Consider the following 144,179-nt stretch of genomic DNA (forward strand, 5'->3'; position numbering starts at 1 on the left):
AAAGCGGACACTTACGTTCTGCCGTTAGGGGTATAAAGCGATAACAAATGCTCATAAAGAACAAATTTTTCTTTGTAATATATTTGTTTTATATGTTTTTTTTAATTCGCCTACCAGGGCGATAATGTCACCTGTAACTTCGGATATCATATCTTGAAACTTGATGTGTCCCAGTGCGCGTTCAGCGCAGACCACTGTTCTCGTTCGATGTAGTGCTGGGCAACGCAGCCAATAAGGGCAAGAAGAATAGCATTTCACATGCACGGACAATGTTGTTTTCTCTTTGTACACTTTTGTTTATTTTATACGGCAATTGTTAGCATAGGTTAACATCATCATTCGTTGTGAGCATTTTGTCCACTTAATTAACAGCTTTTCTCGATGTTAATTTTTAATTGTCTCAATTATTTGATTCATTAGGCAATCTAGATTTTTTTCAGAATCATAAATAATCGGCTTTTCATTCTGAGCTCTTCAAAGCTTTTTGACCACGGTGGCCACTTTTAGTCTGCGGCGAGAAACCAGGCGTCTCTGTGCTCTGCGATGTCAGTGCAAGTTAAAGAGCCCAGGTGGCTGAAATTTCCGCAGTCCTCCATTACAGCGTCTCTTGTAGCTTTAGTTACTTTGGCACATTTTACCCCATAATCTAAAGCCAATTCATTTGACAGCCATGAATTCCCTTTTTTCCAATTGTTCATGTTTCATTTATTTCAATTATTTAATTGCTCAATCAAGCTTTGAATTTCTTATTTTAACATCACTAAGCACGGCGTTGTAATTCTGAACAAGCTGGTGGATTTAAGTATTTTTTTATTTTTTAACATTTCCATTCAACCATTCAGCAAATAAAGACTATTGTCCTGAAATAGCTTTTTTACTGTGATGAATTTGAGACCCCTGAAATTCCGCTTTTCCTTTCTATTTTTCAGTTATCTAATGAAATAGTTCTGAAAAAAGACACTCTAAATGTTTAATTGGCACTGTACAGCACTGACCTTTCATTCTGCACTTTCGACTCGTTTTACCCCTCTTCGACCATTTTTTTTAAATGTCTTTAGATGTTGTATTATTCAATTACCTACAATTTTCTTAAGCCGTCATCCCCTATCACACTAAAATTATTCATCAATCACCAGAACCACAAACTATTATGATAAAATGTTCTAAAGAGCATCCGATAACTAATATTAAGTCCTGCGATATTCGCCGGGTGGAAACCTGCATCAAGACGCAGGATATAATGCGTCGGGGCTTCAATACCTCCGTAAATGTCAAAGATGACGAGTTCAAAATAATAATAATTGGTTTATAAAGGAGGATCGAGCGGCCCAGTATATGTCATATTTTATCAATAGAGTCCGGAGCGGTGCCGGAAGGAAAACGGGGAATCTGGGAGTGAAAGCGGAAAGGCGTGCGGCAGTGGAGGGCTGTGGAGATGTTTCAACCAGCGGAATTTAACGCCCATAAACATCGCACATCACACAGCCACTTTCACGCTTCACCTCCACAGAAACGTAACCACGAGAGGTTTTGTTTGAAACCGGGTACTTCGTGTCAGTAATCGAGCGCCTTAACTACTAAGTCATCAAGTGGTGAGACGAGCTGAAGTACTCAATACACTCATCAAATTAAGTTATTTTCGAAATCCGAAGACATGTCAAGTGCGTAAACTTCAGTCCTTACTTTCGACATCGACATTAAATGGGCTACACTCACTGCAGGCCAAAGCCTCTTCCATATTTCTCCAATTAATACGGTCCTCTGCTAGCTGCATCCCCTTGACCACTGCGAACATCTTCACCTCATCCACTCAGCTAAACGTCCCTGGCTACGCTTTCCTTTCCTTGGAATCCAATTTATTACCCTAAGCAACCATCGGTTATCCTCTCTTCGCGCTACATGCCTTGCCATTTTCTTGATTTCCGCTAGAATGTCATTAACTCGAATCCTTACTTTGGAATGCCGCAAAGTCGATTTGCCTGTCTTCTACTACCAGCAGGCCACCTAATTGAGACTAATGTTGAATTTCAACGGCAGATCCGGATGAAATTCTAAGCTTTGATTGACCAACTGTATTCCAATGAAACAATGTTAGCTAAAGTTATCTTTACAAAGCATGTGCACATTTCATGTGCACATGCAATTGCATGTGGTGATCCCGGCATGTTACATATTACAGTTACATGTTACAAAGGTGCATGTGGTGATCCCGGATCGTTCCTCGGGGTTTTCGCCGGAAACCCATATGACGTTCTTTTGTTTTGGCTTCTCATCCCTACCAAACCTACATGCAAGCATGAGTAGCAGCCGGAAAAGTACCGCCTTATCGCCGGACAAGGCTTAGACTGGTTGCTGCCACATGTGGTTGCTTATATATTTTGTCGAATTTTTTTCTTTCATGCCAGCCTTACAAGGCATCTCATGTGAGCTATACACATGACACTCAACGTTTTCCACGCACATTCTGGCGCCAGCGATACGACGAAACCCTGAAACCAGCCACGCCAACATAGAAATTTCAAGCATATTTTATTGCATTGCGATCTTGAAAATTGTTCCGCAGCACAACCGTCGTGAGGACAGTCTTTTTAAGCATTATTTACGTTATTCGCATTAAAACGAGCGAGCCCCTGAATCTGCGTAGGAAGGTAACGTTTCCAGTCACTTCAGTCGGGAAGCTGCCGCGATATGCATTCCAGGTGCGTTTGTCACTTAGTAGAAATGAATTTCGGCCTCTCTGACTACTTTAAATGGACCAATGTATGAAAGCGATGCCTTGCCTCCAGCTGTGAGAATTTTACTCGAACAAGGTCACTGTTTTGAAATGTTGCGTCCCTAGCACAGCTTCTCCTATCCGTATACTGTTGGGTGTGCGACAGCTTATCTTGGACCCTCTCGCGAATTGGCTTGAACACATCCTTGAAGAGTACGTTGCTGCCAGAGGGCATTCCAGCAATACTGACGCGAGTTCTCGGTTGACGACCTTGTAGGAGCTTCGCAGGTGACAAGCCAGTCGTGGCGCGCGGAGTCGACCTATATGTACCGAGGTAGTCTACCAAGGAAGGTTGTAACGGGCGTTCTCTTACCTGGCCATTTGTATTCAATATTTGAGCACCCTGTTGAATCCTGCAATTTCACTGTTCTCCGGGGGGTAGCACACTAAAGGCAAAGATAAATATTGATCTTCTTGGGCAAGAACGCCTCGAACATTTGAGACTTGAACTGTGGTCCGTTGTCATTTAAGATTTCGTCCGGAAAGCCATCGCGGCTGAATACTCCTTGCAGAAACTCAACAACAGTATGCGACATCACTCTCGGTGCAAATGTAACTTCAAGCCACATCGAGTGGTAATCAATCAGTTATTATTTATCGACAGTTGGAAGGTGCCCATTCAAGAGGACCTATAATGTCCATCGCGCGTTTTTGCCGTGGTTTGTCTTGGAATGTCACAGGTTGCAAAGGCGCGAAAGATGGTTTAGCAGACTTATCGAGTGTCTGACATGTGCTACAGTGACTTACAGCTGCCTCAACTTGTTATTCTATTCAGGGACACCAATTCAGGTCACACAGCCTTTGCTTGGTTATCACTATGCAGGGTGGTTATTGTGTGTGAAGCTGACAAGCGTGGTCTTCAGCAAATCGGAGATTACAATTGTCTCCCTCGGAGCAACAAGCCACTCACCTGAGATAGTTCCTTTCGCACGTCGAAGTAAGGAAAGACATCAGATGGCAGAGAATTTTTCGGCGGCCACCCTTTTGTGACATACCCCAAAATCTTAACGCAATAGCTCGTCTGCAGCAGTAGTAAACTGCAGCTGCTCTTTTGTCACGGATGATAACACGACCGAGACTATTTCTTTTTCTACAGTTTTAAAATGAAGCACTTTCAATAGGCAGGTGTGAAAGGGCATCTGCAATGGCGTTTTGACATCCGTTATGATACTCGATCGAAAGGTTGTAGTAGAGTGAGCGGGCAGACCATCTAGATGATCGAAGGGGGACCCGTCCTGCGCCAGCCGACGAAAGCAAAGTTATCAAAGCTTCATCGTCTGTGCGCAACACAAACTTTTTTCCAGAAAGGTAGACATGTCAATGCTCGCATGGAAACCGACATGCTAAAACCTTTCGTTCACCGACCGAATATCTTCGTTTAAGCGGTTAAGGTTCTTGAAGCAAATGCAACGGTTCGCACTTTTCCCCATCATGCTGCTGAATAAGAGCACGTAAACCCTTTCCCGAAGCACTTGGGGTAATGGTTACATCTAAATCTTGGACATATTTATGACGGGACTAGCTGATGAGGAACTTTTGACGAGTTGAAAACTGCGTTGACCTTTCTCATTCCAAACAAACTATTTCATTACACCTCAAAAGCTTTCTCAACGGTTCGACCCGATAAGTACATCGGGGAATAAACCAGGAGTAGAACCCTACAAGTCCAAAGAAAAAACGCAAAGTTGAGATATCATGAGTGGCAGGCGCTTTAACAACAGCGTCGACTTTGGAAGGAAATGGGCATAAACCTTCCCCACTAACAACATGTTCCAAAAAGTGCACCTCAGGAACAGCGAAAAGGCATTTGTCATTTACCTTCAATCATAAATCTCTTGTAAGTTGAAATACCTGTTTCAAGTTTTCATTATACTCCTCTCGTATCCTTCCCCAGACGATTATGCAGTGAGTGTAACAGAGGCAGTGGTATGTGGTGGTATGCGGCAGAGTTGGTGGTATGCGGTCGCCTAGTCAAGCTTCGAAAAACACGTCCCACCTGCTAGTTCATGTAGGATCGCTTTCTTGTGCGGGAGAGGAATCGCGTTGGCGATGACAGCTTTATTAGCCTCGCGGAGGTCCACGCACAACCGTAGCGAGCCATCTTTCATGCGCACGACGGCTATAGGGGAGACCCATTCCAACACAGACACGGGTTCTATCAACCCCTACGACTGCAGATGGCGTAGCTCCTCGGAAACTTGTTCTCGCAGAGTCGGGGACAGGCGCCTTAGTTGTGCAGAAGCGGGCGGCACGGACGAGCGACGCTTGATGTGATGTTCGAAGTTCTTTACGGGACCGAGAACCGTTGTGAAGAGGTGCGAAAACTGATCCTGGAGCTCGGCGGGGAGCGATGAGGGAGAGTGTGCGTGCACGACGCTGCGGCAGATCAAAGTTGACGATATTTACTCCTAGCAGCATATGGTCTGGAGCCCCAGCAAAGATATGACTTTGGTTGTTATGTGGAACAAAATACCGGCGGTGGTTTTGCCATAAGTCGCATTGAGCAGAAAGCATCCGACCATAATTATTTCTTCTCCGGAGCAGTTATGCAGGGTGACAGCAGGCGAGCAAAATGCATAGACATCCGGGAAGAATCTGCGGTAATGTTCTTCGCTCAGCAGAAAGATTGTAATGCCGGTGTCAAGATTGAGAGAAAAAGGACGTTGCAATATCGTAACAGTGGCACTATTCTCTTTCGGTGGGTAATCCTTATGGTTGATGTTTATGTTGTATTAGCATTGGCTGTCTAAACGTTCGGGCACGGCGCTCTTCGTTTAACAGTTTTTATTTTATTTGACCTGCAGGCGCTTGCAAAATCTCCAATCTTTCCACAGTTGCGGCAATGTGTGGCTTTTGCTGGGCATCCAGAGAAATTTGCTAAATGTGAAGCCGATCCACAACGGTAGTAGGTGCCACGCGAAGGGTTGAATGATTCTGTTTTTGTTTCTCGAACGCAGTTCACAGAAGCAATGGCGTTGACCTCTTCTAATTGCCTTTCTGCTTGCTCGATTAGTTTTCCAATGCCAACTGCGCGTTGAAGACTGAGCTGATCCCTCATAAAGTAAGCGCTCTCGTATCTTTGTGAGGTTGTTCCATCCGGTAATTGGTCACGGATCATGCTGTTTGTTGCAGATCCGAAATTGCCCTTTGCAGAATGTTCTCGAAGACCGTTTAGGTATGCTTGAAATTTCTCACCGGGTTCTTACTTGCGCTGGCGCCACCGGTGACGTTCCATCCGGTCATTCGTTGCCGTTGCGAAGTTAGTATGCAGCATTGCGACAGCAGCATTGAAGCGGTCTTCGTCTGCACTCAATGGAACATTTGCCGCAGGATCTGCGGTGTTCCTTGTTGCGTCGTGGCTGTGGTAGACACGTTATCCTTAGACTCCTAGGACTTCTTTAAGAATTATTGCCTTGCGTCAGTTTGTAACCTTCGACCGCTTCCAGGAAGTTCAGGAAGATCAGCTTCCACTGTTGCCAAGGTACTGTAGGTTTGCCTAGCGTAGGCTGCAACGGTTTTGGTGGCGGGAAGGATCGCGCGACATGATTCCGAGTGTACAGGTTTCAGAACCGAAACTATGCCTGAGTCCTCATCGCCATTTTGTGATATCCGGTTTTCGAAGGAAGGAACAGACCAGCGCAGACAGAAGCTCAGGGTCGACTGTTTATTTGCGAAAGAGTGTGAGCAATTGAACTTGAGAGAAAAATGCCGATAATGATAGCACTGTTGCATTGAAGCGAAACCAAAACTTGTACGGGGTACAATTACCTTAAGCACTATGATCTTGCCATGATGATCTACGATAAAAAGGATAGTTGTGCTGTTTGCCTAATTCGGTATATCTGCAAAAATTGAGAGAAGCCGATTCAAAAACTTCTCCTCCTCGAAAATCAGCGCCGCAGCGATACATTTGTGTAAGAGATGTTATATCGAGAGGCTCTCCTTGACTGTGAAAGGTGCGTCTAGCGGACCACTTAGCATTTTCGTTTCGGTAAAAACCCACAAACAAGATGTTCATTTTCGAGCCATTGTATCCGAACGTGATAAGTGGCAGGTTTCTGAAGGTTTCTTCAGAAACACCTACGTATGCTCAGCTTTGAGGACCCGTCCTTGATTAAGAATTTTGAAGAACACATCATATTTCTTAGGGACGCTTAAATCACAGGTCAGTCGTCATTTCCTTTTGCTATTGACGCTGCTGACCTTTTTTATTCCATTCCACAAGACAAACTGCTTGGTGCTCCTAAGGATACCATAGATGACTACGGCGGAGTGGCTTTTCAGAACGCATGTCGCATAAGTGGGGATGAGTTTGTAGAAGTTCCCCGTTTTTATCTTGCTTCCACTTCAATTATTTTGAGGGAAAGAATTTCAATCAGATACGCAGTGTGTGTATCGGTTCATGTATCGCCCCTTTATCATGGGACAAATTTTATCATACTGGGAAAAGCGGATTTCTGCAAGGCTGGATAGAGCTTCCTCGGCTAAGATTCTTAGACATATGCAGACGATTATTTCATTTTCTTGAAGCGGGTATATTGATAAGGGGTTATTACAGTAGTCAACCAAATTCTTGAAATCTTCCAAGAGTGACGTTACGTTGAACATGAATTTAGTTGCCATCGCAAGGACTTCATGCCTTTTGTGGACATCTGTATTATTACTGGTATTAGTGGAACCAGGTGGGCTAGAGGTGCCAGCGACACTCAAATAAAGGGATTACAAACCATCTTCAAGCTTATAAAAAAGAAATGCCAAAGCACTGCCTGAGAGCCGTTGTTTATAAGTCTTGCCAACATGAATTGTAGCATATCTCCATTTTGTGTTACAATGACTGAGTAGTGCTGATTTGCCTTGTGAGAAGGTAACCTCGGTGATAGAAGCCCTTGCCCAAAGAAGCTTGATGCCCACCAGCGCTCCGCCCATAGTATGAACTGCAATGCCTGAGTCCCGTAGTATTGCCGTACTTCCACCAGAATTTCTATCTCCTAAAGAAAGTGGTCATGAAAGGTGATGTTTCGGTGGTCTTTACGGTGTCCAAGAACTTTTCGGGCATGTGCAATGTGGTGCAGGGAAATTAAGAAAAGAGCGAGTGCAGCATTAAAGTACGCAAATAGGTTAGTTCCCTGCAAAACAGGGGAGGTGTACCATATACCATTAACATTTCGGAATTGTTACACAGGACAAACTGGACGTTGATTGAATGTTAGACTTCAGGAGCACTTCACAGCCGTTGAATCATAGGAGAGGGGTGGTGAACTGCGAAAACTGTCGAAATGTCTGTAACAGGATGCCCAGTTTCCGTGACACAATTGTCCTAAAAAATTACTAACCCAGCTTAGCAGCAAAGTTCTTGAAGCCTACAGGAATACAAAAAGCAGAATGACTGTTGCATAAGCATCACTTCAGTATTCCTATCCAAAAAAAGAATTAAACTCTCTAGGTGATAACTTGTACCACGCGCGTCCCCGCTCCTGTATGACATGATGATGTCTGCTGTTTGTCAGGGGTGGTAAGGAACCTTGTATAAATGCGCTTTTTATTGTAGTAAACCTGAACTGAAGGTCTGAGTTTTGTCCTGTGGTTTCTTTTCTTCGTCACTCTCACTTCGAACAGTTGCTATATGCATTCCATGAACAATAGCTCTTCACAGTGATATAACTGAGTATACAACAAAAATGCGTAATAATGAATTCTTTGCTGATACGCAAATATTGTACCGTAAACCTCTAGCCTAATCTCAGCCCCCAGCACAATGCATCATGATGCAAAGCGCATCCCCGAAAATGACCTATATAATAAATCCGTCTCAAAATAAATTGTAGAAAGGACAAGGTTAGCTCGAAATCTCAAAAACATCTCTAACAGAAACAGCAACTCTTCAAAATCTAGCTTCTAGAACTAATTTAATAATCAAGAACGCAGATCAAGGTGACATCATAGTGATTCTTCAGTTGAAAATTACAAAAAGAGGCTATAGACTGCTTCCCAGCTTTTGCCATTATGAAAAGCGAAATGCAAATCCGAGAGAATAGTTTAGTAAAGAATAAAATAGGAGATCTATTCGTCACGGAACTAATGACCGAAGTTTGACTATAGATTTTCTTTAGCCATCAAACAAAAAATGAGATCGTTTTGCACACTGCCCGAGATTTACAAAATTTCCGCAGAAGTATTGTTTACTACAGGTATACCAGGAAGGCCAAATGTTTCTAACAATAACACGCCCACAGAAAAACCTCTCAATACTCCTAAATCAACACCCAGCAGACCTCCCAACACAGCTTTCTTTGTTTGTGTAGGACCCACCACATTTTCTCTGACTATTTGAGCTTATTATTAACAAGACCAATCTTGCAGATGACTGTACACTTGTCACACTTGGCATCACGGCAAACCACTAATATTCCTATCGATGAAGGTATCGGCGCTCTCTCTCAAGTATAAATCGACAGCCCCCACCCGCATGGCTGTAAAGGTTATATATCGCTCAACAATCTACTGCTAACATTAAACTATTTCGAGTTCGATTCATTCCAATATCTACAGGTACCTGGAACCAGCATGGGTCCTCCATTCACGCCGACTTACTCGGATATATTTATGTGAGTTATAGAATGCAACATACTAAATTTACTTCAGGAAAAAGCACTTATATACCTTCGCTATATTAAAGATATTTTCATGATATGGTAGCATGAATTACATCACTCCAGTCCTTCGTCTCGCATCTTAATAATCAGCACAGTTGCCTTAAATTCACTTGTCGGTCGTTGCAAATCAAATACGACTTTCCAGATACCACAGTATGAGTGAAAAATCGAAAACCTAAAGCTTTCTTATACAGAAAGGCAGTGGATATATAAGCAACAATACTTAGATTTTTACCACTCATGGTCAGAGACAGAATATTCTAAGTACGGAATATTTCTAGGACAAGCGACATGGCTTAAAGGTATATGTGGCGCTGATAACGGCTACCTAAACGAACTACATTAATTGAAAGGAACACTAATTCAGAGGAACTATCTCGGTAGCTCCTTAACATGGCCCCAAAAGAGCAAAACATTAAACCGCAATGATGTGTTCACGAAACGGCCAAAGGCCAGCACCGAATGCAAGCCTTTTGTAACTAAATACTGCAATCCGCTTGCAAACATAAAAAAATATTTTGATTAGTACCACTTTACGGTAACGTGAAAAGAACGCTGGAAATAAATATTCCCGGAAGCACCGAGGGTAACATCCAAAGGTAATACAAGCCTCAGAGTTTTTCTAGTACACTCTCAACTCGACAACAAGCATCCAACACAGCAACATCCTTGCTCTCGACCGAAATGTAAGACATGCAATTATATACAAGAAGACTAAAGTTAGACGTACTGCAATAGATATTGCTTTTTCAGAAAAAAGTCAGGCTTTAATTGCCGATCTTTAAAAGTTGTCTACCTTCTAGAATGCTTCTTCTGTCATAAACTGTACATCGGAGAGACAGGGCAATAGATGAACATAAGGCTTACTGCGCATCCAGAAGGCACAGGCGAACACCTCCCTAAAGCAGTTTCCCTAAGTATTGTCACATGGCGGTGACAAGATCGATGACGCCAATGAAGTGTCGGTGAGTACACTGAAGAATCTGCTTATTGGGCTGACTTGCGCCCGCAAAAGAAGCAAGTGATTTGGTGCAGGCGATAGCAACAATCTTGCTCGGCGGTCGTCGAACAGAAAATGTCCGTCTCAGTCGTCAACGCTAAATTCAACGGCTGCTTAGAACAATCTAGATAACGTCGCAAACTGCTACTAGCACAACGTGGAACATTGTAAAAACATACGCGAGTGATCGCAGTCTTTTCGACAGAGCTCAGCGTATCTTGCGCAACAACGAAACTGATAAAGGTGCGTCTCGCGACATCGAGCATTAACAAACAAAGAATGCAGAACTGATATGCGAGTCAGAATCAGAGTGATATAAGGCTGCATGCCAGCGGCTGCCAAAAAACAAGTGATACAGTATTGCGGGTTTCGCGGCAGTACTCCCCCCTTAAAAAAATATCGCCTCGATGTTCCAAAACAAAGCTACTTAAAAATAAACATTAAAAAGTTTAAACACCAGGATTATTTAAAGCGCATAATATGGCTTCAGTAGTACATGTACTATTTCTGGGCTTGCGCCTCGCCGCTGTGATGCTGTGGCATGTAAGGCGAAGGGGTAGGAATCAGGGCGGGGCGGCGTGTGACATCAGCATAAGTCATCGGCTGGGTGAGGCCCGGGTGTGACAGTGGAACAAATGCACTTATAGGTGGCGTGAGTGCGTTTTCGACCTCCTCACTTATGACGCTGGCCAGAGAAGCCGTGCCAGGAGGAAATGTCCCATGAAGTTGCTGGAGCTCACCAAGATACTCTGTTGGGCGAGTTGGTACCTATTCATTATTAAATTAAACAGCGCGAACACGAAGACGAAGCGCTTGTACTGTGGCTTTCTTTTATCTTGTCCTTTGTCTTCGTGTTCGCGCAGTTTAAATTACATCCTGGAGCTCCTCGCGATCCACGGTGCGAATGAGATCGCGAAGGGAGCTCAGATCTGTCCCGGGATTGTAGTCGGAGCGGTCAGTCGGCTGTAGTGCGGAGATGGAATTCAGTGGCCTAGCGTACTGGCTGCATCGCTGCTGTAGCAGTTTTTCCATAATCACAGCTTCAACCAGAAGCGCCACGACGGTGGTGGGCGGGTTCCGCACGAGGCCAGAAAAAAGCTGGTCTTTGACTCCATGCATCAGGTGCCGCACCTTCCCCTCACTCATCGACAGGTCGGCCCGATGGCAGAGACGCATGCCGTCTTCAACATACATTGCGACCCCTTCATTCGGACGCTGAAGTCGAGAGGTCAGGCCACGCTCGGCGTTCTCCCGGCGGTCACTGTTGGCGTACGTACCGAGGAGCTGGCTTCGGAAGGCCGGCAACGTAGAGAATGTGGCCTCGCGGTTCTCGAACCACGCCCGAACAGCGTCTTCGAGGCTGAAGTAGGCGTTCTGCATTTTCGCAGCGTCGTCCCAGCGATTAAACGTCGCGACCCTTTCGTAGTCAGCTAGCCAGTCCTCGGCGTCTTCGAACTGCTCGCCGGGAAATGGCTTCTTGGTACGTGGAGTCTGAAGAATGAGACAGGAAAAAGGGGTGGGAGGGACAGAATGTAGTTTGAAGTCTACAGTCAGACTCCTCCCGTACCACTGCTGTATCGCGGGTACAGAAATATATCCCAATTGTAGATATAAATAAACAGGTCCAACCGGACAAACTGTTTTCGTAAAGAAATTATAAATAAATGGGATATGCCACTATGCGACCCACAGCCGGGGAGCGGGCCCGGGGAGACTACCATGATCTCCCCTGGGAAGTAACAGAACGGGATGGTCTAAGGAACGGAAAGTTTGGACTGAGGACTGGGTTATGGGCAATTGGGTAGGATACGGGAACAGCGAATGTTTTGCCATATGATCCTGATAAGTTGGCTCCCATTCTGGCCTGTCTGCCCAGGACAGGGAGAGCACCGAGACAACTCTTCCAATATTCGGCCCCGCCTCGCGGGAATGCCACTCACTCACCGGGCACACCCGGGTACCGACGCACGACATGAGAAAACCTTGCGCGGGGATGACGAATCTAGGGCCCCTCCAAAACACACCCGGTTTTTTAGCCCGTACAAACCACGGTCCCGGGCCTCTGGATCATTCAATTCGAGGGGACCGTTCGCTCCCGCGGCTACTTTGCCCACCGAGTGCTTTCACGGGATCCACCTCCGAGTGTTATGTGTGATGATATTTCCTCCTCAGGACCAGCCAGCGCAGACATTGCTGTTGACGCGCGGGCATCACCGGGGTTACCAACCAACTTTCTGCCTTTATTTCGTCATCTGAGCTTGCTGCACACCTACTGAGGTGCGAGCGTTCATGACCTGGCTGCCGGGCCAAACAACCATGAACCGGACTCAGTCTGAGATAACCTCGGGCCTACTAACCGTTACTTCCTTAACTCGGCGGGTGTTCGGCCTATATGGGCAGCTGCTAGCCTCGTTGTCCGGGTGGGCGATGTCGTTGCCATAGCTAGGGTCTTTTCGTCAAGAGGGAAGGCCTCGGGGGGGGGGGGGGGGGGGGGCAAGCCTCGGAGCCGCCGGCTTGCACGATGAACAGGAGTGGTCACGAGAGGCAGCCACGTCGGGTCATCCGCACGAGAAGGGATCATCGATGGCACCTCCACCAGTGTCACGACTCAAGCCCCAGGGAGCCGTGAAGGTACACGATAACTAGGGCCCGAGAATAAGGTCGGCTTCTAGTTCCGGTAACAGAGTCCAGCACGAGCGCGCCCCTCGAGCCAACAACCGCTTCGCCGTCGTCAGCACCAAGCACTGAAGTCGCGCGGCTCTAAGCACGTGGCAATATGCCCAGATCAGGTTTACAAAGTTCCCAGCATGCAGGCGCCGTCATGCGACTGCCTCCCTAATGTTTGGACTTATATCCGGTGGTGGCACCAGTATCCTGCTTAACCTGTAATTTTGAAGAATCTGCGTATAATTTTGCAGACGCTCGTCCATGTTTCGACAGTCGGGTGGCTCCACAGTTACCCGTAAGTAGAGAGCTCGGGCTAACTCGTGGGCCGCTTCGTTACCAGGAACGGACGTGTGCACAGGGGTCCAAATTAGGCGAATCTTCCTGTTTGGTCGTGACCTGGCGTGAATCGTTGCCACTTCCGGCGAAACCCTACCCTTTTCAAAATTCCAAACAGCCGTCTAGCTATCGCTGATTATGAAATTGGCTTGCGTTCCGACCTAAGCGAGCGCTATTGCAACTTCCTCAACCATTTCGGCGTTGCGGCTTCTAATGATGGCGGCTGATAACGGGGCACCTCGGCCGTCGACGACCGAGGCGACCGCCGCCCCCGTTTTGCCATTTGCCGCATTCATGTACGCAATTACCGACTTGCTGTGCATCGAATCGAAGCGTCTGATTATTGCTTCTGGTCTTTTCTTCCTCCTCTCTGTGTTGAATATGAGATGCATGTTACGAGGGAGGGGGGAATGATTATAATATCTCGGCAGTCCTGTGGGATACTTTATTTTTCTTGTAATCTCTTATCTATCTGCAGGCCTACCATTTCGAGTACAGTTCTGCCCGTGGTCGTCATCAGTTGTGTGACGTCATGCGACAGCATGACATCGATAATTTCAGAGACCCTACTATATAGTGCTTTTCTTAAGAATTGGAGCGGGAGTTTAAAATCCAGCCGTCGAAAACCCCTGGATCGCAAGTGCGATGTGCTGCTCTAGCGCTAGAACACGTTGGGACGGTTTCATTCGGGTAATTTATCTCTTCTGGTAGTCTGTGAGATGATACAGCAACTTGCGACTGTATACTTGTGAGCATGTGGAGATAATAGCAGTTAAAACAAAAATACTGCTAATAAAGCGACTCACGTAGTTGTTTGACGGGAACCAGGATCTGTGAGCATATGCGGCAAACAGAACCCGTTCGTAATGTGTAGCACCATAACCTCCTTTCGTGTGTAAAGGAGGCTATGGTAGCACCCATAAAAGTGCAGCGCAAGTGTCCCACAGTTTAAGACCGCTTATAGGTATTCGTGGATTGCGTGCTTCTTACTATGTTTCTGCGCTGAGCGCATACAGATCATTCCATTAAAAAGACTTCACGGTCGCCTTTCCCTCGTTGTCACCATTGCCGTAGCCTAGAATGCAGAAAAGTGGGCCGGGAAATGTGCACATGATTTCTGCGCCACGTTGTGAAGCACTATTTCGAATACAGCGGTTATGGTGGCCTCTGACGTCTTCGCTTCCCACTTAGCACCTATCTGTGAGTTTTTTAAAGCTATTTACCGATAGGAATTTTAACTGACGATATGTGTACCCTCGATAGTTGACCGTTATTTGTACACGATTTCCCACTCTGAGTGCTGACAAGCATGCTCCCTAGGGGCGCTATTGCTGCCAATTCAACCATGCGTTGGAGCAAAGTCTCCAACTATATGAAGCCCCTGCTTCTGATTGTTTTGATCTTGTGCCGCTTTGCTTCCAAGTGCGGCCACTCGGACGCAATTGCATATTGAAGTAATCATGCTTGTATCCATTAAGAGTAGATGACCCTATAACTATAGGTATCCAGAAAGAAGTGATTACTGTACTATTCTTAACAATAAAGTTAAAAGCGTTCAGCACTCTTGTCAAGTTATCTGCCAGTTTCACATTTAGGAATATGATCCAAAGAAGTGGTCTTTGAGTTAAGCTTAAGATTCTTCGAATTTTTCAAACCCATTATATCGTTTCGAGCTTGAGGCAGTGGGCCAGATATTATATTCCAACGAAGAAGGTAGGTAAAGAAAAATCTTTCGATGAGATGTGGCTACTCTCTTAGGACTGGGTGAATAGTGTAGGAAAATTGCATGAACGTTAATAAAATTTGTCGTTCCTTTACAACAGACTAGAAGATTCGTTAGCCTTGCGTATTAAATGCCGATTTGCCAGAGAAACCTTGCAGTAACAGCAGGTGGAGTATATTCTTGTCACAAAGTATGTTAGATTCACAAAGTGCATTGAGCCATACTTTCAATTCGTGGACGCTTAATTTGAGAGTGTGAGTCAATAGCTCTAGTGCAGGTTTCATACCTTTATTTATTTCAGCCATTCTTCCTATCACCATATCTGCAACAACGCTTCTTTTGCTCATCAATAGAAAGTTTACTGAGCTGCATTTCGAAGTGTGATGACCGTGCCACTCTTATACTCAGAATTTTAAACCACATTCTTCAACCCAGATATAAGACTCCTCCTTGTTCCGTGATGCGAGCTTTCTCATGCAGTTCGGAGAGTCAGTTTCAAATGTATATTAAATTTTCTCTCTCCAGCAGGCGCACCTAGATTGTGTTTTAGCAGTAGGGGTAGGGCTGATCACTTTTATGCTCGCATTTCTTGTGTACTTCATACGTTGAGTGCAGCATAGAAATAAACAGAAAATGTAGTTGTTTTTTTCTACTGCGAGGAACAGATTACTGCTCACGGAAGATAAAAAAGATAGTAGTGCCGAGTAGGCAGTAATAAATTTGGTAGCAAGACAAACCTGTGGTTTTGAAAACAATTAAGCTAAAGAGATAGATAGAAAATATTCCTTCTGTATGGTAATGATGTAGTGAGACTAAACGGGTTTACAGAGGCCACCGCACGCAAGAAGCGAACACTAATTCCCAGCACAGCGAAGTAAGCTGCTCATAGAAACTTATTTCTATTTTTTTTAAAAGCTGTGTTCAAAACTTACTCCATCATGGTGACAAAATAATAAATAAATATTTTGAGCATGTGAACATTTGACATAAAAGCGATTGCCTATTGTATTTGGGAATTACATTAATGTAGCCTGCAGACGAAGAAAACCTCAACCAGATTCTATATAACATCGGCGCTAACTAAGCATTTCGACCATCTGGAAATTCGAGAGAAGAGTTCACAGTTAAACACGCAGCCAACTGTCTGCAAACTTTTCAAGTAAGCATAGAAGAAAAATAATTTGCTTTTCTTTCCATGTTTATAATTCTGATTGTGGAGCTCTCCTGTACCGTAAAAAAACAATTGTGCCCTTTATCTTATTTACTAACAAAGGTGCTTAATTATACTCTGAAATTTCGAATATTGTGAACATTAATAAGCGTAACTAAGCCTCAACGTCCGAAGATAAATAATAATATCTCATATTATCGCAACCTAATGAATAAGTCGTGTTTGGTTTTTACGGGTACAAACCGGTAAGCAAACGTAGTAATTATTACGGACTACCTTATAAATTGCCTGTACTTAACGAGTCATCTATATAATGATGTATTTTGGATCATATGGGTGAAGCGATTCCGGAGCAGTCCAGGACGCGGTAACGGTGAGCTGCAACTGTCTGCTTCATTCTGTGCAGCCTCTCATGAAAACAAAATCCTCAAGCCATCGCCTGAAATCCTGCCTATTGCCTACATCGAGCGTCAACGTGCTGCATCTGCCAGATACCAGCTGTGCCTGCGCTTTTGCTGTTGGGCTGTCGGAGGGCCGTCGGCGACACTTTATCGTCCGGCAGTCAGATGCGCTTGCGCAGCTGAAAGGGGCATCGACGTCACAGGAAGGCTATAAAAGCCGCTGTCTAGCCCACCCTCAGCACCACTCCGTAGTAGTCCAGGACGCCGTAACGTTGAGCTGCAACTATCTGCTTGCTTCATTTTGTCCAGGTAAGTGTGTGAGACGTCTTTTGCTTAAGGTGCTTGTTTCTATATATCGGCCCTTGGGCTGCTCATCCGTCTGTACATGATATTATGGAAGACAAGGCACCTTTGACTATAAAGGAAGTCGTGAAAACAATTGCGGACTTGTCATCACAGTTTGAAACCAACCAGGTAGAGCTTAAAGAGGCGCTTTAATAGATAATTGAAGATAAGCTCGAGCCAGTGCGGAATTCCATGGATTTCATTAACACAATTTTTGAGGAGCGTATGGCAGAAATAGTTGAAATGAAAATGAAACTGAAAAATGCGAAAGCTGAAAGCATACAAATAAAGAAGGACAACGCTCTCCTCTCGAAAGACCTAGAAGACACGAAGAAAGAGGTGATTGACTTGCAGCAGTACAACAGGAGAAATCATTTGGAAATCAAGGGGCTTCCTTTACTCCAGGGTGAAAACCTTGTCTCTACTTTGACAGATATATCACGCCGTTTGCAAATTGAAATCGGTAATATTGACATTTTGAGTCGTTCACCGATTGCAATCGATGAGCAAAAAAAGAGTAAATTGTGGTGATCAAATTTCTTTCCCATACCGCTAGAGACAAAATGCGGAAAGCTGCCAAAGAACAAAAACTGCATACATTTCACCTGGGTCTCAACAGTTCAGAAGAAGACAGTTCACCTGTCTATGTAAACGAGCATTTGTGCCCGACAAAGAAAGTGCTGCTGGACCAGACTGAAGGCAAAAAAAGAGGGGTTGGAAGTATGCATGGGTCATAAAATGCAAAATCTTGATGCGTAAGACTGACTACTCGCACGTACATCAAGTGACGAGGATGGCCGACCTCGCTCAGGTACACTAATAAATAAGCTACCCTGTAATCGTTGTATCTCCGAATGAATTACACTTCTGCTCAAATAGAAAACAAATGGCTTGGGCGCGGTCAGGTATCTGTGTTACACTGTAACATGCGGAGTGCTAGGAAACCCCTGGATCATTTGATTGCTTATCTGTCACATTACTCGTATCATTTTGATGTTATTGCGCTAACGGAGACGGCTCAAAAAGGTAAAACTGTTGAAATTCCTGTTTACAATTTCCTCTCACGACCGAGGGATAGTGTATCACGTGGTGGTGGCCTCGCAGTTTTTGTAACAAAAGGGATCGATTACTGCTGTAAATGAAATGCTAGTTATGAAGCAGGTATAGTTGAAACTCTGTTCATTGAACTGAAGTGTGGTATTATTATAGGTGTTGTTTACCGCCCACCTAGCGCTTGCCTAAAAAATTCTATTCCGTAATGGAAACTATGCTATAATCACTTGCGGCGGGTAAATCGTCTTTGAGTATCTGTGTTGCATTCAACACTTATTTGTTAAAAGATGATTGCCGTTATTACCTCTTGCTCATAAAGTCCTTTAGCTTGAGAAATGTTATAGATGAGCCAACTCGAGTCACTAACCAATCCGCCTCTCTGACTATGTCCTTGCAACAAGGACATAAATGTGTTTGATGGTGTGTGAGACACTGCCATCTCAGACCAAAATCCCGTCGTTGTTCTTTATCCCTGTGACCCTTCACGCTGCCCTTCCAAGCAGTTTAAAAAACGTACGACCCGAATCGATTACGCTAAAGTGCGATCGCTGATTGAGTGCGCCGATTTCTAAGGCATGCATGATGATGACATAGATATTGAATATCAGTAGCTGGTAAGGAAAATCACAGATTTCATTGATTGATCAATTCACACATACACTAGACGTAACTACGACCATGGTATATTCCCTTGGATGACAAAAGCTATACTTGAAGACCTGAAAAAGAAAGATTCATACTATCATAAATGGAAAAACAATCGGACTAATAGGTATTACCGGGAACAGTTTCAATGCTACAGAAATAAATCGGTCGCCATGATGAGGAACTCAAAGAAACAATATTACAACAATTTAATTACGAGACAGCAAGGAAATTCCAAAAAGATATGGGGGAGTGTGAGCGATGTTTTTGGATTAAGAAAAAAAGAACATATGCTTCCGGACGTAATCTCAGAGGAGGTGGCTGATACCTTCAATAATCACTTCGTCGTTCACGGAAGAAAACCGGTTAATGCCTTCCCTTCAACAACGCCTCTCTTAGGAAGACTTATAGCAAACAAATAATACCTTCACTTTCCGGGAGATAACTGGATAAGAAATGAGGTCAATAATTAAAAATCTGCGAGAAAACAAGGCTTGTTGTTATGAAGGGTTGATTTGTGGGGTTTAACGTCCCAAAGCGACTAAGGCTATGAGAGACGCCGTAGTGGAGGACTCCGGAAATTTCGACCACCTGGGGTTCTTTAACGTGCTCTGACAACGCACAGCACACGGGCGCCTTGCTTGTCGCCTCTACTGAAAAGCGGCCGCCGAGGCCGGGATTCGATCCCGCGTCTTTGGAAACAGTAGTCGATGGATGAATGGATGGATGGATGGATGGATGGATGGATGGAATATAGGAGCGTCCCCTTTGAAACTGTGTGGTAGCAGTAGCTATCATGCTCATTTTTCTCCCAATATCTTAATTATTGATTTCGATTGGTTAACTGAACCATAATTCTATTTATTAAATTTTTGTTTCTACGTTACTAACATTATGTCATTTCTCTGCTTTTAAGCCACCAATCTTCCAGTCGTTTTTTGCTAGTTTCCACCGCCGGTTTATTCACCCGGCCACTGGTATCTCTAAACCCCAGAGCTTCAGGAACAGTGATTGCGCCTGCATCAAGTTCCGAATGAATACCATTACATTCGAGTATAATATGGTCAATTGTTTCACTGGAGTTACCACATACAGCACATGCGTCATCTGCATTGTTAAATTTCTTTTTGTAGCTGCGTGTTCTAAGGCACCCTGATCTAGCTCCATAACGTAGGGCACCGCCTCTTGAGTTATCAAAGAAATCTTCCTTCCTCATCTGCATTTTCTACTTTCGGTATAATTCCATACTCTGTTTCTTTTCCATCGAATTTATCCAATTTTTACCTTCTGTGTTTTTCACCTGTAGCTTAATGCTCTTTATTTCTCCGTCCTTGTGACTAGCATACTTACTAGTTAGTTTCCTAGCTCTTTTCCTCAATTGTGAGTCAACGCTTTTTAGTACAGGTATTTAAATATTTTAGCTGCCCATCTGTTACTGTCCGCTTTCCTCAGGCGTTCCTCATATAATATTTTACTCTGAGCTTCCCGTACATCAAAAGACGCCCAGCCCATATCTCCCTGTACTACCTCATTTGTAGTTTTGCCGTGGGCACCTAGTGCTAATCGTCCAACGGATCTCTGATTTATTTCTAATGTCGACTGTACCTCTCATTTTAGGCACAAAACCGCATTTCCGAAAGTGAGTCCGGGCACCATAATTCCTTTCCAAATAACCCTCAAAGCCTCATTCCTATTATATCCCCACAGTGCCTTATGTTTCATTATCTCGGCATTCCTTCGCCCTCTGGCCTTAAGTGATTGCTCATGCTTTCCAATGTATGCCAATCCTTCGTTTACCCATACCCCCAGATATTTATATTCTGCTACTCTAGGTATTTCATGGCATTGTATTTTAAGAGCCTGAGTAGTTGAGCCGTTGAAAATCTTCAGACCCGACTTAACTGCGCTAAAACTGAAGCCTAGAGCGTCCCCTTCGTCTCCGCAATGCTTAACTAGAGTTTGAAATTCTTCCAGACTCTCAGTTAGCAGCACAATATCGTCTGCATACATCAAACCGGGGAGGCGCTGCTCTACCGACTTTCTACCTAATCTATATGACAGGTTAAAACCTAGGTTACTGTCTTGTATCCTCCGTTCCAGGTTTATCATATAAAGCATGAACAGCAGCGGTGATAGAGGGCAGCCTTGTCTTAATCCTTTGCATACTTTGACATCCTCCGTAATTCTTATCCCTTCCCACGTAATTTCTACTTTGTTTTCCCGGTAATTTTCCTCTAGGAACTCTATCTCATAACCGATGCCTTCTTCTTTTAATATGTTCCACAGGAGTTCCCTGCTTACGTTGTCGTACGCCCCGTTTATGTCCAGGAAGTCGAAATACAAAGGTCTATTTTCCACTCTCGTATTTGGATGCATTGGGTGAGCACGAACAAGCTATCATCTAAGCGCCTACCATTTCTAAAGCCATTCTGAAGTTCCCCGAGTATCTTGCTATTATATCTTGAGTATCTTGAACATTATATCTTTTTGGTCTCATAATACTCTAATAATCACCATTTATTTTAACGTTCAGAACTTCAAAACCGACTTCCATTGCTATATTATAAATTACATGTAAACAGAAAAGTGTTATTACCAAAGATCTAATGTTCCCTGCTTCATTGTTCTGCTTAAAGAACTTTTACTGCGACGTCTATTGCCACGCACTGCACAAACCGGCCCAGCTGGATGATGTTTGAACATGTGAGGCGGAAATTAATACTAAATTATTACCTAGCGCCTGAGACCTCTTATACATTTCACATATTTGGGTAGGTAGGCTTTGGTACGGTATCAGAATCAGGTGTATGTCAGGCCTTACCAATTAAACAAGTGTTTATAATTTTAAGATGGCTTCGACACCAAGGCCTTTCGGAAAGCGCAGGTGGCGGCAGGCAGCTCTGTCCCGATGTCGGTCAACAGCGCAGCGATGGCTACAACTACAACGTACGGCCTTCAAAATATGCAATCCGTTACCTCAAGAGAGAAGGGCTTATATTCAGCCAATTTAAGAAAACCATCATACAAAAGCATCTTGCAAATTGGGAAGAAGGTTGCAGGAAACGCTGCTGCCAAAGCCAGCCGAAAGGGCAAATTCTAAGCGTCCACGACAACCAGAACAAGCGGACGCTGTTGAAAGTCCCGAAATGAAGCCCTACTCGAAATAATTACACGCTGAAGGCAATGGTGTTATAATAATGAAGCCATATACGACACTCTGGACCTTGCAGCATTGCCAGCCTTCAGTATACGCAGCTGCTCGGCATGGGACGCGTGCGCGGAGAGTCAGCATGTGGTCCGTCTCAGGAGCAAAACATAATTATGGCAGATCTTAATGACGGGACAACGCTGAAAAAAATACTTCAGTTAAAAAATTAAAGCGGACACTTACGTTCCGCCGTTAGGGGTATGAAGCGATAACAAATGCTCATAAAGAACAAATTTTTCTTTGTAATTTATTTGTTTTATATGTTTTTTTATTTCGCCTACCAGGGCGATAATGTCACCTGTAACTTCGGATATCATATATTGAAACTTGATGTGTCCCAGTGCGCGTTCAGCGCAGACCACTGTTCTCGTTCGATGTAGTGCTGGGCAACGCAGCCAATAAGGGCAAGAAGAATAGCATTTCACATGCACGGACAATGTTGTTTTCCCTTTTTATACTTTTGTTTATTTTATACGGCAATTGTTAGCATAGGTTAACATCATCATTCGTTGTGAGCATTGTGTCCACATAATTAACAGCTTTTCTCGATCTTAATTTTTAATTGTCTCAATTATTTGATTCATTAGGCAATCTAGATTTTTTTCAGAATCATAAATAATCGGCTTTTCATTCTGAGCTCTTCAAAGCTTTTTGACCACGGTGGCCACTTTTAGTTTGCGGCGAGAAACCAGGCGTCTCTGTGCTCTGCGATGTCAGTGTAAGTTAAAGAGCCCAGGTGGCTGAAATTTCCGGAGTCCTCCATTACAGCGTCTCTTGTAGCTTCAGTTACTTTGGCACATTTTACCCCATAATCTAAAGCCAATTCATTTGACAGCCATGAATTCCCTTTTTTCCAATTGTTCATGTTTCATTTATTTCAATTATTTAATTGCTCAATCAAGCTTTGAATTTCTTATTTTAACATCACTAAGCACGGCGTTGTAATTCTGAACAAGCTGGTGGATTTAAGTATTTTTTTATTTTTTAACATTTCCATTCAACCATTCATCAAATAAAGACTATTGTCCTGAAATCAGCAAGGAGAGCTTTTTTACTGTGATGAATTTGACACCCCTGAAATTCCGCTTTTCCTTTCTATTTTTCAGTTATCTAATAAAATAGTTCTGAAAAAAGACACTCTAAATGTTTGTTTGGCACTGTACAGCACTGACCTTTCATTCTGCACTTTCGACTCGTTTTACCCCTGTTCTACCATTTTTTTTTAAATGTCTTTAGATGTTGTATTATTCATTTACCTACAATTTTCTTAAGCCGTCATCCCCTATCACACTACAATTATTCATCAATCACTAGAACCACAAACTATTATGATAAAATGTTCTAAAGAGCATCCGATAACTAATATTAAGTCCTGCGATATTCGCCGGGTGGAAACCTACATCAAGACGCAGGATATAATGTGTCGGGGCTTCAATACCTCCGTAAATGTCAAAGATGAGTTCAAAAATATAATAATAATTGGTTTATAAAGGAGGATCGAGCGGCCCAGTATATGTCATATTTTATCAATAGAGTCCGGAGTGGTGCCGGAAGGAAAACGGGGAATCTGGGAGTGAAAGCGGAAAGGCGTGAGGCAGTGGAGGGCTGTGGAGATGTTTCAACCAGCGAAATTTAACGCCCACAAACATCGCACATCACACAGCCACTTTCACGCTTCACCTCCACAGAAACGTAACCACGAGAGGTTTTGTTTGAAACCGGGTACTTCGTGTCAGTAATCGAGCGCCTTACCTACTAAGTCATCAAGTGGTGAGACGAGCTGAAGTACGCAATACACTCATCAAATTAAGTTATTTTCGAAATCCGAAGACTTGTCAAGTGCGTAAACTTCAGTCCTTACTTTCGACATCGGCATTAAATGGGCTACACTCACTGCAGGCCAAAGCCTCTTCCATATTTCTCCAATTAATACGGTCCTCTGCTAGCTGCATCCCCTTGACCACTGCGAACATCTTCACCTCATCCACTCAGCTAAACGTCCCTGGCTACGCTTTCCTTTCCTTGGAATCCAATTTATTACCCTAAGCAACCATCGGTTATCCTTTCTTCGCGCTACATGCCTTGCCATTTTCTTGATTTCCGCTAGAATGTCATTAACTCGAATCCTTACTTTGGAATGCCGCAAAGTCGATTTTACTGTCTTCTACTACCAGCAGGCCACCTAATTGAGACTAATGTTGAATTTCAACGGCAGATCCGGATGAAATTCTAAGCTTTGATTGACCAACTGTATTCCAATGAAACAATGTTAGCTAAAGTTATCTTTACAAAGCATGTGCACATTTCATGTGCACATGCAATTGCATGTGGTGATCCCGGCATGTTACATATTACAGTTACATGTTACAAAGGTGCATGTGGTGATCCCGGATCGTTCCTCGGGGTTTTCGCCGGAAACCCATATGACGTTCTTTTGTTTTGGCTTCTCATCCCTACCAAACCTACATGCAAGCATGAGTAGCAGCCGGAAAAGTACCGCCTTATCGCCGGACAAGGCTTAGACTGGTTGCTGCCACATGTGGTTGCTTATATATTTTGTCTAATTTTTTTCTTTCATGCCAGCCTTACAAGGCATGTCATGTGGGCTATACACATGACACTTAACGTTTTCCACGCAAAATTCTGGCGCCAGCGATACGACGAAACCCTGAAACCAGCCACGCCAACATAGAAATTTCAGGCATATTTTATTGCATTGCGATCTTGAAAATTGTTCCGCAGCACAACCGACGTGAGGACAGTCTTTTTAAGCATTATTTAGGTTATTCGCATTAAAACGAGCGAGCCCCTCAATCTGCGTAGGAAGGAAACGTTTCCAGTCACTTCAGTCGGGAAGTTGCCGCGATATGCATTCCAGGTGCGTTTGTCACTTAGTAGAAATGAATTTCGGCCTCTCTGACTACTTTAAATGGACCAATGTATGAAATCGATGCCTTGCCTCCAGCTGTGAGAATTTTACTCGAACGAGGTCACTGTTTTGAAATGTTGCGTCCCTAGCACAGCTTCTCCTATCCGTATACTGTTGGGTGTGCGACTGCTTATCTTGGACCCTCTCGCGAACTGGCTTGAACACATCCTTGAAGAGTACGTTGCTGCCAGAGGGCATTCCAGCAAAACTGACGCGAGTTCTCGGTTGACGACCTTGTAGGAGCTTCGCAGGTGACAAGCCAGTCGTGGCGCGCGGAGTCGACCTATATGTACCGAGGTAGTCTACCAAGGAAGGTTGTAACGGGCGTTCTCTTACCTGGCCATTTGTATTCAATATTTGAGCACCCTGTTGAATCCTGCAATTTCACTGTTCTCCGGGGGGTAGCACACTAAAGGCAAAGATAAATATTGATCTTCTTGGGCAAGAACGCCTCGAACATTTGAGACTTGAACTGTGGTCCGTTGTCATTTAAGATTTCGTCCGGAAAGCCATCGCGGCTGAATACTCCTTGCAGAAACTCAACAACAGTATGCGACATCACTCTCGGTGCAAATGTAACTTCAAGCCACATCGAGTGGTAATCAATCAGTTATTATTTATCGACAGTTGGAAGGTGCCCATTCAAGAGGACCTATAATGTCCATCGCGCGTTTTTGCCGTGGTTTGTCTTGGAATGTCACAGGTTGCAAAGGCGCGAAAGATGGTTTAGCAGACTTATCGAGTGTCTGACATGTGCTACAGTGACTTACAGCTGCCTCAACTTGTTATTCTATTCAGGGACACCAATTCAGGTCACACAGCCTTTGCTTGGTTATCACTATGCAGGGTGGTTATTGTGTGTGAAGCTGACAAGCGTGGTCTTCAGCAAATCGGAGATTACAATTGTCTCCCTCGGAGCAACAAGCCACTCACCTGAGATAGTTCCTTTCGCACGTCGAAGTTAGGAAAGACATCAGATGGGAGGGAATTTTTCGGCGGCCACCCTTTTGTGACATACCCCAAAATCTCACGCTATAGCTCGTGTGCAGCAGTAGTAAACTGCAGCTGCTCTTTGGTCACGGATGATAACACGACCGAGACTATTTCTTTTTCTACAGTTTTGAAATGAAGCACTTTCAATACGCAGGTGTGAAAGTGCATCTGCAATGGCGTTTTGAGATCCTTTATGATACTCGATCGAAAGGTTGTAGTAGAGTAAGCGGGCAGACCATCTAGATGATCGAAGGGGGAGACGTCCTGCGCCAGCCGACGAAAGCAAAGTTATCAAAGCTTCATCGTCTGTGCGCAGCACAAACTTTTTTCCAGAAAGGTAGACATGTCAATGCTCGCATGGAAACCGACATGCTAAAACCTTTTGCTAAAACATGCTAATAAACCTTCCCCACTAACAACATGTTCCAAAAAGTGCACCTCAGGAACAGCGAAAAGGCATTTGTTATTTACCTTCAATCATAAATCTCTTGTACGTTGAAATACCTGTTTCAAGTTTTCATTATACTCCTCATGTATCCTTCCCCAGACGATTATGCAGTGAGTGTAACACAGGCAGTGGTATGTGGTGGTATGCGGCAGAGTTGGTGGTATGCGGTCGCCTAGTCAAGCTTCGAAAAACACGTCCCAACTGCTAGTTAATGTAGGAGCGCTTTCTTGTGCGGGAGAGGAAACGCGTTGGCGATGACAGCTTTATTAGCCTCGCGGAGGTCCACGCACAACCGTAGCGAGCCATCTTTCATGCGCACGACGGCTATAGGGGAGACCCATTCCAACACAGACACAGGTTCTATCAACCCCTACGACTGCAGATGGCGTAGCTCCTCGGAAACTTGCTCTCGCCGAGTCGGGGACAGGCGCCTTAGTTGTGCAGAAGCGGGCGGCACGGACGAGCGACGCTTGATGTGATGTTCGAAGTTCTTTACGGGACCGAGAAAAGTTGTGAAGAGGTGCGAAAACTGATCCTGGAGCTCGGCGGGGAGCGATGAGGGAGAGTGTGCGTGCACGACGCTGCGGCAGATCAAAGTTGACGATATTTACTCCCAGCAGCATATGGTCTGGAGCCCCAGCAAAGATATGACTTTGGTTGTTATGTGGAACAAAATACCGTTTTGCCATAAGTCGCATTGACCAGAAAGCATCCGACCATAATTATTTCTTCTCCGGAGCAGTTATGGAGGGTGACAGCAGGCGAGCAAAATGCATAGACATCCGGGAAGAATCTGCGGTAATGTTCTTCGCTCAGCAGAAAGATTGTAGTGCCGGTGTCAAGATTGAGAGAAAAAGGACGTTGCCCTATCGTAACAGTGGCACTATTTTCTTTCGGTGGGTAATCCTTATGGTTGATGTTTATATTGTGATGGCATTGCCTGTCTCAACGTTCGGGCACGGCGCTCTTCGTTTAACAGTTTTTATTTTATTTGACCTGCAGGCGCTTGCAAACTCTCCAATCTTTCCACAGTTGCGGCAATGTGTGGCTTTTGCTGGGCATCCAGAGAAATTTGCTAAATCTGAAGCCGATCCACAACGGTAGTAGGTGCCACGCGAAGGGTTGAATGATTCTGTTTTTGTTTCTCGAACGCAATTCACAGAAGCAATGGCGTTGACCTCTTCTAATTGCCTTTCTGCTTGCTCGATTAGCTTTCCAATGCCAACTGCGCGTTGAAGACTGAGACGATCCCTCATAAAGTAAGCGCTCTCGTATCTTTTGTGAGGTTGTTCCCTCCGGTAATTGGTCACGGATCATGCTGTTTGTTGCAGTTCCGAAATTGCCCTTTGCAGAACGTTCTCGAAGACCGTTTAGGTATGCTTGAAATTTCTCACCGGGTAGTTACTTGCGCTGGCGCCACCGGTGACGTTCCATCCGGTCATTCGTTGCCGTTGCGAAGTTAGTATGCAGCATTGCGACAGCAGCATTGAAGCGGTCTTCGTCAGCACTCAATGGAACATTTGCCGCAGGATCTGCGGTGTTCCTTGTTGCGTCGTGGCTGTGGTAGACACGTTATCCTTAGACTCCGAGGACTTCTTTAAGAAGTATTGCCTTGCGATGCAGTTCGTAACCTTCGACCGCTTCCAGGAAGTTCAGGAAGATCAGCTTCCACTGTTGCCAAGGTACTGTAGGTTTGCCTAGCGTAGGCTGCAACGGTTTTGGTGGCGGGAAGGATCGCACGACATGATTCCGAGTGTACAGATTTCAGAACCGAAACTATGCCTGAGTCCTCATCGCCATTTTGTGATATCCGGTATTCGAAGGAAGGAACAGACCAGCGCAGACAGAAGCTCAGGGTCGACTGTTTATTTGCGAAAGAGTGTGAGCAATTGAACTTGAGAGAAAAATGCCGATAATGATAGCACTGTTGCATTGAAGCGAAACCGAAACTTGTACGGGGTACAAGTACCTTAAGCACTATGATCTTGCCATGATGATCTACGATAAAGAGGATAGTTGTGCTGTTTGCCTAATTCGGTATATCTGCAAAAATTGAGAGAAGCCGATTCAAAAACTTCTCCTCGAAAATCAGCGCCGCAGCGATACATTTGTGTAAGAGATGTTATGTCGAGAGGCTCTCCTTGACTGTGAAAGGTGCGTCTAGCGGACCACTTAGCATTTTCGTTTCGGTAAAAACCCACAAACAAGATGTTCATTTTCGAGCCATTGTATCCGAACGTGATAAGTGGCAAGTTTCTGAAGGTTTCTTCAGAAACACCTACGTATGCTCAGCTTTGAGGACCCGTCCTTGATTAAGAATTTTGAAGAACACATCATATTTCTTAGGGACGCCTAAATCACAGGTCAGTCGTCATTTCCTTTTACTATTGACGCTGCTGACCTTTTTTATTCCATTCCACAAGACAAACTGCTTGGTGCTCCTAAGGATACCATAGATGACTACTGCGGAGTGGCTTTTCAGAACGCATGTCGCATAAGTGGGGATGAGTTTGTAGATGTTCCCCGTTTTTATCTTGCTTCCACTTCAATTAATTTTGAGGGAAAGAATTTCAATCAGATACGCAGTGTGTGTATCGGTTCATGTATCGCCCCTTTATCATAGGACAAATTTTATCATACTGGGAAAAGCGGATTTCTGCAAGGCTGGATAGAGCCCCCTCGGCTAAGATTTTTAGACATATGCAGACGATTATTTCATTTTCTTGAAACGGGTATATTGATAAGGGGTTATTACAGTAGTCAACCAAATTCTTGAAATCTTCCAAGAGTGACGTTACGTTGAACATCAATTTAGTTGCCATCGCAAGGACTTTATGCCTTTTGTGGACATCTGTATTATTACTGGTATTAGTGGAACCAGGTGGGCTAGAGGTACCAGCGACACTCAAATAAAGGGATTACAAACCATCTTCAAGCTTATAAAAAAGAAATGCCAAAAAACTGCCTGAGAGCCGTTCTTTATAAGTCTTGCCAATATGAATTGTAGCATATCTCCATTTTGTGTTACAATGACTGAGTAGTGCTGATTTGCCTTGTGAGAAGGTAACCTCGGTGATAGAAGCCCTTGCCCAAAGAAGCTTGATGCCCACCAGCGCTCCGCCTATGGTATAAACTGCAATGCCTGAGTCCCGTAGTATTGCCGTACTTCCACCAGAATTTCTATCTCCTAAAGAAAGTGGTCATGAAAGGTGATGTTTCGGTGGTCTTTACGGTGTCCAAGAACTTTTCGGGCATGTGCAATGTGGTGCAGGGAAATTAAAAAAAGAGCGAGTGCAGCATTAAAGTACGCAAATAGGTTAGTTCCCTGCAAAACAGGGGAGGTGTACCATATATATACCATTAACATTTCGGAATTGTTACACAGGACAAACTGGACGTTGATTGAATGTTACACTTCAGGAGCACCTCACAGCCGTTGAATCATAGGAGAGGGGTGGTGAACTGCGAAAACTGTCGAAATGTCTGTAACAGGACGCCCAGTTTCCGTGACACAATTGTCCTAAAAAATTACTAACCGAGCTTAGCAGCAAAGTTCTTGAAGCCTACAGGAATACAAAAAGCAGAATGACTGTTGCATAAGCGTCACTTCAGTATTCCTATCCAAAAAAGGAATTAAACTCTCTAGGTGATAACTCGTACCACGCGCGTCCCCGCTCCTGTATGACATGATGATGTCTGCTGTTTGTCAGGGGTGGTAAGGAACCTTGTATAAATGCGCTTTTTATTGTAGTAAACCTGAACTGAAGGTCTGAGTTTTGTCCTGTGGTTTCTTTTCTTCGTCACTCTCACTTCGAAAAGTTGCTATATACATTCCATGAACAATAGCTCTTCACAGTGATATAACTGAGCATACAACAAAAATGCGTAATAATGAATTCTTTGCTGATACCCAAATATTGTACCGTAAACCTCTAGCCTAATTTCAGCCCCCAGCACAATGCATCATGATGCAAAGCGCATCCCCGAAAATGACGTATATAATAAATCCGTCTCAAAATAAATTGTAGAAAGGACAAGGTTAGCTCGAAATCTCAAAAACATCTCTAACAGAAACAGCAACTCTTCAAAATCTAGCTTCTAGAACTAATTTATAATCCAGAACGCAGATCAAGGTGACATCATAGTGATTCTTCCAGTTGAAAATTACAAAAAGAGGCTATAGACTGCTTCCCAGCTCTTGCCATTATGAAAAGCGAAATGCAAATCCGAGAGAATAGTTTAGTAAAGAATCAAATAGGAGATCTATTCGTCACGGAACTAATGACCGAAATTTGACTATAGATTTTCTTTAGGCATCAAACAAAAAATGAGATCGTTTTGCACACTGCCCAAGATTTACAAAATTTCCGCAGAAGTATTGTTTACTACAGGTATACCAGGAAGGCCTAATGTTTTTAACAATAACACGCCCACAGAAAACCTCTCAAAACTCCTAAATCAACACCCAGCAGACCACCCAACACAGCTTCCTTTGTTTGTGCAGGACCCACCACATTCTCTCTGACTATTTGAGCTTATTATTAACAAGACCAATCTTGCAGATGACTGTACACTTGTCACACTTGGCATCACGGCAAACCACTAATATTCCTATCGATGAAGGTATCGGCGCTCTCTCTCAAGTATAAATCGACAGCCCCCACCCGCATGGCTGTAAAGGTTATATATCGCTTAACAATCTACTGCTAACATTAAACTATTTCGAGTTCGATTCATTCCAATATCTACAGGTACCTGGAACCAGCATGGGTCCTCCATTCACGCCGACTTACTCGGATATATTTATGTAAGTTATAGAATGCAACATGCTAAATTTACTTCAGGAAAAAGCACTTATATACCTTCGCTATATTGACGATATTTTCATGATATGGTAGCATGAATTACATCACTCCAGTCCTTCGTCTCGCATCTTAATAATCACCACAGTTGCCTTAAATTCACTTGTCCGTCGTTGCAAATCAAATACGACTTTCCAGATACCACAGTATGAGTGAAAAATCGAAAACCTAAAGCTTTCTTATGCAGAAAGACAGTGGATATATAAGCAACAATACTTAGATTTTTACCACTCATGGTCAGAGACAGAATATTCTAAGTACGGAATATTTATAGGACAGGCGACATGACTTAAAGGTATATGTGGCGCTAATAAAGGCTACCTAAACGAACTACATTAATTGAAAGGAACACTAATTCAGAGGAACTATCTCGGTAGCTCCTTAATATGGCCCCAGAAAGAGCAAAACTTTAAACCGCAATGATCTGTTCACGAAACGACCAAAGGCCAGCACCGAATGCAAGCCTTTTATAACTAAATATGCAATCCGCTTCCAAACGTAAAAAAAATATTTTGATTAGTACCACTTTACGGTAACGTGAAAAGAACTCTGGAAATAAATATTCCCGGAAGCACCGAGGGTAACATCCAAAGGTAATACAAGCCTCAGAGTTCTTCTAGTACACTCTCAACTCGACAACAAGCATCCAACACAGCAACATCCTTGCTCTCGACCGAAATGTAAGACATGCAATTATATACAAGAAGACTAAAGTTAGACGTACTGCAAGAGATGTTACTTTTTCAGAAAAAAGTCAGGCTTTAATTGCCGATCTTTAAAAGTTGTCTACCTTCTAGAATGCTTCTTCTGTCATAAACTGTACATCGGAGAGACAGGGCAATAGATGAACATAAGGCTTACTGCGCATCCAGCAGGCACAGGCGAACACCTCCCTAAAGCAGTTTCCCTAAGTATTGTCACATGGCGGTGACAAGATCGATGACGCAAATGAAGAGTCGGTGAGTACACTGAAGAATCTGCTTATTGGGCTGACTTGCGCCCGCAAAAGAAGCAAGTGATTCGGTGCAGGCGATAGCAACAATCTTGCTCGGCGGTCGTCGAACAGAAAATGTCCGTCTCAGTCGTCAACGCTAAATTAAACGGCTGCTTAGAACAATCTAGATAACGTCGCAAACTGCTACTAGCACAACGTGGAACATTGTAAAAACATACGCGAGTGATCGCAGTCTTTGCGACAGAGCTCAGCGTACCTTGCGCAACAACGAAACTGATAAAGGTGCGTCTCGCGACATCGAGCATTAACAAACAAAGAATGCAGAAGTGATATGCGAGTCAGAATCAGAGTGATACAAGGCTGCATGCCAGCGGCTGCCAAAAAACAAGTAATACAGTATTTCGGGTTTCGCGGCAGTACTCCCCCCTTAAAAAAATATCGCCTCGATGTTCCAAAACAAAGCTACTTAAAAATAAACATTAAAAAGTTTAAACACCAGGATTATTTAAAGCGCATAATATGGCTTCAGTAGTACATGTACTATTTCTGGGCTTGCGCCTCGCCGCTGTGATGCTGTGGCATATAAGGCGAAGGGGTAGGAAGCAGGGCTGGGCGGCGTGTGACATCAGCATAAGTCATCGGCTGGGTGAGGCCCGGGTGTGACAGTGGAACAACTGCACTTATAGGTGGCGTGAGTGCGTTTTCGACCTCCTCACTTATGACGCCGGCCAGAGAAGCCGCGCCAGGAGGAAATGTCCCATGAAGTTGCTGGAGCTCACCAAGATACTCTGTTGGGCGAGTTGGTACTTATTCATTATTAAATTAAACAGCGCGAACACGAAGACGAAGCGCTTGTACTGTGGCTTTCTTTTATCTTGTCCTTTGTCTTCGTGTTCGCGCAGTTTAAATTACTTCCTGGAGCTCCTCGCGATCCACGGTGCGAATGAGATCGCGAAGGGAGCTCAGAGCTGTCCCGGGATTGTAGTCGGAGCGGTCAGTCGGCTGTAGTGCGGAGATGGAATTCAGTGGCCTAGCGTACTGGCTGCATCGTTGCTGTAGCAGTTTTTCCATAATCACAGCTTCAGCCAGAAGCGCCGCGACGGTGGTGGGCGGGTTCCGCACGAGGCCAGAAAAAAGCTGGTCTTTGACTGCATGCATCAGGTGCCGCACCTTCCCCTCACTCATCGAAAGGTCGGCCCGATGGCAGAGACGCATGCCGTCTTCAACATACATTGCGACCCCTTCATTCAAACCCTGAAGTCGAGAGGTCAGGCCACGCTCGGCGTTCTCCCGGCGGTCACTGTTGGCGTACGTACCGAGGAGCTGGCTTCGGAAGGCCGGCAACGTAGCGAATGTGGCCTCGCGGTTCTCGAACCACGTCCGAACAGCGTCTTCGAGGCTGAAGTAGGCGTTGTGCATTTTCGCAGCATCGTCCCAGCGATTAGACGTCGCGACCCTTTCGTAGTCAGCTAGCCAGTCCTCGGCGTCTTCGAACTGCTCGCCGGGAAATGGCTTCTTGGTACGTGGAGTCTGAAGAATGAGACAGGAAAAAGGGGTGGGAGGGACAGAATTTAGTTTGAAGTCTACAGTCAGACTCCTCCCGTACCACTGCTGTGTCGCGGGTACAGAAATTTATCCCAATTGTAGATATAAATAAACAGGTCCAACCGGACAAACTGTTTTCGTAAAGAAATTATAAATAAATGGGATATGCCACTATGCGACCCACAGCTGGGGAGCGGGCCCGGGGAGACTCCCATGATCTCCCCTGGGAAGTAACAGAACGGGATGGTCTAAGGAACGGAAAGTTTGGACTGAGGACTGGATTATGGGCAATTGGGTAAGATACGGGAACAGCGAATGTTATCGCCATGGGGGCGTATCGCATGAGCCACGTCTGGGCCATCACTATGAAAGAGGCGGATGCTGTGAAGAAGATTGCTGGAGTGGGTGAGTTGTGTGTGAAGCAACGTCGCTGCCTCGTTATTGATCCCGTTAACCAGGATGTGAGGCCGAAGCTCCCCTGGTTGCTTCACAACGTTCCGGATGGAGATGTGCGTGTGGCCTTCGCGCCGTATGGAAAGGTTTCCGAAGTGGCCAGGGAGCGCTGGCGCGTGCATGGCATATGGGATAACGGTTCAACTAGCAGGATTGTCACCTTGAAGATGAAAGTGGGGGTCAAACTGGACGACTTGCCGCACCAGCTGAACGTCGGCGGTGAGTTGGCGCTCGTTGTAGTACCTGGAAGGCCTCCGTTATGTCTCCGTTGTCGAAGTACCGGCCACATTCGCCGAGAGTGTAAGGTTCCGTGTTGTGGTGCATGCCGTCGTTTTGGCCACGAAGAAGGGCAGTGTTCTCGCAGCTACGCGAGCATCGCTGGACCTGGGAACAGCGAAGATTTTTCCGAGCATCTGATGGATGAGGCGGACGCAGAAGAGGCAGCCAAAACAACCGGGCAACCGGCAAGGAATGATGGGCCGGTGTTGACCCCTTTGACAATGAGGAGGACGTCCACGGCCGTTGCGACAGCGGATTCTGCACCAGTGGAGAATGGTTCCCGACTGGACGCAAGTAACAGCGTGGCGGACGCCAGAGAACCTGTGCTCGAAAGCCAAGGCAGCGCGGAGTCTCCCAACTCCGAAGTTATGGACTTCAACGCAGGAGTAAGCGGCCTACCCGTTGGGAAGCGGCCCCATGATGAGAGCGCCGGTGAGGATCTGAAGCCTGGTGGTGGCAGTGACGAGCCGCCATCGAAAGCAGCGGGGGTTCGACGTTCGACGTTGAGGCCTCGGCTGAACGTTTCGTCCGAGACGCGGCAGGCGGGGAAACCGCCTCCGTAGTTTGGACGTGACCTAATGCATGTGAGTGCAGGGGGTGCGTCAGCCGTCATAGCCTGTTTTCGGCTGTGGCTCTTTGACTGTGTTTATGGAAGGTGGCAAGTTCGGTGGTCAGGCACGCCTCAGTACGCATTCAGACATCCCTTTGGGAGGCCGGATACGAGCACGTACGCTTTGGAACCTCGGACAAGCAGAGCAACATGGACGATTGAGATAGGCATCACATGGATCGGGCGCCGTTTTCTCTGGATGCGTGGCAATTAAGCTAGATGTCCCATTACGTGTAGCAACCTTGAATGTTAGAGGGCTTGGAGCCCGAAGGCGGCAATGCCAGTTGAATCGCCTGCTGCTAGATAATGAAATCGACTTATTAGCCGTTCAAGAGTCGAAGATAGAATCTCAGGACCATGCAGACCGCATGGTGTCTGTTTTCCATGCAAACTTTGATGTGTGTGTTTGTCACTCTGTGGGGGCATCGGGCGGATGCCTTCTTTTCATTCGCAATACTTTGGGTATAAGCGTACACTGCGTATTTGCATGCGAAAGTGACCGACTCTTGGTTGTTGACTTTTTGTTCTCAAATTTATTTTGGCGTGCTGTCTGTATGTACGCCCCCAATGTTGAAAGTGATCGTCAAAACTTCTTTTATTCAGTCTAGCCGTACTTGAAATGTGACAAAATTTTGCTTGTATTGGGCGATTTTAACTGGTTGTGGGCTGCTACTGATCGAGTGAAGATTAGACCAGTGAAAGACAAGAGCGCTGAACTGTTGAATGTATTGGTGCATGACTATTGCTTGGAAGACATTGGAAATGTGTTTTCTGCTGGAACCCGTCCGGAATACACGCACTTTCAACGCGATAGTCATGCGAGACTAGACAGGCTGTATGTATCTACTGATCTCTTTCCAATATGTACCGACTATAATGTAAAACCTATTTCGTTTAGTGATCATTGCCAAGTTAGTGCGACTTTTGGAATAAAGGTTGAGAAATCTGTTTTCAACTGGCATCTATGGAAACTGAACGAGAAAATTTTGGAGGACGAAGAGTTTGTTAAGGTAATCACGAACAATTTGGAATGTTTGCTTAAGGTGCATGAAGAAAGCCATGCAGATAAATGGGAAAGATTTAAAGAGCAGGTGAAGATAAAAGCAATAGAAAAGAGCAGTGTTATTCGGTACAAACAGAAAGAAACAGAAAAGGAACTTCATGGACAACTTAAGTGCCTGTTGTGCATGGAAAGCTGTGCGCCAGGAAAGTTCACGAAGCAAATAAGAGATGTGAGATGTGAAATCTCATTTAGAAAGAATCGACGCTGAGAAGTACAAAGCCGCGGTTATACGTGCAAGAAGCGATAAACTGTGGGCTGGCGAGGCGCCGACAAAGCGAGCGCTATCAGGTGAAAAAAGGTATGCTTGCCAGAAGGAAATCAGGCAAATAAGACATGAAGGGCAGATTACAAACGATGCTAAAGATATAAAGTGTGCGATTCTGAAACATTTTGCTGAACTTCTGAGTAATACGCGCGAACATAGTGAAGGGTTTCCAAAAGAATATTTACAGCTAATGCCAACGCTCGAAGATCATGTGAAAGAGAGCCTTGAAATGCCTATTACATTGCAAGAGATAGAAAAAGCCATAGATGACCTCCCATGGGGGAAAGCCCCTGGACCAGATGGGCTGAGCGCCTCCTTTCACAAAGCATTTAAAAACCATGTTTCCAGCCTTATGTTGGAAGTGATAAGAGAAGCCTACGAACGCAAACAAGTGCCATTATCATTTACTACGTCACACATCGTACTTATTCCAAAAACTGATGATCCGGAGAAACGCCTGTTGGTGAAGTCCTATAGGCCAATAAGCCTGACAAATGTTGATTACAAATTCTTTATGAAGGTTTTAGCGAAGAGATTGCAGAGTGTAATAGCCAAATTAGTCGGACCGCACCAAACGTGCGGCATAAGAGGTCGCAGCATCGTCACAAATATACATGTGGCACGAACCGTACTGGAATGTGTAGACACGCTTGGAAGTCAGGTTGCCATGATTCAGCTGGATTTGGAAAAAGCGTTCGATCGCGTATCACACGACATCCTTTTCTCCATTCTAGAGCATTGTAACCTGGGCTCGGTAATCGTGGAGGGAGTGAGAATGGCGTACGCAAACTGCTCGACGCGTATTATAGTGAATGGCGATCTCACTGACAGTCTCGCAGTGCGTTCTTCGGTGAGGCAAGGATGCCCACTCTCTCCTCTGCTTTTTGCAGCCTATCTCGACCTATTATGCTTGGCCATTCTCAATAATGAATGCATCTCGGGTTTCAAGCTTCAATCGGCGCATGTGAAGCTACTTGCATACGCGGACGACATTGCAGTATTTTGTGAAAACAGAGAGAGAGCATTTGTGACTTGGTTAACGTTGTTGAAAAGTTTTGTGACCAGACTGGATGTCGGGTTAGCTGGGAAAAAAGCTCCGGATTTTGGCACGGCTTATGGGATGCTGAACCGGCTTCTTTCTCCCGATTGCAATGGTCTTCCGTGCCAATGCAGTATCTGGGTGTGCCCCTACAATGTTATCGCGATCCTAGCTTACATTGGAAGAAAAAAACAAATAAGTGCGAGAGAAAGCGGAAGCATGGCAGGGAAGGCAACTGTCAATCTTTTCACGCGCGTTCATCTGCAATGTTTTTTTGATTTCAAAGATATGGTATGTAATGAATGTTCTATGTGCGTCACGAACTGCCATTCAAAAAATTCATCGTGTGCGGTTTTTCTTTGGACTTCGACCTGGGAAAAGACGAGGCGAACGAATTTATTTTTTTCTTTAAAAAGCGGAGGAGTCAGTTTGATTCATTTGTTTCTGCGCCAAGTGGTATCGTGTTTTTTTTCTTCGCGACCAAAATGACACCTTTTTAAGAACAGTCATGCAAGTGCGGCTGCAAAGGCTGTTACCCGGATTTCTTGTCTCCTCAAGTGAAAACATGCGTGGTGCTGTCACAGGATATTTGCGCGAGGTAGTTCTCTCTTACAAGTTGTTAGAAGTGCGTTTTTCCCGTGAATATTTGTACAGTGTTGGCAAGAAAAAGCTGTACAAGGACCTAGTGGAAATAATGCTGCCGGCACCTTTGTATCGTGAGCCCTACCGTGGAGGCCCAGGGCAGGATAATTTAAAACGAGTGAAGAGGATGCCAGTTCGACCGGCTGCCAAAACGTTCTTTTTTAAGTTGCACTCGAACACTCTACCCGTCAAAACCTGGCTTCACGAAAAAAAAATCTATGTCCCTTGGACGACAAACTGCCTGCTTTGCAAGAAGCCAGAGACAATTGAACACATATTCTTAGACTGCTTGGATGCAGTATTTCCTTGGGACGTGCTACAAAGAACAATTAAAAAAGAGCTACCAATAAATCCTTATGGCATCCGGTTTTTACCGGTGGAGAACGAAGACGTACCCTATGATTTATAATGCTTCTGGGCCTCCACAGTGTGATGTTATATATGGGCCCAGGTCCGTTCAGGAGCTCTGGGCAGGTAGCAGAGCAGGTTCACAGACACACGGACGCTTTTCTTTTCTTGACCAATTAACGTAACTGGCAACAGACATGCATACAGCCTAGCTTATCCTAATAGGATATGTCCCAACACAAAACCGTCCTACTTCTGGTTTTCCGCTCGTGGACTAGATGCCGCTGCAGGCGAGTCCGCCGGTGCTCCGTTCACGCCAGTCGCCCGAGGACTCGGTAGCGCGGCAGGCCACGCTCCAGCGTCTGTGTCCGGCGTCTGCTTCACAGTCCGGGGTACTGCGGTGTACCGCGGGGTACCGCGTCACGCCCGGGTACTGCAAAGTGCGGCACCAGTGCGGCAGCACAAGTGTGGCGGCCAGGCACGATGGAGCTGGGCAGTACCAGACCCGGACCAGGTGCCCGGCAGGTGCTGGCGAGCCGGCCTTGTACGCCAGGCCCAGGACGATGAACTCCGCCGCCAGCGACGCCCAGGAACGTCCGACCCGTTCGCTTGTCGGAACAAACTCACGCGCACTGGCCCGCCCCGCACGCGGCCACACTTCACTTCCTTTCGAGCCACCCGCACACTCGCCACAATCACCATCATCACAACCTCCCCCCGTTCCAAGACAGTTTCTTGCAACTGTTCTGGCGCCGGGAGGGGGGAGACGTGGCGGGAAATAAATGCACAAACTACACAAATAACCACAAAGCAGAAACACACAAAAATTCGTCACAATCCACACACCATTCACAATCCACAATGCAACACACGAGTTCGTTTTTTTTTTTTCTAAATCCCGTTCCAGTCAGCAAAACACACTACTACACCTTTCACACACGGCTCATGTAATCGGCACCAACGTTATCGCTCCCTTTTATGTAGTCTATGCTGAAGTTGTATTCCTGGAGGAATAAACTCCACCGCAACACTCGATTGTTCATATGCTTCGCGGATATGCTTCAATCTGAGAGCGCACTCTGTGAATGTGGTCTTTCCCGGCAAGTCTGAGAAAATCCCCTCGAATTCTTGGAGCAAGCCACGCACTTCTTCAGCTTGCACTTCCGAGAGACTTGACGCCAACTTGACGTCCGTTGCGCACTGCGTTCGATGCAAGCTCACAGAAGGTAGTTCTACTGAGTCCTCTTCAGGTGTCTATGTCCAGTGAGGTGGAGTCGAGTTCAGCAGCTGCTGAGACTGGATGAATAGTCGGAGGGTTTCGTTCTTCGTACTTCTTCAACATGTTAATGTGAAAAATTTTCCTTTTATGTCCTAGGTCCACGATGTAGTCCACATCGTTTCTACGGTCTATCACTGCATGAGCAGCTTATTGGATTCAGTCGGTAACAAAATCAGAACCTTGTCACCTGGTAACAGTTTTCTGGGCCGACTTTTCCGGTTATAATACAGTTTCTGTTTCTGACGTGCTCGTGCTAGTTGTTCGTGAGCAATCTGGCACGTATCCTCCAAACGGTTTCTGAGCTCGACGAGGTAGGTGTATGTTGACCGAGTATCTCCATCGATATGCTGATTGGTCCAGAGCTCCTTCAGTACTGTTAGTGGTCCTCGCACATGACGGCCGTAAATCAACTCAAAAGGAGAAAACCCAAGGCTTGCTTGTGGAACTTCTCGGTATGCAAACAGTAACGGTGGCAGATACCGATCCAAAGACCTAGGTTTTTCTTGGCACATCCTCTTCAGCATAGTTTTCAATGTTCCATTGAACTTCTCCACAAGACCATTTGCCATGGCATGGCAAGGTGATGTCTTCAGAAGCTTGATGGAAAGAAGACGACCAACTTCACTCATGAGCTCTGAGGTGAACGTGGCTCCTTGATCGCTCACCATTTCTTTCGGTATGCCAATGCGGGAAAACATCTCAACGAGCGCTTCAGCAACATGCACAGCATCAATAGCTGGAAGTGCGACGGCGTCTGGGTACCGTGTTGCAAAGTCAGTCAAGGTGAGCACATATCGGTTTCCTTTATCAGACGTAGGTGAGAAAGGTCCTATGAGATCGACGGCCACTCGTTCGAAAGGAGTGGTAATCAGTGGCATGTTGCCTAAAGGGGCAATGCCAACTTTGCCTTTCGGTGTTGTTCTCTGACACTTATCACATGACTTAACGAATCGTTTAACATCTCCATGTATGTCAGGCCAATAAAAGTCCTGAAGTATACGATCAGTAGTACGTCTGATCCCTTGATGTCCGGCCATAATACTTTCATGTGCTATTTGTAAGACTGATTGCCGGAGTTTTTGTGGAACAACAACCTGCTTGAAGATCCTTCCCGATGTCATACAGTAATATCGATAAAGAATATCCTCTTCTTCACAAAAATGGTACGAATTACCTTTACCTGATCGGAATTCCTTATCTACCTTAAGGAAGAGCCGTTTTAAGGATACATCTTTCTGCTGCTCTTCTGCTAACTGGTCCTTTGTCATGTCACACAGAAGAATGGGTGGCACGCACAGCGGTGTTTTCTTTTCTGTTGGCTTGGCCAAGGCTGCAACACATCGTCTAAAATTCACAGGTCGCTCCTGTTCTCGGGAATCTTGCGAGGTATGAAGCTCTAGGCTGCTTGAGGTCATCCAGTCGTGATTGGGATCATCTGGGGCCCTGACACCTGGTATATTCCCAAGCACGAGATCATACAAGGGCCGCTTCATGCAAAGCGCGGTCACCTCGCCTTTGAAATATGGCGTGTCCACTGGTACTCTTGCCACCGGTAACTGGGTTACCGTACCATTGACAAGTACTATCCTCTCGGTCTGCCCTGTGAAGCAGTTCTTTGGGACCAAACCCCGGCGGACAATAACGACATTACTACCAGTGTCTCGAAGCACGCACACTTGTTTCCCCATCACAAACCCTTCTACAATGGGCATTCTTCCTGTTGAATTCTGAGGTGCGTCTTTACTGACCTGCGCCCAACTGCTAGAGTCGGATGGGCTCCGGGCCGTATGCCAGTCAAGATGATCAGCACGTTTGGGAGCCTGAATTGCAGAGCATGCGGCACTCTGTTCTTCCTCTTGGTGTCGATTCCTGCAGTTTTCGGCCTTGTGTCCCACCTTTCCACACGAGTTGCACTTGAGCACCGGTCTAGTGGACGTGCGGCAATCAGAAGCCCGATGTCCTGGACGATTGCATAACATACACCGCAACTGGGGTTTATTCGGCAGGCTGACGGAACTCTTGATATGAGGTTTCTCTTCGTCAGGGACTTTACCGATGTTCGAATAGTTCTGAGCTTCCAAGTATCGATCGGTTGCGTCTGCCATGATGTCGAGTGTCTTGCACTCCCGTTCTTTCAGAAACACAACGAGTTTCGGGTGGCAACACCGCAGGAACTGTTCACCGATCACATGATCGCGCAGGTCTTCAAATGTCTTGGGAACACTCGCCATTTCGATCCAATGGTCGAAGTAACCCGAAAGCCTGGCGGCTAACTGCCTTCCCGTCTCGCCACCTTCTGCTCGAGCTTTTCGAAATTTCTGATGGTAACCTTGAGCCGTGAATTTAAAGCGCTGCAGAAGAGCCTTTTTGACCTTTTGATAATCTAATGAATCTGCAGCTGACATCCTGCCGATCACGGTCAAGGCTTCCCCAGTTAGGCACATACTTACGGCCATCGCCCATTTATCTTGAGGCCAGTCCTGTCCCACTGCCACACGCTCAAACCGTTGCAAATAGGCATGCAGGTCATCTCGTCGCTCGTCAAATAGGGGTAGCAGTTTTTGAGGGTTGAAAAGCTGTACTTGTGGCGCTGACACTATGGGCTCGATATCATCTGTCGTGTTGCTCCTCGCTCCTTCTTGGAGTCTGAGTTTCAATTCCAAGATTTCTTTCTCTCTCTCCGCGGCTATGCGAATTTGCTCTCTTTCAGCAGCACGTTCGGCCCTTTGCTCCGCGCGTTCCTTATCTATCCAGTCTCTCAGCTCGGAGCCTGAGAAACCCAGCGGAGCGCCCAACGCGGCTAGACGCTCTACGTCCATCTTTGCTCAAACGTCGCGATGCGTGTGAACCCGTCCTCGACTCTCTGCCCTCTCTCTGAATGATTAGTTCCTTGAATCTACTAATTTCTAGGATCCTGGCAGGCTCGCCAAATTGTGATGTTATATATGGGCCCAGGTCCGTTCAGGAGCTCTGGGCAGGTAGCAGAGCAGGTTCACAGACACACGGACGCTTTTCTTTTCTTGACCAATTAACGTAACTGGCAACAGACATGCATACAGCCTAGCTTATCCTAATAGGATATGTCCCAACACAAAACCGTCCTACTTCTGGTTTTCCGCTCGTGGACTAGATGCCGGTGCAGGCGAGTCCGCCGGTGCTCCGTTCACGCCAGTCGCCCGAGGACTCGGTAGCGCGGCAGGCCACGCTCCGGCGTCTGTGTCCGGCGTCTGCTTCACAGTCCGGGGTACTGCGGTGTACCGCGGGGTACCGCGTCACGCCCGGGTACTGCAAAGTGCGGCACCAGTGCGGCAGCACAAGTGTGGCGGCCAGGCGCAATGGAGCTGGGCAGTACCAGACCCGGACCAGGTGCCCGGCAGGTGCTGGCGAGCCGGCCTTGTACGCCAGGCCCAGGACGATGAACTCCGCCGCCAGCGACGCCCAGGAACGTCCGACCCGTTCGCTTGTCGGAACAAACTCACGTGCACTGGCCCGCCCCGCACGCGGCCACACTTCACTTCCTTTCGAGCCACCCGCACACTCGCCACAATCACCATCATCACACACAGCTTGTGGAAAACACGGATGCAAGTAAGGCATGAAGATATTAACATTCGCAGTGTACGTGAAAATTTTGTTGAAAGTGCTGTTTATCTACGGGAGTGTATCTGCGCGCTCCCCGACCCACCACAGTGGGCAGAAGTTCTGGATGACCTAGTAAAATTGAAGAAATTTTAACCTCACACGCTTTTAACCTCACACGCGTCAGCTCAAGGGCAGCTGGTCTTTTATTAAGTGTGACAATTTGTTGTTCATGTATACCTCGGAAATAAAGAAAAAAAAACTCGTGGCTGAGTGGTAGCGTCTCCGTCTCACACTCCGGAGACCCTGGTTCGATTCCCACCCAGCCTATCTTGGAACTTGCTTTTTATTTATGAAGTGCATGTTTATTTATGAAGTGCATGCCGGGATTTATCGCTCACTGGACGCCGACGACACCGGCTTTTCTGCGACACGAGCTCCTTAACGCTACCGCGTTAAAACAAGCGAGACACTTACCGCGCCTTTCCCTTCGTGCAGACAGAAACTGATTTATTAAAACTGAATTATTTATAGGAAGGGAAAGGCGCGGTAACTGTCTCACTTGTTTTCTGTGGACACCGCAGCCGCGCCGTAAGGGAAGGGAGGAAGGTGGGAGTGAAAGTGGAGATAAAGAGGCGCCGCAATGGAGGGCTACGGAGTAATTTCGACCACCTGGGGATCTTTAACGTGCGCTATCGCACAGCACACGGACGCCTCTTCGTTTCGCCTCCATGGAAACGCAGCCGCCGTGGTCGGGTTCGAACTCGGGTACTCCGGCACAGTAGTTGGAGTACCCGGGTTCGAACCCGACCTCGGCGGCTGAGATAACATACGGAAGAAAAGGAAGAGGGAAAAAAAGACGCACGCCGCAACAACAGCCGTCGTCCACCACTGAAACGGTGGCGGGTGCAATGACGGCCTAAAACAAAATTGTGTGGCAGGCTATCCACCGCCGCAAGCAGCGGTACCTGTCTCAGCCCCATCAGCTATAGTCCCTTGTTAAAGATCCCCAGGTGGTTGAAAGCCCACCGGGGTGGTGCAGTGGTAAGACGCCTGACTACTGTGCTGGAGTACCCGGGTTCGAACCTGACCTCAGCGGCTGCGTTTCAGTGCAGGCGAAACGAAGAGGCGTCCGTGTGCTTCGCGATGTCAGCGCACGTTAAAAATCCCCAGGACCAGGTGGTCGACATTACTCAGTAACCCTCCACTACGGCTCCTCTTTCTCTCTTTCCACTTTCACTCAACATCTTCTTCCGTTCCCTTACGGCGCTGTTGCGGTGTTGAAACTACTCCATAGCCCTCCACTATGGCTCCTCTTTCTCAGTTTCCACTTTGACTCCCACTTTCCTCCCTCCCATACGGCGCGGTTCAGGTGTCCACAGAAACAAGCGTGACAATTACTGCGCCTTTCCCTTCCGGTGAACCAATTATTATTATTATCATAATTGGCTCAAAGGAATGGAAAGGCGCAGTATTGGTCACACTTATTTCTGTGGACACCTGATTTGTTCTGTAAGGGAAGGAAGGTGGGAGTGAAAGTCAAATGGAGCTCTGAAGCGTGGCTTTCATAATTGGTTCACATGAATGGAAAGGCGTAGAATCTGTCACACCTTTTACTTTAAACACCTGATGTCTTTATTTTTTTATTTAGATTTATTTATAGGAAGAGAAAGGCGCGGTAACTGTCTCACTTGTTTTTCTATGGGCACCGCAACCGCGCCGTCAGGGAGGGGAGGAAGATGGGAGTGAAAGTGAAAAGAAAGAAAGAGGAGCCGTAGTGGAGGCCTATGGAGTAATTTCGATCACCTGGGAATCTTTAACTTGCGCTGACATCGCACAGCACACGACGCCTCTTCGTTTCGCCCTTTAAACTACTGAATCGCGCTGTAAGGAAAGGAAGGTGGGAGTGAAAGTGGAGCTGGTTACGAGAGGCAAAGCAGACTCCACGAAACCCAGGAAGGGGCGCCAAAAAGCTGGGCTCTAATGGGAAAGCCGAGAGCACCGAGCCTAGTATCATGCCTTGGCTTCCCAGAGAAACGGGATCCGATCTGAGGCTACCTAGAGTGAACTCTGCTGTCCGTTCGGATAGGAATGATAGGACGTAAATAAGTGCCTAGCAGTTCCACTTCGGATGCGAGCATTCAAGGCCCGCGCCGCTATGCTCAGCTCAGACCCGGTAATCCAACTTCGGGCCATCGAGCGTGCAACCCAGGTCGCCAGAATTCGGGTGGTTCTGGTGGTGGAAAGCATTTATTAAAAAAGGAGAGGTTGCTTGGAGAGTCTCCTCTAGTGGGCAGCTCTCCTTACAACACCAGGTGGAGTCCCTTATTCCGAGACTCCATTGATCTGGGCTGCAACACGAGCTCGCTAGATCAGCGCTTGTGCCGCTAGATCCAGACAGCCGAGCTGGGCCGCCTCCCAGTCCTCTTGGGTAGCGGAAGGGATTATGGGTAAAAGAGAAGGATTTAGCCGGCATGCGCAGGCCACGTGAAAGGTGTCAGGCACCTCTCCACAGAAAGGTCAGCGGCCAGAAAAGGAAGGGTCGCAATGTTTGAGTAATGCCGGGCATAGTAGAGTATTAGTAAAAAGTGTAGGAAATATTCTTTGGTCCGCTTTCTCTAGCCACTTGAGAGGAGCCAGGTACTGACGGTGCGAGTTCCAGCAAAAGGCACAGATTTCTTGAAAAGTTAAGACAGGATAAGTGTCCTGGTCCAGATCGGTAGGGTATACGCCGGGGGCCCGGTTAGTGAATGCGCGGGAGGCTGAGTTGACGGCCTCATTCCCTAGTAGGCCCTGTTGGCCTGGCGTCGAAATGAGAAATCGGGTCTGGGGATCCTGATCCCAAGCTGCTCTCCGAAGTATTCTTTGTGCGGTAGGCGTTATCCAGCCAAGCTCATAATTCCGACAGGGCCCTCGCGAGTCGGATAGGATGAATTTAGATTGAGGGTGGGAGGCAGCGAGGGCGATTGCTACCTCCTCCGCGTGGGTTGCGCTAGGGGCTTTAAAAGTGAGGTTATCCACTTGTCTTTCCTCGTGAACGACTGCAGCCGTGTACCATCCTCCCCTGGAATGGTGCGGGCCCGCAACATCCACAAATAAAACATTGTGTTTAGAGCCATAATGGCAGTGCAGAGCATTTTCCCGCGCCTGACGCTGTCCATTGTGGTCTTCTCTGACCATTTTGGTAGGAAGGGGTCGAACACGGAGGGCTCTGGCACTCGTACTCGTGGAACTCCATAGCTCTGGCACTTGTACCCTTTCCTTCAGGGGCTCCTGGCCATCTAGCACGGAAGCTCCTGCCTGCTTGACTTTCTCAAATAATAAATGTTTGTTCTCCTCCTCCTCCCGATGCGTAATATTTAATTACGACCACAGCCTGCTGCTGTTTACCATCTATTTGGCCATCATTCCCCGTGGTTATCCACAGGGCGATATCGTCCGCAAAGAAAGTGTGCTGCAGATCCGGTAGGGGAGCAAGCTTGGGGGAAGGATAATGAGTGCAAGTATAAAATTGAAAGGCGAGAGCACTAAGCCTTGTGGCGTGCCTCGGTTTCCAGAGGAACGGGATTCAATCTGAGGCTACCTCGAGTGAGCTCTGCTGACCGCTTGGATACGAATTATCAGGCGTAAATATTTGTCTGTTCTCTCATATGAGATGTTGTCGAAGGTATTGCTCAGGTGCAGCCCACACATGTTCCGCGTTGTTGTTGTGGCTGTAGGAAGAAGGAAAAGAAAATGCACGGGCCTGCTACTGTCTCTGTAGCTGAGCCATCTCCGCTGCCTCGTACTGACAGAAGAGAAAATAAAAAAGAAATAGAAAGAAGAGGGAGAGAAAGACGCGTGCCGCAACAACAGCCGTCATCCACCACCGAAGCGCTGGCGGGTGCAATGATGGCCTGCAGGAAATAAAAATTTGTGTCTTGCTTACACAGTCGCAAGCGGCGTAGGGCCAGGAACTGCCACTCTTCACCACCTTCCCCACACATTCATGTGGAATGCGCAGCACGTCGTTCTTAAGCTGGCGCAGCACGTGCTGTGAAGACAATAAAACTGGTTGAGCCAGGTGGTTCGTGATTTTCTACGGAACTGAAGAGCGCAAACAGAAGACAATACACGGAGAAGAAGAGAACAGGACATAGCGCCTGTCCTTGTGTTATATTCTTCTCTGTGGATTGTCTTCTGCTTGCGCTGTTCAGTTCTGATAGGGCAAGTTTGCCTGAAAGCTTGTCATTTTTGGAGTGTGTATGTCGTGGTCTGCTGCGTAATATTTTAGGACGGTTAATTATGACGTGTTCCATCAACTTTCCGATGCGAGACCTAAGACAGACAGGCCGCAGATGCTCGATGCAGAAGTGAAACGAACAGGCGCCCATGTGCTGTGCCATGTCAATGCACATTAGATCCGCCGGTGGTCGAAAAAACTCCGTAGCCCTTAGCTACTCCTCTTTCTGTTTTTCCACTTTCATTTCCGCTCCCTCCTTTCCCTTACGGCGCGGTTCAAGTGTTCACAGAAACAATTGTGAAAAAACTAAGGCTTGTTGTCGAATGGATATGTCTTTTTTAGAGCACTTCTTAAGGATATATCCCCAGGATCGCGTTGTGGTTGGGGGTGATTTTAACGCCATGCACACCAGCTGGGGATATAATCGCTCAGATGCTAGGGGAAGGCACCTTTGGCAGCAAATTGTCAGAGCGAAATTGACCATAGCCAACGACCTCACTCTACCCACTCGTCTTGGCCAGCACAAAGGTCAACAAGACACTTCCCTAGACTTGACACTAGTGTCTCATCCCAGTGAGATCCTGTGGTCACGGGCTGATGATTTCATGGGCAGTGATCATTATCCCGTGGTGGTCTCATGGGCTGCTCGAAGGCGAAAGTCATTACAGCGACAACAAGGCCGTCGAATAGAGGAGCACGTCCCATGGGACAATTTCCGTAGGATGCTCGGTGAGGTGAACGTTCCCACAGGATTAGACGAGCTCATCACTCAGATCACCGATGCCAAGAAGAAAGCTACAACGAAGCTTTCAGTCAAATTTGATGCCCCAAAGCCGGACTCTCACCTTTTGCGTCTGTGGAATCGTAGGCTTCGTGCTCTCAAGGCGTATCGCCGATCCGGCCGGACATCCCATCGGAGGCGTGCTCTCGCTCACATTAGCCAAGAAGTTGAGAAGTATACTTTGCACCTCGCTCTCCAAGACTGGCAGCTGCTGTGCCACTCACTCAATGAAACAGTTAACTTGTCGAAGGCCTGGCACATATTTCGAGCTATCCTTGGACGCAAGAAGCCGATTTCCCCTTCCCAAAGTATGGCCCTGAAATTGAACGTCTCCCCGGCAGAGTTAGCTATACAAGCAGGGAAGGTATTTTTTCCCCAACCTGAAAATGCGGATGCCTTGCCTGCGGACCCCTTATCAGGTACATTAAACGAATACGACGTTCCCTTCATATTAGACGAACTGGAGGCAGCACTTTATTACTCCAATCAGAATAGCGCCCCAGGACCGGATGGTATAAGCTATGCAACACTTCTGAACCTTCCCAAGTCACACAAACTTGCCCTGCTGAAAGAGATGAACAAATACTGGGCCGACGGTGAACTTCCTCTTGCTTGGAAGAAGTCAGTGGTAATACCAATTCCAAAACCTGGCAAGCCAAGTCGAACATTACAAGACCTCAGGCCGATATCGCTGACGTCCAACCTTTGTAAGGTCATGGAACGTATGGCTCTAAGAAGACTTGAATGGTACTTAGACAAGTACAACGTCCTGTCTCCTATGCAAGTAGGTTTTCGCCGAGGTCTCTGCGCCCAAGATATTCTCAGAAGGCTTCATAACGACGTTCTCGCATACCCTAGCAGCGCTCAGCTCCGAGTGGTTGTTGGGGTCGACGTCAAAAAGGCGTTTGATTCCGTCCCCACTCGACCATACTTCGCCGGCTCCAGGAAGTGGGGATAGGCGGCAACCTCTACCGCTTCGTGAAAGCCTTTCTTGCAGAAAGAACCTTTTCAGTAATGGTTGGAGATACTCAGGGTGGCTGGCAACGCAACGAAACAGGTGTCCTCCAAGGCGCTGTCTTATCACCGGCTCTCTTCAATATAGCTATGTCAGGTCTGCCGCCAATGCTGTCGTTGATACCGGGTCTCAATTTCGCCGTGTATTCGGACGATATACCGCTGTGCACCAATTCAGGGTCCCCTGCAGCGCAAAAACAAGCCCTACAGACAGGCCTCAATGCCGTCCATGAATACATCGAGAAGTGGGGAATGAAAACCTCTCCGGAAAAAACCGAGTATGTGGTTGTCATTAACGGTCCGCGGGTACGAGCCGAGGCAGAACGCAAACTTATTTCTCTTCATTTAGGGCACTCGGTTATTTGCCGGAAACCAACAATCCGTATACTAGGCATGCTTATTGACGAGGATGGAGGAGCCAAAAGCTGGCTTCATAACACGATGCTTAGCTGTCATCAGGCTTTACACCTAATGCGCCGCGTCTCTGCGCGTGGATGGGGAATCAAGGAGGTGGAGCTCCGTCAGATGACATTAGCACTCATAACATCGAAAATCCTGTACGCGTATCCGTACATGCGACTTAACGCGACCCAACGCCTTCAGCTTGAGCGAATCAATCGCAAGGCAATGCGCCTAGTTACTGGTCTGCCACAGTACTGCCCAGTAGTGAACCTACACGCATGCAGCAATATTAATGCCCTTCGGGATCTGGCAGAGCAGCAATTGCAAGCCCAGCGAGTCCGTCTCTCCACAACGGCGGCTGGCCGACAGATCCTGCAAGCATTAGGCTACAACGTTGGCAATTTAGAGCCACTTTCGTCCGCCGCCCCACCATGGGAGTTGATTGACTTAGTAGATGGTATACCATTACCAAATAATATGAGTTCTGCTAATCCTCAAAGGCGCAAAGCTGCCGCCAAACGTCATAGGAAGATGTCACACAAGCTAGCCCAGGAAGGAGCTATCCAACTATACACAGACGCCGCTCAGTTTCAACACTGCGCAGCTACAGCTTGTCACGACTGTGTCAGATACCTCGGTAGTTCAACGGCTTTCCGAGGAACACACTGTTACCAATCTCGAACTCATTGCCATACGACTTGCCATTACTCGAATAGTAGCAAGACAGGATCGGGCTCCGTGCACCTACCATGTTTACACAGATTCACAAGCAGCGTACACTGCATGCCGCGCAGGGGGAGCAGACTATGCCATTCTGAACACTATTCGAAGACAAGCCCGTCGCCTGAAGAGAGGAGGGCTACACCTTAATTATCAAATGGATTCCTGCACATGAAGGAAACACTGGAAACGAAAAGGCACACCAGGCAGCGCGCGCAGCAGCTCTTTCCGCACCTTTGCCTGGATCCACATTCGTTTCCGCTTCGTGGCCCCCTGAGGACGTTACACATCCGTCGTCGCCTCATATGGATAGGGCGGAGACATGGCATCGAGCACAACGCTATCGTCGAAGCATACTCCAGCACATGGCCAACCCTGAGCAACTATATCGCCGCCCAGATAGCTCATTCCGGAGAGTGGAGGCAGTACTCCTTCGCTGAGCCCAGACTGGTCAGCTTCTGTCACCCGCGAAGCTGCACCTCACAAACCCGCAGGTATACCCCTCTCCTCAGTGCCCGATCGACATGTCCGGCCAGAGGCACGGCCGAACATCTCCTGTGGAGCTGCCCTGCTTTTGACGCAGTACGGGAGAGAGCACTCAAGTCCCTGGGTGGGCTTCGACCTGCAACCCTGCAGGCATGGGTCGATCCCCCATCGCACATCGGGCCATCAGACGCAACCCGGCTCTGGCGAACTTTTCTTTCCTACTTCAAGGAAGAAGAAGGACCAGGTCATTACTTCGCGGAGCCGATCTCGGGACGACCCTACCTCGAGGAACAAGTGGACACCGGTCCCTCATATCTATCCCAACCTTCACCCCCACCCCCACCCATACCCTCACCCCCACCCTTAACAGCTCTCCCACCCCTACATCCATGAAGTAACTTAGATCTGCCGCAAGGTAAACGCCTACCGTAAGCAGAAGTAAAGACGTAATAAAAAAAAAATAATTGTGACAGGTACTGTGCCTTTCCCTTCCTGTGAACCAATTATAATATTTCTGTCACGGTTTGAGGATGAAGGTGATCCACGTGTGCCTCCATTTTCAGGGATCTCGCCTTCCCTCCTATAGGTGATAATTAGTGCCGTCAGGGCCACGAAAGACGTTTTTCCAGGTGTATTTAAGGTTCTGACCATTTTTTTCGACACTCCCTCAGGTCTCGCCACGGTACCGCAACCCTCCACCACCCAGCACCTCTTTCTCTCTTCTTATTCCCACCTTCTTCGCTCCTTGACAACATGGCTCAGTTGGCCAAAGAATATGTGTGAAAGATAGTACGCCTTTCGTAGCCTGTCAAGCAGTTGATATCATTATTAATATTATTATTAATTATATTGTTAATATTAACGGAGCACAGCCCAGTGTTGGCGGATAACGGCGCACATTAAAACCACACAGAGCGGAAATTACAACGTAGGCCACAACTCTTCAACCTTCCTCCCTTTCCTACTTTACCGGCTGTCCGCTAGCATTCTTGACAAAGCCTTTCCGTTCTGATAAATGGCTTAAAACTTCCAAGATCATTGAGCAGCAGCTCCAAGAAACTTTTACTGCCACCGAGCAGCACCTTGACTTTACAAGCTTAATGTTCTTGCCCGCTAAATTCGAGCAGTTCGTTACACATCATTACGACCAGGACGGAAACGCTCTCCGCCTCGGGAGTGGGATCACAAAGATCATAACAGCATCGGCGCAGCACATCCCCGAAGTTCCCAATATCAGGGCCTTGGCCTGCTGCTACGACGAGATATTACCAAAATTACCACCAAGGCAATGGACGCTATCCGGCCCATAAACCGAGTCTCGACACGGCAGGCAGGCATGCGTGAAGAGCGTCTTCTGCGCCTCGTCCAGTCGTTCGTGATCAGTCACATCGTCTACGTTGCGGCCTAGTTCAACTGACAGGTCACTGACAGAACAAAGATAAACGCGCTTATCAGATGGGTTTACAAGACGGCTCTGGGATTAATGGGGACGACGAGTACAGCTCGGCGTCCATAATACCCTAAAATAAATAGCCGAAGTGCAGCTCACCGCTCAAATGGAGCGCATGCCTACCACCAAGACAGGCCGCAGTATACCGACGTCCCTGAGAGACAATCCCCGAGCACCCACTCGGCGATTGTGCGAGATAGGCGACTAGGCGCAAGCCCATATCCACGTGGACCCCGTTCCAAAGAACGTGCACACCTAGTACAAGCAAGAACGGCGGCAGACACGCGCTGAAGTCCTCGTCGAACAACACGCCCAGGACCCGCACTCCTAGTACGTGGGCGCATTGAAATTCAAGCGGGAACGATTCTTGACAGTAGCCGTTACAACTTGTGGAAAACCAGTTTCCTCCCCCTTCGTCGCGACCGATTACTACCACTCTGGCGAGCGTCCTGGCAGCGCCGGCTCCAGAGGAGGTAAATACCTCCACTTAGGGGAAGGAGAATCAACGATGGATGCGCCACCAAGAAGTCTACGCGGGTTCGCGTGAGACGAAGACAGAGACCGGCAACATGAGCGGTCGTCTCCCTCCGCCTCTCCCGGCAAATGCCGGGGGATAGCGGGCACGGAGTACGCAGCGCACCCGGGAGGACCCGTCGTGCACGACCACCCATCTTCTGGTTCCCATCGGCGAAGCGACCGGTAAATACCGCACGCTTCGCCGCCTCCCGCGGCAAACGACGTGGTGTGGCTTTGTGCGATGAATGCGGCGCTCACGGGACATCCTGGCCGCCATATTCACGGCGCGAGCAAATATCCGCCGCCGAAGTCGCACCCCCATTACCCAGCCGGTGAGTCAAAACTCCTTCTTCGTAGCCTTGCCCTTCCAAGGAAAACCTTGTTGATGTATAGCTAGCCGGCATGCTCTGTATTATTTGCAAGTGAAATAAATAGCATTTGAGTGTTAACTATGTGTCGTCCCCGTTCTTTATACCTTTGTTCCCTCCGCGGGTCGCTAGCGAGAACGCTGCACCTGCGGAGTAGGAGCTGGGCGGAAGACCGTCCCCCCTCATTCCGCCACAAATGGCGCCTCGACGTGGTTCCCTCGTGCAGAAGCACTTGAGCTACTTGCCCCTCCCTAGGGACAAAGGACGATAGTCCGTTCGCGGCGGGGTGTGTCTGCCCACACTTTTAACATTAGGCCTGAACCGACATCGGAGTGCTAGCAATGCTAATATGCTTTTTGAAGGCGAGGTGAGAGGAGTTGCAGCGAGAAGAAATGGCCGTGCATGTGTGCGTGTATGTGTGCATGCGGAGTATTTTTATAAGTGTGTGTGTGTGTGTGTGTGTGCCGATACCTTTGAGAGATGAAGCCACGAGGTCCGTACATGGAGCGCGAGACCGAGCCGTCCACGCGGAACAGCACGCCGGAAGCGAGTGAGTCCCTCAGCTGGGACGGTGGCCCTACTTTTCTTGTATATAGTTGTAAATATTTCCTCTTCTATCTCTTTGGCTGTGGTAGCCAGGTGCCGCAATCGGCTGACTGGTATTGCAGCAGTGGTTGCCGGAAAGCACCGGGGCGCTCCGACACCGCTGGACATGGTGGGCGCCGTTCGCTCAGATGTTGCCTTTGGATGGCAGCGAGCGAGTAAGGCCACCCTGGGCTCCTTGGCGGAAATGCACATCCTCGCGGCGTTCTGATCTAGCTATTGTCCTTAGCGCTATAGAGGGATTTGACTTCAGGCTCTTTTCGGGAGCTGCTTATCGCACATCGGAGGACAGCCTAACCGCGGCATAGAGGATGAGCAAATGTGTTTTGCCTGTTTTTTTTTTATTGACCTTGCTGTAGCCGAACATCTCGTTTGTCTAGAGAAAGCTAACTTTGTTCAAATTAACTTGGTATGTTTGCGCTGAGAAGGCGAATAGGAAATTTCGCGGAACCAGATTATTATGCCGGCAAACGAACCGCGGATGCCCGTGCTTCGTTCGGATTAACGGAAACCTGTGCGGTGCGGAATAAAACTATTTGGCTCTCGTATTGGCCCACGTTTTACCAAATGGTCATTTTGCGCAACTTAATTAACATTTTGGGGATCGGGAGAGTTGTGCAGAGATCAAGTGAAGCCGCCTAGACCTGCTGCCATTGTCCATGTTCCTGCCCGCTGCCCAGTCCGGCTTACCGGGAGAGGAGGCCAACCCCTACCTGCCAACAAAGGCGCGCCAGCGGGAACAACACCCTCCCGTCACACTGGCGTCTGGTACCTGCCGATGGGCGGCGGGGGCCCCTTCACCTTGCCGCTCGTCCGATGGCACCAATGTTTGGGTCGCCCTACTAAGCCTGGTGTCTACCTTGCGCATGGTGTCCAAGGAGCAGCTCTCGACAACCATAGCTGAACATTTAAGAAGGGAGGGATGTCGAAAACCAGTTTCCTCCGCTTCGACGCGACCGATTACTACCACTTCGGCGAGCGTCCCGGCAGCGCCGGCTGGGAGAGGAGGAAAATACCTCCCCTTGGGGGAGGGAGAATCAACGATGGATGCGCCATCAAGACGTCTACGCGGGTTCCCGCGTAGACGAAGACAGAGAGCTTCTAGTTGTGGATCCAGTCGGCAACGCGAGCGGTCGTCTCCCGCTACCTCACCCGGCAAATGCCGGGGATAGCGGCCACGGAGAACGCAGCGCGCATGGGAGGACCCTTCGTGCAAGACCGCCCGTCTTCTGGTTCCCAACGGCTAAGCGACCGGTAAATACCGCACGCTCTCGCCGCCTCCCGCGGCAGACGGCGTGGTATGGCTTTGTCCAGAAAATGCGGCGCGAACGGCAGATCCCGGCCGCCATATTTACGGCGCGTACAAATATCCGCCGCCGAAGTCGCACCCCCATTCCCCAGCCGGTGAGTGAAAAGTCCTTATTATGTAGTCTTGCCCTTATAAGGAAACTTTTGTTGGTGTATAGCTAGCCGGCATGCTCTGTATTTTTTGCATGTGCAATAAATAGCATTCGAGTTTTAACTCTGTGTCGTCCCTTCTTTTCTTTCGGAGAATCTAGCAGAGCAGGTAACAACACAAAGTGTAAGAGGCACACACAGGCACACAGGGACGACGCTGCTGTTGTTGTTGTTGTCCAAATAACTTATGGCACATACCCACAGAGGGGGATCGGCCAAGAATTGGGTAGCAAAGAATTTTTTTTAATATACTTGCATTAAAAAAATGATTTGAGGGGTAGAGGAAAGGAAACAAAACGGGAAATAAGTGAAACATAAAATGAAAAGTGGTAACACTCACGGGAGATTGACACTATAATTGTAGAACAAGTGATGTTTAAATATTTAGCAAGGCAAACGATTTGAGACCAGTAAAAAAATTTGCATGGCGGTAAAAACAGACCTGTGACTGTGCCCAAGGATGGTGTCGCCAAATGATAACAATGTCGGGCTGCTTAAACTAAGGCCAAGGTGTTATAATGGCCTTTCCATCAACTGTTTTCTCAGCGTAGTAAAGCGGCGGCAAAACAATAAAAAGTGATCTAATGTTTCTTGTTCACCGCAAAATGCGCAGACGGGAGACAGTGCCAAACCAGACGACGCTGCACTGACAACTATATTAACTAGAAACCGCACATCTTCTTCCTTCACTTCACGTCTGCAGCCAACTTCGTCCTTGTCTTTACCATCGTGCCGGTTTGCGCAAAAATTCTACTTCCTTCTTGAACAAAACCACTGATGGCATTGCCTCCTGTCGTATTGGTCAAAAAGAAAGGCCAATGTTGGAGATTTTATGTCGACTATCACCACCTTAATCAAATAACAAAGAAGGATGTTTACCCTCTTCCGCGAATTGATGACGCGCTTGACTGCTTGCATGGTGCCAGCTATTTTTCTTCCATCGACATGCGTTCAGGCTGTTAGAACTGATGCTTGGGCGAGTTGGTATGCCATTTTCTGAAGAACAGCGCGACTTGGACAAGGACGGACGGCAGCGCCTGTCCGTGTTGTCTTTCTTCCGTCCTTGTCCAAGTCGCGCTGTTCTTCAGAAAATGCGTTCCGGCTACTGGCAAAGTGCTGTCGGCGAACTGGATCGCGAGCAAACCGCATTTGTCACCCCCGACGGACTCTATCAATTCAAGGTGATGCCATTTGGACTCTGTAACGCTCCTGCGACATTCGAGCACATGATGAACTCACTCCTCCGTGGCTTCAAATGGACAACATGTTTATGCTACTTGGATGACGTCGTCATATTCTCTTGCACGTTCGCAACCCACCTTGATCGACTTTCTACGGTCCTGGACGTTTTCCGCCGCGCCGGTCTTCAACTGAACGCCAAAAAATGCAGCTTCGGCCGGCACCAAATCAAAGTCCTGGGTCATTTGGTTGAGGCAAATGGTGTGCAGCCCAACCCTGACAAATTTCGAGCCGTGCGCGACTTCCCTACCCCACGTAGCTCAAGTGACGTGCGAAGCCTCCTTTTCCTTTGTTCCTACTATCGCCGCTTCATTCGGAACTTCGCAGACATCGCTCGTCCGCTTACCTCTCTTCTGCAAGAAAAACGTGCCTTTCATATGGGGTTCTGACCAAGCCTATGCCTTTACGGCGCTTATTTCCGCCCTCACCACCTCACCTGTTCTGGCGCACTTCGATCCTTCTGCACCTACCGAACTGCGCACCGACGCTAGCGGTGCGCTGGCGGTATTGGTGCTATCCTTGCCCAGTCCCAGCATGGTTCCTTCCGCGTCATTGCTTATGCTAGCCGCCTGCTTTCGACCTCTGAGCGCAATTCAGTTGCAGAGCGGGAATGCCTTCCACTTGTTTGTGCGCTGACCAAATTCTGCCCTTATTTGTTTGGGCGGTTCTTTTGTGTAGTGACTGATCATCATGCTTTGTGTTGGCTGTCCTCACTTAAGGACTCCACTGGCCGCCTAGGTCGCTGGGCCTTAAGAATAGAAGAGTATGAATTTACTGTGGTGTTCAAGTCCGGCCACTTACACCAAGACGCTGACTGCTAGTCCGGTCATCCTGTAGATCCTCCCGATTTGTCCGACCATACTGCTTACGACTACGTTTTGTCCATCTCGGACTTTATCAATATCGGATCCGAACAGCGTCGTGATCCAGCCCTGCAACCAATTATTGACCAGCTGCGCAACATCCCCGATCCTTCCGCCAGCATGTTTGTACTCCATAACGAGACATTATACAGACGCAATATGCGTCCTGATGGCGCGGGCCTTTTACTGGTCGTTCCGGCTCATCTGCGCTCTATTGTCCTCGCCCAACTTCACGACGTTCCTACAGCAGGATACTTGGGAGTATCACGCACGTATGACAGTGTGCGACGCGGATTTTTCTGGTCTGGTCTCTACCGCTCTGTCCGTCGCTACGTCGCCGCTTGTGAGCTGTGTCAGCGCCGTAAGACACCCTTGCTTCAACCTAGTGGGCCCCTGCAACCAATTCCAGTGCCGACTGAGCTGTTTTCTCGTGTGGGCCTCGATCTTATTGGGTCTTTTCCGACATCGACTTTTGGAAACAAATGGATTGCTGTGGCGACTGATTATACCACCCGATATGCTGTAACCAGGGCTATCCCCTCCGGCTGCTCCTCCGACGTTGCCGACTTTCTTCTGCATGATGTCATCTTGATTTATGGCGTTCCTCGTCAACTGCTCACAGATCGTGGCCGCTGTTTCCTCTCTCAAGCGGTTCATGACCTTCTCCGCTCATGCGCTACTCGTCACCAGTTCACCACGGCCTACCATCCGCAAACGAACGGTCTTACTGAGCACCTCAATCGCACACTGACCGACATGCTTTCTATGTCTGTGTCCGATCACCATCGTGACTGGGACGTCTCCTCACCTTTCGTCACGTTCGCCTATAACTCATCACGCCATGATACCGCCGGATACTCTCCCTTTTATCTACTCTTCGGCCGTGACCCTTTACTCCCATTCGACACCTTGCTGCCTCTTGACGACTCTTCCTGCAGCTACGCTTCGGATGCCATCGCTCGCGCTGATGCCGCCCACCACATTGCTCAAGAGCGTCTTGGAGCGTCTCAAGCTCTCAAAAATGTCGTTAAGATGTTCATTACCGAGACGTCCACTATCCTCCTGGTTCCCTCGTACTCCTTTGGCACCCGGCTCGCTGCGTAGGTATGTGTGAGAAACTTTTGCCGCGTTACTTGGGCCCTTACTCCGTCTTGCGGAAAGTCACCAATGTGACCTATGAGATCGCCCCTTTACAGCCCAAGAATCCTTCCACAACCCCTCATCCAGAACTCGTGCATGTCGCCCGTCTAAAACCATATCATTCGAGTTCTCCTGTGTAGGACGTACCGGGACGGGGCTTCTTCGGCGCGGGGAGTACTGTTACGGAGCACAGTATGGAGACGACGACGACGTGCTGATGTGAAGTAGTTGAGAAGACGACGCTCAGGCTAGCTGACTTCGTTCTGTGGTGTGCGTTGTATCGTGTGCATCTAACAGTGAACTAGTGTTTACCACTGTGTACTTTTCCTTAACATTATTTTTGAGGCAAGAAATGCACGCTGAACGGTTGTTTTCCTTGTGCTGTCATTTTAAATGCAGTAAATAATCTGCATATATTTTATTTCACGCGAGGTTCCTTTTTTTCCAAGTCAAACATTGATGGTTTAAGAATGCCGTTTGCTCGGAACGGTCTTGCACCGCATGCCCTCGGTTGCCTCTGCTTTTGTGTTTCGTGTATTCTGAGTTTTTCACTCGCAATGAAATTATCTAAAGAATCATCCATGATTTGTTTTCTTACCCAAGCTTGCAATTAGGCCTATTATATTAACCCATAAAAATTATTTTTCGTTAGGAACCGGAGAAGGCTCCTGCTCCTATTGTTGTCGGTATGCAATCTGGTAAAGTCCCCTTCCCTTGTTCTGGCTAGTCCCACTTCCTGCACAATCTTTATATTTGATGCCTTTGCCCCTGCACAAGTCCACAGCAGGTGGAGAATATTTACTTCTGCAGCTGGTATGGAACACTTGCGGCATGTGGTGGGTCCGATGTCTTCTTCAGATTCCCATCGGCATGTTACCGACGGGGTAAGGGCAGCCCCAGCTCTTATCCTTCTAAGTGATACCTCATCCAATCCTCCGCGATTTCTCAGCAACTATGGCGTTCACGATAGCACGCGTATGTAAGGACATAAACAGGGTTACTTGGTTTTACACTACATTTAATAGGACAATGACTCTTTCTTCTTCAACAAAACGTGAGTAAGCAATCGACACGTATAAAGGCTTTTATGCTGATGCCTTTTTCGAACAAACGTTCGTAAAATGAAAAGAGAAGAAAATACAGGCCCTAACAGTACACCGACATCGACATGAGTTTATGGATTTTGTTTCCAAGCTGCAGAGGTCACCTTTATAAGGCTGAAGTACAATAACCTATGTTAGTGACTTTTAGGCGGATGGTAATATTGGCACTCAAACGGACTAAATAAGTCATGATCGTTTTAAAACGGTGTCGAACATGTTCGACGGGTCAACCATGAGGAATAAATTTCTATAAAATATTGGCAGTGCCTTATCCCTGCTCTGCCTGGATATACGTAGCTTAAAGGTACGGTTATGCTTGGTGCTGAGCTTGCACTTTCACTGAGTTTTGTGTTGTGTTTTCGTGAGTTGTGTTGGGTTTTTTTGGTGCATAAGCAACTGAGGCAATCATGCGCCAAGAGCAAGGTGTTTTTATTTTGTAGACGAGAAATTTTAAAGCTGGCTTAGGAGCTTTGCCTCTTTTAGGTGTTTAAAACCATGAGAAGTTTCTACCAGTGCATCTTGTCCCAAAAGCAGGCTAGGATGAAATGGGATTTCTTCACTGTAAAAACGTTTAAATTATTTTTCCTTAACCTCTCAAGCCTAGTGCATGAAAGTAATATGTGATTTATTTTTAGTTCCTCTCCGCATCTCTCACATACAGGTTTGTTCTCTTTCTTGAGGATGAAGTTAGTTATGTGTTAAGTGTGTGTGTCTGATGCGGAGGCGACATAAATTAACTTCAATGATGCGTTTTTGATGACAACATGATTTCCTCTTCTCGATGAGTGGTTTGAGGAGATGTAGTTTATTGTTGATTTCATTATTCCATGAAGCCTAACATCTTACTTCTAGTTTTCTCTTAATGGATTTTAGGATATATCTATGTGGTATGTGAACTTGTATTTTGGCATTACAGGCTGATCCGGCACATGCATCAGCTCTCTCATTGCCGATGATCTCAACATGGCTTGGTACCCAACATAACTTAATTGATTGTCCATGGATCGTGCAGCTGTCACGTTATGTATGATGTTTCCAATTAGAGATTGTGTAGCATTTCTGTGATGTAGTGCACTAATTACACTGAGAGAATGAGTATAAATTTTGCTGTTTTCAATTCTTTTCTGTAAAATCGTTTCTACTGCCAATGAAACTGCATAGCATTAAGCTGTGAATATTGAAGAGCATTTGGGCAACCGGACTATTTTCTTCCATTTTTCTTGTAATACTGCGCTTAATACGTAAAGTGCTGTTTTTGACCCATCTGTAAAGAATGCTGTATAAACTTTGTATCTTTCACTTAGTGCGAACAGCTCTTGCAGTATGTGTTCGTGTGGTGTTCGTTTATTATTAAAGTGTGCTAATGGGAAGTCGCACACAGTGGGGAATTGGTACCAAGGTGCCAGTGAGTTGGGTCTTTAATTGGACAATGTTTGGAAGTGAGCCGAATGCGTTCAGTTTCTGACGTATCTGTTCAAAACGAAGACTTATTGGTCCGATTTCTTGGGGTTTGTTCTCAAAGTGTGTTTTCGATGGGCACTTTGTAACTATAGGGTAACACAGGTGTTCGGGTATGGACCTAATTTTAAGTACATATGTGCATGTAAGCTTTGTTCTTCTCTCTGAGAGAGGTGGTTCATTTGCTTCAACATACAAACAATTTACAGCGGATGTTCTATAAGCACCAGTTGAAAGGCGCAACCCCAAATTGTGAATAGGATCCAAGCGTTTCAGATAAGAGGGTCTTGCTGACCCGTACACTATGCTGCCGTAATCTAAGGTGGAGCGTATTATAGAAAAGGAAATGTGTAGAAGACATGTCCTGTCAGACCCCCAGTGTTTTCGTGATAGTACTTTCAGTAAGTTAAGCGATTGGGATGCTTTCTTTCTGATGGTATTTATTTGCGGTAGGAATGTTAGCTTTTTATCATAAATAACGCCCAGGAATTTACGTTCGCTTTTGATAAGTAGCACAGATTCTTTTAGGTGTAGGTAAGGGTCAGTGTGCAAGCCTCGTTTGAGTGAGAACAGAGCAGAAATTGATTTTTGTGGTGAAAACTAGAATTTATTTTTTTCTGCCCATGTGGCTAGTCTATTAATTGTACACTGTATTTGCCGCTCGCATGTTGATATGTTAGATGATGTGCACGCGATCTGGAGATCATCAACATAAAGTGAATATATGATCGATTCCGGGATTATTTTGCATATTGAATTCATTTTTAGAGGAAAATAGTAGTGCTTAAAATACATTCTTGTGGTACTCCGTTTTCTTGCGTGAAGGTCCTTGAGAGTGCTGAGCCTAAGCGTACATTGAATGAACGATTTGAAAGGAAATCCTTTAGGCAGTTCAACATGCTGCCACGCCCTATTGAAACGACTCCGTATGCAGTAGTACAGAAAAGTACGGATTCCGTAGGTTTTCCGCATCACACTTACAGAAAACAAACGGATTTCATACGTTCGTTACGGAAGTCCTTGCGGAACTTACGGATTTCATGCTGCGGATACGGATGGCTGTGTGCAGAGAACATATAGACGTCATGCGATTAATACGGATGTCCTAATGGAGTGTACGGAACATGTACGGCGATTGCGGACGGATGTGTGCGGAGCATACGGATTCCTCACTGACATGATGCGGTAACTACGGAGTGCGTACGGTTGATGCGGATACTCCGTTCCGCGTATGCGGAAACCTCGCCGTACAGGCCGGCAAATGCGGAAGAAACGGACTTCACCACAGCTAGTCGCTTGAGCCACGTACGTCCCGAACGCAGTCGTTGCAAATAATTAATGAGGCTGTTTCGCTCAAACGTTTTATATATTTATTGAGAGAATCATACGTATATGTAAATGCCACGTAAAGAATATGGCTCGCGGTGATAATTAAGACGAACAAAAAAATGGCTCGCGCGGCGGTAATAGCAGTTGCAGACGCAATGCAGTCGATCGGTAGCGTGAACCATCGCCACGCCTTGGCCGCTATCACTTTGCATGTTATCAGCGTTCATTGAACGCACAGATATGTACCGAAAACTATCGCGAACTTCGGAAGAAAAAAATAGCACGGTCCTATTCATTCTTCTCCGCAGTCCGTTCGAGGGTGATTGTGTCATTACCAATCTTCGCTTAGAAGCGTTTTCTTGGTGACGCTGCGCAATTGTGATGAGTTGCTTGTACCTGAAAAGCTGAGTGACCGAAGGGATTTGAAAACAGTGTTACATGTGTTTAGTTAAGAGATTCACAAGAATATCTGCATGCTTGTGAGCCTTCTGAAAGGGTTCGTCTTCTGCAATTTAATTTCATTTATTTTCTCTCGAGGGCATTACATAAGGGCGGAGCAAACTCAATATGCAATGAGAACAAGAACGGGAAAACATTGGAACAACAAGAAAACAGAAACTAGAAAAATAGTGCATGGATTAAACGGAACAATATGAAAAACAAAAATAACAACATACCATAAGTAAATGATGCCGAAACTGTTATACAAATCTATGTTATATGCATGAAGTATTAAACACGCGAAAGAGGCAAGACAACGTAAGCGCTGTCCCCTGTGAATGTGACATCTCCTTCACAAAAAAAAAAAACAACATTTGTCTCCTTTTTATTTTCCGAAGTATTCCCCTTCTTCTTTCGATAGGGGGACCGAAGGGTCACTTACACATGTCCCATTCCCGGATTCGATACAGTGGGCCTCCCACAGTTCCCTTGTTAGCTTGTCTTTAGATTTCAGAAGAACCGCCATCTCATTGAAAAGTGGTGCGCAATCTTTGCATCTAGCGCAGTGCGGCACCAGATTTCCAGATACACTAATCTGCTTATAGTTGTACCTGTGCTCTCTGAGCCTTTCGTTAAGGCATCTTCCCGTTTGCCCCACATATGCACGACCGCATGAGAGCGTGCAATTTTTCTTTTTTTTTTGTGAAGGAGATATCATGTTCACCCTTGAGACGATAGCTACTTTGCTGACTTGTCAATTTTTGTGATGTTGGTATGTGTAATGCTATATATTCATAGCAATAAAATTTCAGTTGATTGTTTGTGCTCTTGTGTTTCGTGTCGTTCTTTACATCGGTTTTTCTTAAGCGCAACGAAGTTTGAACATTGCCATAACCCATCATGGCAGCATCTCTCATAGACTAAGTCGCTTTGGATGTTAAACCCTATAAGCCGAACTGAGAGTACAGGCAAAGTATTAAATCTTAACCCCGCTCAATAAGGTTTGGCAAATCACATACATATATGCTGTGTCATCAGCTGAAAATTCAATGAGAAGGCATGATGCTGCAATATCATTCAATTTCAATATTGACGGAGCAGTCACAAGAGACAGAAAGCATTCAGTAATGTGTCCTGACAGCCTGTGTGTACTATCAATGCACACCAGTTTCCTACAAACAAAAATAGTACTATTACCATCAAAACGATGGCCTCTGCTGACAGGCTAGGTGTGCAGTTGGCATGACCAAGAAGACATGCTCCATCAATATGTGTGTAGCTGTAGCAGTCAGTGGATTAGCCAGCATGGAATTAATGAGGTCTTTCACTTATCTCTAAAAGGAATGAAATGTCGAGCTACAGCTGCTGCAGCATTACTAGCTTCTTCACCACCTAATTTGGCAACCATTTTGCCCCAGTTATCATTTTAATGAGCCTGCCACTCCCATTCTCAAAAACAAAAACACTGCGTCCCCACAGATATCCAAAGTTTCTAATAGCTGTTACAAGGTGAAGCAATTGATGCAGATTGAATATCATCATTTGTCGGTTATAGAGTCTTCATCCAACAAACTCCGGCAGCAAGTGACCTGCACCACAGAAAAAAACAAATAAAACATGTATTAGCACTGGCAAAATATTCTGTACAATAAGCAAAACAATTGCAAAGGCAGGAAAGTTTGGTTTGTTCAGCATGTTGTGATAGGATCTGCTGAATTTGACGGGGTGCCCATTTTATTTTCCTGGGGAATATTATTCATTTTAGCTGTATGCTAAAATATGACTATAAAGCATACATCGGCATCTTCATGCACAATCTCACACATGGATTCTGGTTAGTTCAATTGTCCGACAGATATCAAATTTGATGCTCTGCATGGCTTAACAAATTTTTCATCCCCTATAAAGTGAAATGATACCTTGTTAACTGAACTCACGCTTTGTAAAATGCACTGCATTATTTAATGCGCAATATCCACAATGGTAGACGTATACCAGTTAACAGCTCCATGTCATTTCAACTCCCTGGGGTTCTTCAAAGCGCACTGGCGTCATGCAGTACAGGGGTGCCTTGGTCTTCATCTCCAATGAAAAGCAGCAGTCATGCCCTGTGTTTGAACTTGCATCCTTGGGCACAGCAATCAAGTGCCCTAACCACTGATCCTTTGCAGAGGGGCAAATCCACCAGCTGTTACTTAGTATTTGAACAGCTACTATTATTATGTTGTGACATATTATGTTCTGACATCCAGCAACTGCTTTGAGGAATGTGTAAATGACAATACTTACAGCTCTCACTTAGTTTAATTGAAACCAGCGATTGCAATCCCTGTACATTTTGAAATATGTAGTATGTATCATTCTTGTTAATCTCTTTCATGTCATGCATAATTGTTAGAAAAGTGTGAACTATTAAAATATTGAAACAACATAGCTGAATAAAATTTTTCAACTTACCAGTATGCTGTAGCTGTTCTTCACTCAACTCTTCTAAAAGTAGTATGAATACTGCATAAACAAACAGCATGAAATGGTTTAAATTCGGTTAGGGAAGGATGCCTGAACAGCACAGCACAATGTAAAATAGGAGCCACAACTCGCCACCGGTTGGCAATGGCATGTACATCTCAGGTCAATAATGTGTCAGAGCATATATACTACAATGTTAACAGAGTTGTTTAAAACAGTGTTGTTTACATATATGTATATGAACTTCAACTTGTATTATTTGCTCCCTTGCCTTGTTTCAGACAGATGTGAAAATATTGCAAGAGAAAATTTCACACCAAAAATTGAGAAATAAATTATTGTAAATTTGACAATTTTTGACCATGCCCCCCCCCTCCCCCCTGCATTTCACAAGTAGGAAGATGGTCACCCAGAAGTGTTCATTTTTTTTATTATTCAAAGGCTTGCCATGGGGCACAGAATGAGGCTGTCTTCTTAAAGGAAGTCATGCAGTCTATTTTCTTCAAGAAACCGGAGCAAGCTCCGGCTCTTTCATTGGCCACAAGTGTAAATGTTCCTCCCTTATAGCCGACAGTCCAACTTCTTGTAGTTGTCTTATTCTTGACGGCTGCATTCCTGGGCACGTCCATAAAAGGTGGCGAAGATCCACCTCGGCAGTTGGCCTTGTAAACTTAGGGCATGTGCTCTACACCGCATCCTCTTCAGAGCCCCGTCGGCACGTCACCGACGGGGCAAGGGCCCTAATCTTTGTAAGGGACACCTCTCTCGTTATGTTATTAGGGAGGGATTAAGTATAGTAACAGGACGTATAGTAACTGCATGCTTTGTTTTCCTGAGTTAATGCTGAATGAAATGAGACAAAATTGAAGTACGAGCATTTAAGGTGATGGTCATTATAATTGCAGAAGAAACCTGTGGTAAAAAATGTGTGCTAATATCATCGGGCATACAGGGCTTGATATGGCTTCAAACTTTCATTTTTGTGCAGCTGTATGAATCAAGTCATATATCAAGTGGCAGTCTGCAAGTCGAACTTGAACATATATCAGCATTGCATGCAAATAAAGCTATATATTAAGGGCGTGAAACGCGACAACACTTCGTCTCCGGGCCTCGTTACAGCTTGCGCTATTCTGAAGACCATGCTGGGGACCAACCCTTCGATTTTAGCTGTGATGGTATTGGACTGTAAATTTAATGCAGGGATACTGAACTTAACATATGCTGGGGCACTTAGATTTACTGCAGAATTACGCTAGTAAAGACGTTGGATCGACGTACTGTGCCACAAAAATTAAACAGTAGTACTATGTGGTTATTTATCATTAGATATCAAAAAGGAAGGAAAAGATGTTTGCTATCCCATGCAGCACCTGGCTGAGGCGGCGAAAATAAAAGGATAGTGAGGAAGCGGTAGAGGAAATCAAAGAAGAGCGGCAGAGAGAAATGACAGGGTAGGCAAAAATAAGAAAATAGAGATATATACACTATATATGGTATAATATACAGTAGAATCGCGACCGCGCCTTTCGCAGTAATGTGGTAGTCACAAAAAAAAAAAACTCTAATAGCACAAAATTTGCATCACAATACCGCGCTAGTATATATGCTGCTATGAATGCACACGTTAATGAGCAACACGTCCTCCACCAAAGCGCATAGAAAATGGGGTAATGTGAACGCGCTGTCATGTTAACCTCCTTGATTATGAGAGTGTATATTTCTTTCCTTTAGCCATATGACCATGGTGGACATCAGTAATAAAATGATAATTTTCTTTACTTTAAATAGCAGCAACTGCTTCTTATCTGTTAAAACAACATGACAAATCTCTGACCTAACCGGTTTTCCTGTCTGAAGACGATAATTTACTAGCAGACGATATCACGTCGCAAAACGAACGAAGCCAGAGCCATCCAAAGCTTTAGGCATTCCTGTAGCCAAGAGAGTCTGGGAGGCTGCGTTAATGGCGGTGTTTGTGCGCGGTCATGGTGTGCGATGCTCTTGTTGTACGCAAGTATCCATTGTTTCATATCTGCCAGTCGCTGCCTGCAGGCTGTTTGTCGCGTGGCATGGAAGCTCCACAATAGCCTATGCGGTATGCGACGACGGGGGAAAGCTTTCGTGAACGTATCGCTCGTGAAAGCATACAAGCCACAGACTACAAAGAATGCTGCGAAAGGCAGGCTTACTGGTGTTGGCATGCCAGGAGATGACTGCAAGAGAAGAAATTTTATCATGGAAATGGTGAAGAATTGGTAGGTAAGTGCTGTAACTATGTTTACACGGGCGTACCTTTTCCATATTCCTGTTTCTTATTGCAATGGCAGTAGGGCTAGCAGTAGTAGTATCAGCAGTTTCGCGTCACTAAAGAGAGAAACAAAACTTTATTGTCGGAAGCTGAGTTACTGGGTCCCCTAGTGGAACCAAGTAGCCGTCAGCTGGTGGCTCGCTGTTTACGGCGACTAGTTGTATGTATCGGGACGCACGTTACGTAGCACTGGGGGGCAAGTGGCTGTCAGCTGGTGGCTTGCGGCGACTTTTTCAAAGCGGTGCGCACGCCGCCCAGTTGTATGTAGTACCTATCGGGGTTTGTGTTAAGGCAGCAGTAGGGGGGGGGGGGGGGGCTAGCGGGGAGAGGAGGGAGGATGGAGTCTCCAACCATCTACAGTGAGGAGCCCACGGCATCATCAGATGTGCCACCAGCTTTGCATTTGATGCGCCCATGTTCAGTGAATAGAGGCTTTGTCTGTGTGCATTCATCTTCATGGCCTTAATACTTAAACTGCCTGCACACCTCAAAGGGCAGTGAGACATTTCCAGTAATGCTGATGATGACGCTTAAATCAGTTGCGCAAATTCAAGCAAGGTATCAAACTGTTGCAAAGATGCATTCAAAAGACATATTGACACGCTGCATTCTTTATTTTCCCTCTGTGCTGATCGCGAGCGTGTGCCTCCTCGAGGCGAAGAAACCGACGTTCGTCTCCTCGAGGCGAAGAAACTGAAGTTCTTCTGTCGAAGCGGGCCTGCTAGTTTCCTGCCGCACTGTGACTTCTGTTACTCCTGTGTCCCGCGGTGACTTCTGATCAGAGACTTCACACCGCGACATCTGGTGGAGGTGATGGGTAACGCAACCCATGCTCCGAACACCTCCAACCAGCCGAGAATCCAGCCCTCAAGGATCTCCTACCATCGAGATTACGCCTACCCATCAGAGTAGCCGACGGCTTCGAGGGCTTGATCCTGAATTCGCGCCTCTACAATTTTCTCGTACTGCGAGGCCGCCACCATCTTCTCCAGCACCACCTTCGGAGACAACACAACCACCCGTAATGACGCAGGTAGACACCACAGCCCCCTCCTTCGTGTTGCAGCAGCCGCGGGAGATACCCATCTTCCAAGCCTTTCTCGGCGACGACCCGGAAGACTGGCTAGATAAATTTGAGCGAGTAGCCCAGTACAATCGCTGGGGCGACGACCAGAAACTGTAACATGTATTTTTTTCGCTTGACGGTTCAGCTCGCACATGGTTTGAAAATCATGAGACTACTATCCCAACGTGGAGTTCCTTCAAGGACCAGTTTCTGCAAGCTTTCACCACCGTTTTTCGGAAAGAACGCGCCGAGCTGCTCCTACAGACGAGAGTTCAGCTCCCTAACGAGAGCGTCCTCGTTTACTTCGAGGACATGACGAGGCTATTCCGTCGCGCTGATCCAAACATGTCCGAAGAAAAAAAACTTCGATATCTTATGAAGGGAATTAAGGAACAGATCTTCGTTGGATTAGTGCGATGTCCCCCCAGGACCATCGGGGAATTTGTATCCGAGGCCACTACCATTGAGAGGGCTCTAGAGATGCGATCTAAGCACTACGAGCGGCCGTCCATCCCTATTGCTGCCGCCATCGTGGACACTGGTAGCACTGACGTGCTCCGTGAGACCATACGGGCCATCGTACGCGAGGAGCTGCAAAAACTATTTTCGACGGCAGCACCCCCTCAAGTATCCAGCCTTTCTCAGATGGTTCGGGAAGAGGTCAACCAGGCACTCAACCCACCCGAGCCACCCCCGACAATGCCACCACAGCAGGCCATGACCTACGCCGCAGTCACTCGTCGTGCCTGTCCACCTCCCAGTCAGCATCCACCTCCAAGTCAGCACCAAGCAGCCCCTGCATACACTCGTCAAGCACCTCCCGCTCGAATTTCTCAGGTGCGTCCACGCAAAAGCGACGTCTGGCGCACTCGCGATAATCGCCCGCTGTGCTTCCACTGTGGCGAAGCTGGTCACCTGTTCCGCGATTGCTATTACCGACGAATGGGTCTGCCGGGATTTAGCGCCGACGCGCGAAAGCCGCAGCGTGGTGAACGACCCCCTGCCATTGACGCGTACCTGGCTGAATCATCCGGAACGCCCTATGACTACTCGCGGTCGCCTTCACCGGGCCAATACTCTTCGCAGACACGTGGTAATACCGGCCTGACGCGGGTCCGCTCCCCTAGCCCCCATCGGGAAAACTAGACGCGGCAACCTTTGGAGGGAAGGTTGCTCATCGACGAAATTCTCAAGCTCCTCCACCGCTGCAACCGGATGGCCACTCCGTTTCACGACGACGCGACGCGCCCCACAATGATCCGTTGCCTCGGCGCTCCAGTTCTCCGACGACACGAAATCAGCTAGTACCACACCGCAGCCGAGACCGGACCCCGCGACGTTCCGGTAACACCACAGCCGTAACCGCCGACCTGAACATTTCAGTGGACGGAACCGACGTGACAGCGCTTGTGGATACCGGCGCCGATTATTCTGTGATGAGTGGGCCTTTCGCCGCCACTCTGAAAAAGGTGACTACACCCTGGACAGGCCCACAAATTCGTACCGCCGGAGGCCACTTGATAACGCCGACCGGTACCTGCACTTCTAGGGTAACTGTGCAAGAAGAAACGTACTTAGCAACCTTCGTCGTACTTGTCCAGTGTTCCCGCGACGTCATCCTTGGCATGGATTTCTTAGCAGAGAATGGAGCCATTATCGACCTGCAGACTAAGTCAGTGACCTTATCGACTGAGAACGCGATACACAGTGCTTCAGAGCGACCGACAGCACTGCACATCCTTGATGATCACGTCACTATTCCGCCCCGTTCCAGCGTGATGACGTCTGTGGCTGCGAATACACTGCGAAACTTTGAAGGTGTCGTGGAGAGTAAACAGATCTTACTTTTCGAACGCAGTCTTGCTGTAGCCAGAGGAGTCGTTCGCCTCGAAGACGGCAAAGCAGACGTCCTACTCACAAATTTTGGCGGTGAGCACCAGCATTTAAGCACTGGGACTGTAGTGGCCCATATTTGCGGTATCACGCATGTTCGAAAAGCCTCTGGACTTGCGACGCTGTCATTTACCGAAATGGAGAGGCCTACCACCGATTTACACTTCGACATTAACCCTGCACTTTCTCAACTGCAGCATCGCCAAGTGAACCAGCTCCTCCAGTGCTATCGGGCGACCTTCTCCAACTCTTCACGTGTTGGCAGAACCGATCTCGCCAAGCATCGCATTATTACGGATGATACCGTGCCACCTCTCAGACAGTCACCTTACCGAGTGTCTCCGACAGAACGCGCCGCTATCACCCGCCAAGTGAAAGAGATGCTTCGCGACGATGTCATCCAGCCCTCGCGGAGTCCATGGGCTGCACCTGTCGTTCTTGTGAAGAAAAAGGATGGTACGCTGAGGTTTTGTGTGGATTACCGCCGGCTAAACAAAGTTACAAAGAAAGACGTCTATCCCCTGCCACGTATCGACGATGCTTTGGATCGTCTCTGCTCCGCGAAATATTTCTCTTCAACGGACTTGAAATCCGGATACTGGCAAATAGAGGTAGATGAGAGGGACCGCGAGAAAACGGCGTTTATTACTCCGGATGGGCTCTACGAGTTCAAGGCTATGCCCTTTGGTCTCTGCTCTGCTCCGGCTACTTTCCAACGGCTTATGGACACCGTACTTGCAGATCTCAAGTGGCAGACATGTCTCGTTTACCTTGACGACGTTGTGGTCTTCGCTCCAACGTTCGAGGAGCACCTTCGGCGCCTTGAAACTGTTTTGCAAGCCATAACATCTTCTGGCCTTACGTTAAAGAACGAGAAATGTCATTTTGCTTATACGGAGCTCAAGTTCTTGGGGCACGTCGTAAGCCACGCTGGTGTCCTGCCGGATCCAGAGAAAACGACAGCTATTGCCAACTTCCCTCTGCCCAAAGACCAGAAAGCTGTTCGACGATTTATTGGCTTATGTGCCTACTACCGGCGCTACGTCAAAGATTTCGCTCGACTCGCCGAGCCCCTAACACGTCTGACAAAGACAGACACGCCTTTCACTTGGGACGCACCACAGGAACAAGCATTCAAAGAGCTTCAACGCCGCCTACAAACACCTCCCATATTGGCTCACTTCGACGAAAACGCCGACACGGAGCTTCACACCGAAGCAAGCAACATAGGCCTGGGCGCCGTTCTAGTTCAAATCCAGGGCGGCCAAGAACGTGTAATCGCTTACGCCAGTCGCTGTCTATCTAAAGCGGAAGCGAACTATTCCGCAACAGAGAAAGAATGTCTAGCCATTGTGTGGGCGACGTCGAAGTTCCGGCCATACCTTTACGGGAAACCATTCAAGTTAGTAACTGACCACCATGCCCTATGCTGGCTTGCAACCCTAAAGGACCCTTCAACCCGTCTTGTAAGATGGAGTCTACGATTACAGGAATTCGACATAACTGTCACATACAAATCTGGCCGTCAGCATTCGGACGCAGACTGCCTCTCACGGGCCCCTGTAGATCCCCCCGCAGATGAAATTCCTGATGAGGCCATACTGCTAAATGCCATCAGCACAGAGTGCCTCGCTGAAAGACAATCTGCAGATCCCGAACTTCGTCACATCATGGACTATCTAAACGGTGCATGTACAACCGATCCGAGAGCTTTCAAGCGTGCTCTGTCATCGTTATGTGTGCGCAATGGTGTCCTCATGAAGAAAAACTTTTCCGCCAGCCAAACGCCGTACCTGATTGTTGTACCTATGTGTCTACGTGATGAAATCTTGCAAGCTTGCCACGATGAACCAACCTCTGGACATTTGGGAGTCACGCGCACGCTTGCAAGGCTCAAGGAAAAGTACTACTGGCCTCGACTTCACTCAGACGTTTCACACTATGTGAAAACGTGTCGCAACTGTCAGCGTCGTAAGGTGCCGCCGACTAAGCCCACCGGACTCTTGAAGCCAATAGACCCACCGTCGAGGCCTTTCCAGCAGATTGGCATGGACATGCTGGGACCATTTCCCCTTTCACACTCCGGTAACCGGTGGGTCATTATTGCCACGGATTACCTTACACGATACGCGGAAACCTCCGCTCTACCCAACGGTACTGCCTTAGAGGTTGCAAAGTTTTTCATCAATTGCGTTGTCCTGCGCCATGGCGCACCGGAGATTTTGATTACTGACAGAGGAGCCGCATTTACTGCCGAATTGCTGCAGCAGATTTTAATTCACAGTCATACTGAACACAGGAAAGCAACACCTTACCATCCTCAAACGAACGGCTTGACCGAACGCTTGAACAAAACACTCGCTGACATGCTCTCAATGTACGTCGACGTAGAGCACAAAACGTGGGATGAAGTGCTCCCGTACGTTACCTTTGCATACAATACAGCGGTCCAGGAAACAACGAACATGACACCTTTCCGTCTGGTCCATGGCCGCGAAGTGACCACAATGCTTGATGCCATGTTACCACATCTAGACGACGGCAACCAACAACCAGATGTTCACACCTTTCTGCACCTCGCCGAAGAAGCCCGTCAGCTGGCCAGGCTGCGAATTCAGAATCAGCAACGCCGCGATGCCCAGCGATACAACCTCCGACACCGTGACGCCCGGTACACAGCTGGAGACCGTGTCTGGGTTTGGTTTCCTGTACGTCGACGAGGCCTCAGCGAGAAACTGCTGTGTCGTTACTTTGGCCCGTACAAAGTGGTAAGCCAAGTTGGGGACCTAAACTATGAGGTTGTTCCTGATGGATTTAAAAAGTCCCGACGCTCCACGCTCCCGGACGTGGTCCACGTGGTCCGCCTGAAACCGTATTACGACCGATAGTGTTGACTCTTTCTGTGCGTGAGCAACTGCCCTTCGTGCAATGGTTTTTTCTTTATCTCTACCCACACTCCCAGCATCGGGACGATGCTTCTTGTACCCGGGGGGAAATGACACGCTGCATTCTTTATTTTCCCTCTGTGCTGATCGCGAGCGTGTGCCTCCTCGAGGCGAAGAAACCGACGTTCGTCTCCTCGAGGCGAAGAAACTGAAGTTCTTCTGTCGAAGCGGGCCTGCTAGTTTCCTGCCGCACTGTGACTTCTGTTACTCCTGTGTCCCGCGGTGACTTCTGATCAGAGACTTCACACCGCGACAATATTGCTTCATTATTTCAAATGGAATACAGCCTGGTTCACTCCTGTGAATGCGTTTCGAATTTGTGTCCTGCGAGGGAAAATCAAAAGGTACAGATTCCAAAAAAAAGCACCCAGCACGCAGGTGATAAATTCCCATTTTATTAGTTTTTGATCAATTCCATTTGGCATGCATGGTTTCAAGTTATTGAAAAAAAAAACAAACAGCAGGGTTGGCTGAAAATACATTTTATCCGTGTTGCGTCAACAGACGCTTTGGCAAGAAAAAAGGAAATGCTTGTCCCGTAGATGTAAATACGTCAGTATTTTTTTTTAGTGACAATGAAGCAAAGAAAAGTAAAGGAATGGTGCACTTGCGGTAAATTTGGCTGACCTTCCTGTGCCCCACTGTAACCTGGCGCTGACAATCCACGCAGCCGATGGTAACGCAATATTACAAATAATCCAAAGGGATGTAAGCTCTCAACAAGTGTGCTCACGCGCGTTAATCTGACTGAAAACTAAGCCGACAGGCGAGAGCACAGTGAGCTGCTGCCAGGGACGTTACTCGTGATGGTGAGTCTTTGAGAAAAGAACAGCTGTGAAAACATTGCAAACTCTATTATGTATGAACATCTATAGGCTCCGATCTGAACGAGCTTTCACTGCTCAGCCAATGCGCACGATAGTTACTTTTTTCAATCGATGTTTTGTGTGAGTGCCTGCCACCGCCAGCACCGCATTGCATCGTTGCCGCCGTTGCTTGTAGCCAGTGAATGCCGAATCTTTGGAGAACCTTCAAAGGAGTTTCGAGGGCGTGCTCGAGTGAAATGTGCCGAGCACACCCGCCGCCTCAGTTGCTTGTGAATTCCAAGAGCTTCCATCCATATTTTTTTCGCTCATTCTGAGAGGGAAATATATAAAAAAACATTCTTCTACTGCCTTCGCTGCTCGAGTAGCATGGTGCTGCCTAGTTTTCGTCCTCATGGCAGCGCAGAATTCAACGAGATATCACTTATGAGAAACCAGCTGTTTAGGCAAGAGTTTGCATGTGCATAGAGGGTAGCTGTACTTGCCAAAGCCATTTATGTAGAGAGACGCAAAGTTCCCCGAGGCAGAACAATTGCCAGAGCCTGTAGCAATGTTTATTTTTTTTTAATTCTTTGGAGTACTTTGACGAAAGCAAACATGCTGGTTTTGTAGATACTATAGAAAACAAAAAAATATGACAGAGCATATATTTACTTATGAGCCCTTTTAGCTGTGAATTTATTGTTCGTCCAATCATCGAACCCCCACCCAGTGATAACACATCCGCTGCCAAAAACGGCCATTGTGTGCCAGCACCTTCAGTGGCCCGAACTCGTTTTTCGCGAGCAACTTAAAGCATTAAATGCTGGATAATACACAGAACAAGGACAAGATAGTCAAAGTAGCCGAGGAGTTCTATACAGATCTCTACAGTAGCCAAAGTAGTCAGGACCGTAATGAGATTGGCGGTAGGGAAAAACAGTCCGGCGTTCCACCAGTGACGAAGGACGAGGTCAAGAAAGCACTAGAAACTATGAAAAGGGGGAAATCAGCCGGAGAGGATCAGATAACTACAGATTTGCTGAAGGACGGGGGGGATATCGTGCTAGAAAAACTGGCCACCCTGTATAAGCAGTGCCTGGTGTCATCGACGGTACCGGAACAATGGAAGAACGCAAACATTATCCTCATTCACAAGAAAGGGGACTCTAAGGACCTTAAAAATCACAGACCAATCAGCTTACTGTCTGTTACGTATAAGGTATTTACTAAGGTAATCACTAATAGAATCAGGACAACCTTAGACTGCAATCAAGCAAAGGATCAAGCAGGGTTTCGGAAACGGTACTCTACTATCGATCATATCCATACCATCAATCAGGTGATAGAAAAATGCTCGGAATATAACCAGCCCTTATACATAGCATTCATTGATTACGAAAAAGCATTTGACTCAGTTGAAACCTCGGCGGTGATGCAGGCATTGCGAAATCAGGGGGTAGACGAGCCGTACGTGAAAGTGCTGGAAGATATATGTAGTGGCTGTACAGCAACCATAGTTCTGCATAAAGAAAGTAACAAAATTCCCATAAAGAAAGGTGTTAGACAAGGAGACACAATCTCCCCAGTACTATTCACAGCTTGTTTAGAGGAAGTATTCAGAGACTTGGAATGGGAGCAGTTAGGGATAAGGGTAGATGGAGAATACCTCAGTAATCTGCGATTTGCTGATGACATTGCCTTGCTAAGCAAATTGGGGGATGAACTGCAAATAATGATTGATGACCTAGACAGAAAAAGTAGAAAGGTAGGCTTGAAAATCAATATGCAGAAGACTAAGGTAATGTTCAACAGCCTCGGGAAGGAACAGCAGTTTACATTAGGTAGCGAAGTACTGGAAGTAGTAGGCGAATATGTCTACTTAGGACAGATAGTAACCGCAGATCCGGACCATGAAAAGGAAATAACAAGAAGAATAAGATTGGGATGGAGCGCATTTGGCAAGCACTCGCAGATTATGACTAGCAGCTTACCGGTATCGCTCAAGAGGAAAGTATACAACAGTTGTATCTTGCCTGTACTCACCTATGGGGCTGAAACGTGGAGGCTAACCAAGAGAGTTCTACTTAAGTTGAGGACAACCCAGAGGGCTATGGAACGAAAAATGGTTCAGTTCAGTTCAGTCCAGGCGTTCAGTCGTGTCCGACTCTTCGTGACCCTATGGACCATGTCACGCCACGCTTTCCGGTCTCTCACTATCTTCTTAACATCACATAGCTTCATCTGCAATGCCTCGAAAAATGGTAAGGGTAACATTAAGAGATAGAAAGCGTGCAGAGTGGGTCGGAGAAATAACTGAAGTTAACGACATTCTAGTGGAAATTAAGAAGAAGAAATGGACATGGGCAGGACATGTAGTACGAAGAGAGGATAACCGATGGTCGCTGAGGGTAACAAATTGGATTCCAAGGGAAGGAAAGCGTAGCAGGGGGCGGCAGAAAGTTAGGTGGGCGGATGAGATTAAGAAGTTCGCAGGGGTCAAGTGGATGCAGCTAGCACAGAACCGGGTGAAGTGGAGAAATATGGGAGAGGCCTTCGCCCTGCAGTGGGTATAATCAGGCTGATGATGATGATGATGATGGCACAGAACAACCACCAGGTATAGTGTCACTATCTACGTAACCAAGAGGCAGAACAATGTGCTTAACAAGCATTTTGAATCTCTATTAAGGCTTTCTCTTTGCTGTAAACAATGTTTTTCATTGTAGCTTGCATGTAAGGAGTTGTCAAATGTGGGTCACTTGTAAAAAGTGTTTGGCATTGATGCATGAATTACTTTGTTTGTGCAGTGCATGAAGTAAGCTTGCAAACATCAGCTTCTAGTTAATTACCTATAACGAGGTTGCAAACTACTTGACTTGTTTCTGTTTGCATGGGTTCGCAGAGAATATTGAAATGGGATTGGATACCCACCTTGCATATGGCGGAAGGGCAGGGAGAAGCAAGAGGTAAGTGCACCGAGGATTGAGACCCCTGTGTTTATCTCTGAATATTGCCTTCTGCTTTTTCTGTTACGTAAGAAGTGGTACCTGCAGCAGTCCCAAAGATGAGCTGCTTGGCAGCTGGCTAAGCCATGATGTTGTACAGCTAGAATACCTGTTTTGAAGGGCTTTTGGGGCCCCAGTGTTGAGTTTTACCTGTCTCTAAATATTAGAAAAACATTGTTACAGGATGGGAAGCTAGTGAAGAAGGAGCATGACCGATGGCGATGGGATGGGATGGTTTATAATAATGGGAGCAGGCCTGGAGCAAGTGCTGATGCCTGTGCCACTGCTCGCTTCATCTTCATTGTCCTTAGCAATATTCAGTGTCGAAAAGAAATTGAAGATGTTGGTTACTTTCCTAAACTTGACTAGCTGTTCATTAATTAGATGTCTGCACATACTCTAACAGTGAGACGCCTTGTGACAAGGCCAATGTTGGGAGCATGCCGAATCTTTCCCTTAAAGCATGCCAATTTTCATGCTTCGGGTTGCTTCTTATTGGTCGTCAAGAATGTACTAGGTTCTTGTTGCACTACTGGCACCCCGCTGACTAATTGGCATGGTCAGGCGCGTCACATGCACTTACCCGGGAACTTTTATGCAATTATGATTATGCTTGCCTTCAGAACTTTTAAACGCATCTTATTAAAAGGCCATATTAGGAAAATAAAACAACAAATGCAGTGCTGTAAACAGCGCATTTCTAAAATTGTAATTTACTGTCTCCTTACATTTGAAGGGCCAGGTGAGAACTGTGGTCTCGATTTAGTACTTGGGATCTATATACAAGCAGAAACCATAAGTTAGTGTAGCGTTGAGGAGAACAATAGAGAAATTCTCTGAACATTGCACCCACATTCCTTTCCCCGCTCTCCCCTTCCGGTTGGTCTGTTTTGTCTGTTGTATAACACCCCCGAAAAATATTTCTGGCTATGCCACTGGTACCAAGAATACTGTCACCAACTTGCCCAAGCTTCCTTATCTGCTAATTTGATTCAAATGTCGCAAAAAGCAGTTGTGACTCTATGAGCCACCACACTCCATGTGTATCAATATGAATGGACACTGCCACAGTTCTCAATAGAGCTCAATAGAGAGTTTGCAATAGAGCTGCTTATTAAATGATCTACCAACAAGGAAAATGGTTGGTACTTTTATTGCATCAGTTAAGGGGTCGTCACCAAACATACAGCACCTTAGAGAATTCGGCACCAGGTGTTTGCATAAGCGATAACTCATGGACAAATGCAATTGATACCTTGAGCAAGTATGAGCAATACCCACACAGCTAGTTTTCTATATTTTGTTTTTAACTACAATATTACCCTGATTCATTGGTATTGTGTATAGGTGCTCCCCAGTGCATGCTCAAGTTTGCAACATTTGTCTGCCTGGGCAAATATAAAGAAGCAGCGGCGTGCAGACTGGAACTTTTTGTAATGAATGCGTTGCATGCGGCAGTGTATTTATGCTAATACACAGTACCGAAGATGTGCATTATTACAATGGTGTGCAAGTGGCCGAGCAAGGGAACAAGAGGCACCTGCTCGCACTGGTGAGTCAGCAGAATGCCACTGCTGCAACAGTGCCTTGCAGCACGCCCCTGGCAATCAATAAGCAGCACTCAGTGACAGAAAAATAGCATGCTTGTTGGTAACGAACGACACGTATTGTCCTAGAGCCAGTCTCGTCACCTGGTGTGTTACCATGAGTGTGCATGATATGCTGCTGTGGAGTGGTCCAGTAAGTTTTGTCCTTGATGGCAGCCTTCTGTCCATAACACTTAAGACGCCAGAAGGTAGACATGGACAGTATCTTTGTACATAGTGTAGGCACATGAAGTAAACATTCCACTGCATGATAGTTTGTGCGTAGTCTGCTACACATAAGCATAGGGCTTTTCCTTCACTTCCTTTTATTACCTGTTTATATAGCTTGTGGTTATGGAAGTAAAAATATTACCAAGAGTATTTTCTTTTGCATTGCACGGCCAAATGAATCGGCAGAAATAGGAAATGAGAGCTTCACTTTTTAAGTCATTGTTGTAAATAGCGGCTAGTGATTCTATTTGCTAAAAATACATTGCTTAGTGTGTTATTTGAGTGGCTGATTGGTGGGGTGCTCAGCTCTTGATCTGAAGTTTTTCTAACTGCATTCAACTTTCTGGTTGGTTGTTAACTATTTGTATAACAATGTTCAAGTAACTATGCTCTATTTGCTTCTTTTCGCACCCCAGGTTTTTATGTAACCCCCCCTCACATAATACTCCAGTTGGAGCCTGTGAGGTATGTGAGTAAACAAAATACAGTAAACCCTCGTTAACACGAACTCGCATATCTCGAAAAATCGGTCAAGTTGAAAATTTTCCACTTCGCGCTTTCACCTACCATAGGTACTATGTATTAATCCCATTTATCTCGAAGCATTTTTCGGGCATAATGCGGATATGTTGAAATTTTTACCACAAAGATCGAAGGCAAAGGTCATTACCGAAAAGTGATAGGGGCTCCAAGCGAGCGCTTTGTTCTTATGTTAAGTGCTGAACGCAGTCACGTTCAAAGAGCGAATACAAAATTCCCGGAGACGCAGCCGTTTTTCACCTTGAGAGCAGTCACGTGAGCACCGATCACATGCGGGGGCTGATGGGTCTTATTGGGCGTGGTTCGGTCAGCTGCCCTCCGCACGTGCATACCGGCAAGAGCAATTTAGTGATTGTGTGGTTCTGTTTTGTCGCGCCATATTCACGAAGCATTGACTGATTTTTGTTGTGTATGTGGTGTTCGCAAAAAAGTTGAATGCAGCGGCGGCGACCAACGGCTTATGCGATGTGTTTAGCAGCTAGAGGACGCTTTTGTCGGGCCGAATGCCAACGCGAAGCAGGCAGGCATTACCCAGTTCTTCCTTCAAAAATTATAAAGTTGAGTTTTTTCTGAGAATTCTTTTCCGTTTATTACCAAAGCTCCCTTAGTGCAGTGGAGCGTTGACCGACGTGACGGCCAAGGGCCGCCAAAGCATTCCGCGTGGCTCTGTCGCGCTCAGGTTCTGAGTTTGTAGGAAATTTCGCGTATCACCCAGGAGCAGCTCGCTAGGCAGCCAATCGCAGAAGGCTTTGGGCTACTCAATTTCCGTCCTGGTTCTTTTTTTTTTCGTGAGCGAAGTTGGTTTTCCTAGTCCGATTTGAGCGAAGAACCTGCAGACGCTCACTTCGTCTGATCCATGCATATATGAGCGCATCGAGGCAATTCAGTAAAAGCTTGGTAGGGTAGTAAAGGAAAATAAAAATGCTAGTGTGGCTAGATATTAATGTTCTAAAGGAGCAAGAGGAAGTCATTGCTTGCATCGCAGTGTAGTAGCGCGCCGCTGAGCTGTGACCTTTTTTTTTTTTTTTTTTACACGCGATGCGTTAAAAAACATTCATCACTGTTTTACCATACGTCAAGCTGTTTGGTGTTAAAAGCTGGATATAGCATAATTGTACTCCCCTTGACTGGCCCAATTGACCTCCATTTCCCCAGCTAGGGAACTGGAGATTGCGGACGCTTTATTAATGTGTGGAGCTATCCACGGTAGCTAAGTAGCAGCTCGGTAGCTAAGGAGTTCAGCTCGGCTCTGCTCTCCTTGTCTGAGTTTCTCTTCCTGTTTTGACATGTAAATAGTGCATAAAAAACTTCTTTGCCAGCTCTACCTGCTGCTCCCCGTCCGATGTCTTGTCCACCTGATCACGCTACCCAGAAGCCTTGGCCCCGAACCTGATCGCATCAAGTGGATGGCTGCGGGGTAATGGTCTGCGCCCCCAGTCCTGACTCTGGTACGGTAAGTACACGGTCCTTCTCTTGGAACATTGTCAGGTTTTACAACTTGTAGATATTTGTAAGCTTTGGCAAATGAAGGGTGGTTTTAGAGGCAGATTGGTTTCCTCTAACCACATAGTGCAGGGACTTGCCATTGCTGCAGTAGTCATGGACTGAACAACGTTGCACAAACCGGAGCTGTTTTTAATCTTTGGGGAATTGGGCATTGACTGTGGGCCCATCCGCAGAAAACCAGAACTGATTAGGGCAATTGAGAACATCGGTGCGGACGTGGAGGAGATAGCAGAATGTTGGGAGCTTATTCAAGAAGAGTTAAAGAAGGCTGAGGAACAGGAGAAGCTCAAAAAAGATCGTGAAGACGAATAGAATGAAAGGGGGATCGAGAGAAAAATGGTCCGACCTGCAGTTACCACAGGCAGAACACACTGGGAGACACACACCAAACTTCGTTGCGAGTCAGGAAGCATCAAGTGTTAAAATAAAAAAACCTCTTGCTACCGTACAAACTAGGAGAAGACATAGGGCTTTTTTTCGTAAAGTTCAAGTGGGCATGTGAAAATGTTGAGTTATCGTCTGAGTTTTCGCCCCAGAAACTGCTGACCGTCCTCCCATGTGAGGCAGCCCAAGTGCTTGCTCGGCTGACAAAAGAAGAAGCGGCCGACTATACTAAAGCAAAGCAACACTTCTCAAAAAGTTCCGCCTATCCCTCAGATGCGTTTTGCCGCCGTTTCAGGGAAACCAGGTAACAACATAATCAGTTGTTTCCGCATTTCGCTTACAATCGGAAGGCAGACCTGACAGAATGGTAAAAGAGAACAGGCTTTCAGAACTCATGACAAAGTAATAGAAGTGATCTGCCTGGAACAGTTTTATAGCTGTCTAGGAGCAGAAACACGTGTGTGGGTGCAAGACAGGCCGAGAAATAAAAGCTTAGAACGTGCAGCAGAGCTGGCCGAAGAATTTCATGCTAGGTGTGAAACAGAGTGATCGCGTTCTCGGGAAAACCCTAAAGCAAAGGAAAAGTTTCCGCGAACCCAGACTGGAAACCTAGCAAGCGGCACCTTGGAGTGAGACGAAAGCCACAGGGCAAGAGTCGAGTAACTACCCTAAAGTGACAGCCGACAACAGGAAGGAAACCGAGAGAAAAATCGGTCTGTTTCCGATGCAACGAGCCCGGCCACTTTGCCAACACATGCAGGAAGTTGAAGGTTTTTTTTCTCTTTGGCAGATGCAGATGAAAAAAACATGCGCCCGCTAGAGCCATACCTAAAAGAGATGCAGGCTAATGGGAAACATTGTCGGGTTCAGAGAGATTCCGCGGCCACCATGGACGTAATCCACCCCACATACGTGAAGGCAGCTGACTTAACGGGGGATTGTGCGTGTATTAAACAGGTTGCCGTAAAGAATAACGCATGTCTGCCGGTCGCACGTGCCAGATTAGCCCCATTTAGCATTCTGGAAATAGAGGCAGCGGTATCACAGAACCTGCCGGAGCAGTTTTCGTACCTATTTTCGAACAGGTCAGAGCAGATGCTGCAGGAGGAAGGTCGTAGCTTCAGTGACCGAGCCGTCCAAGCGCTCACTGGATTGAAAGCCCGCGAAATTGCAGCTGAACTAAGCCGAAAGAAGAATGAGCTTTCTCTCGCGATGGGCCAAGCAGTGGCAAACCAAGGTAGCGTTCGATTCTGGCGGAGTGGCTCAGGTCAGCGACAGAGAGGGCTTCGAAGGCAGGGAATCTGGCACCGTGTCCCCGGATGAATCAAGGGAGATAGCGTCTATTGTAGTGCAGCCACGCGTGGAACCCTTGTTAGCTCTGGCAAAAGTCGATAGACGATAGCAGCCGAGCCGTAAAAGACATGGTAAAAATGAAGATAAATACAAAAAAAAATTGTGCTGAACATCCTCCCAAGTGCGGCACAGCTTCACAAAGGCCAACCTAAACGCCCCAAGCTAGGGAGGCTGCGGGAAAAAAAAGAAAGCTGCGGGGATTTGAGCGGCTGAGAAGGATGGAACGAGTATGGAAGAAGAATAGGAATTAATGAAACTGGAGTCGAAAAATATAACCCCCCCACCCCCCCCCCCCCCCCCCCAAAAAAAAAAAAAGCGACAAGCCTGGAAACTCGAGAACGGGATTACCGGGGCCTGAAAATGCTGCAGGCACAGATATTAGGCAGATGGCTTTTGAAGAGCTTTAGTTGTTTTCTGGTGAGGCGATTGCCACTTTTCTCGACGACGACTTTTCGACGGTAAATGAAAGGATGGCAGATGGCACGCGGTCGCTGATACAGTGACACAGCTATGAGAATGAAAGCTACCTTACAGCACTGCACAACAAGCGATCTACAGTTTCTAATACACATGCATGTCTGACTCTCTGCCAAAGTCTAATATTCTGTTTCGTTGAAAGAACGTCCTGCCTCAAATCCTGACTTAAATGCTAGTTTTCTTTCATTTGTTTAACGATCCTTATTTGCCTCTTTAACAGTACTTTCAAGTCCTCTGTCACAAAATTAAGTTTTGACAGGGGATGTAACAGGTGGCAGCCAGCCGCTCGACCACTTGCTTGGAGCAGGATGGCGGGTTTAATGAATGCTACCTTGGCACTGAAAGTGTGGGAATTGGTCGAACATTAAAAAAATTCTGAAACCATTACGGACCTAAGCAAAGTTGCTGATATTATGAACAATTATTTCCACTCTGTGTTCTCTCCCAGAGATGAGACAGCTAACATATTATTGCCATCCCCTTCAGACCCAGACTTTATTACGTTTGAAGGGGTCTGGCCACTCGTACTAAACCTAAAAGAAAAATCGGCTTCAGGTCCAGATAATATTTCCAATTCCTTCCTTCGCTGCTACGCTGAACCAGTGTCGCATATATTAGTATCCATTTTTAGCCTCTCGTTACGCACTGCTATTTTACCGGATGACTGGCGTATTGCTCGCGTTATAGCGGTTCACAAGAAAGGCGATCGTCTCTTAATGGAAAACTACCGTCCTAATCCTTAATCTCCACGTGCTGTAAATTATTAGAGCATATCGTGTCTCATTTTCTTACAAATTTTCTAGAAAGTAACCATTTGCTGTCTCCGTTCCAACATGGATTTCGTAAAGGATTATCTACGTGTACCCAACTAGTAACAACAGTCCATGCCATTGCTAAAATTCTTGACTCAGCTGGCCAGGTCGATCTCATTTTTCTTGACTTTAGCAAGGCTTTTGATCGGGTTCCTCATAGAAAACTTTTGACTAAACTTAAACATTTCGGTATTCCTTCCTTCATAATAAATGGGATCATTGCGTACCTCTCAAATCGTACCCAGTTTGTCGACATCAGAGGGCATTGTTCCAATACTTTACCGGTTTCATCGGGAGTTCCATAGGGAAGCGTTTTAGGACCTATCCTTTTCCTAATATACGGTAACGACATAATTACATTCATCCCGATATTAACATCCACCTCTTTGCAGATGATTGCCTTCTCTATAAACAAATAACATGTGAACAAGACCAAAGAAATTTACTCGACAGTCTAACGAATATCAGTGATGGTGTGCGGTATCGGGCATGACACTGAACTCCCAAAAAACAGTACTGCTCTGCGTCACAAATATAAAGCACCCCTGTGTATTTTCTTATGTTATCGATGTTCACCCTTTAAAGCAAGTAGATGAATACAAATACCTGGGAATTACAATTATTAACACTCTTTCATGGTCTAAACATATAACAAACATTTGCGCATCTGCTACATGTAAACTCGGCTTTTTAAGACGCAACCTAAAACAGGCACCTTCCGACCTAAAACTTCAAGCCTACAAAGCATTTATCTTGCCTAAACTCGAGTATTCTTCAGTGGTTTGGGATCCCTTCTACGTAAAAGACAAACAAAAGCTGGAAATGGTCCGAAGACGTGCAGTTCGCTTCATATTTAATAAATATAGAGCTACTGATTCTATCTCAAAGGTTCTGTCAGATAATAACATCCCAACACTGGAAACTAGATGGAACATTGCGCAACCCTAATTTTTATTTGCAATTTACAGAAAGTATCTGAACATCAACTCACAAAATTATATTCAGCCATATTTATCGCGCTCATCAAGACACAGGCATGCTCGTAATTTGCTCCCTTATACCGCGCGCACTAATCTGTTTGAATAAGCCGTTTTTTCTTTGGAAAGTTTTGATTATGGTGGTAACAAACGCATTACAGTTGTGATGTTTTTTTACTTTTCTGCTGTTTTTACCCTTATTGATATGTCCTATTGTTGTGTAATGTTACATTTTGTGATCTTGTATGGCATTCATTTACTGGTCTGGATTTGCTGCTGTGTGATCCCTTTTATTTTTTCTTCTGTTAAATCAAGCGCCCATTTCAAGTATGTTTTTTTTTTCTTTTTTTTAAAGCTGACCTGCTTTGTTTCTGTATATTCCCACCTTCTTGGTCTTCCGAGACTGCAGTATTTTCAAATAAATAAATAAATAAAAGATCTGCTCAAAGCACCTACAAATAAGTAAAAAAAAACTGACGTTTGTTGTTTCTTTTTTACTTATATTTTACTATAGTCTTGACTGAGCAGTACGGCATGATAAACAGCTCATCATTCGAGGTTCAAAATCTCAGTAGAGATCGAAATGTCATCAACACAACTAAGAAATAAAGCATATGGAATCAGACAGGGGCTTTATGAAGCACATCTACAGAGGAGGGTGAAGCGGAGAGCTGATACTTCACTTTGACGTCAGATAGGGAAGTTTTTTTTAGATACTTTCGTTTGGTTTGCATTACATTCCAGGAAGACAAGGCGTTCATCTACATAGCTGAAAGTTTTAGCGAATACTTGGGTAAATGATTAAAGCAGGTCAGACATCGGCCAATCCTCCGATGTAGGTTGTCAAGGCTTTCGGCATCTTCCCGTGTTTACTATGCTGCGTAACATGTCTTCATGAAATTAAGTTTCATTTCAGCTTATTTTAACTTCTTTTCCTAACAGTTCGTTATTCTCACATTCTTTCTCTGCCCTTTCGTCAGGCTGGGGGACAGACAAAAGAAACCGCCCAAGAGAAGCAAAGTAGCGGCATAAACGTGAAAGGAAAGGGTGTGGAAGGAAAAAAAAGGAACGAGCTGAGAGGCAGGAAAAAATAATGAAAGCAAGCAAGCAAAAAAACAAATTTGCCAAGCCAAATTCGCGAAACTAAGCTCAAGACATTGTAAATGTGCAATTAAAACGCTTCATTCCTGTTGATTGCTCTGCATTGTACTGGTGCTTATGCAAGCTATCGTAGACGGAAATATAGACCACAGGACAGCTTAAATAAAAATTATGCAATGAACAACTGCACCCGCGAGCGCGGGCCACTGGGCGCGCACGGCGGTCCCAGTAGACGTGCATTCTATTTATCGGGCATGCTAATTCATCATCATCATCATCATCATCAGCCTGATTATACCCACTGCAGGGCGAAGGCCTCTCCCATATTTCTCCACTTAACCCGGTTCTGTGCTACCTGCATCCACTTGACCCCTGCGAACTTCTTAATCTCCTCCGCCCACCTAACTTTCTGCCGCCCCCTGCTACGCTTTCCTTCCCTTGGAATCCAGTTTGTTACCCTCAGCGACCATCGGTTATCCTCTCTTCGCACTACATGTCCTGCCCATGTCCATTTCTTCTTCTTAATTTCTACTAGAATGTCGGTAACTTGAGTTATTTCTCTCACCCACTCTGCACGCTTCCTATCTCTTAATGTTACCCCTACCATTTTTCGTTCCATAGCCCTCTGGGTTGTCCTCAACTTAAGTAGAACTCTCTTGGTTAGCCTCCACGTTTCAGCCCCATAGGTGAGTACAGGCAAGATGCAACTGTTGTATACTTTCCTCTTGAGCGATACCGGTAAGCTGCTAGTCATAATCTGCGAGTGCTTGCCAAATGCGCTCCATCCCAATCGTATTCTTCTTGTTATTTCCTTTTCGTGGTCCGGATCTGCGGTTACCACCTGTCCTAAGTAGACATATTCGCCTACTACTTCCAGTATTTTGCTACCTAATGTAAACTGCTGTTCCTTCCCGAGGCTGTTGAACATTACCTTAGTCTTCTGCATGTTGATTTTCAAGCCTACCTTTCTACTTTTCCTGTCCAGGTCATCAATCATTATTTGCAGTTCATCCCCCGAGTTGCTTAGCAAGGCAATGTCATCAGCAAATCTCAGATTACTGAGGTATTCTCCATCTACCCTTATCCCTAACTGCTCCCATTCCAAGTCTCTGAATACTTCCTCTAAACAAGCAGTGAATAGTACTGGGGAGATTGTGTCTCCTTGCCTAACACCTTTCTTTATGGGAATTTTGTTACTCTCTTTATGCAGAACTATGGTTGCTGTGCAGCCACTATATATATCTTCCAGCACTTTCACGTACGGCTCGTCTACCCCTTGATTTCGCAATGCCTGCATCACCGCCGAGGTTTCAACTGAGTCAAATGCTTTTTCGTAATCAATGAATGCTATGTATAAGGGCTGGTTATATTCCGAGCATTTTTCTATCACCTGATTGATGGTATGGATATGATCGATAGTAGAGTACCATTTCCGAAACCCTGCTTGATCCTTTGCTTGATTGCAGTCTAAGGTTGTCCTGATTCTATTAGCGATTACCTTAGTAAATACCTTATACGTAACAGACAGTAAGCTGATTGGTCTGTAATTTTTAAGGTCCTTAGAGTCCCCTTTCTTGTGAATGAGGATAATGTTTGCATTCTTCCATGGTTCCGGTACCGTCGATGACACCAGGCACTGCGTATACAGGGTGGCCAGTTTTTCTAGCACGATATCCCCCCCGTCCTTCAGCAAATCTGTAGTTATCTGATCCTCTCCAGCTGATTTCCCCCTTTTCATAGTTTCTAGTGCTTTCTTGACCTCGTCCTTCGTCACTGGTGGAACGTCTGACTGTTTTTCCCTACCGCCAATCTCATTACGGTCCTGACTACGGCATGCTAATTGGCACCACGCAAATAGCGCTGATGCCTATGAGTTGCCCAATTTCTTTAAACATTTTTTTTTTTATGGGTTGAGAAAGGATGCTAATGCAGGGGCAGGTAGTGTGTCCTTCTTCGGGAAAAATGCTTCGCGGAAAATCTGGACGCGGCAAACTGGCATGATTGCAAGCTCACTGCTCGTTGGACGGCAGCAATCCAAACTTAGTTTCGCTTCATAAAGCTTAATCGATAACGTGAAAAATATTTTATCAGGCCTGCGATAAATGTGTGCAACAGCAGTAACGCAGGGACTGCAACCTAGAAATTCATTTGTGACCATAGAATGCTGCGAATCAAAAGAACGGCAAATGCGCCTCGCACACAGCAGATCCTATGCATCTCCGTTGCACGGCCGGCGCACAGGTCACTACGAAACTGTTGTTCCCGCCGCGAGGGGCGCGCGCGTCGCGCCGCGCCACGAGTTACTTCTGCACGGTGCCCATAGAGTCTCTCCGCAGCAGAAGGGATTTTTAGCTTCTGAAATAAGCCAGATGCTGGAGCTGGGGATCATTGTTCCTTCAGAGAGGAATACACGTCTCTGCTTATGCTGTGCAGGTACCGGGCAAGGACCTGATACCTTGCATTGAATACAGCAGCTTCCCTTTATAACCTTGCGTGAAATGATCACAGTGCTTGAAAAAAAAAGTTATTTTCTTTCTTTGTGTCTATGTTGAGATGTGCCTCATTGCTCTAATGAGAAGTAGTCTTCTCTTAAAATTCAGAATAACACCTTTTGCTGAAAAAAAAAAAAAAGATCGGCCAGTTCCGGTTGAGCAGGTTTCCAGATTTGTGCTATGAGCAAGGGCTATGTCGCACCCAAAATTGTACTCTTGTTCCTCAACTTAAAAGCCTGGTGGTGTTCTTTGGTTGGCCATGTACTGCCTTGGCGGAGGTGGGGGCTAGGGCCTGATCGCTAATGCTCCACTGAGGACTCTTGCAAGCTACGCAGGTCATCAGGGTTTAACTATGAGCCAGACTGCAACTCTGACGCCCATTCGTGGTGAATCAATCAGCTGCGACCTCTTCGTGGTGTCTTCTTGGCGGCGGACAAGCTGTTACGACTGGAATCTGAGCCGAAGTTCACGTGGCGCGCTTCCAGCAGATCGAGGCAGAATCAAAGGGGTTGCCTGTGAGCAGCAGCCATCAAGGACGGCGACGACGACAGGCATTCCATTCCCACATGCTGGGCGGTCAGTTACCCTGCCGGGCCGGAACGGGTGAAACGACCCTCGTCATGCCTTTATTCTCCCATAGGAAGACGACTCTTGTGAGGCGTTTATCTCTGCTTGACAAGAGCGTCCACCAACCTTCTTGACAGAGGGAGCCGAGAAAAGAACGAAGCCGATTCCCGGAAAGGGAGATGTACTCTGCTTAGCCCCAGTAGCGGAATGACCGGTCAAGAGCTTTGACACTCCCGAGAGCACGGGGCGTGACACCTCAGCTGAGGGCCTGTTTTCTGTGGGTGCCGAACTTGCACCAATAACCAGGCACAACATCGACATTGCCACTAGCGGTGCTGACCTTTACCACTCCTCTGAAAAGCTGCGAGGAGGTTCCAGTGATGCCTCTGGCAGTGGGCCGGGCCTCTGTTGACCGCACGTGCCCACTGATTGGACTGGCTCAATGGAACTTCATTTCTCCACCTAGGGAACTGGGGATTGCAGACGCTTTATTAATGTGCAGAACTGTTTCCACGGTAGCTAAGAAGTAGCTCGGTAGCTAAGGAGCTCAGCTCCGCTCTTCTCGTCCGAGTTCCTCTTCCTGTTTTGACATGTAAATAGTGTATATAAGACTTCTTCTTTGCCAAATCTACCTGCTGCTCCCCGTCTGATGTCTTGTCCGCTGATTGCGCTACCCAGAAGCCTTGGCCCCCGAAACCGATCGCATCAGCATAAAGAAAACGCTTTGCCGATTGCGACCAATAGTAGTGTGGTGGTCTTTTTCTTGTAGGCAGCGGCTGTGCACAGTTCATGCTGCCACAGTAAATATAGAAGTTTCGGCTTGGGTCTCTGAATAAATAAAGTCAGAAGAAATTGCATGTAAAAGGGCTATTAATCTTGCATTAAGGACTACGATGGCAAACCGATGGCGCTGAGGGAAAATGGTGGTAGTGCCACGCAATTAGTTTGCGTTGGCTGTGGAGGCATAGCTAGAACACTTGGCGACGACTTGCAGATGTCTTGGCACACACCTCTAGGACTCATTTCATGCTTTCTGTTGCTGTTTGTGTGTATGTTTATACTAGGACTCATTCACACTGTGTAAAAGTGCTCCTCACTCCACCCCACCCCCCTTCCTCCTCCTCTGAAAGTTGGAACATTGAACATGCCCCCTCCCTCTTGTGCAAGTAAAAAAAAATCTTCAAATGTTTGATATCAGAAGGTTGGCAGGTATGTAGATCTTAACATTGGTGCTGGATCTGTGTTGTACAGCCTACTTAGTTCGAAAATACTGCTCTCTTGTCATATAGGCAGTTTGTATGTGGAGGCACAAGTCTAAAGGTGAATACAGGCGTTAACGTGGAAATAACAAGTAGGCCACTGGAATTTGAATTCACCAGCAGTGCAAGGGAATAACTACGTATGTTCTTTCTATGGGCAGTATGGCTTTTATGGCAAGGGCAATTTTGTGGAACAACTTGAGCCGAGCATCAGTGTAACCAGATGGCGCAGCATTCTTTATGCTTGAACTAAGGAAAAGCAGATGGCTCACACAAGAGAGATCTGAGAATTTGATACCTTCGGCTAGATCTAGTGGTACACAACAGCTTTTGCCCAGCTGTCGTGAAGCTGTAGTTAAGGAAAATAGATCAGGTGCTTAAATTGGCCTGACACAAGAGCCACATACCGGACGGCTAAGGTCACAGATATGGTATGGTGCTATATATTGTAAGGCTGTGATGTTAGAGTTAACATCACAGCCGTGACTCGTGACTTGCACATAGCAGCGTGAAAGACATTGCTGCAGAGCAGACCTTATGCACACTGCTGAGCAGAAAGTTGATTGTTGCCACAAATTGAGCATATGAGAACAGGCATAAGCTCATTTTTTTTAAGCTATCTTTTGCAACATTTGATAAACATACAGTAAGCCAAGCTTCACTGAGTTAGTACTTAGGGTAGTGCAAATACTGTTCAGGTCTGCATAGCTTGAAAGATGTCATTTGAACTCTGATTGCCTGAAAACACTTTGCACTTGAAATCAAAAGCTTTTTGTTTGTTTTTTTTCAGATGCAGTTGAGCAGCACACCCTGAACTTCCTGGAGAGCACACCAAATTCGAAGCGGCGCAGCTCTGTCAACCGCTGTCTCGCAGACATGTTGAAAGCTAAGAAATGAGGGCCAAGTAAAAAAATTTTTTTACTGTTGACGCTGCTGCTTCTGTGTTTCCTGCACCTTCGTTTTGAGGTCTCTGACCTTGAAGCCGAGGTGTGGGTTTCTTAACCATAGGGCCTGTATACCAATGTTTTCCAAATGGAGGTCTGCGAAACCCACGCCCACAAAAAAGGTCACACAATAGCTCTTGCCTGGTTAACAGTTTTCTAAGGTTAAAAGCATGAAGGATCAAAGCTGCATTTAGTTTCTCCAAGCAAAAGAAATGCGAGAAGTGTGCGGAAATGAAGAGCGCGGGAAAGGAAAGGAGAGCATCTGCAACATTTGTTGCTGGCATCTAAAACTCGCTCTAGCTGTACTGCTCAATGGGGCAGCAAATGCAAAAACATCTCGGGTGCCCGATGAGCGAGCGGCGCAGTGTTGGGAGCAGTGGAATCCCTGTCACTAGAGTGGCATGCTGCAAAACGTAGAACCATATTTCTATATACGCGCAGTCGCATAAACTCCGTATCGTACGAAGTCCGTACCATTTCTGTATCGTACGAAATCTGTATGATTTCTGTATCAACGGAGTTCCGTACGATTTCTGTACCATGCGGAATTCCGTACGATTTCTGTATCGTACAGAGTTCCTTATTCCAATAATTGCGTATGAACGGAAAATACGGATTCCATATATGCGGATTTTTTCAGTAGGGCGTATACCTAGATCTCCAAGGTCGAGCAGAATGCCAAACCTCCAAGCAGTATCGTATGTCTTCTCCATGTTGAAGAAGACGGCGAGGCAGTGCTGTTTGTGTATAAATTATAAATGTTTCTCGTATGGTATTTTCAAGCCTAACAAGATGGTCTGTTTTTGAGCATGATTTCTTAAATCCACACTGATGAATATCGAAAAGTTTACTTGATTCTAGAATGAAGGTTAACCTGATGCTCAATATACTTTCAAATGATTTGGCAAGGCAGCTTGTCAGTGCTATGGGCCTGTAGCTGCTGGGGGAGGTTGGCGGCTTTCCAGGTTTGAGGAATGGTACGATAACAGCTCGTTTCCAAACCTCAGGTATCTTCCCCAGCATGAATATTTTAATAAAGGAATCGGCAAGGTGGGCCAGCATTTCATAATGCATCCGGTCGAGACCTGGGGCTGTTTGCCGGAAGACAGTACTCTGTTTATTTCGTATCGAGTAATTTGGCCTTTGTAGGGTTCATTTGTGTCGCCAGTGGTCGAGGGTCGGTGTTTTTCTGCTATGCTTTTGTATTATAAGAAAGGCTATGTATAATGAGAGGAACTGGACACTGCTTCAAAGTGTTTTTTCTAGTATGTTTGCCTGTTTCACCAGAGTTGTTCGGTTACTCGGTACTGTCAAGATAGGAATTGTGAATGGTGAAAATTTTTCATTTAGTTTTGAAACCTGTTCCCACATTTTTTTTATGTAGTTCAGCTGTTTATGGATAAGACGTATTTTTTCCATGACTCTTTCTCGGCATTTCGCCGAATGCAGCATGCCTTTGCTCATGCTTTCCTAAATTCTATGAGGTATTCTAGCGTTGGGAACCTACGGAATGTTCCCCAGGCTTTGTTCTGTGTCTTTTTTGCCTCGCGACATTCTCGAGTGAACCAAACCTTATGGTGCTGGCGCGCAACTCCGGAGGATTTTGAGATAGCCAAGCGTGCTGCATTTATTATACAGTTTGTAAACCTTTCGTTTATTTCATCTACGCTGAGCTCTACCGAAAATAGTTTTTCTAGGCTAGCTTCAGGTTGGAAAAGAAGGCAGTCAGCTAATTCAGCCTTCCATCGCGGTGGTTTGCTTGGGTGACACTTGGTGATAATGTTGAGCTGATTAGGGCTGGTAAGTGATCGCTCTCGTATGGATTATTTAAAGCTTCCCATTTAATATCGTTAAAAACAGAAGGTGAACAAAATGATAGATCTAAAACACTCATCTTTACCGTGCTCGGTGAGCAATAGGTTTGTTTACCCATGTTTAATAAACAGACATTGTTAGATAAAATAATATCTTCTATAATCTGCCCTCGTGCGTCACTTTTCTCGTTTCGCCAAAAAGGGGAATGCGCGTTAAATTTCCACCTAACACGTACGGCTCCGGTAGTTGATTTAAAAGGTCTTCTTAATCATGGTGTGTTATTGTTTTGTGTGGTTCAGTCTAAACGCAGCACACAGTCACTGTTTTGAATGTAAGTATGGTGGCTGCCACCGCTTCAAACTCAGTGTTACGTTTATGTTCTTTAGCTGCAACATTATTGTTTCCTACAATGGCAACGCTGCAGAGAGCCCATTGACTCGCTCTCGGTCGCGACGGAAAACATTGTATTTTTTTAGTAGGTTTGTATGTTGTGGACCGAGATTAGTTTCCTGTAGACACAATGCTACAGGTGAGCGTGAATCAAGAATGTCTTTTATATCACAATAGTTATTTAAAAGCCCTCTACAGGTTCACTGGACGAAATTGCCATTTTGTATGAGAAAATTTCGAAAGACTAAGTTTTTCTGGCCCGGTGATTCGGCATTTCCTTTTCTGCTTCACTCCAGAGCTCAGCCGCTTCTCTGATGTAGACGGCCCAGGACGGTCATCATTTGTCGTGTCCAGTGCGTCATCGGACGTTCCGGACAATTGTGCAGAATGCACCGAAGCATTTGGGTTAGGCCTCGCCATGGCAGGGGAGGCCTTGAGGCCGGCTGACCTGTCGGTCCGCGCAGCCTGCTTTTAAGGTGGTGGACTAGCACTAGCTCCATCCACCTTGGGGGTAGACCGCCCTGTCCGAGGCTCACCATGTGTGGCCAGGGCGAGTGTCAAAAACGGCTGTGATGCTGCCCCCTGTTGCGTCACAGCAGAGTATGAAGGATTCTGAGAAGAGGTAAGCTTCTTCGCGATTCCCTGTAAAGTTTTCTTGGATTTTCAATGTGAGAACATCCTTTTCTTGTTTTCAGGTTGGGCATGTGCGTGAGTAAACTGCATGGCTGCCCTCACAGTTTATGCAACGAGGTGTTTCAACTTGACATTTCTCTGCGGGATGCTCGTGTGAAGCATACTTTGCGCAGGTGAGTTGGGCTCGGCAGGTCTACGAGCCATGGCCATACTTCTGGCACTTAAAACAGCGACGTGGGTTTGGTATGTATGGTTTTAGTCTTATCTTTGTGTAGCCCACCTCTACATCTTCGGGCAGTGTGCTCGATGCAAGGTAAGGACTATGTGCTTGGTCGGTGTCTCTTTGTTATCTCGTCTGATTTTGATTCTATAAACCTGAGTGACATTCTGGTCTTTTTGTCCTTCGAGCAGTTCTTATTCGCTCAAGTACCTTAGGTGAAAGTAGGAAATGTCTCCACGCACTGTGTTCAATGAATGGTGTTGAGAGATTGTTTGTGCGTATTTTCGCATATGACTGATTTTGTTACTGCTGTTAGTCTATGACCGGTTTTTAGGGTATGCTAAATGTTCCCCATATTATACTTCCTTATGTCGGCCACCTAGCGCCAATCTTTAGCTTTGATATCTGCCTGTTCTATCCCGTCTGTTGTTTAGGAGGCTTTCATAAACTGGCGTTTCTTAATCAAACGTTTTGTGCCTTTAGGTATTTTGCCGGTATTATCTCTAACAATTCTACAGCGCACTCAGTAATGACATATCCGAAATTATTATTCATTGCTTCTAAGCTAAATTCAGCTTCCTCGGTTATCACTGAGTATCTATTCGGCAGCCAGAGCTTGAATTCTTCTACCGTTCCCCTTACCGCTAATTCGTTGATGGACTTTTTCCTCAAGAATACGTTCCGCTCCCTCTTCAAATCGATATAAATTCAATACCTTAATACTGTGCAGTCACTGCATTGCATATTTCCGACTACCTCTACATGAATAACACGATCTGTCGGGCTAGTTGGTAACGATCCATATGTATCAGCAGCGCAAACACAATCAGAGGAAAAGAAGTCATCTTAGTCTTCTTTTCCTCTGATTGTGTTTGCGCTGCTGATACATATATACCTCTACATGCTTCGTAATGCCGGGGTTAGAACCAGTATGAAATCAATTTCATATTTAGTGTCCCCCGTTTGGGCTTCCCCAATTCCACTTTCGGTTCTTCCGTGTCCTGAAGAACGTAATCATTATTCGCAAGTTATTTCATTCTGCAAACGCAATCAGTAACCACCCCCTGCTCTTTCTCATTTATTTCTTGCATTCTATCTACCTTGGGAGTGCAGCATAATGTGTTTTTGCTTTCCCCATTCCCCATACTCATAGAAGCGTTCTACTGCCTGGTCATCATGACTACATGTATGTGCGTATGCTTGTACAGCCTTCATTATAGACCGCCTTTTTAATTTAATAACGATTCCGTGTACCATCTCCTTATTACTATAAAATTATTCTACATTACCAGCTATACGCTTATTGATAAGAAAACCTACTCCTTGTTTTCGTCTCTCTGGTAAACATCGATAACACAGTACATGCCCGCCCTTAGCACAGTATATGCTTCGTTTGGCCTGCTCACCTCATTAAGCCCTATAATATTTTATTGTATACCCTGTCATTACTCTAACAGCACTGCTATACTAGCCTCACTAGCTAGGGTTGTAGCTCTAAACGTTACCAGGTTCACGTTTCTAATGGCGGCCTGTCTTCGGAGCCAGACATTCCTGGTTGCCCCCGCTGCGTCACAGGTCTGACCGCCGCCGTGATAAGTTGCTCTGCAGCCGCTACTGAGAGCCGGTGTTTTGTACAACTAATCACAGGAGGTTGTGGCCAACTTCTGCACCAGGGCGGCAAGCTCCTGTTCTGGTGAAGGAGCGCATTTCCGGAGGTGTTCACCGGCATCAGGTGTCACTCCAAACCCGTTTTTATGCAATTGCATCGGCACGCGCAATTTTTTTTTTTGTGGAGAATTACATGGTACCGGCATTTGGACCACGGTTATCTTGAATGCGAGGTGGATGCTCTGCCTTTATGCCGCCGCTTCACAGTTAGCCTGCATTGTTAGCCCGTCTTTATACTTTGGCGAGAAATTTGACGTATTGTGTGATAAACTGTACTATGTCTTTCAAGAGGCAATCTACTTTTAAAGCGACGCTAAATAATGTGCTGTGAAGCCGTACATAGCCCCTTCAAGCTCGTTATACGCTGAGTGTTTCTCCGAATCGCGCTTTCTTATACTGTTGACTCATATGCTTTCATTGCTCCCAATGTCCTTACTAATAAAGGTATTTCAACGCGGGTAACACACGGTAATCCGCACTCAGAAAGCGATTCTCAACCATCATGACAAGGGGACGAAAGATGATGGCCAACTGTAGTGGATGGCGGCACAAACGAATGTCTATTCCAACCCGGATGAAGCCAGCATCCGCGAACGCGACTTGTGGTAGTAGACAAGATATTTTGGTCGTCGTCTGATCCGCGTGGTTTGCTCATCGTGCTGCGTGCGGTCTTTAAGCTTAATGTTGTATCATTGGAGTGACAGTATTCAAGAGAGAATGTAGCCTGCGGAGCAGCAGGCCAAACAACAAGAAAACCTGTCGCGATAACGAAAAGAATTAGGTGAATAGATACTTTTTCAAAGGTATGTCTGTATTTACCATGCACATTTAGGGAGGTGTGTGGAAAGTTGATTAGCTTGAGACTGTCATAACCAACTTTCTTACACTTCCTCTTCAAAACAACCGCTAACGTTTCATTACATATGTTTTCATTTGTCCCGCTAACTTCTAATAACGCTTACGGTTGTGATACACTGTCGGCTGCTCTTGACTTATGAGGATTACGGTGCTCAGGACGACTACAAAAAGTAATCCGTTTCCCGATTCCGTTCTGCCATAGCCGTGATCGTCATCATTTTGTACCGGTAGTTTATTGTTGGGGGAATCATTGAGCTGCGAACATTGCGCTGTCTGCGCCTACTATGTTAGTTATTGAAATGCTCATCTTAGCGGAACAGATGAGACATGCTGTGTGCGCCATCGGTGCAGGCATATCGAAGCAGGCATATGCCCCGCCGGGGTGGCGCAGAGGTTATGGCACTCGGCTACTGTTCCAAGGATGCGGGATCGAATCCCGGCCACGGCGGCCGCTTTTCGATGGAGCCGAAAAGCAAAGGCGTCCGTGTGTTGTGCGATGTCAGTGCACGTTAAGGAGCCCCAGGTGGTCGAAATTTCCGGAGTCCTCCACTACGGCGCCTCTCACAGCCTGAGATGCTTTGTGATGTTAAACAGGACAAATAAAACGTAGCAGGCATATAAACAGAAGAAACCACCGACGATCAAACTATCCAAATGGCATGCTACATAAGTGAATTTCATCAGGTAAGCAAGGACTGTGCACATAATTTCTGAACAACAATGATTTGCTAAACATATCGGGAAAGCAGAAGCGTCACTACCATTTCACACTTCCGCAGCCTTAGAAAGAGCATAAATTTCCGCATTTCCATGGCACCATAACTGAAAGGAAATTTGGCATAGTGCTAACTGATCGTCGACATTTCCCGGTGTGAAAAGCTGTAGTATCAACTCAAACGCTTACCCTTTCCCGGACAATTACAACCTTACCAATTTCATGAGATGCGGCTCCTGGACGAAGCTACTCGTCAAATAAATGCAGGCTTCGAGCGGCCTCCGCCTTCAATCGCTCGTGAAGTAAGGGAGTTGGTAACATAAACCAAATAATATTTCATGTAAAAAAGGTTCAGCTTCCCGCACAAAGTCTACATTAGAGCACATTTAATTGCTTTCATGTAGCAGGACATGAATGTCACCACACAATTTTATTTTGTCTTTACAGCGCTTTTTCGCTGTTGGACACATGCCTTCCGCGTAATCGCAGAGACGAATTCGGGCTTATCGCTCTTATTATGATGACTAGGCGTTAGCCTCTGAAGTGCCCTCCGCCCTTTCACCGCGGTATTGGAACAGCAGCGGAAAATAGCCGACGACAGGGCTGATTGACTCTGTCTCCCAGAGCACGTTGCGAGGGGATAGCCTTGCGCGGGCGCACTTTTGTCCAGAGCAGCTGTTACATATGCGGGGAGTAACATGCACTGTTGCTTCTTCCTACATTTGATATGGTATGCAGAAGGGTTTGCGCTGGGCTCACTATTGCCATCATTCATTGCAAAGTTCTTAACCATGATACTTTCAACCCTTAGATTACTACCGGGACTGGTCCCTTCTGAACATGGTACGTGTAAAAAGCCGAAGCTTATGCAGCGTAACTGTGATCGCCGGTTCACATGCAAGGGTATGAGCGAACTCAGCGGCAAGCGGCAGCGACAGAGCGAAAACTATCTAACATGTTGAAACTGCGTCGCGCTCGCCGCTTGAGCCGCCGCGACGTTGGCAGAATACACAATGAGACTGAAAAACTCAAAGGAAATTATGGTGTGATTGGCAGCAGCATACGATTCCCATTTAAAGAGGCGCTTTTAGGATATTTATTTGAGCAAAAATTGTGCTTGCTCTCCTGGGGGGAAGCTGAGACATGTTCTAATGCGCGCATGTTTCCTGAATAATTTGATGCGGCACAACGATATTCGAAATTAGAAAAACAGCATTGAACATAGACCCTTCTTGCTTTCGTTATCATAAAGATAGTCAAAACCACTACTATAGCAGACTAAATAGAGAATAACAGCGCCAAAAAAAGCGAGGATAAAAGATCACGCAAGCAAAACACGGGGCGCTAATTATGAACGGGCGCTGTTCTTTTCGCGCTGCTCTTTCGACATTTAGCTTTGGCATATCTAGCCTTGGAAATACACTACAACAGGACTGCATGTTCAAATGCGGGAGATTTAGTTCCTCTTGGTCATGGTTGGGGACTGCATAGTCTGCTGTCTTCATCGCATAACAGATCCGCAAGACTTTTTACAGAGGTGGGTATTTTGAGCTTGTTAAGCGCAATATACAGGACTGCAAACAAAATCGCTATAATGACAGACAGCCTATCCACTCTAAAAGGACTAACAAATCCCTGCAACATAAATCCTCTCACAAACAATATTAAAACACTCAACAACCAAGCATCAGAAAACCATACCATAACACTCCACTTTGTAAAAGCTCACATTGGTATAATAGGTAATGAACTGGCAGATCAAGCAGCAAAAGAAGCAACAAAACACGCCACTACACTACACATACCTGGAACAAAACAATACATCAAAACATCCCTTCGCAAAGACATGTACAAGAAATGGACACAACATTGGCATAAAGAGGGGAAAAATTCAAACACATATAGAGGGATCAAAAATCCATCACAAATTCCATCACACTTTCCTTCAAATTATTTACCACTCAGGCAATCACAGAACATGGACGCTTTCCACACTATCTTAAAAGATTTAACCTTACAAGCAACAACACGTGTAAATGCGGAGCTCAGACAGATAACATTGACCACTATCTTACAGTCTGCCCACTCACAACAACAGAAAGACAACCCATCATAAGCAAATTTCCAAAAGACACTACACAACACAAACCTGAAATCATCAAAAACGAAAAAACATACAAGGCACTCGAAGCAATCATTAAAAAAATAAACGACGAGCTAGCTCAAACATGACCATTCTACACCCATTCTTGATCCATTTGTATGTGTTTGGGTGAAAAGACAATTTGTATGGAACGACAACTTAATGCCACCGGCCCCCGGTCCCCCCTTTTCCTCTTTCTCGTTTTCTATTTCCTCCTCCCTCTATTCTAAGTCATCACCAACTACAAGTACTATTCCTAAAGTCGTCTTTTTCTTTCTTTTCATTTATATTATTTTTTTCCTCCTCTCTCTTATCTCATTCTCTCACTCACTTAGAGGATAACAATAAAAGAAATATTCCTCTCACCCCGATGCATCCCATCATCTCACCAGAGACGAACAGCAGCGTGCGCCCGCCCCTCTCTCCCTATGCCATCCCCTCAATATAAAGTATCACAAAGACCACAAAATTACCTCCTAGTCGTCCCTAAAAAGGACAGGTCACGAGAGATGTATGACAGGGACGTTTGGGCAGAAGCAAAGAAGTGACCCCCAGGCCCAACGAAACTACAGCACCAAAATCTAGGCAATGCCAAGCAGCACTACTTTATCAGGTTCCTGACCTTGAAAAACCAGCCCAACGCCCATCTGAGGCATTAACGTTCACACCACCAGAGCGGGTTACCCTTGATGGGCCCCGCAAGTGGCACAGAGACAGTATTAACTTACCTACTACTGTGCTGCGCACTCACTTAGCGTATGGCATCAGCGCGAGTGGCAGGGCCTAAACTAGTTAGGTTATACCTGCTGTGCAGTACTGCTATCCGCCGGTCCACCACAACTAGGCTCGGCAAGGGCAATGACCAATTCATTGTACCACGTACACTGGTTACCCCACTACAGGATAGCAGACGGGTGAGCTCGCACAATCAACGACCGGTAAGCCGAGGGTGGCCAATCGCTCAATGAAGCGGCTTCCGGGCCGAGGCCGTAACCACGCCCGGGACCTACCAGAACTTCAATTTCGAACTTCAAGGCTGGGGGTCCCACCAATCAACCCAAACATAGCTCAAAAGAACAAGGCGTTGTCTAAGGTGAGAGATGAAGGATAAAAGAGAAAATAAGTAACGCACTCTATCAAACAATTCTAAAAGATAACTACGAATCCGAATTAAAATCCTCTCACTGCTTCCCTACATACTCATCATATAACTCAAGTACATAGATATAAATTATACTACATAGTCAACTTTAATTTACCTCCCTCATTTCTTTCACATCTCCTTTCTTTCACATCTCATCCTTCCATAACCTTTCTCAAAAAAAACGAGGACGGAAGACGGGGGGGAGGGGAGGGGGCCCGGAGATGGGGAGGGCAAGCCAACAATAATACTAATTCTCTCTAATTCATTTAACACCAAGCTCAGCTCGCCTCCAGGACGGTCTCCTTCCAACAACCAGTCCTTCTCAGTATACTGGCCCCTTCGCGTTCGTCCACCACTGGGAGCGGACGTGCGATTCATGGGCTCCGTTGACAATCTTCGATTGCGGCGGATTAGAATACTGGATCACCATATATTTAGCATCCACGGGTTGCCTTCAACACCTGACATCGCCTAATACCACCAGTGAGCCTGTGAGTGCCACATTTTCGGCTGTCTGACTTCTCGCTACCCCGTGAAGAGCGCTAACCCTAACGGCCAAGGGGTTGGGGTGCCTTACCGCCACGGAGACGCCGGTGCGCCCGCTGATGCGCGGCATAGCGTTCGCGCGACGCGGGTCTAACGACGCTCGCCAGTGAGTGCTCCCGCTTCATTGATGACTACCACGACCACGATGAATTCTCTAAGAGGCTACGACCCGACGGAGATGGACTTCACTCATGTACCAACATCCCAGCAGCAGCTGATGCCCCCGCAGGATCTCCCGAAGGAAGACAACAGCCATGGCTGGAACATATGGTCCCGGCGCAACAACGACAGAGCTGCGCAAGCTAAATCCACGCCTCCCAAGAAAGAGCAGGAGAACAAAGAACACCGAGAGCCTCCTGCACCGAGACCTCCGCGTCTACCGAGTCTCAGGAATTTTCCATACTCAGTCCAGTCTCAGTCTCAGTCTCATTCCATTCTCCAGTCTCAGGAAGTCATCATCTGACCTAAAACCACGGTGGATCTGCAATCTGTGGCTCCACGCTCCTACGATCTCGAATTAGGGATCCAAGCAGCCCTCAACACCCCTCTACAAGAAAAGCCAACGCTGCGCGTTGTTAGCCAGCAGAACATTTTAATGGTGTGTACTCACTGTGAGGAAGACGCGTTCCGCCTCGCCAAGCTTAACTGTCTGCACCTCGACGGCAAGAGTATAACGGTCACCGCCTATGTTGCCTTGCCAGATGATGTCTGCAGGGGTGTCATACATAATATCAAGCCTGAAGTGAGTGATGACTCTATCTTCCAAGACGTGTCCTCACCCAGCCATACCATCCTGGGAGCGCGCCGACTGGGCAAGACTACGTCGGCAGTCATCGTCTTCGCCGGGCAGAAGGTTCCCTTCACTGTCAACTACGGGTGGTCAGAGCGCCGCTGCTACATCTACCGGAAAACAAGGGCGGCTTGTATCAACTGTGGAACGCCAGGTCACCGAGCAGATGTCTGCCTGAAACCCAAGGGGGCTGCTTGCCAAACCTGTGGAACGCCGAGTCCAGATGAGACGCACGAGTGCACACCCGTTTGCGCGCTGTGCAAGGGCCCGCACAAGACCTATGCAAGAGACTGCAAGGAGAAATTCCAGAGACCGCTGAACAAGAACGCTAGTGCCGATTCATCAAACGCGGCATCAACAACGAAACTTGAAGATGAAGAAGATAGGAGCAGGCCAAGGCAGAAGAAGCAGCCTGCACAGCGACACAGAGGAGCGTCGTCATCAGTCTCCCACTCTCATTCCGCCTCCCGCGGCCATTCCAGCTCAAGACGCCGGGCAACAGGCTCCACCCAGAACGCCAGTCACGTGGAGGCGGGTAAAGAACAAGGGAAGGAGAACCTCATCAAGACCACCGGGGCGCCGAAGAAGACGTCCTCGGGTCAGCTTTCAGATTCGAAGGCGAGCTTTGCAGAGTGGCCTCCCCTCCCCTCGTCCTCCCCTCAGATTAACACGGAGTTGGCAGCACTCAAAAAAGAGATAGCAAGTTTGAAAAAACAAGTCAGTGCTTTAACAATCCAAAACCAAGAGCTTAAGCGAGCTACTACTAGCGCAATAACGCCGGTAACTCAGCCGACTCCTCAAAACCAAAAACAGCAGGTAGTACCTAGCTCGCAGCCCGTCTTAGGCGAGGTCTATCAACAAATTATCCAAGAACTGCGGTCCTTCAAGGAGGAGTTTCAAGCTTTTCCAATTTACGTGAACGCCCAATTCCAAGAATTTCGAGAGCAGATTGCAAACAACCGGCGGTACACGGAGACGGCAATTTCTGCACTTCGGAAGGAACATGCGTATAAAAGACATAAGTCGAAATTCGCTCGTACAATGCAAGTGGACGAGCCATCCGATACGGATTCAACATACCAGCCAAACCTAGAGTAAAGATCTGGCAGTGGAACTGCCGGGGATACAGGAGAAAGCAGGCTGCTCTAAATCTACTTATATCTCAGGAGTCTGACCGACCGGCAGCTATCCTAATTCAAGAACCCCACCTAATACCTATTAAACTCCAGGACTATGTCACTTACCAGCACGACCAGTTAACTGCCACGTTAGTGCACAAATTATACACTGCCATATTGCACGACCCTTTCGAGTCGGATATTGAGCACTGCTATATAACTATTCTTTCTCTCCAAAGAGGAGCGGCAAGCACGCACGTATTGAATGTATACAGCCCTCCTAAAGACAGGCACGCAAAATTGGGTTCCCTCATAACGAAATTTCTGACCTTAGTGGGCCATTCCCCCTGCGTGATTGGGGGCGACTTCAACGCACCACACCCTTCATGGGGCTACCGGGCAGCAACACGAAAAGGCAGAAAACTGGAAGTAGTACTGACGCAAGAAGGGTTATCGACCCTCACCGATCCCACTTACCCTACGAGGCTGGGAAACAATGTCAGTAGAGATACGTGTCCTAACCTGACGTTCACCAAGAACATGCAAAGCGCCATTTGGAAGAATACCGAACAGCACCTCGGAAGCGATCACTTCATACTCTCTCTGGAGATAAGCACAAATGCGTGCAAGCGCAAAATAGGTATCGTAAGAGTTACGAACTGGGACCGGTGGAGAAAGGCCCAGACATCTCCCGCAAACCCTATTACCGACCTAGAGGAATGGGTTAAAGATGAGGTGCACGCTTTGAAAGCCTTTACAAAAGAGGTCTGCACGACAGAGGACTGCCCAGCGGTCGATCCGCACCTTCTACATTTATGGGAAGCGAGGCACTCATTGACAAAGAGATGGCGCAGACAGCGGCTTAACCGCAAACTCAAGAAAAAAACAGAGGAGATAAACAAAAAGGCAGAAGCCTATGCCATATCCTTAGCCAGACAGAACTGGAATTCGCTCTGTGATGGTATTCAGGGGAAGCTAGGGGTGTCAAAGACTTGGAAGCTCCTACGTGTCCTAATCGACCCCAGCAGCAGCAAGTCGGCCACTAAAGACAGGCTCACGAAGATCGTACACGCCACCCCGGGTACGGACACAGAGTTGATGGAAAAGCTCAAGACCAGGTATCTGTGCACGGACCAAGTCGTGGAACAGCCGGAGTATTCTGGGCTGCCGAATCCCGAGCTGGACATCCCACTCACGAAAGAAGAAATCAAAGCAGAAATCGCGGCCATGAGAAAAAATGCAGCTCCAGGTCCAGATCAGATAACAGCGAAGCTCTTATTTAACCTCAGCGATGACACGATCACCTCGCTGGTGGAATGCTTCAACGAGCAGCATTGGGCTACAGGAACGTTACCAATATCCTGGAAGACAGCCGAGTTTCGGTTCATTCCGAAGCCGAACAAACCCCTTAAACTGAATAATCTAAGACCGATATCGCTGACCTCGTGTTTGGGGAAACTCATAGAGAGGATCATCAACACGAGACTGAGTAGATACTTAGAATATAACAACCTCCTACCTAACACTCAATTCGGCTTTCGCCCACACCTATCAACACAGGACGCCCTGTTGTACTTGTACAAAGACCTCCTTGAGACACCTCCCAAGTCACAGACAAGGGCCATCCTGGCACTTGATTTGAAAGGAGCGTTCGATAACGTTCTACATAAAAATATCCTGCAAAGCCTCGCCGATACTAACTGTGGCGCAAGAACCTACATCTATATCAAAAACTTCTTATCAGCCAGGCAAGCCACTATAAACTTCGGCGGAATAAAATCAGATCTCATCACTCTAGGCCCGAGGGGAACTCCGCAAGGGGCGGTACTGTCACCCCTCTTGTTCAACTTAGCTATGAAAGATCTACCAGGCCTTCTTTCCGAAATTCCCGGCATCAAACACACATTGTATGCGGATGATATCACTGTCTGGTGCAACTCGGGGAGTGACGCCGAGATCGAGGAGCGTCTTCAAGCAGCAGCGGACACGGTGGCCCGGTACGCCAGGGAGAGAGGCCTCCAGTGTGCGCCGGAAAAGTCCGAGTTGCTAATTCTGAAGAACCCGAGGACACCCCTAGCACAGAACATCTCGGTGTATATAGAGAGCCACCCAGTACAGAAACCCACGCAATTCAAGATCCTAGGGTAGTATATCCCGCAGGGGCGACAGAACACCACCACAATGAAGAAGCTTACAACATCCACCGAGCAAATCCTCCGGATGATACAGCGTATCCGAAATAAACACCATGGCATGAAGGAAAGGGACACCATCCGCTTAGTGCAAGCTTTCGTGATCTCGCGGATAATGTACGGGACGGCATTCCTTAACCTCTCCAGGTCGGAAATTGAAAAGTTGGAGACACTCATCAGGAAAGCCTACAAGATGGCCCTGGGGCTACCGAACTCCACGCCAACGGCCAAGCTCATGGCTCTAGGAGTACATAATACCCTCGAAGAGATGTGGGAAGCACAATGGCTCTCACAACTCAATAGGCTCGCACTTACAACACCCGGCAGAGAACTGCTCGAGAAGATCCATGTTAATCAGCCCTATACAACTGACCAAAGGGAAGAGGTCCCACGCGATGTGAGAAGACGCATCAACGTGTACCCCATTCCGCGGAATATGCATCCCGCATATAACATCGAGAGGAGGATAGCAAGAGGGGAAGCCCTGCAGAAGAAATGGAACAAGCAGACTAACACCCTTTACGTGGACGCAGCAGGACCACACAATGGAGTCATGACTATCGTAGTCTCAACGCCTGCAGGGTCGATGGTGAACTGCGCCTCGGTGAAAACATCTAACCCCACTCACGCAGAGGAGGCAGCTATTGCATTAGCTGTAGCATCTAACCCCAACGCCGTTGTGCTCACTGATTCCCAAAACGCCTGTCGCAACTTCAATTACGGATTAATTCATAAGTCAGGGTTGTCGTTGCTAACTAAGCACCCACCCAACCAAGTATCAATCATCTGGTTTCTCGGTCACCTGGAACTACCAGGAGGAAACGAAGCCGCTCACAGGCATGCCCGAGCTCTTCAATACCGGGCGTCTCCCCCTGATGACCATGAAGGGTGCCGTGACCTGATAGGTTTAGCAGTGTATGCTGACAATCTCGCGCCATACAGAACAGCCAGAAAGGAGTACCCAACACCACACAAATCCTTCAATAAGTTAGAAGAGAACATTCTTAGGAGACTACAAACCAACACATACCCAACACCAGCTAAATTACACCTGTGGTACCCTACACTATACTCTCCGCAGTGCCCACACTGTGGAGAGGTAGCTAACCTCTACCATATGGTGTGGGCATGCCAATTTAATCCCTTAGTTGACCCCATTACCAACCCCTCGGAGGAGCAGTGGGAGGCTATTCTGCTCAGCGATGATCCTGACCGTCAGCACTGGCTGGTGGGGAGGGCCACCGCAGCAGCAGCAGCCAATGGACTACCGGACTAGGCGGCCCACCCACATGTTCTGAGAATACTGAATAAATAAAGATGTTTTCAATCAATCAATCAATCAATTCTCAGTATACTAAGGGATCATTGCCGAAAATTCGCCATTTTATATAGAGAACAAACAAAACCTTAGGGGACATCCGGGGAGGGGGCGTATCCAGGGTGACGTTTTTTTGGGAAGAATATAAACGCGGGGGGGGGGGACTCTAATTCTCACTATAGCATTTCAGAACTCAACAGAGCGGCAATAGGCGACATCCAAGGAAGACCCATCTCCAACTCAAGCGCCATCAAACAACATACAAGCAAGACTCATCTCGAAAATAAGTCTGGATGCCGATAACCCCAAGCAAGCCCTGATTCATCTAACTAGATCAAAATGTTATCATGAAGAACCATATAAATATCTAAATCAAACTGTTAACATCAATAATCATGTAAATAGTAACCCAACAAATTCAATCACAAAAAGCAAGCAAATAAATCCGCTATTGGCTGGCCCGTTCCCGTGGCGGCGGTTGGGCTGGATAGTAGATTTTTTTTCCTTTTTTTACCCTTTTTTACCTTTTTTTTCTCTTTCTTCAATGCAAAATTGTTTATTGGAATAATCCCTATTCATTTTATTCTAATTGGATTAAGCCCGTTATACTATGTTGCACGGGCAGAGGCTATTTATTTTTCTTTCCTTTTCATGCCTCAACATAATATATGTCACCTACATAAAGGATAAGGTAAGCGCTCACTGGAACAACTGGTGATCGCATCGCGTGCCGCCGCGCTGGCGCCAGGCCATCTTATTTGCCAACATACTAACTCCCAGTAAGCATGGTGTTAGAAAGCAAATCTCAACAGAAACTGCATTGCTAACACAAAAAGTGTTAATTTTAAAGTGTTTTGAGCAGAAACTTCTACCTCTTGGCATATTCGTAGATTTTTCAAAAGCATGCGATCGCATCAATGACAAAATAATGTTGGCTTAACTCGAACAATAAGGTTTCTGCAGACAATTTCTTCATCCATTACACTCCTATTTAGGTTCTCGATCCCAAGTAAATGTAAACAATGACATAGGGTTGCCAAGCATGTGGTGTCTGGTGTTCCTCAATGCTGTACCATGGGACCATCGCTGTTTCTTCTTTACATCAATGACGTTGTCTGTATCACTAATATACCAACGTTTGTCATTTATGCTGACGACACCAGTTTATTTTTCAGAGCTGCCCAAATAGTAAATCTTCAGAAACAAGCCTCAAAATGCCTACAGCCACTTCTAGAATGGCCTCAGAATAATTTTTTAAACATAAACACCGAAAGAAAAGTAAAGCTGTGCTGTCCAGGCCTCGAATCAAGTTGACGAACATACCACCACGTCACGCATTCAAACGGTCTCGGCGATAAAAAGCTTAGGCGTTATTTTTATTGAGAATTGAAGTTGACATGATCATGTTGATATGGTGGTTAACGAGCTGTCGAAGGTTGTCGGTATTTTGTGTCGATTGAAATATTTCGTGCCGAAGCGTAATAAAAAAATATTGTATAATGCATAGTTTTCTTCTGTTGTTAAGTATTGCTTTTTGGTGTGGATAGCATTTCTTTTACTAATATTAGCCGCTTATAGCTCCTTAAAAAGAAAGCCCTTCGAAATGTGATGAATGTTGCCCGAATTAGACATACGGAACCAATTTTCAATGAACTTCGAAATATCCGCTTATCTCAATTATACGAAACTACTCTTGCGGTAGTATGAAACCGGTATTCACAATAACAACTGCCTGATGATAAAGCTTTCAGGATTGCAACGTAAAGAATCACTCTACACTACACGAACGATGCCCAAATGGCTTGTACACAAAATCCGAGCAAATTATGGTTACCAAATGCTGAGCTATATTCTCCCGAATCAACGAAACAAATAGTCTGAACTAATGTATAGATAACGAAAAATTGGTTGTTTATGTTTGTTCTTTTAAGTGATATTATGCTATGTACCACGGTAATGTCTCTGTAGGGTGTGTCGGCCTTGCCAAGCCTTTCCATTGGCTTTTTGCCGGCGCACCCGACATTCTCAAGATGTTAAATAAGCATTATTCTTATTCTCATTCCAAAATAGAGCAGTCATGTGCATGAAAGTAATTATAGTGCCTGGACAGGTGTGTGCAAAACGCCCCCTCTTTTATTTTTTAACGCAGGTCTCTAAGTTCCGTTATTCAGAAAATCTGGCACCGGTTTTATCATGGTCGGCGGTGAGAGAGAGAAAGCATGCGCGTAACATTTAGTTCCCGCATGGAGCCGGAGAATACCAGCGAACGACCAGCCACGCAAAACGCTGGTGACAAACGTATTCGTGCTCACGTGCTCACGCACTTCTCGAGCTGCGCCGGCAGCCATGACACGAAGCGGGGTCGTCATCTGTGGATGTCTTCGCGAAAACGTTTGTAATTATGACGCTCCTCCCCATGCACAAGAGAGAAAAATTAAACACACTGTACACATACGTTATGGAGAATACCGCAAAAGGCGTGGTTTTACTCTTGAACATATCTGCAGTAGTGGAGTTCCTGGATCAGAAATGGAGGTCGTTGTAGAGTCTGGCTCGTCCAATAGCGACACGACCACTGGTAGAGCTCTCTCCTCACATTTAGTGCCTCTGTACACTACTGATGTGCTGATGTACACTACTGTGCTGATGTGCTGATGAGTGTGTGCTGATGTACACTACTGCCAGTGGTGATTTGTGGAGTTACTACAGCATCCAGGGGAGCATAAGATGTAGCCAAATTTGGGCCCAGATCTTGATGCCAGCTCTAGGGAGTTATGTCTGGCAATGCGATATCACCTGTATGGCTGCCTGACGTGTTAGTCACAGATGCTAGGGACCATGGTGGAACATCTCGGAAGTTCCGTGTATAGACAGTATATCCAGTGTGCCCAGAACACCAGTGTCTTCACGGTGAGCTAGTACAGCTCCCACTCCATCAAGGTGATGCACCGCGAATTAACACCGAGGAGGGAGGGCTTGCTAGATTCATATTGTGTCAAAACAACAAAAGGCACCAGCAACTCCCTGCTTTGCCGAAACGTATGCCCCATGTTAGCACCCCACTTCCATGGTCTCTTGGTTCCAAGCGGTGGATTGAATGCGTAAAGTACAGTGGACAGATTTGGCAGAAATCTCCGATAGAAATGTTCGTCCCAGATAGCTTTGCAATGATTTAGCATCACTTAGCGTTGGGGCCTTCTGCGCAGTGTAAGTCTTCTCAAGTCTTGGGAAGAAACCAGCTGACATAACAACGTCACCAAGGTATTCCACCTGTGGCTCCAGGAAACTGCACTTGCTGAGTTTCAGCTTTATTCCGACGTCTTTCCAGCGATGAAAACACGGGCCACATTCTAAAGGTGTCTTATTATACAGCCCAGTCACAGGGACGTCATTAAAGCACGCACCCACGTGTCATATTCTTTGCAATAGGTTTTCCAGTTCCGTGTTTAAAATCGACAATGCCGACGTAATGATGAAAGGAAGGCGAGTTTATTTGTACAACCCCCTAGGCGTGTTGATGGACAGCAGCCTCGTATATGTTTCGTCCTGCTTCATTTTCAAGTATTCCTCTTTCATTTCAAGGTTAGTAAGCTATTCGCTCCCAATACGTCTAGAAAAGAGAACCTACACGAGCAAAATCGAGTATTTCTCAGGCCCAGTCATTGGGTTCACTGCTGCCATGAAGTCGCCACAGATTCGAGTCTGTCCATGGGTGTAGCCCACTCTGATGTTCTTACCATTGCAACATTTCAACATATTCTAAATGGTGCAGTTCCTCATTCAGACGTTTTGCCACCACGAACGGAACAGGTCTAGGCTGGTAAAACAATTTACATTTGCGTTGCCTTATAAGGCGAGTTTTGCAGCTACGCTTTTGAGGTATCAGGTTTGTTATCAGACACCGGTGTACTCGGCCAGTACATTCTTCAGTAATCAAACTGCATTTAACTCTCTTGAATTGAACAATTCCCAGCCAAGGCTTTTCATCCAACCGTGCCCCACAAGGGACGGATAACCACCACAAACAACACACATCTCTACACATTTGTGGTTTTCCAGCTGCACAGTCACTGGCAGACTTGCCAGCACAGGATATAACTCACCCGCGTAGATTTTCAACATGACAGTACAGGGCTAGACGTGAGGACAGAAACGAACGGTGAGATTTGTCCGCAGACACGACGGGTAGTCTTGCTCCCGTGTCGACTTTCATAAGCAGCGAAATTCAAATCGCAGGGACTTCCTCACGGTAAGTCTAGGTAACTTCAGCTGTGCCTTACAGAGTCCACATTTCGTATACTGGTGCATCCGGCTGCAAAATGGCGTCGTTCGCAGCATGCTCAGACTTTTTTCACAGATGACGGCACCTATCCTTTGGTGCGCGCCATCGTTTTCTTCCCCATACACACACGAGAGAGTGCCCTTGAGCATACAGTTGTGGCACATATTATTATGTGTCGGCACTGCGTCACTAGATGCTCGCCACCACAGTGAAAAAAACAAAGTAAAAAACCGCTTCTTCCCATTTTGCTCTCGCAATCCCGTTACACAACGTTAGTAGGCAAGACAGGTAGCATGGGTGGTATAGAAAGTGCTCCCGAGTCCTTGCTTTATCATTCCATTGCGATCACCAGTTTCTTCGCCTCTTCTAGAGTCAATTTTCGTAGATCTAACAATCGTCTCTGTACAGCTTCATCATTAATCCATGCAACAATGCCACCACGCAGCATTCTCTCACGAAAGGTTCCAAACCCGAAAGTGAGGTCAGAACTCTACTTCATGAAACTCATTTGTCTGGTCTGGACGACGTGCTCCATCATTTTCCCCACGCATGAAGTTAAGGAGATTAGTCGTAAATTTGCCAGCTGAGGAGGATTCCCTGATTTCAGTATTAAAATAATGCTTGCTGTCTTCCACTGTTGTGGGAGTCTTACAATATCCGCCCTCACTTCCGCTTCTGTGATGGGGGCGTCCAGCGCCTCGTTAGGCGCTCCACCATAGTCAGGAAGTAGGGTTCGTGAAGTTTCCCCCACATACGTCTCAATTAATTTGGTCATGAAATCATCATCTTTCCCTTTGAACGCGTGACTCGCCTTTGCAAGTCTTATACCAGTTTGCGTCTTCGAGTTGTCTGGGTCCAACAAGTGCCGGAGGAAGCTCCGCGTCCTGGAGAGGTTCATGCTCGCCTCCATTTTGTCACACTTGTTGCCCCTATTTTGTTCGCATAATTTGAGTCTATTATGTCATGTTTGATTTGGAGGACGTCATGCTCCAAATGAAACATCACAAAATAGACTCAGTCTAAAGATGTGAAAGCAATTTTGGGGCTCGACCTCATGAAGGCTTTCGACAACCGAAAACATGAGGTGGTCCTGAAAGGGCTGAATAAGATTAATATAGGTACCCGGACTTATCGGTACATCAGGGACTTTCTGGCGGGTAGAACAGCCAGCAGGAAGTTCCAAAAGCTGGCATCTCCGCAACAAAGCTCGGGAGTAAGGGTACGCCCCAGGGGTCAGTGTGCTGTCCCCCCTAATCTTCAACTTGGCTTTGAGGAAACTCCCCGAGCAATTGGCATAGCTCGAAGGGTTAAAGTTTATTATATATGCGGATGATATCACCCTTTCGGTCAACCGGGGAAGTTATTCGTGTGTCGAAAACCTGCTCCAAGCCGCCACCGACATCATAGTCGATTACGCGGCAGTGAGAGGCCTAGCGTGCTCGCCGCATAAATCAGAATTGTTTATATACAATCCGAAGCACTTAAAGTGCAAGGCACCGTGGGATATCAAAATTAAAGAGGCGGGTAACAAAGTACCAAGCAAATCAGAATCATGGGCTTGATTCTCCAGTCACACATACATATGGGCGAGACCATCAAGGGGCTGGAGAACCACGCGATGCCGACCCTGAGACTAATTAGGCGGGTGGCCAGTAGGGGCAGAGGGTTAAAGGAAAAATTTGATGGAACTGATACAGGCGCTCATCTTCAGCCGAGTGGGCTACGCAACGCCGTATATAGATTTGAAAGCGGTGCAAAAAGGAAAGATTGAGTCTCTAATGAGAAAATACCTGAAGAGAGCGTTGGGACTGCCCATGTGCACATCCACAGAGAGACTGATGGCTCTAGGAGTACACAACACATTGGAAGAACTGGCGCAAGCGGTGCGAACCTCTCGAATTCAGAGACTTAGCACCACAAATAGTAGAAGAGTTATTTTGGCAAAAGTTCGAATGAATCCGGATAGGGGTCCTACGGTAAGCGTGGAGGTAGATAGATAGAAATATGATTCCCCCCCCCCCCCCCTGCCAAAAAACACGCACCCGGAATATAACAAAGACAGGAGGAAAAAACGAGCTGAAGCATTAGAAATTAGAATCGGCGATATTCCAGAACGTCAGGTGGCCTATGAAGACGCAGCGGGAGGTGGTGGCAGTTTCACGGTGGCAACGGTCGTCAGCGACCGGGGCAATCCCGTGACAGCTGCCACTTTGCGCGGGCGGAGCATAGAAATAGCCGAGAAAACTGCGATCGCGTTAGCTTGCGTCGGAACGGAAGCGATGTTTGTCATCAGTGACAGCAAAACGGCCATACAAAATTTTAGCAAGGGCAGTATCTCGCCCTTAGCAGCCAGAATCCTAGGGCAAAAAAGTTGGATAAGAGAATTCAAATAACTTGGACACCTGCGCATAAAGCCGTCCCCGGCATCGAGGCAAACCACAAGCTAGCTCAAGATCTCTAGCGCTAAGCCGCTACAGGGCCACTTGAGGACCGAGGAAGCGGAGAGCGCTTGCTAAAATATCGGCAGATACGCAGCACCACAGATTGGATCGTAGACTAGTACCCCCGCCAGACCCGAAATTAAACAGCAGACAAGCAGTTGCGTGGAGGCGACTGCAAACTTATACATATCCGCACCCGGTTATGGCAAACCACATGTTCCCTGAAGCCAGGCTTGATAAGTGCAATCTTTGTGGGGCGAGAGGACCCCTCGAGCACATGTGAAAATGCCCGTATTCTCCCAGCGGGACGCACAATATAGGCCGTAGAGACACCTGCGGGACCCTGCTGCGCAGCTTGGATCCTGAGCTCCAGCGCCTACTCGTCCAACTGGCTGAAGAGGCAGCTGGAACCCAAGATCTCCTAGCCTGCATCTGAGGCGGCGGCATCCGCCCCCCTGACCTGCCTGTCGGGAGTTGGGTAGATCACCTTGCCTGTTGAACATTAAAGTTTAGTCCATCTATCCAAACCCGCAAGCGTTCAGGGATGCCAATAGTCAGCAGCAGCTTCCCCCACCTGTCGTGTTGAAATTGAATGTGGAAAAAGTTCAGATAGTTTGGGCGAGAAATACGGTCCATATGTACAAAAAATGCCAACCAAACTGGCCTCGCATGGATTTATGGGCACCAGCAGCTTACGAAGGAGGATGTACGTGGCCTGGCCAAAATATGTGAGCAAATCAGCTCGTTGCTCGTAAACCAGCTGTCGCTGGCTAGGAAGTAGTGTTCGACTTGCTTTCGACATTCTTCCCAGCTCATATTTACGTTGAACGGTTCCACTCGATACCTGGCATTTTCGAAATACAGCAACGCAGCATGGGGCAGCAGCGATACTTTAAGTCGCCTGCAACTCAGCTAAGTTCCTCGTCGCCATTGTAAGTGTTAGTTCCCGAATGAAACGGGAAAATACCAGCAAGCGACTAGCCACGCAGGCTGGGATGAATACACAACTTTATTCTTACTCACCCGCTTGTCGAACTGCGCCGGCAGCCACGAGACGAAGCTGTGTCGCCCTCTGCAGATGTCTTCAGGAAACGGGAACCAACTACGACAATGCGTTTGCTGTCAGAAGTAGTTGGCCGGTAACATCTCTTCGCTCTGGTTCATGTGATGTGAGGTGATAACAAATTTGTTTCTCCACCAGATAAGGAGGCCCCCAATCCCGCCCCCGGCACGCAGGCCTAAGGGACGGGAGCTGAGACCTCCGCGATCAGAAGCAGGCAAAGGGGTCTTGGCTCTTCGCGGCTTCTTCCGCCAGGCGGATGGCTTGTTGCTGTGGAGCAGGGACCTCGCTCAGCAGCAGGGCTTGTCAGGCTTCTCTACAATTTATATTTGTTTTAGCCCCTGGGGAGCTAGCGAATTCCCAGATTATATGGTCGAGGGTCCCTCTCTCCTCATAGTGCTTGCATTTATTGTTTTTTCTATCGTCCATTTGAACTTAATATTGTCACGACTAGGCTAGGCTAGGCATGTGGCATTATACCCCCCCCCCTCTCCCTCCGTGAAGGAGATACAACGTCTCGATGCCAAGGTGAGAGAAAAAAATTAGGTGTGAGGTGGACTGTACAATAACTTAAGGTCTCACTTGCAGGAGGCGTCAATGTTACGAAGCGCGACGTTGACACAGCGCTCAGTCACGCGAAAAGTACGGCTTTAAGCGCACCACATGCACAATTTCAGGCCGCTGACGCCGAACACTGACGGTCACAGTTCCATCTGGAATAACTTCGTAATTAACGTTGTTTAAGCGGCGCAGGACTTTATAGGGTCCGAATTACCGGTGGAGCAGTTTCTCGCAGAAGCCTTTGTGGCGCACGGGGGTGAACACCCAAACTTGGTCCCCTGGTTCGTTGTGGACTTCCCTGTGCCAAAGGTTATATTGTCGAGTGTCGATGGCATGCTGCTCCTTGATGTGCAAGCGGGCGAGTTGACGGGCTCGCTCGGCCTGTTCCGCGAAATGGGCAGCATCGGGTTCGGCCGCGTCATCCCCGCACGGGAGCATCGTGTCCAACATCGTGCGGGCCTCCCTGCCATATGCGAGACGGAATGGCGTAAACTTCGTGGTTTCCTGCGCGCCGTATTGTAGACGATGGAGACATACGTAGAATCTCGTCCCACATTTTATGTTCAACGTCGATGTACATTGATATCATGTCTGCCAAAGTTCTGTTGAGTCGTTCCGTTAGGCCATCTGTCCGAGGGTGATGCGCTCTTGTTGTGCGATTCTCGGTATGGCTGAGAGTTAAGGTGTACCGCAGTAGGCGAGCTGTAAACGCCTTTCCTCGGTCAGTAATGATGGTCGACGGTGCACGGCGTCTGAGCACATTATCGTTCATAAAGAATCGAGCAACTTCGCCGACAGTACCTCGGGCAAGGGCCTTTGTTTCAGCATAGCGTGTCAGGTAGTCCGTGGCCACTACGATCCACCTGTGTCCGTTCGAGGATAAAGGAAATGGGCCTAAAAGGCCCATGCCCACTTGCTCGAAGGGTGTGAGGGGTGGCTAGATAGATTACAACATGCCGGATGGCTTGGGCGCGAGGTTTTTTCGCCGCTGGCATTGTCGACAAGTCTGTACGTAACGTTTAACGCTTGTAGAAAGATGTGGCCAGTAATAGTTCTGCCGGACTCGGTTTAGGGTTCGTGTAAAGCCAAGATGACCGGAAGTTGGCTCGTCGTAGCAGACCAGAAGAATTTCGCACCTTAGATCAGCCAGACGATATGACTAGCAGGTCTGGTTTTGCACTGGAAGTGGAATTCCTCCTCTAAAGCACCTCATTGCGGTTGCAGTACGACGACAGCCCCCGAGCAAGATACCGGGTTATTTTAGGGTGTCCACCTTCAAGATGGTCGATTACCAGTCGTAGCTCGGCGTCAGCACGCTGTTTGGAAACGAGGTTGGACGTAGTGACTGCTCCAAGGAGCTATAGCCGTCGGTGGCATGTGATGAATGAGATTAGACGGGCGCGTGGGACAGACTATAAGCATGGATGTGCTTTCGGCCGGACTTATAAAAAACATCGAAATCGAACTACTGCAGGCGCAATTCCCAACGTGCTAAGCGGTCACAAGGATCCTTTAGGTTTTTCAGCCAACACAGCCAGTAATGGTCAATGATGACACGAAACGGTCGGCCATAAAGGTACGGGCGGAACTTGGCAGCGACCCATACTACAACCAAATATTCTTTTTCAGTGGTGAAATTTTATTTATTTATTTATTTGAACATACTGCTGGCCTCCCATTTGAGGCCATCGCAGGAGTGGGACATCACATACACTAGAATAACACAGGTCAAGTAAGTGCCAACACAAAGGCGACCGTAGTCCAACAAGGCAATATGCATTATACAAAAGGTAAAAGAAAAGGTAAAACAAAAAGTAGCATATTTGAGGACTTCGGCACGGTAAAAAAAAACGAGCAACATGGTTAAAAAATATAATAAGCGAGAGTCAGATAAGAAAGTCGGGATGTCATCGTCAGCAAGGAAAAAAGAGTGCAAGAGTTAGCGCACCAGCATCGTAGTCGTTATTGCAAAATAAAGCGTGATATGTTGGCGATGAAATCTTTGAGTGATGCGCAGTTGACAGCATCGCAAGGCAGACTAATCCACTCACGGATTGCTTGTGGGAAGAAAGAGCATCTGAATATATCGTTGTGAAATCTGTACTCGGTTAAGTGCTGTTGGTGTTTTGTTCTGGTAGTGCGCTTGTTTGACTTTATTAAGTACTTACTCGTATCGATTTTCATGCCGCCATTAAGCAGAAAGAAAAGAAACTTGAGGCGCAGTAGTCTGGCTCGGTTATGTATAGTGGGAAGGTCGGCTTGTCTTAAGAGCTGTGTAGGGGAATCATGACGGCGAAATTTGTTAAAAATAAATCTGACCGCTTTTCGTTGTACGCCTTCTAATCTTTCTATGTATTGTTTGCGGAAGGGGAGCCAACATATTATTCCATAGTCCATTATGGAGCGAACAAGTGAAGTGTATGCTAAGAGCTTAGTGTCGACTGATGCGGATTTAAGCGATCATTTAATCGAGTAGAGAGCTGCCAGTGCTTTATTAGTTGCACTCAGGACGGGTAAGTGCACGGCTGGCGTAGGTAATTACTTTCCCAACCCCGTCTTGGCGCTGAACTAGAACGGCACCAAGGCCGACGTTGCTCGCAAACGTGTGTAGCACTGTGTCGGCATCATTGTCGAAATCTGCCAGGATCGGGGGTGACTGGAGCCGGCGTCGTACCTCGTTGAAAGCCATCTGCTGCTCGGCACCCCAGGAAAATGATGCATCATCTTGAGTCAGTAGTGCCAGAGGGCTGGCCATCTGTGCAAAGTTTTTGATAAAAGGGCGATAAAAGGAGGACAGCGCCAAAAACTGTCGGACTGCTTTTTTGTGGATGGAGACGGGAAAGGTAGCAAGGGCAGCAAGTTTCTCAGGGTCAGCTCAGATGCCATCAGCATTCACGATGCGCCCAAGAAACTTCAATTCGGTGAACCCGAAGTGGCACTTTTGAGGCTTGAGAGAAAGGTTGGCAGACTGGATGGCTTCGAGAACAGTTCTCAAGCGGCGCAGGTGTTCCGTGAATGTCGGTGAAAAGATTATCAGTCGTTCGAGATAAACAAGGCATGCCTGCCTCTTAAGACCTGTGAGCACAGTGTCCATCATCCACTGGAAGGTGGTAGGAGTACAACGGAGCCCGAATGGGAGGACGCGGAATTCATAGAGCCCATCTGGTGTCACGAAGGCAGTTTTCTCACGGTCCCTCTCATCAAATTCGATCTGCCAATAACTACTCTTGAGGTCAATGGAGAAGTACTTGGGTCGGCGAAGTCGGTAGAGAGAGTCGTCGATCCGTGGCAGCGGATAGACATCCTTCTTTGTCGTACTGTTAAGCTTTAGGTCGTCAACGCATAAACAGTGTTCCGTCTTTCTTTTTAACGAGGTCTACAGGCGACGACATGGAGGTCTACAGGCGACGACATGGGCTGCTTGAAGGTTGAATGACGCCATCGGCAAGCATCTCCTTGACTTGCTGTTGGATAGTGTCTCTTTCCCGAGGAGACACACGATAGAGAGACACGCGATGACCGACGTTTGCTGCACTTTAGACGAAGACGTGAGGCACGCACGAAACTCCAGCAATAGATCTCGGAGTTGCCTCTTTTCAGCGGAGGAAAGACTAGAATTGATGTCGCCAGAATTTATCACCGAACCGCATCACTCAGTTCGGTGCTAGGTGTAGCTTCCTTGCAAGGAAAACATTCGGCGACTTCCTGCAGGTGGTCGACGTAAGCAAAGACAGTGCCATGGAACAGATGTTGATGTTCATTGGGAAAATTGGTGACAAGCACCTCCGTCTCTCTGCAACGAAAAAACAGAGACCTCTTACCACAGAAACTCCCAAGGCGAGTTAGAGGGAGACATCAGGCTCAACAACCTGGAGGCCGTGATGTGGCTCGTCACAGGTAACTCTGGCGAGGATGCTGGCGCGTCCTGGCTCTGTGAGGCTATGATCGGTGACTCGCAGCGGGGAGTGGGACTCACGGTACTCATGCTTTTCGGTGGCCAGTTTGGCGGAAAACGTCACCAAGCGGTTCGGGAGATCTACAGTGGCGCCGTGCTCACGAAGGAAGTCGATACCAAGAATAACATCGCGAGAGCATCCGCGTAGAACAGGAAAAGTCTTGACAAATATGCAGCCTCGCACCGTAACTCATGCCGCACACATACCCAGTGGTGCAACCACATGTCCGCCTGCCGTACGTATGTCTGGTCCTTTCCATGGCGTCATCACTTTTCTCAGTGTCCTTGTAAGCCGCCCGCTAAGTAGAGAATAATCGGCTCCCGTATAAACTAAAGCGCTGACATCCTTCGTGTCGACGATAACAGGGATGTCTAGGGAGACCCGGCCAAGACCATGCCTTTCGACATCGGTTCGAAGTGAAGCGAGCGGTGTGGCGACGGAAGCTGGGCGGAAGTTGGGTGGTCTGCGTCGGGGCGATTTAATCGACACGGTGGTGATAACCGGTCGGCGATGCGGACGATGTCGGGCCAATCTGGTCTGTGCGGCGAAAACTGGACAGGAATTCGGCGTTCGGCGTCGGGGCGAATCGAGCAGTGCGGCGGTGGAAGCTTTGTGGTGAATCGGTCTGCGGCCGCTTCACCCCCAAATGTCGCTGGAGCTAGTTTTCCCGACGAGGGCTCGAAGAACCACGGTGTGCAGCGGTATAACATGGCCCAGAGGTCGAAGACGACGAGGCGAAGGCGAGCGCGACTTACGACGAAGAGAATGCCGTAGACTACGCTAGCGGGTGACGTACTCGGCGAAGTCCTGAGGCCGCTGACCAGGCCGTGGACGAGGGCTGTCGGGAGAAAATTCACGAAGGCCCATATGGCAATAAGGGCACCGCCGGTAGAGGTGACCTGCCTCGCCACAGTGGTAACAGAGAGGGCGGCTATCTGGAGCGTGCCAGAAATCAGTATTCCGGAGCTCCTGGTTCCACTCCGCCCAGAGGGGCTGCGTGCACAGTGACCTGAGGTGGCATGTAAGGCGAAGGGGTAGGAAGCAGGGCTGGGCAGCATGTGACATCAGCATAAGTCATCGGCTGGGTGAGGCCCGGGTGTAGCAGTGGAACAACTGCACTTATAGGTGGCGTGAGTGCGTTTTGGACCTCCTCACTTATGACGCTGGACAGAGAAGCCGTGCCAGGAGGAAATGTCCCATGAAGTTGCTGGAGCTCACCAAGATACTCTGTTGGGCGAGTTGGTACTTATTCATTATTAAATTAAACAGCGGGAACACGAAGACGAAGCGCTTGTACTGTGGCTTTCTTTTATCTTCTCCTTTGTCTTCGTGTTCGCGCAGTTTAAATTACTTCCTGGAGCTCCTCGCGAACCACGGTGCGAATGAGATCGCGAAGGGAGCTCTGATCTGTCCCGGGATTGTAGTCGGAGCGGTCAGTCGGCGGTAGTGTGGAGATGGAATTCAGTGGCCTAGCGTACTGGCTGTATCGCTGCTGTAGCAGTTTTTCTATTATCACAGCTTCAGCCACAAGCGCCACGACGGTGGTGGGCGGGTTCCGCACGAGGCCAGAAAAAAGCTGGTCTTTGGCTCCATGCATCAGGTGCCGCACCTTCTCCTCACTCATCAACAGGTCGGCCCGATGGCAGAGACGCATGCCGTCTTCAACATACATTGCGACCCCTTCATTCGGACGCTGAAGTCGAGAGGTCAGGCCACGCTCGGCGTTCCCCCGGCGGTCACTGTTGGTGTACGTGCCGAGGAGCTGGCTTCGGAAGGCCGGCAACGTAGAGAATGTGGCCTCGCGGTCCTCGAACCACGTCCGAACAGCGTCCTCGAGGCTGAAGTAGACGTTCTGCTTTTTCGCAGCGTCGTCCCAGCGATTAAACGTCGCGACCCTTTCGTAGTCAGCTAGCCAGTCCTCGGCGTCTTCGAACTGCTCGCCGGGAAATGGCTTCTTGGTACGTGGAGTCTGAAGAATGAGACAGGAAGAAGGGGTGGGAGGGACAGAATGTAGTTTGAAGTCTACAGTCAGACTCCTCCCGCACCGCTGCTGTATCGCGGGTAGAGAAATATATCCTAATTGTAGATATAAATAAACAGGTCCAACCGGACAAACTGTTTTCGTAAAGAAATTATAAATAAATGGGATATGCTACTATGCGACCCACAGCCAGGGAGCGGGCCCGGGGAGACTCCCATGATCTCCCCTGGGAAGTAAAGGAACGGGATGGTCTAAGGAACGGAAAGTTTGGACTGAGGACTGGGTTATGGGCAATTGGGTAGGATACGGGGACAGCGAATGTTTTGCCATATGATCCTGATAAGCTTGGCTCCCATTCTGGCCTGTCTGCCCAGGACAGGGAGAGCTCCGAGACAACTCTTCCAATAATCGGCCCCGCCTCGCGGGAATGCCACTCACTCAGCGGGCACACCCGGGTACCGACGCAAGACATGAGAAAACTTTGCGCGGGGATGACGAATCTAGGGCCCCTCCAGAACACACCCGGTTTCATAGCCCGTACCAACCACGGGCCCGGGCATATGGATCAGTCAATTTGAGGGGACCGTTCGCTCACGCGGCTACTTTGCCCACCGAGTGCTTTCACGGGATCCACCTCCGAGTGTTATGTGTGATACTTCCTCCTCAGGACCAGCCAGCGCAGGTATTGCTGTTGACCCGCGGGCATCACCGGGGTTGCCAACCAACCTTCAGCCTTTATTTCGTCATCTGAGCTTGCTGCACACGTATTGAGGTGCGAGCGTTCATGACCTGGCTGCCGGGCCAAACAACCATGAACCGGACTCAGTCTGAGATAACCCCAGGCCTACTAACCATTACTTCCTTAACTCGGCAGGTGTTTGGCCTATATGGGCAGCTGCTAGCCTCGTTGTCCGGGCGGGCGATGTCGTTGCCATAGCTAGGGGCTTTTCGTCAAGAGGGAAGGCCTCGGGGGGGCAAGCCTCGGAGCCGCCGGCTTGCACGATGAACAGGAGTGGTCACGAGAGGCAGCCACGTCGGGTCGTCCGCAGGAGAAGGGATCATTGATGGCACCTCCACCAGTGTCACGACTCAAGCCCCAGGGAGCCGTGAAGGTACACGATAATGAGGGCCCGAGAATAAGGTCGGCTTCTAGTTCCGGTAACAGAATCCAGCACCAGCGCGCCTCTCGAGCCAACAACCGCATCGCCGTCGTCGGCACCAAGCACTGAAGTGGGGCGGCGCTAAGCACGTGGCAATATGCCCAGACCAAAGTTCCCTGCTTGCAAAGTTCCCAGCTTGCAGGCGCCGTCATGCGACTGCCTCCCTAATTTTTGTACTTTTATCCGGTGGTGGCACCAATATCCTGCTTAACCTGTAATTTTGAAGAATCTCCGTATAATTTTGCAGACGCTCGTCCATGTTTCGACAGTCGGGTGGCTCCACTATTACCCGTAAGTAGAGAGCTCGGGCTAACTCGTGGGCCGCTTCGTGGCAGGAACGGACGTGTGCACAGGGGTCCAAATTAGGTGAATCTTCCTGTTTGCTCGTCATCTGGCGAGAATCGTTGCCGCTTCCGGCGAGACCCTAGCCTTTCCAAAATTCCAAACAGCCGTCTAGCTATCGCTGATTATGAAATTGTCTTGCGTTCCGACTTAAGCGAGCGCTATTGCAACTTCCTCAGCCATTTCGGCGTTGCGGCTTCTAATGATGGCGGCTGATAACGGGGCACCTCGGCCGTTGACGACCGAGGCGACCGCCGCCCCCGTTTTGCCATTTGCCGCATTCATGTACGCAATTACCGACTTGCTGTGCATCGAATCGAAGCGTCTGATTATTGCTTCTGGTCTTTTCTTCCTCCTCTCTGTGTTGAATATGAGATGAGTGTTACGAGGGAGGGGGGAATGATTATAATATCTCGGCAGTCCTGTGGGATACTTTATTTTTCTTGTAGTCTCTTATCTATCTGCAGGCCTACCATTTCGAGTACAGTTCTGCCCGTGGTCGTCATCAGTTGTGTGACGTCATGCGACAGCATGACATCGATAATTTCAGAGACCCTACTATATAGTGCTTTTCTTAAGAATTGGAGCGGGTGTTTAAAATCCAGCCGTCGAAAACCCCTGGATCGCAAGTGCGACGTGCTGCCCTAATGCTAGAATACGTTGGGACGGTTTAATTCGGGTAATTTACCTCTTCTGGTAGTCTGTGAGATGATGCGCCAACTTGCGACTGTATACTTGTGAGCATGTGATAGATAATAGCAGTTAAAACAAAAATACTCCTAATAAAGCGACTCACGTAGGGGTTTGACGGGAACCAGGATCTGTGATCATATGCGGCAAACAGAACCCGTTCATAATGTGTAGCACCATGGCATATTGAAGTAATCATGCTTGTATCCATTAAGAGTAGATGACCCTATAACTATAGGTATCCAGAAAGAAGTGATTACTGTACTATTCTTAACAAAAAAGTTAAAAGCGTTCAGCACTCTTGTCAAGTTATCTGCCAGTTTCACATTTAGGAATATGATCCAAAGAAGTGGTATTTGAGTCAAGCTTAAGATTCTTCGAATTTTTCAAACCCATTATATCGTTTCTAGCTTGAGGCAGCGGGCCAGATATTATATTCCAACAAAGAAGGTAGGTAAAGAAAAATCTTTCGATGAGATGGGGCTACTCTCTTAGGACTGGGTGAATAGTGTAGTAAAATTGCATGAACGTTAATAAAATTTGTCATTCCATTACAACAGACTAGAAGATTCGTTAGCCTTGGTCAATCACAGAGGCCTCACTGCGTATTAAATGCCGATTTGCCAGAGAAACCTTGTAGGAACAGCAGGTGGAGTATATTCTTGTCACAAAGTATGTTAGATTCACAAAGTGCATTGACCCATGCTTTCAATTCGTGGACGCTTAATTTGAGAGTTTGAGTCAATAGCTCTAGTGCAGGCTTCATACCTTTATTTCAGCCATTCTTCCTATCACCATATCTGCAATAACGCTTCTTTTGCGCATCAATAGAAAGTTTACTGAGCTGCATTTCACAGTTTGAAGACCGTGCCACTCTTATACTCAGAATTTTAAACCACATTCTGCAGCCCAGATATAAGACTCCTCCTTGTTGCGTGATGCGAGCTTTCTCATGCAGTTCGGAGAGTCAGTTTCAAATGTATATTAAATTTTCTCTTTCGAGCAGGCGCACCTAGATTGTGTTTTAGCAGTAGGGGTAGGGCTGATCACATTTATGCTCGCATTTCTTCTGTACTTCATACGTTGAGTGCAACATAGAAATAAACAGAAAATGTAGTTGTTATTTTCTACTGCGAGGAACAGATTACTGCTCACGGAAGATAAAAAAGATAGTAGTGCCGAGTAGGCAGCAATAAATTTGGTAGCAAGACAAACCTGTGGTTTTGAAAACAATTACGCTAAAGAGATAGATAGAAAATATTCCTTTTGTATAGTAATGATGTAGTCAGACTAAACGGGTTTACAGAGGCCACCGCACGCAAGAAGCGAACACTAAATCCCAGCACAGTGAAGTAAGCTGCTCATAGAAACTTATTTCTATTTTTTTTAAAAGCTGTGTTCAAAACTTACTCCATCATGGTGACAAAATAATAAATAAATATTTTGAGCATGTGAACATTTGACATAAAAGCGATTGCCTATTGTATTTGGGAATTACATTAATGTAGCCTGCAGACGAAGAAAACCTCAACCAGATTCTATATAACATCGGCGCTAACTAAGCATTTCGACCATCTGGAAATTCGAGAGAAGAGTTCACAGTTAAACACGCAGCCAACTGTCTGCAAACTTTTCAAGTAAGCATAGAAGAAAAATAATTTGCTTTTCTTTCCATGTTTATAATTCTGTTTGTGGAGCTCTCCTGTACCGTAAAAAAACACTTGTGCCCTTTATCTTATTTACTAACAAAGGTGCTTATTAATACTCTGAAATTTCGAATATTGCGAACATTAATAAGCGTAACTAAGCCTCAACGTCCGAAGATAAATAATAATATCTCATATTATCGCAACCTAATGAATAAATCGTGTTTGGTGTTTACGGGTACAAACCGGTAAGCAAACGTAGTAATTATTACGGACTACCTTATAAATTGCCTGTACTTAACGAGTCATCTATACAATGATGCATTTTGGGTCATAAGGGTGAAGCGATTCCGGAGCAGTCCAGAACGCCGTAACGTTGAGCTGCAACTATCTGCCTGCTTCATTCTGTCCAGGTACGTGTGTGCGACGTCTTTTGCTTAAGGTGCTTCTTTCTATATATCGGCCCTTGGCCTGCTCGTCCGTCTGCACATGATATTATGGAAGACAAGGCACCTTTGACTATAAAGGAAGTCGTGAAAACAATTGCTGACTTGTCATCACAGTTTGAAACCAACCAGGTAGAGCTGAAAGAGGCGCTCGAAAAGATAATTGAAGATAAGCTTGAGCCAGTGCGGAATTCCATGGATTTCATTAACACAATTTTTGAGGAGCGTATGGCAGAAATAGTTGAAATGAAAATGAAACTGAAAAATGCGAAAGCTGAAAGCATACAAATAAAGAAGGACAACGCTCTCCTCTCGAAAGACCTAGAAGACACGAAGAAAGAGGTGATTGACTTGCAGCAGTACAACAGGAGAAATCATTTGGAAATCAAGGGGCTTCCTTTACTCCAGGGTGAAAACCTTGTCTCTACTTTGACAGATATATCACGCCGTTTGCAAATTGAAATCGGTAATATTGACATTTTGAGTCGTTCACCGATTGCAATCGATGAGCAAAAAAAGAGTAAATTGTGGTGATCAAATTTCTTTCCCATACCGCTAGAGACAAAATGCGGAAAGCTGCCAAAGAACAAAAACTGCATACATTTCACCTGGGTCTCAACAGTTCAGAAGAAGACAGTTCACCTGTCTATGTAAACGAGCATTTGTGCCCGACAAAGAAAGTGCTGCTGGACCAGACTGAAGGCAAAAAAAGAGGGGTTGGAAGTATGCATGGGTCATAAAATGCAAAATCTTGATGCGTAAGACTGACTACTCGCACGTACATCAAGTGACGAGAATGGCCGACCTCGCTCAGGTACACTAATAAATAAGCTACCCTGTAATCGTTGTATCTCCGAATGACTTACACTTCTGCTCAAATAGAAAACAAATGGCTTGGGCGCGGTCAGGTATCTGTGTTACACTGTAACATGCGGAGTGCTAGGAAACCCCTGGATCATTTGATTGCTTATCTGTCACATTACTCGTATCATTTTGATGTTATTGCGCTAACGGAGACGGCTCAAAAAGGTAAAACTGTTGAAATTCCTGTTTACAATTTCCTCTCACGACCGAGGGATAGTGTATCACGTGGTGGTGGCCTCGCAGTTTTTGTAACAAAAGGGATCGATTACTGCTGTAAATGAAATGCTAGTTATGAAGCAGGTATAGTTGAAACTCTGTTCATTGAACTGAAGTGTGGTATTATTATAGGTGTTGTTTACCGCCCACCTAGCGCTTGTCTAAAAAATTCTATTCCGTAATGGAAACTATGCTATAATCACTTGCGGCGGGTAAATCGTCTTTGAGTGTCTGTGTTGCATTCAACACTGATTTGTTAAAAGATGATTGCCGTTATTACCTCTTGCTCATAAAGTCCTTTAGCTTGAGAAATGTTATAGATGAGCCAACTCGAGTCACTAACCAATCCGCCTCTCTGACTATGTCCTTGCAACAAGGACATAAATGTGTTTGATGGTGTGTGAGACACTGCCATCTCAGACCAAAATCCCGTCGTTGTTCTTTATCCCTGTGACCCTTCACGGTGCCCTTCCAAGCAGTTTAAAAAACGTACGACCCGAATCGATTACGCTAAAGTGCGATCGCTGCTTGAGTGCGCCGATTTCTAAGGTATGCATGATGATGACATAGATATTGAATATCAGTAGCTGGTAAGGAAAATCACAGATTTCATTGATCGATCAATTTACACATACACTACGCGTAACTACGACCATGGTATATTCCCTTGGATGACAAAAGCTATACTTGAAGACCTGAAAAAGAAAGATTCATACTATCATAAATGGAAAAACAATCGGACTAATAGGTATTACCGGGAACAGTTTCAATGCTACAGAAATAAATCGGTCGCCATGATGAGGAACTCAAAGAAACAATATTACAACAATCTAATTACGAGACAGCAAGGAAATTCCAAAAAGATATGGGGGAGTGTGAGCGATGTTTTTGGATTAAGAAAAAAAGAACATATGCTTCCGGACGTAATCTCAGAGGAGGTGGCTGATACCTTCAATAATCACTTCGTCGTTCACGGAAGAAAACCGGTTAATGCCTTCCCTTCAACAACGCCTCTCTTAGGAAGACTTATAGCAAACAAATAATACCTTCGCTTTCCGGGAGATAACTGGATAAGAAATGAGGTCAATAATTAAAACTCTGCGAGAAAATAAGGCTTGTTGTTATGAAGGGTTGATTTGTGGGGTTTAACGTCCCAAAGCGACTCAGGCTATGAGAGACGCCGTAGTGGAGGACTCCGGAAATTTCGACCACCTGGGGTTCTTTAACGTGCTCTGACAACGCACAGCACACGGGAGCCTTGCTTGTCGCCTCTACTGAAAAGCGGCCGCCGAGGCCGGGATTCGATCCCGCGTCTTTGGAAACAGTAGTCGATGGATGAATGGATGGATGGATGGATGGATGGATGGATGGAATATAGGAGCGTCCCCTTTGAAACTGTGTGGTAGCAGTAGCTATCATGCTCATTTTTCTCCCTATATCTTAATTATTGATTTCGATTGGTTAACTAAACCATAATTCTATTTATTAAATTTTTGTTTCTACGTTACTAACATTATGTCATTTCTCTGCTCTTAAGCCACCAATCTTCCAGTCGTTTTTTGCTAGTTTCCACCGCCGGTTTATTCACCCGGCCACTGGTATCTCTAAACCCCAGAGCTTCAGGAACAGTGATTGCGCCTGCATCAAGTTCCGAATGAATACCATTACATTCGAGTATATTATGGTCAATTGTTTCACTGGAGTTACCACATACAGCACATGCGTCATCTGCATTGTTAAATTTCTTTTTGTAGCTGCGTGTTCTAAGGCACCCTGATCTAGCTTCATAACGTAGGGCACCGCCTCTTGAGTTATCAAAAAAATCTTCCTTCCTTATCTGCATTTTCTACTTTCGGTATAATTCCATACTCTGTTTCTTTTCCATCGAATTTATCCAATTTTTACCTTCCGTGCTTTTCACCTGTAGCTTAATGCTCTTTATTTCTCCGTCCTTGTGACTAGCATACTTACTAGTTAGTTTCCTAGCTCTTTTCCTTAATTGTGAGTCAACGCTTTTTAGTACAGGTATTTAAATATTTTAGCTGCCCATCTGTTACTGTCCGCTTTCCTCAGGCGTTCCTAATATAATATTTTACTCTGAGCTTCCCGTACTTCAAAAGACGCCCAGCCCATATCTCCCTGTACTACCTCATTTGTAGTTTTGCCGTGGGCACCTAGTGCTAATCGTCCAACGGATCTCTGATTTATTTCTAATGTCGACTGTACCTCTGATTTTAGGCACAAAACCGCATTTCCGAAAGTGAGTCCGGGCACCATAATTCCTTTCCAAATAACCCTCAAAGCCCCATTCCTATTATATCCCCACAATGCCTTATGCTTCATTATCTCGGCATTCCTTCGCCCTCTGGCCTTAAGTGATTGCTCATGCTTTCCAATGTATGCCAATCCTTCGTTTACCCATACCCCCAGATATTTATATTCTGCTACTCTAGGTATTTCATGGCATTGTATTTTAAGAGCCTGAGCAGTTGAGCCATTGAAAATCATCAGACCCGACTTAACTGCGCTAAAACTGAAGCCTAGAGCGTCCCTTTCGTCTCCGCAATACTTAACTAGAGTTTGAAATTCTTCAAGACTCTCAGTTAGCAGCACAATATCGTCTGCATACATCAAACCGGGGAGGCGCTGCTCTACCGCCTTTCTACCTAATCTATATGACAGGTTAAAACCTAGGTTACTGTCCTGTATCCTCCATTCCAGGTTTATCATATAAAGCATGAACAGCAGCGGTGATAGGTTGGTTGGTTTGTGGGGTTTAACGTCCCAAAGCAACTCAGGCTATGAGAGACGCCGTAGTGGAGGACTCCGGAAATTTCGACCACATGGGGTTCTTTAACGTGCGCTGACATCGCACAGCACACGGACGCCTTGCTTTTCGCCTCCACCGAAAAGCTGCCGCCGAGGCCGGGATTAGATCCCGCGTCCTTGGGAACAGTAGTCGAGCGTCGTAACCACTGCTCCACCCCGGCGGGGTGATAGAGCGGTGATAGAGGACAGCCTTGTCTTAATCCTTTGCATACTTTGACATCCTCCGTACTTCTTATCCCTTCCCACGTAATTTCTACTTTGTTTTCCCGGTAATTTTCCTCTAGGAACTCTATCTCATAACCGATGCCTTCTTCTTTTAATATGTTCCACAGGAGTTCCCTGCTTACGTTGTCGTACGCCGCGTTTATGTCCAGGAAGGCGAAATACAAAGGTCTATTTTCCACTCTCGTATTTGGATGCATTGGGTGAGCACGAACAGGCTATCATCTAAGCGCCTACCATTTCTAAAGCCATTCTGAAGTTCCCCGAGTATCTTGCTATTATATCTTGAGTATCTTGAGCATTATTTCTTTTTGGGCTCATAATACTGTAATAATCACCATTTATTTTAACGTTCAGAACTTCAAAACCGACTTCCATTGCTATATTATAAATTACATGTAAACAGAAAAGTGTTATTACCAAAGATCTAATGTTCCCTGCTTCATTGTTCTGCTTAAGGAACTTTTACTGCGACGTCTATTGCCACGCACTGCACAAACCGGCCCAGCTGGATGATGTTTGAACATGTGAGACGGAAATTAATACTAAATTATTACCTAGCGCCTGAGACCTCTTATACATTTCACATATTTGGGTAGGTAGGCTTTGGTACAGTATCAGAATCGGTTGTATGTCAGGCCTTACCAATTAAACGAGTGTTTATAATTTTAAGGTGGCTTCGACACCAAGGCCTTTCGGACAGCGCAGGTGGCGGCAGGCAGCTCTGTCCTGATGTCGGTCAACAGCGCAGCGATGGCTACAACTACAACGTGCGGCCTTCAAAATATGCAATCCGTTACCTCAAGAGAGAAGGGCTTATATTCAGCCAATTTAAGAAAACCATCATACAAAAGCATCTTGCAAATTGGGAAGAAGGTTGCAGGAAACGCTGCTGCCAAAGCCAGCCGAAAGGGCAGATTCTAAGCGTCCACGACAACCAGAACAAGCGGACGGTGTTGAAAGTCCCGAAATGAAGCCCTACTCGAAATAATTACACGCTGAAGGCAATGGTGTTATAATAATGAAGCCATATACGACACTCTGGACCTTGCAGCATTGCCAGCCTTCAGTATACGCAGCTGCTCGGCATGGGACGCGTGCGCGGAGAGTCAGCATGTGGTCCGTCTCAGGAGCAAAACATAATTATGGCAGATCTTAATGACGGGACAACGCTGAAAAAAATACTTCTGTTAAAAAATTAAAGCGGACACTTACGTTCTGCCGTTAGGGGTATAAAGCGATAACAAATGCTCATAAAGAACAAATTTTTCTTTGTAATATATTTGTTTTATATGTTTTTTTTAATTCGCCTACCAGGGCGATAATGTCACCTGTAACTTCGGATATCATATCTTGAAACTTGATGTGTCCCAGTGCGCGTTCAGCGCAGACCACTGTTCTCGTTCGATGTAGTGCTGGGCAACGCAGCCAATAAGGGCAAGAAGAATAGCATTTCACATGCACGGACAATGTTGTTTTCCCTTTTTATACTTTTGTTTATTTTATACGGCAATTGTTAGCATAGGTTAACATCATCATTCGTTGTGAGCATTTTGTCCACTTAATTAACAGCTTTTCTCGATGTTAATTTTTAATTGTCTCAATTATTTGATTCATTAGGCAATCTAGATTTTTTTCAGAATCATAAATAATCGGCTTTTCATTCTGAGCTCTTCAAAGCTTTTTGACCACGGTGGCCACTTTTAGTCTGCGGCGAGAAACCAGGCGTCTCTGTGCTCTGCGATGTCAGTGCAAGTTAAAGAGCCCAGGTGGCTGAAATTTCCGCAGTCCTCCATTACAGCGTCTCTTGTAGCTTTAGTTACTTTGGCACATTTTACCCCATAATCTAAAGCCAATTCATTTGACAGCCATGAATTCCCTTTTTTCCAATTGTTCATGTTTCATTTATTTCAATTATTTAATTGCTCAATCAAGCTTTGAATTTCTTATTTTAACATCACTAAGCACGGCGTTGTAATTCTGAACAAGCTGGTGGATTTAAGTATTTTTTTATTTTTTAACATTTCCATTCAACCATTCAGCAAATAAAGACTATTGTCCTGAAATAGCTTTTTTACTGTGATGAATTTGAGACCCCTGAAATTCCGCTTTTCCTTTCTATTTTTCAGTTATCTAATGAAATAGTTCTGAAAAAAGACACTCTAAATGTTTAATTGGCACTGTACAGCACTGACCTTTCATTCTGCACTTTCGACTCGTTTTACCCCTCTTCGACCATTTTTTTTAAATGTCTTTAGATGTTGTATTATTCAATTACCTACAATTTTCTTAAGCCGTCATCCCCTATCACACTAAAATTATTCATCAATCACCAGAACCACAAACTATTATGATAAAATGTTCTAAAGAGCATCCGATAACTAATATTAAGTCCTGCGATATTCGCCGGGTGGAAACCTGCATCAAGACGCAGGATATAATGCGTCGGGGCTTCAATACCTCCGTAAATGTCAAAGATGACGAGTTCAAAATAATAATAATTGGTTTATAAAGGAGGATCGAGCGGCCCAGTATATGTCATATTTTATCAATAGAGTCCGGAGCGGTGCCGGAAGGAAAACGGGGAATCTGGGAGTGAAAGCGGAAAGGCGTGCGGCAGTGGAGGGCTGTGGAGATGTTTCAACCAGCGGAATTTAACGCCCATAAACATCGCACATCACACAGCCACTTTCACGCTTCACCTCCACAGAAACGTAACCACGAGAGGTTTTGTTTGAAACCGGGTACTTCGTGTCAGTAATCGAGCGCCTTAACTACTAAGTCATCAAGTGGTGAGACGAGCTGAAGTACTCAATACACTCATCAAATTAAGTTATTTTCGAAATCCGAAGACATGTCAAGTGCGTAAACTTCAGTCCTTACTTTCGACATCGACATTAAATGGGCTACACTCACTGCAGGCCAAAGCCTCTTCCATATTTCTCCAATTAATACGGTCCTCTGCTAGCTGCATCCCCTTGACCACTGCGAACATCTTCACCTCATCCACTCAGCTAAACGTCCCTGGCTACGCTTTCCTTTCCTTGGAATCCAATTTATTACCCTAAGCAACCATCGGTTATCCTCTCTTCGCGCTACATGCCTTGCCATTTTCTTGATTTCCGCTAGAATGTCATTAACTCGAATCCTTACTTTGGAATGCCGCAAAGTCGATTTGCCTGTCTTCTACTACCAGCAGGCCACCTAATTGAGACTAATGTTGAATTTCAACGGCAGATCCGGATGAAATTCTAAGCTTTGATTGACCAACTGTATTCCAATGAAACAATGTTAGCTAAAGTTATCTTTACAAAGCATGTGCACATTTCATGTGCACATGCAATTGCATGTGGTGATCCCGGCATGTTACATATTACAGTTACATGTTACAAAGGTGCATGTGGTGATCCCGGATCGTTCCTCGGGGTTTTCGCCGGAAACCCATATGACGTTCTTTTGTTTTGGCTTCTCATCCCTACCAAACCTACATGCAAGCATGAGTAGCAGCCGGAAAAGTACCGCCTTATCGCCGGACAAGGCTTAGACTGGTTGCTGCCACATGTGGTTGCTTATATATTTTGTCGAATTTTTTTCTTTCATGCCAGCCTTACAAGGCATCTCATGTGAGCTATACACATGACACTCAACGTTTTCCACGCACATTCTGGCGCCAGCGATACGACGAAACCCTGAAACCAGCCACGCCAACATAGAAATTTCAAGCATATTTTATTGCATTGCGATCTTGAAAATTGTTCCGCAGCACAACCGTCGTGAGGACAGTCTTTTTAAGCATTATTTACGTTATTCGCATTAAAACGAGCGAGCCCCTGAATCTGCGTAGGAAGGTAACGTTTCCAGTCACTTCAGTCGGGAAGCTGCCGCGATATGCATTCCAGGTGCGTTTGTCACTTAGTAGAAATGAATTTCGGCCTCTCTGACTACTTTAAATGGACCAATGTATGAAAGCGATGCCTTGCCTCCAGCTGTGAGAATTTTACTCGAACAAGGTCACTGTTTTGAAATGTTGCGTCCCTAGCAGAGCTTCTCCTATCCGTATACTGTTGGGTGTGCGACAGCTTATCTTGGACCCTCTCGCGAATTGGCTTGAACACATCCTTGAAGAGTACGTTGCTGCCAGAGGGCATTCCAGCAATACTGACGCGAGTTCTCGGTTGACGACCTTGTAGGAGCTTCGCAGGTGACAAGCCAGTCGTGGCGCGCGGAGTCGACCTATATGTACCGAGGTAGTCTACCAAGGAAGGTTGTAACGGGCGTTCTCTTACCTGGCCATTTGTATTCAATATTTGAGCACCCTGTTGAATCCTGCAATTTCACTGTTCTCCGGGGGGTAGCACACTAAAGGCAAAGATAAATATTGATCTTCTTGGGCAAGAACGCCTCGAACATTTGAGACTTGAACTGTGGTCCGTTGTCATTTAAGATTTCGTCCGGAAAGCCATCGCGGCTGAATACTCCTTGCAGAAACTCAACAACAGTATGCGACATCACTCTCGGTGCAAATGTAACTTCAAGCCACATCGAGTGGTAATCAATCAGTTATTATTTATCGACAGTTGGAAGGTGCCCATTCAAGAGGACCTATAATGTCCATCGCGCGTTTTTGCCGTGGTTTGTCTTGGAATGTCACAGGTTGCAAAGGCGCGAAAGATGGTTTAGCAGACTTATCGAGTGTCTGACATGTGCTACAGTGACTTACAGCTGCCTCAACTTGTTATTCTATTCAGGGACACCAATTCAGGTCACACAGCCTTTGCTTGGTTATCACTATGCAGGGTGGTTATTGTGTGTGAAGCTGACAAGCGTGGTCTTCAGCAAATCGGAGATTACAATTGTCTCCCTCGGAGCAACAAGCCACTCACCTGAGATAGTTCCTTTCGCACGTCGAAGTAAGGAAAGACATCAGATGGCAGAGAATTTTTCGGCGGCCACCCTTTTGTGACATACCCCAAAATCTTAACGCAATAGCTCGTCTGCAGCAGTAGTAAACTGCAGCTGCTCTTTTGTCACGGATGATAACACGACCGAGACTATTTCTTTTTCTACAGTTTTAAAATGAAGCACTTTCAATAGGCAGGTGTGAAAGGGCATCTGCAATGGCGTTTTGACATCCGTTATGATACCCGATCGAAATGTTGTAGTAGAGTGAGCGGGCAGACCATCTAGATGATCGAAGGGGGACCCGTCCTGCGCCAGCCGACGAAAGCAAAGTTATCAAAGCTTCATCGTCTGTGCGCAACACAAACTTTTTTCCAGAAAGGTAGACATGTCAATGCTCGCATGGAAACCGACATGCTAAAACCTTTCGTTCACCGACCGAATATCTTCGTTTAAGCGGTTAAGGTTCTTGAAGCAAATGCAACGGTTCGCACTTTTCCCCATCATGCTGCTGAATAAGAGCACGTAAACCCTTTCCCGAAGCACTTGGGGTAATGGTTACATCTAAATCTTGGACATATTTATGACGGGACTAGCTGATGAGGAACTTTTGACGAGTTGAAAACTGCGTTGACCTTTCTCATTCCAAACAAACTATTTCATTACACCTCAAAAGCTTTCTCAACGGTTCGACCCGATAAGTACATCGGGGAATAAACCAGGAGTAGAACCCTACAAGTCCAAAGAAAAAACGCAAAGTTGAGATATCATGAGTGGCAGGCGCTTTAACAACAGCGTCGACTTTGGAAGGAAATGGGCATAAACCTTCCCCACTAACAACATGTTCCAAAAAGTGCACCTCAGGAACAGCGAAAAGGCATTTGTCATTTACCTTCAATCATAAATCTCTTGTAAGTTGAAATACCTGTTTCAAGTTTTCATTATACTCCTCTCGTATCCTTCCCCAGACGATTATGCAGTGAGTGTAACAGAGGCAGTGGTATGTGGTGGTATGCGGCAGAGTTGGTGGTATGCGGTCGCCTAGTCAAGCTTCGAAAAACACGTCCCACCTGCTAGTTCATGTAGGAGCGCTTTCTTGTGCGGGAGAGGAATCGCGTTGGCGATGACAGCTTTATTAGCCTCGCGGAGGTCCACGCACAACCGTAGCGAGCCATCTTTCATGCGCACGACGGCTATAGGGGAGACCCATTCCAACACAGACACGGGTTCTATCAACCCCTACGACTGCAGATGGCGTAGCTCCTCGGAAACTTGTTCTCGCAGAGTCGGGGACAGGCGCCTTAGTTGTGCAGAAGCGGGCGGCACGGACGAGCGACGCTTGATGTGATGTTCGAAGTTCTTTACGGGACCGAGAACCGTTGTGAAGAGGTGCGAAAACTGATCCTGGAGCTCGGCGGGGAGCGATGAGGGAGAGTGTGCGTGCACGACGCTGCGGCAGATCAAAGTTGACGATATTTACTCCTAGCAGCATATGGTCTGGAGCCCCAGCAAAGATATGACTTTGGTTGTTATGTGGAACAAAATACCGGCGGTGGTTTTGCCATAAGTCGCATTGAGCAGAAAGCATCCGACCATAATTATTTCTTCTCCGGAGCAGTTATGCAGGGTGACAGCAGGCGAGCAAAATGCATAGACATCCGGGAAGAATCTGCGGTAATGTTCTTCGCTCAGCAGAAAGATTGTAATGCCGGTGTCAAGATTGAGAGAAAAAGGACGTTGCCCTATCGTAACAGTGGCACTATTCTCTTTCGGTGGGTAATCCTTATGGTTGATGTTTATGTTGTATTGGCATTGGCTGTCTAAACGTTCGGGCACGGCGCTCTTCGTTTAACAGTTTTTATTTTATTTGACCTGCAGGCGCTTGCAAAATCTCCAATCTTTCCACAGTTGCGGCAATGTGTGGCTTTTGCTGGGCATCCAGAGAAATTTGCTAAATGTGAAGCCGATCCACAACGGTAGTAGGTGCCACGCGAAGGGTTGAATGATTCTGTTTTTGTTTCTCGAACGCAGTTCACAGAAGCAATGGCGTTGACCTCTTCTAATTGCCTTTCTGCTTGCTCGATTAGTTTTCCAATGCCAACTGCGCGTTGAAGACTGAGCTGATCCCTCATAAAGTAAGCGCTCTCGTATCTTTGTGAGGTTGTTCCATCCGGTAATTGGTCACGGATCATGCTGTTTGTTGCAGTTCCGAAATTGCCCTTTGCAGAATGTTCTCGAAGACCGTTTAGGTATGCTTGAAATTTCTCACCGGGTTCTTACTTGCGCTGGCGCCACCGGTGACGTTCCATCCGGTCATTCGTTGCCGTTGCGAAGTTAGTATGCAGCATTGCGACAGCAACATTGAAGCGGTCTTCGTCTGCACTCAATGGAACATTTGCCGCAGGATCTGCGGTGTTCCTTGTTGCGTCGTGGCTGTGGTAGACACGTTATCCTTAGACTCCTAGGACTTCTTTAAGAATTATTGCCTTGCGTCAGTTTGTAACCTTCGACCGCTTCCAGGAAGTTCAGGAAGATCAGCTTCCACTGTTGCCAAGGTACTGTAGGTTTGCCTAGCGTAGGCTGCAACGGTTTTGGTGGCGGGAAGGATCGCGCGACGTGATTCCGAGTGTACAGGTTTCAGAACCGAAACTATGCCTGAGTCCTCATCGCCATTTTGTGATATCCGGTTTTCGAAGGAAGGAACAGACCAGCGCAGACAGAAGCTCAGGGTCGACTGTTTATTTGCGAAAGAGTGTGAGCAATTGAACTTGAGAGAAAAATGCCGATAATGATAGCACTGTTGCATTGAAGCGAAACCAAAACTTGTACGGGGTACAATTACCTTAAGCACTATGATCTTGCCATGATGATCTACGATAAAAAGGATAGTTGTGCTGTTTGCCTAATTCGGTATATCTGCAAAAATTGAGAGAAGCCGATTCAAAAACTTCTCCTCCTCGAAAATCAGCGCCGCAGCGATACATTTGTGTAAGAGATGTTATATCGAGAGGCTCTCCTTGACTGTGAAAGGTGCGTCTAGCGGACCACTTAGCATTTTCGTTTCGGTAAAAACCCACAAACAAGATGTTCATTTTCGAGCCATTGTATCCGAACGTGATAAGTGGCAGGTTTCTGAAGGTTTCTTCAGAAACACCTACGTATGCTCAGCTTTGAGGACCCGTCCTTGATTAAGAATTTTGAAGAACACATCATATTTCTTAGGGACGCTTAAATCACAGGTCAGTCGTCATTTCCTTTTGCTATTGACGCTGCTGACCTTTTTTATTCCATTCCACAAGACAAACTGCTTGGTGCTCCTAAGGATACCATAGATGACTACGGCGGAGTGGCTTTTCAGAACGCATGTCGCATAAGTGGGGATGAGTTTGTAGAAGTTCCCCGTTTTTATCTTGCTTCCACTTCAATTATTTTGAGGGAAAGAATTTCAATCAGACACGCAGTGTGTGTATCGGTTCATGTATCGCCCCTTTATCATGGGACAAATTTTATCATACTGGGAAAAGCGGATTTCTGCAAGGCTGGATAGAGCTTCCTCGGCTAAGATTCTTAGACATATGCAGACGATTATTTCATTTTCTTGAAGCGGGTATATTGATAAGGGGTTATTACAGTAGTCAACCAAATTCTTGAAATCTTCCAAGAGTGACGTTACGTTGAACATGAATTTAGTTGCCATCGCAAGGACTTCATGCCTTTTGTGGACATCTGTATTATTACTGGTATTAGTGGAACCAGGTGGGCTAGAGGTGCCAGCGACACTCAAATAAAGGGATTACAAACCATCTTCAAGCTTATAAAAAAGAAATGCCAAAGCACTGCCTGAGAGCCGTTGTTTATAAGTCTTGCCAACATGAATTGTAGCATATCTCCATTTTGTGTTACAATGACTGAGTAGTGCTGATTTGCCTTGTGAGAAGGTAACCTCGGTGATAGAAGCCCTTGCCCAAAGAAGCTTGATGCCCACCAGCGCTCCGCCCATAGTATGAACTGCAATGCCTGAGTCCCGTAGTATTGCCGTACTTCCACCAGAATTTCTATCTCCTAAAGAAAGTGGTCATGAAGGTGATGTTTCGGTGGTCTTTACGGTGTCCAAGAACTTTTCGGGCATGTGCAATGTGGTGCAGGGAAATTAAGAAAAGAGCGAGTGCAGCATTAAAGTACGCAAATAGGTTAGTTCCCTGCAAAACAGGGGAGGTGTACCATATACCATTAACATTTCGGAATTGTTACACAGGACAAACTGGACGTTGATTGAATGTTAGACTTCAGGAGCACTTCACAGCCGTTGAATCATAGGAGAGGGGTGGTGAACTGCGAAAACTGTCGAAATGTCTGTAACAGGATGCCCAGTTTCCGTGACACAATTGTCCTAAAAAATTACTAACCCAGCTTAGCAGCAAAGTTCTTGAAGCCTACAGGAATACAAAAAGCAGAATGACTGTTGCATAAGCATCACTTCAGTATTCCTATCCAAAAAAAGAATTAAACTCTCTAGGTGATAACTTGTACCACGCGCGTCCCCGCTCCTGTATGACATGATGATGTCTGCTGTTTGTCAGGGGTGGTAAGGAACCTTGTATAAATGCGCTTTTTATTGTAGTAAACCTGAACTGAAGGTCTGAGTTTTGTCCTGTGGTTTCTTTTCTTCGTCACTCTCACTTCGAACAGTTGCTATATGCATTCCATGAACAATAGCTCTTCACAGTGATATAACTGAGTATACAACAAAAATGCGTAATAATGAATTCTTTGCTGATACGCAAATATTGTACCGTAAACCTCTAGCCTAATCTCAGCCCCCAGCACAATGCATCATGATGCAAAGCGCATCCCCGAAAATGACCTATATAATAAATCCGTCTCAAAATAAATTGTAGAAAGGACAAGGTTAGCTCGAAATCTCAAAAACATCTCTAACAGAAACAGCAACTCTTCAAAATCTAGCTTCTAGAACTAATTTAATAATCAAGAACGCAGATCAAGGTGACATCATAGTGATTCTTCAGTTGAAAATTACAAAAAGAGGCTATAGACTGCTTCCCAGCTTTTGCCATTATGAAAAGCGAAATGCAAATCCGAGAGAATAGTTTAGTAAAGAATAAAATAGGAGATCTATTCGTCACGGAACTAATGACCGAAGTTTGACTATAGATTTTCTTTAGCCATCAAACAAAAAATGAGATCGTTTTGCACACTGCCCGAGATTTACAAAATTTCCGCAGAAGTATTGTTTACTACAGGTATACCAGGAAGGCCAAATGTTTCTAACAATAACACGCCCACAGAAAAACCTCTCAATACTCCTAAATCAACACCCAGCAGACCTCCCAACACAGCTTTCTTTGTTTGTGTAGGACCCACCACATTTTCTCTGACTATTTGAGCTTATTATTAACAAGACCAATCTTGCAGATGACTGTACACTTGTCACACTTGGCATCACGGCAAACCACTAATATTCCTATCGATGAAGGTATCGGCGCTCTCTCTCAAGTATAAATCGACAGCCCCCACCCGCATGGCTGTAAAGGTTATATATCGCTCAACAATCTACTGCTAACATTAAACTATTTCGAGTTCGATTCATTCCAATATCTACAGGTACCTGGAACCAGCATGGGTCCTCCATTCACGCCGACTTACTCGGATATATTTATGTGAGTTATAGAATGCAACATACTAAATTTACTTCAGGAAAAAGCACTTATATACCTTCGCTATATTGACGATATTTTCATGATATGGTAGCATGAATTACATCACTCCAGTCCTTCGTCTCGCATCTTAATAATCAGCACAGTTGCCTTAAATTCACTTGTCGGTCGTTGCAAATCAAATACGACTTTCCAGATACCACAGTATGAGTGAAAAATCGAAAACCTAAAGCTTTCTTATACAGAAAGGCAGTGGATATATAAGCAACAATACTTAGATTTTTACCACTCATGGTCAGAGACAGAATATTCTAAGTACGGAATATTTCTAGGACAAGCGACATGGCTTAAAGGTATATGTGGCGCTGATAACGGCTACCTAAACGAACTACATTAATTGAAAGGAACACTAATTCAGAGGAACTATCTCGGTAGCTCCTTAACATGGCCCCAAAAGAGCAAAACATTAAACCGCAATGATGTGTTCACGAAACGGCCAAAGGCCAGCACCGAATGCAAGCCTTTTGTAACTAAATACTGCAATCCGCTTGCAAACATAAAAAAATATTTTGATTAGTACCACTTTACGGTAACGTGAAAAGAACGCTGGAAATAAATATTCCCGGAAGCACCGAGGGTAACATCCAAAGGTAATACAAGCCTCAGAGTTTTTCTAGTACACTCTCAACTCGACAACAAGCATCCAACACAGCAACATCCTTGCTCTCGACCGAAATGTAAGACATGCAATTATATACAAGAAGACTAAAGTTAGACGTACTGCAATAGATATTGCTTTTTCAGAAAAAAGTCAGGCTTTAATTGCCGATCTTTAAAAGTTGTCTACCTTCTAGAATGCTTCTTCTGTCATAAACTGTACATCGGAGAGACAGGGCAATAGATGAACATAAGGCTTACTGCGCATCCAGAAGGCACAGGCGAACACCTCCCTAAAGCAGTTTCCCTAAGTATTGTCACATGGCGGTGACAAGATCGATGACGCCAATGAAGTGTCGGTGAGTACACTGAAGAATCTGCTTATTGGGCTGACTTGCGCCCGCAAAAGAAGCAAGTGATTTGGTGCAGGCGATAGCAACAATCTTGCTCGGCGGTCGTCGAACAGAAAATGTCCGTCTCAGTCGTCAACGCTAAATTCAACGGCTGCTTAGAACAATCTAGATAACGTCGCAAACTGCTACTAGCACAACGTGGAACATTGTAAAAACATACGCGAGTGATCGCAGTCTTTTCGACAGAGCTCAGCGTATCTTGCGCAACAACGAAACTGATAAAGGTGCGTCTCGCGACATCGAGCATTAACAAACAAAGAATGCAGAACTGATATGCGAGTCAGAATCAGAGTGATATAAGGCTGCATGCCAGCGGCTGCCAAAAAACAAGTGATACAGTATTGCGGGTTTCGCGGCAGTACTCCCCCCTTAAAAAAATATCGCCTCGATGTTCCAAAACAAAGCTACTTAAAAATAAACATTAAAAAGTTTAAACACCAGGATTATTTAAAGCGCATAATATGGCTTCAGTAGTACATGTACTATTTCTGGGCTTGCGCCTCGCCGCTGTGATGCTGTGGCATGTAAGGCGAAGGGGTAGGAATCAGGGCGGGGCGGCGTGTGACATCAGCATAAGTCATCGGCTGGGTGAGGCCCGGGTGTGACAGTGGAACAAATGCACTTATAGGTGGCGTGAGTGCGTTTTCGACCTCCTCACTTATGACGCTGGCCAGAGAAGCCGTGCCAGGAGGAAATGTCCCATGAAGTTGCTGGAGCTCACCAAGATACTCTGTTGGGCGAGTTGGTACCTATTCATTATTAAATTAAACAGCGCGAACACGAAGACGAAGCGCTTGTACTGTGGCTTTCTTTTATCTTGTCCTTTGTCTTCGTGTTCGCGCAGTTTAAATTACATCCTGGAGCTCCTCGCGATCCACGGTGCGAATGAGATCGCGAAGGGAGCTCAGATCTGTCCCGGGATTGTAGTCGGAGCGGTCAGTCGGCTGTAGTGCGGAGATGGAATTCAGTGGCCTAGCGTACTGGCTGCATCGCTGCTGTAGCAGTTTTTCCATAATCACAGCTTCAACCAGAAGCGCCACGACGGTGGTGGGCGGGTTCCGCACGAGGCCAGAAAAAAGCTGGTCTTTGACTCCATGCATCAGGTGCCGCACCTTCCCCTCACTCATCGACAGGTCGGCCCGATGGCAGAGACGCATGCCGTCTTCAACATACATTGCGACCCCTTCATTCGGACGCTGAAGTCGAGAGGTCAGGCCACGCTCGGCGTTCTCCCGGCGGTCACTGTTGGCGTACGTACCGAGGAGCTGGCTTCGGAAGGCCGGCAACGTAGAGAATGTGGCCTCGCGGTTCTCGAACCACGCCCGAACAGCGTCTTCGAGGCTGAAGTAGGCGTTCTGCATTTTCGCAGCGTCGTCCCAGCGATTAAACGTCGCGACCCTTTCGTAGTCAGCTAGCCAGTCCTCGGCGTCTTCGAACTGCTCGCCGGGAAATGGCTTCTTGGTACGTGGAGTCTGAAGAATGAGACAGGAAAAAGGGGTGGGAGGGACAGAATGTAGTTTGAAGTCTACAGTCAGACTCCTCCCGTACCACTGCTGTATCGCGGGTACAGAAATATATCCCAATTGTAGATATAAATAAACAGGTCCAACCGGACAAACTGTTTTCGTAAAGAAATTATAAATAAATGGGATATGCCACTATGCGACCCACAGCCGGGGAGCGGGCCCGGGGAGACTACCATGATCTCCCCTGGGAAGTAACAGAACGGGATGGTCTAAGGAACGGAAAGTTTGGACTGAGGACTGGGTTATGGGCAATTGGGTAGGATACGGGAACAGCGAATGTTTTGCCATATGATCCTGATAAGTTGGCTCCCATTCTGGCCTGTCTGCCCAGGACAGGGAGAGCACCGAGACAACTCTTCCAATAATCGGCCCCGCCTCGCGGGAATGCCACTCACTCACCGGGCACACCCGGGTACCGACGCACGACATGAGAAAACCTTGCGCGGGGATGACGAATCTAGGGCCCCTCCAAAACACACCCGGTTTTTTAGCCCGTACAAACCACGGTCCCGGGCCTCTGGATCATTCAATTCGAGGGGACCGTTCGCTCCCGCGGCTACTTTGCCCACCGAGTGCTTTCACGGGATCCACCTCCGAGTGTTATGTGTGATGATATTTCCTCCTCAGGACCAGCCAGCGCAGACATTGCTGTTGACGCGCGGGCATCACCGGGGTTACCAACCAACTTTCTGCCTTTATTTCGTCATCTGAGCTTGCTGCACACCTACTGAGGTGCGAGCGTTCATGACCTGGCTGCCGGGCCAAACAACCATGAACCGGACTCAGTCTGAGATAACCTCGGGCCTACTAACCGTTACTTCCTTAACTCGGCGGGTGTTCGGCCTATATGGGCAGCTGCTAGCCTCGTTGTCCGGGTGGGCGATGTCGTTGCCATAGCTAGGGTCTTTTCGTCAAGAGGGAAGGCCTCGGGGGGGGGGGGCAAGCCTCGGAGCCGCCGGCTTGCACGATGAACAGGAGTGGTCACGAGAGGCAGCCACGTCGGGTCATCCGCACGAGAAGGGATCATCGATGGCACCTCCACCAGTGTCACGACTCAAGCCCCAGGGAGCCGTGAAGGTACACGATAACTAGGGCCCGAGAATAAGGTCGGCTTCTAGTTCCGGTAACAGAGTCCAGCACGAGCGCGCCCCTCGAGCCAACAACCGCTTCGCCGTCGTCAGC

This window comes from Amblyomma maculatum, unplaced genomic scaffold, assembly GCF_055883805.1.
Source record: "Amblyomma maculatum isolate TAMU_Amacu unplaced genomic scaffold, ASM5588380v1 scaffold_31, whole genome shotgun sequence".
In the NCBI taxonomy this organism is placed as follows: Eukaryota; Metazoa; Arthropoda; class Arachnida; order Ixodida; family Ixodidae; genus Amblyomma; species Amblyomma maculatum.